The 103,195-nt window shown below is 42.6% G+C and overlaps 3 protein-coding genes and 1 non-coding gene across 5 annotated transcripts; 3 read left to right on the top strand and 1 right to left on the bottom strand.

The window, feature by feature from the left end:
- The first annotated feature begins 11,313 nt into the window (after positions 1-11,313).
- megf11 (multiple EGF-like-domains 11) lies at positions 11,314-59,247 on the top strand. Its single transcript, XM_041938661.1, has 21 exons — positions 11,314-11,389; positions 15,687-15,779; positions 36,553-36,799; positions 36,962-37,082; positions 38,715-38,851; positions 40,747-40,959; positions 41,449-41,623; positions 46,466-46,586; positions 46,819-46,982; positions 47,085-47,187; positions 50,021-50,167; positions 51,593-51,727; positions 53,870-53,998; positions 54,594-54,722; positions 55,331-55,459; positions 55,623-55,751; positions 55,855-56,091; positions 56,455-56,603; positions 56,702-56,765; positions 58,619-58,825; positions 59,072-59,247. The coding sequence occupies exons 1-21, from the start codon at positions 11,329-11,331 to the stop codon at positions 59,245-59,247; spliced, it is 3,066 nt and encodes a 1,021-aa protein (XP_041794595.1). The 5' UTR covers positions 11,314-11,328.
- Positions 59,248-64,858: 5,611 nt separating this feature from the next.
- trnaq-cug lies at positions 64,859-64,930 on the top strand. Its single transcript has one exon. It is a non-coding gene; the product is annotated as a tRNA-Gln (tRNA).
- A 4,304-nt stretch (positions 64,931-69,234) lies between these two features.
- On the top strand, positions 69,235-91,927 carry dennd4a (DENN/MADD domain containing 4A). Its single transcript, XM_041938200.1, has 30 exons — positions 69,235-69,315; positions 73,809-74,140; positions 74,353-74,599; positions 74,700-74,769; positions 74,899-75,068; positions 75,988-76,226; positions 76,365-76,431; positions 76,566-76,624; positions 76,738-76,882; positions 77,169-77,344; positions 77,715-77,815; positions 79,059-79,277; positions 79,694-79,839; positions 81,933-82,066; positions 82,329-82,461; positions 82,815-83,021; positions 83,126-83,254; positions 83,389-83,533; positions 85,092-85,214; positions 86,199-86,309; positions 87,204-87,278; positions 87,371-88,155; positions 88,240-88,456; positions 89,050-89,141; positions 89,252-89,427; positions 89,689-90,085; positions 90,654-90,771; positions 91,041-91,203; positions 91,297-91,361; positions 91,744-91,927. Exons 2-30 carry the CDS (start codon positions 73,830-73,832, stop codon positions 91,878-91,880), a joined length of 5,157 nt encoding a protein of 1,718 aa, XP_041794134.1. The 5' UTR covers positions 69,235-69,315; positions 73,809-73,829; the 3' UTR covers positions 91,881-91,927.
- A 719-nt stretch (positions 91,928-92,646) lies between these two features.
- slc24a1 (solute carrier family 24 member 1) lies at positions 92,647-100,490 on the bottom strand. 2 transcript variants are annotated; one of them, XM_041938201.1, is made up of 10 exons: positions 100,383-100,490; positions 98,910-100,119; positions 97,896-97,955; positions 97,518-97,626; positions 96,086-96,166; positions 95,508-95,596; positions 95,051-95,314; positions 94,868-94,957; positions 94,472-94,638; positions 92,647-94,351 (listed from the first exon to the last, which is right to left on the bottom strand). In XM_041938201.1, the coding sequence occupies exons 2-10, from the start codon at positions 99,951-99,953 to the stop codon at positions 94,102-94,104; spliced, it is 2,154 nt and encodes a 717-aa protein (XP_041794135.1). In that variant the 5' UTR covers positions 99,954-100,119; positions 100,383-100,490; the 3' UTR covers positions 92,647-94,101. The 2 variants fall into 2 exon arrangements, with proteins under 2 accessions (XP_041794135.1, XP_041794136.1); XM_041938202.1 differs by lacking the exon at positions 96,086-96,166.
- Positions 100,491-103,195: the final 2,705 nt, after the last annotated feature.

Here is a 103,195-nt window from a genome sequence, read left to right as displayed (position 1 = left end):
CTCGAAGTATAAGACTAATGTGAACTTCTGTACAAAAAAAAAAAAATCAACCCTCAGATCTCAAAGGACTGCCTGCACAAAAAGCAAGGTGCACCCAGGCGCACTGGCTTTTCTCTTCCTCGCTCCCCCTGTCTGCTTCACACACCGCTTACCCTGCGACATTTGGGACGAGTTTCTCACTGCTTGGCTTCTCACATCTTGGACACTGACACAAAATAAATGAAGACACAAAGAAGACACAAGGTTCAGAGTTGGAAGGGGTTGGTGGCTGAGGTGTGAAACTATTGGGGTGTAAAATTGCCCTGGCAGTCGTGCTGTTGTTTCAGCATTTCATGGCGAGCTGCTCAGCTAGCATCCCTACTTGCCCGCTCAGTGCCTTCTTCCCTCCATCTTTTTTTTCATTTGTTTTTCTGTCCACACCACACCTCTGCTTGAGTTCAACCCTGCCTCTGTAGAGGCTGTAACTTTATAAAACACAGCAATGACCATCTCAGCTGCTTAGTATGCATGGTTGTGCTTACTTGACCAGAGCAGCAGAGTAATGAGTAGTTCAGTTTTCTTCTCTTGGTGGGAGAGAGCAGAAGGTTCAAGGGGCTAATATTCACACATTAATTTGTCCTAAGATGTCCAACTGTTCTCCAGCAGCTCTCATTACTTGCAATCAGTCACAGGGTGGCTAATTGTCTGCGTGGGGAAGAAGAGCCTTACTGGTGTTCCGAGGAGCCCGACTGCTGCTGCCTCCTGGAGGCAGCAGGAGGCCTGAGCCAGGCCGTGGAGAGAGGACAGACGTAGCGCAGAGGGCATAGCAACACATTTGGTCGTCATTGTGATGCCTGGGGTTAGTTATTAGAAGCATGGGGTGAAACATCGTGACTATTCTAAGCAGCAGGCAGAGCTATCTGACATCAGGCACATTGTTATTTTGGTTCATTAAGTGGTGTTGTTTCACTAATTAGTTTTCTTACGGAAAATGTAGGCCTAAAGCTGGTAATTGGTGACATGTTTATGACTGTAGATTCTGTTCCTGTTGTGTGGATGAGAACCCAAAACCAATTAATTACAAAAAAATCTGATAATGTTTGACAGGAGAAAAGCCATAAGAAAAATGAGGGCGAAGTTGCTATATGCTCAATTCTATTATCTATATTTGATGATCATGTTTACTCACATTACTTTCAGATTTTCTGCTCTTTCTTTGAACCGTTTCTGAACAGATGGCTCGACCGGCTCTGCTGCTCCTCTCCCTTGTGTGTCTGATTCTACATTCATAAAGCTAACGTTAGACTAGATTAGTTCCTCTGATGTCCATGAAGCAATTTCTCATTATTGCCTGTGGTTGAGAGTGGGCAGACTCCTGCCTGGGAGCACACAGGACAGCGTTTGCCTGCTCTGACAGGCTGCAGAAAGTCTTTGTGCCCAGACTGAAAGGAATAAAAGTATGAGGAGAGCTTCCCTCCAATGGGCTGTGTCTGGTGTTGGCCTGCCCTGCGGTAAGGCAAGGTTATTCAGATGAAAGATGGTGTTGAGATTAGTGAGCCCTGCCTGAGCGCGTGGACGTCCAGCATGCCGCACTGCGTGATTTATGAGAGTCGTGATATCACCGGTCGCCACATGAATAAACCATGTGGCCAGAATTAAGCTCCTGTTAAACGACGCACAGCATTTTCCCAGGTGCCTCAACCTCCAAGTGGAAATCACAGTCATGAAAGTTGTCTTGATGCTGTTGTGTTACGGCCGTTTCTTGAGCCTGCGTGTTGATGGCCGAGTGCAGCAGCTGAAGTCTTCTTGGAGGTTTTCCTAACCTCTGACGATTCCCACAACTTTACCAGTGCTGTCATCTGAAGGTTGGATGGTTCTAAGTTCATTAATGGTTGGAGAGTGACTTGAGACACATCAAACAGTATCGAAATGCAACGCATCCAAGTTGAGAAGATCTGAATGCTGAACACAGCAGAACGTAACTCCACTTTATAACATAATATAATATATTAATATAATTTCCATCTCATATTTTCCAACCCTGATTCCATAAAAGTTGGGCCGCTGTGATAAAAACAGAGTGCAGTCATTTGCAAATGAATGGTTTACAGCAGTTTTACAAAGTGTTCCTGAGCCCATGTAGTAACATCCTTTATACAGTCATGTGTTCACAAAGTGGAGCCTTTCCAGGATGCTCCTGTCATACCTAATCATGGCACTGTCAGCTGTCACCAATCAACCTGTTCACCAGTGGAATGATCCAAACAGGTGTTTTTGGAGCGTTCCACAACTTCTCCAGTCTTTTGTTGCTCCTGTCCCAACTTGTTTGAAACATGTTGCTGCTTTAAATTCAGAATAAGCAGATATTTACAAAAATCAGTGTGGTTAATGAGGTAAAACATTAAATGTATTGTCTTTGTACTGTTTTCAGCTGAGTATGTATTGAGTATATGTCAAAAAGGACTGGCAAATTATCACATTCTGTTTTATTTTTTTATTTTTTACAAAGCCTCACAGCTTTTCTGGAACTGGGGCTGTATTCAATATGGTACTAGCTTGTTAAATTCAAATTTTAGTTTTCTTAAAGTGCCCTTTATAAAACACACTAGGGCTACAAGTAATAGTTATTTTCATTATGGATTCATCTGCTGATTCTGCAGTTCATGAAAAGTCTGAAATTGCCCATCACAGTTTCCCAAAACCCAAGGTGAGATCTTCACATTGCCTGTTTTGTCTGAGATATTCAGTTTACATTGATATAAAGCACAGAAGCATTTGACCAATGACTTCAGTGATTCATTGTTTTATCAAAATGGCTGCCATATAATTGTCTGTCAATTGATTGTTTCACCTGTAAAACATACAGCATTTTGTTGGTATGACAGATACTTGTGATCAGCATCTCTACTAGATTTATAGACGTAAATAAATCTTCTTAAATAAACCTTCTGGGACTCATTTGAAGACATTAATCAGGTTGATTTGAATATATTATATTCAGTGATAAGACTGATTGTATGAATGTACATGCAGTCAGAGTTATAATATTTGGTGCACATCAGCAATACTCAAGATTAAGTCTTCAAATAAAACAACTGTTTTTGTAGATTTACTATTCTTTAATGCAATACATCATGAGAGAGAGAGAGAGAGAGAGTACTCCTGGGAAACTGAAAACCGCATACTTATGAATGTCTTGCATGCTAATAATATGAATATTTCACTTCTGTCTGCTGTCCTTCTTAACCACCTTCAGTCTCTGCTGAGAAAATCATATGTTAAAGCCTGGAGCGAAAGCAGGATGGAAATAATGTGAACTCCCTGTCCTCTGTCTTCACGAACAAGTTGAACTACTAAAGTCCATAACCATAACTAAGCAGTATTATAGTCACAGAGTGTCCAGTCTGAGATTGAGAGATTGTGAAGTTAATCCTTAGCTGGATCATGTCAGGCTGGCTTTCCTAATCATTCAAGTGTAATAAAAAGTAAAGTACCCAGGAGTGCATTTTTACTGAGATCAGGTATAAGACATTGCTGCCTTGGCTGCACTTCATGCTGTCAGCATTACTGAAATTCCCATAAATGCGGCAACAAACACCCTCTTGGGCTTTATGACTTCAATACACTTGATCCCAATTCACGTGTTTGGTCTGTTTAAAGTGACGTATATATAGAGAGGAATAAAGCAAGAAATCAAGAGAAACTAAGAAAAATCACTAAATATATTCCTTGCCACCATAAAGGTTAGAATAGACTAACTTAATGTTTAATGGATTTTTTAAAGCACAGTCTGTCATGGAAGAAGTGTTTAGATCCTTTATTAAAATACCACAATGTAAAATACTGTTAGAAGTAAAAGTCCTGCACTTTTTCAAGTGTACTCAAGTACAGAAGACCACCAGCAAAAAGTATTTAAAGTACTTTAAAAGTACTCCTTGAGCAAACTGGTCCCGTTCTGAGTGATGTGATGTACTATTATTATTATCATTTATAATGTTACATATTATATTATCTGAGTATTAACATCGACACATAAAGCAATACTTTAACACTGTAGCTAGTTAAAGTCAAGCTTTTAACAATAAACTGTTGGATAGTTAAATGTACTGGAGGGCAAAATCCTTTTCTCTTATGTGAGTGTAGGAATAAACTTGCAGAGAATTAAATAAGTCTAGTACTTTCCGCTACTCAGCACAGTTGAAACATATAAGGAGCTTGTAAAATACAGTATTTGTGGTCAGTAGCAGCAGGATTTAGTTTTGTTCTGTTTTATTGCTCCATTGGTCAGAAACCAGAACATCCCTCTGCATGTCATTGTCCTCTCCTCCTGGCCTCTAACACTCAGGTATGAGGCTGAAGCCAGGGGAAGCAGTGTCTATGATGCACCACACCATGGCCTCTCTAATGAGGCCTGACTCTTAATGACTCACAGCCCCCAGCAGCAGACAGGGATGGCCAGCGGTGGGGCTTATCGCATTGACACTCTGTGCTGCTGGTTACACCTGTAACCTTTAGATCACTCCAAATTAGGCTGCTCCGGGAATCCTTCAGCAGTGATTACAAAACAGATTGAGTGGCCAGAAGAATTCTCATAAAAATTGCATATGAGCCCTCCACTTGAATTCAGAGGAGGGATAATAGGCTGATTGCGCGAAGACATGTTACACACAGAAGCCCACAACTGATCAGGCATTCTCTCTGCTGCTGCAGACAAGATTGCAATGCCAAGCAATGTTTCCGTTCACTGGTTTCCATTATGTAGATGTAAATTAACACAAGCAGGACAAAACTGAGCGTCGTGATAAATGAGCTCATAGAGCACCGACAGGAGTCTGAGAAGCAGCTGGGATCTATAGGTGGGAGGTGAGGTTCTGACTCGTGCCAGTCAGTCATGCCTGCTGAGCATCATTCATGGAAGAGTGCAGGTGCTGGTCAGCCAGGGGACAGGGTGGTTAATTGCATTGCACTTTAATAAGTCACACATTGAAGACACATGGCTTTAATCATGTGGACGTCCCTGCTGAGGGGCAGTACTGGGGACATAGTTGTCTCTGGCTCATTAATGTCAATGTTTCCATCGGACACCTGAGGTTCAGATTCGTTCATTCAACATTCAGAAGTCCTTATCCTGACATACACCTTGACGCTATACCCTGCCTTTTATACTCTGCTTGTGTCTCCATCAATAGCCTAAAAGATGTTGCTATTTCAGCAGTTTGTCAGCAGGATCAGATGCAGCAGCGCAGCGATAGAGAGGGGTTCTTAGTCTCAGTAATCAAAGTGGTGAAGAACAGGAGAGAAATTCATTTAGGGGGAATAAGGTCTCTGGAGAAAATTTTGTTTGGAGTAAAGTGAACACGTTTGATGTCAAAACAGACACAAAGTGTTTTTGTGGATGTCGGCAGACGCGGTTAAGAGGCGTACAGGAGAGCCCCAAATGATAAGCGTCGTATTGATCCGACGTGTCTGCCTTATGCAGTGCTCTTTGTTCACACTTGCTGCATGCAGAATCAACAATGAACAGGAGTTCTCTTGGACCCAGTGTACCACTATTAAAAGTGTATGACTTTTAGTCTTTTCTTAAGCATTCAAAATGTTAAAATCCAAGCGAAAGGACATGGAAGGGATTTGCTCAAGCATGAGAAAATATCAGAGTTTCTTGTCCTTGACATTCAGATTTTTAAAGTCACCGGCCAGCTCTTCTGACACGTGCTGTGCTGCACACAAACATCTCAGCGGAGGTAGATTTTGAAGAGATGTAACAGGGTGAGATTGCCCATGAAATCTCTGCGTGATAACACGGCACAATAGTGACGACACGGACAGAAAATTAGATTTCAGATCAGAATTTGCAGCTGCTGTCTTTTGCGTTTTGATGATGTTGGACAATGAGAGCGTGTGCCGCTCGCATGGAGCTCGCACGTTTGAAAAATAAATGTAGCGTGCAAAATAATTCCTGTTCGCTGCAAAAAAAAAAGTAAAGAAAAAAAAGCCCAAAATGGTTCATGCTTTCGGCAAATCTAAAGGGTCCTAAATTAAATGAAGTGCTTTGTTGCATCCTTTAGAAGTTAATTAGAAGTTAATTAGAAAACTATCCGGTAATCCAAATGGTAATATTATTGTACTGATAAATATGTGCTTGTTATAGTTAAAGTGTGGTGTACAGTATTTGTTAGCCAGCTGTATGATGGTGCCTCTGTAGAAAGGTTGATTTAAATTCAGTCCTGATTACCAAACAGAGATCTTTTAAAGATCTTTGTACAATCGACATAATGAGTCTTCCTTAAATATATCTTCAGTTGTAGGTCTCGGTTTCCACCCAGCGCGGTCTTAGCAGCTGTTGTAATGCAAAAGAAAAATGCTGAATTATTTATTTTGGCAGGAACAAAAACAGCCATATTATTATGTTGCCCTTGTGTTTAAATCTTAATTCAGAATTCACAGCAAATGAAGGGCAGAAGAATCTCAACCCTGCCCTCTGACCTTCCAGAGGAATCATTAAGAGCAGTGTAGTTAGAGAGATGACAAACACGCCATTGGTCCATTCATGCCTGCATTATCATTGCAATAACCCTTGTACAGGCTTTGCTAATGAGCACAGATAACGTGGTCTTGCCACATTGTGGACATCCCACTTGTTATGTTTCAAGTGTGAGCAGAGTTCATTGTATCAGGCCCTCTTGAGTTAATGCAGGCTTTTATTCCTGTGGGCAACTTTGTGTGTCTGTGGGCACCAGGTAGGAGGGACGGCAGAAAATGGAATGAAAACTGTGTGGTCAGATGTGGAGGCTGCACAGAGAAAATTGGCCTTTCAAGAGCCGGTTTTGTGAACTATACCCCTGTTGAGATTCTTGATCCCATAAGAAATTTATGAGTTTGTGTGTGCGCATGTGTGTGAGAGGAAGCATGTGTCTTCTGTGTGTCATCATAAGCTCATTATTTTTCTTCTCTCCCACAGATCCGCGACTTGTCACCACCTCTCCCAGTAAGTGTGTGTGTGTCTGGGCACAGCGGCACTTCTGTCACTTTGTGCCTCCACAGTCCCTTCAGCAACCACAAAACACACCCGGAGACCACAGGCTGCAAGATTAGGTGAGCTTAAGGTCACATGCCTCTCGCTGCTTGCTCCGGCTATCATGCCAGAATTCATTCAGGATAAGCCTAATTTTATCAACTCTCGGCTTCCTGGTGCACGCTTGTGACTGAGGACTTGTGGGGTTTGAGACATGATGACAAGTTATGAGGTATTTCATTTTTCCAGAGCCATTCAGAGGAATGACGGAGGGTGGTGGTCTAATCACAGGAACAATAAAGGCTTTCTAGTCAATCAAGCAGGGTCCCTGCGTATTTAACAGGACCGTTGCAGAGGAGGGCCTGAATATGACATCAGCTGTAGCCCTATAAGATGTGTGCATCTTGATTAATCATCCTGTTAAGGAAATGAACATGACTTTAACCTCTGCCTGTTCAGACGAACTGCTACTTAGAGGAAGTGGACGTCTGATTGATTTTCTTTCGCATGTGAGTGAACTACATGTGACTATCAATGCAGAAGATTAGCTGAACATGTGAATGCCTGTGTTATTGGACGCGGTCACTCAGAAATATTGAACACATGCCCTGCAACACGCCGAAGCACATGCAGGGCACACACAACATCATGTGTGCATGGAAACACACTATCACATATACATATGATCTGAACATATGTGAAGATAAACGCGTCAGTTCCCTTATTTATTTTCATGTTTATTGTTTATAATATAACGATGTGTGTGTTTTCTATTCTCAAAAGGCCTTATCATGTTCAGAGTCCCGAGACACATCATTACCATACATAAGATGTAGTTATGTTACTGCTTGTGACATCCAGGCATTAACCTGAAGTATGAAATATGCTGTGTGTCAGTCATCTGTGTGTCGTTCATACATTATCTTCGGTAGGGATTTTCTAAGGTAAGACCTGCACATGTGGTAAATCCATCACTGTCATGCCTGTTGATCATATGCGCTCTTCCTCCGCCTTTACGTCTAATGAAATAACCCGCTGGTCTAAACAAATCAGCATCTCTGTCACTGTCGCAGGGAGGTTTCGTCTCTGCAGCCGCTCACTGGGCAGAGCAAATGCGCTTTTTGAAGGTCTTACTGAAGGAGAAAAGCACAGGAGGAAATGTTAAAGGAGCGTGGGCGTGTGTTTTAACGATCCGAGCTCGACAACTGCTTTAAAGGAATAGTCCGACATTTTGGGAAAAGCACTGATTTGCTTTTTTGGCGAGAGTTAGAGGAGAGGCTTGAAGGTGAAACCACAGCCAGGAGACGGTTTAGCTTGTTGTGAAGACTTGGTGGTAACAGATGTTAACCAGATGTAACAACATCCACTCAGTGTACAAGTAACCTACTGCTAACCGTGCGTTCAGACACAAAGCAAAGAAGGTGTGCAAATGACATCATTTGTGTGAATTTGACTGCTGAGTCGTTTGGGTAATCTGTGTTTGTTCGTCCCAAACATTCAATATAATGACTATGCTGGCATTAGCTGTAAGATAGCTAGTAACGAATGCACTAACCGTTTGTTTAGGTACAGCTTCACCAGGAACTCTTTAATTTGATCCTCTTGCGACTTTTCATTCCCTTTGTATGCAGTTGCTCTGCCTCTAAAATTCACCTTGATTGTGACTGAAAACACTGTAAAGCTCACATAGTAACCTAAAAGCCCAGCTATTTTTAAGCTCTGCACATAATCCTTATTACAGCCACAACTTGTCCGTTTTACACTGTTTTTGTGACATGAGCTATAGTTAGCTTTAGAGGTGTTGGTAGGTGGATTTTGCTACATAGCTTGTTTCCAGCTTTTATGCTAAGCTTAGCTAACTGGCTACTGGACTACACAGACATGAGAGTTTCATGTTATTCTTGGCAAGATGTTCAAACTTTTAAACAAGTATGTGCTTGTGTTTTGACAATCCTATTTCAAAAACTACTTCAAAGGTGATTAAATTACTGGAGAAGTACCACTCAGTAGAAAGAGGCTAATATGAAAGCTGATCCCACTGACAGCCAAAGCATGACCTCCTACCTTTCTTCCCTGTCACCCTCTCAGACTGCAGAATGGGGTCATGTGTTGGCCTGCCAGCCCTGCTGCTTGTTCTGGGCTTGACCGCCAAAGTCTGGAGTCTGAACCCGGACGACCCCAATGTCTGCAGCCACTGGGAGAGGTGAGCATTATCCTCTTGTGTTTACCACAGCACACTGAATGTTAGATTTGAAAGACAGTCTGGTGTGGTGTAGCAGCACCAGCTCCAAGGACCGACATTGTCGATCCTGGAACTTTTTTAATGTATCTGCTACACGCACTCCTAAAGTTCCAGATCTATTCTCAAAGTCCATACAGCAGTATCGATCATACACAGCTCAAGTCGCCAGGCTCCAAGAGATGGGAGGAGCTGCAGCTTCAAATGAAATACGCAGGGAAATTGATCAGTGTACTCTCATCCCAATCAATCACGACAGCCATAGAGCCTGAATAATTATTAGTTGTGCTGGGCAGTGTCACTTATGAGAAATAAGCAGGAATAATTTCTGTCCTCAATGCAAAGGGGAGGAAAGAAAGCTGTGAAGATATATTATCTGGATTATTGCCTGACCGAGGTGAGGGTACTTAGGGATCGTAGGTCCACCTCGTTGGCATCGAAATGAATTCCTTAAGTGAGGTGTGTTCATGGCTGTGAGGTCTCCAATATCCTCAAACTGTCTCTGGCTGCATATTTCACTAACATGAATCAACTAAAAGCTCCTTTCAAGTCCTGTCTTTGGATATCAAAGTTATTGTATCACTTTCATTAGCACCGTGTGCATTGACAGGACCTGTGTGCTGTTGTTGTTTTCTGTTTCTTCAAACATCTCCAAGGAGCAAGAAAATCCATGTCCCCAGCAGCATCTTTCACTGAAGGAAGATGTATTCAGATCATTTTCTTATTAAGTAAAAGTACCAGTACAGCAGTGTAAAAATACCCCGTAACAAGTAAAGGTCCTGCATCTAAAATGTTGCAAAATGTATCATCAGCAAAACGTTTTTAGAGTAAAATTATTTACTCAACAGAAAACCGGCTCCTGTGACCGAGGTATGATTATGAGTTATATTATTACACTGATGTGTCAGCAGCATTTTGCTGTTGGCCTAGATGGTTGAGGTTGAGCTAGTTTCAACTTAACAGTTTATAGTTTAGTCCAGTGGATCCCAACCCAGGGACCGGGCCCCCTCCAGTGGGTCACAAGATAAATCTGAGAGTTCTTGAGGTGATTAATGGGGTCAGAAAGAAGAAAAAACAAAGTCTGTTCCAAAACATGTATATATATCTTTAAGCATTTTCTATATTCTTTGCTTGTTTTGTGAAATACTGGACACCTTTGTTGTCTATGTACTTTCTTCTTTGGGCTACTGAAGTGGAACGAGAAGTTTAGAGGGGAAAGGTCTCCTTGGTTGAACAGCTAACAACTCATAGACATCTGCAACATGACAAGGGGCCCAAATGAAACATTGCTTTTTTCTAAGAGGTCGCAAGCCACAATGTGTGGAAATCTCTGATTTAATATTAGTTGTATTTTACAAGCTCAACGTGTTCTTTTGAATGCAAAATCTTTAGTTTAAAAAGTAACTTGTAATTATAACTATCAAATAAATGCAGTTGAGTAAAATTAGTTTAACTGTACTAAGTGCGGTACTAAGTACGGTCTACCGCATGTGTCTTCACATTTCTGTCTCGTAGCTACGCTGTGACTGTCCAGGAGTCCTACGCTCACCCATTTGACCAGATATACTACACTAGGTGCACAGACATCCTCAACTGGTTTAAATGCACGAGGCACAGGTAAGTTTGGAGGAGTCTCCTTAATTGTCCCCATATTTCTTTCATTGGTACTCGCCCTTTACTGTCCCCCAAAAGCAGAGCCAAGTATATGAGGGCCACAGTAAATGTCCTTGTTAATGTGGCGGACAGTGAAGTGCCAGAGCCGGGATGCCTCTGACTGTAATCACCTTACAGTAAATGTTTTAATTATTCCATTAAGGTTTATAGTGGGCATCCAGCTCAATAAGTACACAACGTTGCCTAACAAATACTGACTTTTATGTTGCGTTTTACACAAAATTCCTCTGGATTTTGATTCTCTTTCCCCGCTGAACTTCAAAAACTTGTCGGTCACAAATCAGCAAAATCATGGTAAAGCTTACTTTCACCGTCTATATCTATATCCTGCCCTTCAGAAAGGGTAACTCTTTACATCACGTCTCTGTGTTTCTGTTTTTCCAGGATCAGCTATAAGACAGCTTACCGGCGGGGAGTGAGGACCATGTATAGGCGCCGCTCGCAGTGTTGCCCCGGCTACTTTGAAAGCGGTGACCTGTGTGTTCGTGAGTATGCTTTATTTAACTCCTGGCTGACATTTCAGGCTGCGTCTGCTAGACGTTTAGAGAAAAAGAGGAAATATTGGGATTGATCGTTACTGTGGGTGGCTCGCCTGCCCGCCTCTGTCACCCCCACTCCAGTTTATCACAAACACCCAATAACACGCCACCTCTCCCGCCTCTGTTCACACGCCACCATCCGTGTGAATTTACTCAGTTTAAGATGATTGAGCATGATTTAACATGAAGGCACAGCATTTTACAGCATACACCGCTCTCTGCTTTCCTCTTCCAGCAAGAGTAATTTAATCAAAGTTGTATAACAATGAGAAAAATTAACGAGCCAAGAGGGCCTTGGTTACAGACAGAGTAGGTAGAACACCCGCCATAAAACCACACCGGAATTCAATGACATAAAAAGACCAGAAGCTGTTAAATAAGCAATATGCTGATAACAATCCCTCACTGTCATTTTAGTAGCTTCATTAATGGTCATTGATTTCTATTTTTATTCACGCACATCAAACTGAATATTTTTGCATGTTGGCCAAATAAAGACAGAACATATAGCTTCTGAGAGTTACATTTTTTTGATGCTCTCGCCTTACCTAATGTTTTATTCCCTTTAAATAAGATTAGAATCACACTTTAATATTTTCCTAGATCTTTTGCAACATGAGGGAGTGAATGATACAGTGACTGCAGCCATGCGGGTATGCTCTTTGACCAGAGTTGAGCTTGTCCTTGTCTAGGCTCGACTAGCCTCGGGGCAGCAGAGCACCGGGAAGCCAGCCAGCCAAGAATAAGAGCCGGTGTGATTATCTCGGGGTCTTGAGGAGGGAGGCGCAGATTGATCAATAATGTATTCATTAACCATTTGACTGTCAGTGGAGCTATTTGTTCATTAACAGTCTTTTCGGGGTGTTAACTAGGTGATTCTGCAAACTGTGGAGGTGCATCTCATATCGGGCCTTGGCTTTGTATGAACAATAGGTTTTGTTTTGATATTATGTCAGGCTGTGCACGGGAAAAGCTGCCCTCCCCTTTAACCCTCTTTCAGGTGACGCAGGGAGGCTCAGTTGATAGGGGCCGAGAGGGCAGTTGTGCTTTCTGCTGCCGTTGCAAACTGTTCCACCCCTTTTAATCCTAGCACTCTCACTCCCAGGATTAAGAGATTTGTATTCCCCGAGCTGCTTTGCATGCAGTGACAAAAGGGGGCATTATAGAGTAAATCGACCCTAAATTAACTCAAGTAGTCTATTTCAGGACACTTTGTTGTATTGTTAGTTTACTGTGGATTTCTGTCATTAAGTCAAAAAATGCTGCAAGAGCGTTTGCCTTTTAATCCTGCCTGTGCGTTGTTGTTGTTTTTGTTTTGTTTTGTTATGGCACCACATCAGCTTTACATTAGCTTCAATGAGAGACGGCTAAATGAATCTGGGGATGCGAAGACCTTGAATGAGCCAAAATTATCACACAAACACACAGAAGGAGAATACTTCTGACGCTGAATCAACAGCATTATCTTTAAGGATGTTTTTTCGCTGTTTGTTCTTGTGTTTCATCGTCTCTTTTGGAAGTGATTGTTTCATTTTCTCAAAGCTCTCCACAATAAGTTGAACTTTGATCTGCCTCTCTTTAATTAGTGCTTGAAGTTCCCGACTAGTGGTCGTTATTAATTCTGTGACCTTTGATCTATCATAAGTCATTACCTTAATCTGTAACTAGCCCATGTAGAGGATGTGAGGAACTAATTTCCCTCCTATTAAGCATGATTATTACAGTTGTGCATGAGGAAGCGAGGGGAACTCACTAATGACAACAGCTCCTAATATCTTCAGAGGCTGACAGGCTCTGCAGGGCTATGAGTCCCTCTTTTTGCAGAGCATTTAGGCCAGATGACTCCTGCATGACTCTTGCCTGTCCAGTGGCGCAGTATGATTCTAAAAATGACTTTGGCGGCGGAATTAGTTGGGTCTTCATAAAGTTTCAGGCAGAAATACGCTCGCACATTTCACATTTGGGTTTTGATGATCGGGAAGATGATGAGATTTTTCACCAGAAAGGAATTCGGTGCCTTTGATTTCATTTTGGCTTTGTTGCATTTTTTAATGCTTCAAAGACACAGTTTTAAAATAAATCATCGCTGTACTAGACAGAGGCATGTGGAAGGAGCTTTGGAGGGAGTTGTTTGATATGTTCTGTAGGCATATCTCTTAGAGCGATTTATCCATCAGCTACATCACAATGTTCCACTTTTTTTTTTTTTACTTCACTTTCGCTACCAGTGTTCTACAAAACTACTACTATTACAGAAGTCATAAACAAACAGAATTGTACTGGGAGGTCTTTTTTTCCTGCCTGCAGCAGAGCTCTCCAAGCACAGGGACAATAACACAGTTAGAGTAGAGACTATACAGATGTATTTTATCAGACATTTTAAAAGACTGTAGTTCGACTGGGCACGAATATTAAATTTATTAACACTGCATGACAATCACCAATTAGCTCCATTGTTCCCTGTTCTGATAACACCTCTGCATAATGAGTTAGATTAGCCTTTTATCTAGATGAAAGACTCAATTTTCCAACAGATTCCTTAGACATGAGTTAAGCAGAGTGATTCATGAATTTCAATTAAAATGAAAGACCTACCTCCTACTTTATTATGCCATCCCTTCCGTACACCGGTTCAGATCTCAGGAGAAGGGAGCGCTTTATCCTTTCTCCCATATTCAAAACTTCATTTCCATATTTCTTTTTTTTTTTTTCTAAAGGATGTGACACATTTGCATTTCCCTGTTCTAGCTGATCAGGATTTGCTGATTGAAAGTAAACGAAATCAACCCATCGTGGTGACATTGAATTCGTCTCCTCTTCTGTTTGAATACTCTGCATACGGTGGGCTCATTGATTACATGATGTAGTCAACCTCACACCTTCGTCAGCACAAATGTTGAAGCCCCCTTTTCTTTTTTGCTGGCTTACTGTAATTAGGCAGTTTTTCTGCCAGAGTACTGATGCTCAGAAATCTGCCCTAAATTATCTTTCAATCTCTGGTTTACCATTTCTGCCTTTAGAGCATTTCTGCGATTAGCACCGGCTCGTGGGTGTTTGGCATTCACTCCTCTTTCTCCTCTCCCGCTGCACCTCTCCCGCAGGCAGGGGATCCTAATCGAAGCCTGATTGAGTGATAATCTATAGTAGCACTGTTCAGGCCTGCATCCAGCTCTCTGCTGACCTCTCTGCCTGCAGGATGAGTGGCATACTGTTGCACGCAGCGCTGCAAAATTGCTCCAGGGCTTATGTTGTTTTACAAAAAAAAAAAGTCCACAGATGCTGCCCTGCTGCCCTTTTACGCGTTTGATCATAAAACACGAAAAAAAGAAGAAAAAAAAAGCAGATCTTGGATGAAGTGCAGGATGAGGTCTGATCAGTTAATGCAATGGTCTGTCTGTTCTGCTGTCCTTGGATTGTGTATCATCCCTCCACAGGCCGTGTTAGTGGACTGCTGATTCCCATCAGGCGGGATTTCTCTCTCTTCGTATTTGCCTGACTGTCTCGTTCCTCAGATAAGAGCCTGTCTGTCTTAACCCTGCTGGCCATATGACCTTGGCTGCCACAGACTTTTTCATGCTAAATGCTTATTTTTGTGATACTTTTCTTTTTTGGCTTCGCACACACAGAAAAAATGGCAATGTGGCAAAAAAAAAAACTCCATGTAGGTCACTTTATTATCCAGCTGAAGCAAACCTCCAGCTCTCGTGAACATGCTCCCAGGCATACTGATGCCGACCCAATCAATCGGGTGCTGTGTTGTTCAATATGAATGATCAAGAAAACTGCACACTTAGTAAACACTGTGGTGCCTGGGCCTGCTACATTAAAGCATCACTATGTGACAAAGCACTGGCTGATCAAATTAGAAGGGATTTACAGCTTGTTCCTTCATGGCCCAGCCTGCTGATAACATCCCATTGTGGAAAGTTTAGCTATGTGATAAATAGAGATGCTGAGAGTCAATCTCCTAAAAAAAATCATTTAGACCACTGTCAAGTTGTGGAGATGGATGTTGAATATGAGTGCCACGGCTAAGATTTAGTCCCTTGATGGTATTAGGGAGATATTGAGTGCTCAATTTTATGGGCCATTTTCTTTCAGCTGTTATCTTGGTGCTTTTCATTGTGCTGTTTATTGGTGGTTTAATGATGTTTTACAATCTGCTTGTGTGTGCGTTGTGCGTATGTGTGTGCTAACTCAATTATACACTGTGCTGATGAGGGAACGTCTCTGTGTGTCTCAGCTTTGTGTACAGAGGAGTGTGTCCACGGCCGCTGTGTGTCTCCCGATACATGCCAGTGTGAGCCTGGATGGGGCGGACTGGACTGCTCTAGTGGTGAGTCCACTTTACTCTTAAACCAGCATTTAATCACTTTGACTCATTTATTCCTAAATGGCTTTCACAGCCAGTTAGTCCATAAGAATTTACTGTGAATCCTGCAACTGTTTTGCCTCAATGTGCGTCTATCTCAAAGCTGCTCAGCTTTGTATCCTCTCTTCTTAGCAAACACAGCCAATGGAACAGGTAAGTCACAATGAATTCATTTTCATTTGCTGGAAGTGGAAGTGATTTGCTTGATGAATATAGCGGATGGATGGATGGTTGCATCCCCCCTGTGTCTACCGAGCTCTCTGTTATGGTCTTAATCATGATTAGACTGGTGCCTATGACTTGTTCAGTGGAGTGATGAATCAATGCCAAGCTGAAACAAACCACTGTGCTGGCCTTTCTGTTCACTGGGGTTTCCTCACAGATCCCACAGTTGGAAATCAGGAGGAATGGGAGGGTAGAGTGAGGCATATCCATCCTGCGATCGGCTAAAAGCTGGAGGGTCACTGAGGCCACACAGGAGGAAAGAATCTATTTACTCCCTTTTTTGATATTTATGTCAGCAGAGAAATAGTGAATGTGCATACAGGAGGCTCTTATTCCCTGATAGCAATGACCTAGTCAACATTTCTGACCCCAGATTCTTAACTTCAGCTGCCTGCTCCCTGTAGCATTTGACTGTTACTCCCTATTGCATATTTAGGAATGAGTAATGGGAGCTAAAATCATATCAGTAGTGTTACTGTATAGATCTATGAGTTTTCATTAGCAAGAGAGCCATTCCCTGATTAGCAACTGTGTGTAAATCAGCTGCTCTCGCTGCAGCGCCGGCCCATTGGTGGTGGATTCATGGGCATAAATGACAAGCCTGAGCTGTTTGCTGCTGCTCACTCCTACAGGCTGGTGAGGGTCCAACTGGGAGGATGTGAGGTTCAGGGCCCCCAGGGATTCTTGTCCCACTCTTGGTTGGTTAGGAGTGCAGCCGTGCGTGCCTTCCAGCCTGCAGGTGCTGGGCTAATCCACCTTATTAAAACAGACTTGATGATTGAGACAGAGGCATTATTCATAACTTTAGATTTCCATACCAGGCATGATTCCAGGCTTTTTCATTTATGAGCTTTCATCTGTAGAAATGAGGAATGCGTGCCAATTTTTAAATTAAATCTGCCCTCTTTTTCCTTCGTGTAAATGGTTCAGCATGTTTTTTTTTTTTCTTTCACTGTAAATTTTGCTTTCACCCAGCTCAGATAGGTGATGTGAGCTTTAGCAGTCTTCGCATAAGTGGATGATCAAATTGTGGCTCAAATGGGCTGAAAAGCACAGGTAAAATCTATTCATGTCCAACACAATCAACGTCATTGGTTTAGCTGCTGTTTATTTTACAGGTATTTTGTTTGAGTTGAGGTATTTGTGCTCGCATGAAAGCAAATTCCCTGACGCTATAGCTGGTGAGAGGGCAGAATGAGCCGGTCACATGATGAAGGATGTGTGAATGTGATAAAAAGTGTGTCGCCCAGGCTTGGAGATGAAGAGCTGCCGTGGGATGCTGAGCGGCCTAAAGCTGAAGTGACAGCCTTTCAGCCAGTGATCTGGAGCTGGATCAAAGGCTTGGACCTCGTTTCTGGAGCAGCACCCACCAGGAAGCAGTTTTGTATATGGGTCAGGTGGTGAAAATAAAGAGTCGGACTGTTTGTGGCCAGAAAAGAGAAGGCGATAAGGTGGGAGAGATTCAGTAACTTGTGTGGGGAGCAGTGGTGAAGGCTGTTTTTCACCCGCTGGTGTCCACCTGCTGTAGCCAGAAAACATTTCATCCTCTTCCCCGGCCTGAGGCTGCAGTCCCACTGAGACCAGACCTGCTCTGTGACCTGCCTGGAGTCCTGGGGTGTCTTAGATTCATCTCAAGGGCACGCTGGTAGATGTGGACCACTGATAAAACAGCAAAACAGAATGTTTGCTGCTGGATTGTTGTTTGCAATGAATGATTAATTGTTGCTGTTGGTTGGTGTGATTGCTCTAATGCCTGTGTGTTGTGTTTGTGGTCTTGAACATGTTTCTCTGATCACATGTCATGAAATGAGTTTTTGCTTTTTCATTTAACAGCTGGGGGCATTACGACAGTGTGATGACATGCACCTGCTAATGTTTGTTTTTTTGTGTCAGTTCTTCTCTGTCGTGCTTGTGTTTTCTGTTTGAATTGAATATTATTGTGCTCGTCTTCTCTGTGCCGCCGCGTATGCTTTGTTTTGTCAGCAGGGTTTGCCTTGAAAAACAACATTGTTCCCTGTAGGATTTTCAGGATGTAAATAAAAAAAGGGATGAACAAATATTAGACTCAATAAAACAGGGACAGCAGCAGTTTTTGCAAAGGCAATTCAGATAGATGGAGCTCTGCTTATGGAACTGAACAGTATGTCTTTAGTCATTTTAGTCTGCTGAACTATAGCACTGGATTTTGCCAAAGCAATGATATTATTGGTCGTTGTTTGCAACAAATATAGTATATACTGCTGTAAAAAGGCCAGCGCGGTATGAGATGAAATGGGAAATCAAATCTTTGTGGAATATTATGAGTTTATTGAATGAAAACCATATCAGGCTTTTTCAGAATCTTATGAGTTTCTTGGGTTTAAAAGTGGACTTTCTTTGTTTGAAGTAGCAGAGAAATGACCTGGTCTCTTTGCCTCCATCGCTGTGTGCTTTTCAGCACTCTCCCTTTTGATGAGCTTGTCACACAAGGTCACTATATGCTACAGTAATAACAGCTTTCAGATGAAGAGAATGATAAAGACAGATGTTGCTTGTACAAGGTATATTTAGCTATGACTGCCATCACTTGTAAAATATTAGGTGCAATGGAGCACTGTCGTTGATTTTATGTGCTTCAGTCTTATAATGATACGTTCCCAGTGCTCAAGGAGAAGAAATGTGCATAAATATGGAGCATTTAGTGTCTCTTCTCTCTGCCTTCCTGAAGTCTGCTTTTTACCGTATTGTGGTGGAAATGTTCACCCTCTTCCAGAGAGGTTCTAAAGATCAATGCTACCAAGATAAGTATCTGAATAGTCCAAAGGGTAGTTTAGCTTTGTTAACCACAATGCATCTTTTGCGTTCTGAGAAGAAATCTATCACACTTAATAGCCAAATCTAATGTGGTTGGTCAGCCGTGATCCATGAGGTAACATATTCCTCCCTAATGTATTCAAATGGGAAGGCAGCCACTGCTGCGGGTGCTATACACATGGTTAATTGATGAATGTGGCCTATGAACACTTGTTTATGGGATATTACACCAGATGGAGAGGGGAGTGGGCAGGGGTGGTACATGTTACTTATTTTCTGTTAATTGTCAACTAAGACAGTGAGATTATTTATTATTATTAAAGTTTTAAACCAGCGAATGGTTTCATTAGATCTTGAAATTGCGTTGAAATGAGAATTTGGGCTGGGTCAAGAAGATATGCTGTATTTCCTTTAGCTTCATTAGCTTATTTCATTTCAGACGACATTGCAGAGACAATATGAAGGAGTAACCAGACCAAAACTGTGCAGTTAAACTTCATTTTGGCTTGAAAAACATCCTTGCGAGGACTCCCTCTGGCACCCGTCGACAGTATTTACACATTATTCTCAGAAGTGCATCTGTGCCAGATGGTTCCTCTCCAATCCCGCAGCAGCAGGACATTGACATGCATCGCTGTCAAAGACCAAGAGACTGTGAATTACACTGAACAGGACAGAGATGCACACACGGATTCACTGTGGATTGACGCATCACTCTACACGTCTCCATACTTTTCTCTCAAAACTTCGCTCCTCATTAATCTTACAGACGGAAGAATTCAGTATTTGTTGCGTGTGTTTACGTGCGTTTGTCTTTTGAATGTCTGCAGCAGTATGAAATCCACAAGTTGCTTTTCTTTGAGATGATGGCCCCATATCAACAAAAAAACAGGAAAAGTGAGTTTTGATCTCTGCACCACCTTTTAAACGAGAAGTCTAAATCGATTGAATTCCTCATTATAAAACCATGCAAAGAGACATTTTGGGAGACCTATAAATATTCTAACCGTATCTTTCTGAAAGGGGTTCCTTTCTGCTTGTAACAGTCGATGCAGACTGCCTCATTCATTCTGGTAGATCAAAGCACCCGGCAAAGCTATTTCTCGAGGGGACAGGAGACGGACCGATCTATAGTGCCTTGTGCAACACAGTTACTACTCTGTATGTGTGTGTTTGCGTGTTGGCGTGCATGCATGAAGCCCCCCTGTGTTGACAGAGCTTTGTTTTTGTATAGTGCACCGGACTCGCAGCCGGTTTATATACTGCACAGTATGTGACAGTGTTATTTATCTTCTCCACAGCACAGAGGCCATGTTCATTGAGATATCACCTCTTTCTCCATATCGCACTGATGAACCAGAGCTGGTTCTGCCAGGTTTTTAGTAAATTCAATTTTAACTGAGTAATCTCAGGTTCATGATTGTAGATTTTGTGAGCATTAAAGCACTTAAAGGGCTGCGTTGGTGCTGTTTGAGACACCGATGAGACAGCCAAATACGATCCAGGAGGTCCAGTTTGAGTAACCGACTAACTAATCCATGCGTTTAAAGGCTTATCAGATTATACCAAAACTCTGAACAACGGTACATAATACCGCTGATTTTGCAACTCTATATGCCTGCCACAGCACTGGAGTGGTCTCGTTGAAATTAATGAGGACGTTGGTCTGAACACAACTGTACCCATGACTAGATAAGAATGGGTCGCACCACAAAAATAAATTCATAGAGATTAAATACATACAGATTAGTTGCTATTAAATATTTAAACAAGTAACTACATACAAGATGTAATTATAACTGACTGAACCAGCTGGCAAAGCTATCATCAGCTTGCTGACTTAGCAGATTAATTGAAGACTAGACTATATTGAAGAGCTAAGGGTAGTGGGATATGGCTGACTCATCTGACTGGACACTTGATCAAAATGCTGTTTAATATTCATGTAAACTGGAAAGATTTTAAATTGCATCTCCCAAAAAACATAATACGCCTCCAAGTGTTATGCTAATAGACTAAATGACTAAATGACTAAATGACGGTCGTCATCAGATATTTCCCACTCATTATAAACTGCGTAAATACTCATTACTCTCTACATAAAACCCTGAAACACACATATTTCTCTATGTATTCATATATAAATACCACAAAGTTACACCTACATTTCCAGTAAGTTAAAGTACCCTGTGGAGTTTTTGAACACTAGTAGTGTTTTTATGGGTGGGTCCCTGTTAGTTTCCATCACACATGTGAGCACATCCTGCTGCTGGTTTCTGATTGAAACGTCGCAGTGTGCCCACAAAGGGAGCGAAGAAGAAAAGCATCACCTTTACAAGAGTTTTTGTGGAAACAAACACACTCATGTTTGCTCGACCTCAAGGATACACACAGTGTGTTTTGTTGAGTAACGCTGAATGTAAGAAAAAAAATCACTTTTGCTTGTTTGCAAAAAAACTCCACAGGGCTCCTTTAGGTTTAGTATATTGTTTGGCTCCCTAAAACTGTTGCTCTTGCTGCCATGATGACTTCCTGTTTACACTGTTGATTGCTTTTGATTGGACTGTGCTACAGATGTTTTATGGTAACCGATTTACCAGTTACTAAAGTCTTTGCTACCTAAGGTACCTCTTAAGTTTTAATGGTGCAACCGATTGAGTAAAACACCACTGGTACTAACAGTCACGCAGAACTTTAGGAAGGACTGAACTTTGTTGGTTTGAGTTGAGCACTGAAATTGGCTGTTAAACAGAACAGATTGAACTGTGTGGATGTCACTGCTGAGGCTCTGACAGAGATTTCTCAAAATGTACCCGCATGCCTCTCAGATCTTTCCCTACATGTCTCTTCGTGACTCGTGTGACTTATGTGTGGTGTAAATCACTGTGCCAAGACATCAACTGACTGATGGTGAGTCCATCAAATGAATCGTGGCACACGCACCCTAGCTGACTGCAGGCTTCTTTACTGCTGATGACGCACACATGCACACATGCACATGCACGCATGCACACACATGCACACAGATGTGTGGTGATCATGATTTAAATATTATTCAAATATTCTCACTGAAAGCAACCACCACAATTTTTTGAAGAGGTTTTTGCAATAGTATTATGCATCAACTTGCTTGACACACTCACACACACACACACACACACACACACACACACACACGTCTTTATAACATTTTCCGTACATATAAGCCTCATTGGTCCAGTGTGCAGATTGACTTTGCCTGGCTCTGAAGATTTTTGTACCATTCCATTAACCAGGATTTATTGTTCCCCAAGAGCTCACTGCTCCATTACCTTTGGGACACTGCCTAAAATGTGTGGCTGTGTGTGTTTTGTGTGTGTGAGTGAGTGCATGTGTATTACTTATGTTTTGGGGGCATAAATATGTTTACACAGTCACATTGTGGGGACTTGCCTTTCTTTTGGGGACAAAAAGCACCTTCCCATAACGTAAATCATTAAATTTTAGGGTCAAGCACAAACGGCAGGTGGATATCACGGCATATTGTGGTGATGGTGAGGATGACACAATCATTTTGAATAGTGCAGATACAACATGCAGTCCCACTGGTCATTATCATCGTGATGCTTATTAGTCAGTAAGAAAGAGGGAGAGTTAAGGCCTCCTGGAACACACTACCCAGCTCTGAGAGTCTGTATAGATGGTTTGATTTAATAAGGACATTAAAAAGCCTTATCTCCCGTCCTTAAGAGAAGGTCAGTGTGTCTAAAATAGCTGAAATGCTATGATAACAGTTAAGAGAGATAAGATATCTCCTGAATGCTAATGTAGAACAAAGCCGTTTTAGGCTCATTTCACAGTCTATAAGTCACACTTGATTTTGTGGTCCTTTGCCGTGTTTGTGAAGTTTGTCTCAAAAGATTGAATTGATTTTTGTTGATCATTACTTTTCATGACCTGTGTACAATTCACTGTCTGGTAAACATACTGTAATTCCACACACCAGACTTAGAATGGGGTAGCTTTAAAACGCTGCTTGGTTTTGGTCTTGTGAAGTCTCTCGAGCAGTACCAAATATTTTATTCTCAGTCTTTAATGTCAGATTTTTTTCTCTATTTTGACCAGTGGTGCATCATTTTTGACTTGTGACCCTTTAAAGCGAAGAAATGCCTTCTTGTGAAACATTTTTAGAGGCCTGAAGAGCTACGATAAGAGAAAGATTGGAGAAAAGTCATAATTTGTGTAGTAGTTTTTTTTTTTTTTGTCTGTCTACCACCAATCTATACAATTGGATCCCCAACCTTTCTGGCTCGTGGCCCCTTAAAACAAACAACATCTATCAACCCACATAATCAGTGGCACAGGTCTACCTGTTGTGATGAGTTCAGCCAAAGAGTCATTTTTTCCCTTGTTTTGTTTGACTGTTTTTCTAAAGGCTAGAAAAGGAAAAAGGCAAAGATTGGAGACAAGCCTGAAAAATAAACAACAATCCTGTTAATCAGTGACCCTTCAGACTGAACTCGCGACCCCCTGTGGGTGTCCCGACCCGAGGTTGGGAACCACAGGTCTGGACTGCACACATGCACAGTCTCATGTCGTATTTTCATTGTCATTGACACCCGTATCACCTCTCAGGACCTTGACTCCGTGATAATTTTTGGTTGGAATAATAGCATGAGGTGTAATTCAGTTCCTAGGGATCATCACATTCCTTCGGGGGCTGTGTTGCAGTGTCCTTGGTTTGCTTTGGGAGCGGGGAGCATATTAGCAGTCTTTCTCAGATCCTCTGGTGCACCTGCAATCTCCTGATGTTTAACCCTGGACTTCATTGGAGTGTTGCAGTGATTACAGGTCGTCCTGAGGGACATCGATTGTCCTGCTCCTCCTAGGCAAGCCCCACACAATGCTGACGAATGAACCCGTGGCCCTGCCAAGTCCAATTAACTGTCAGTGCCGCATCGACGAGCTCCTCCGTTTGTTGAGAGTGAAGAAAAACAAACTTTTAATCAAATTTGCCTCCGGGCCCTAGGGTATTTGGGGTTGTATTTTGCATTCCACTGTGTTCTGCCTCGCCTGCAGTTGTGCCACCCTCTCAGAAGGTTATATTGCATGTTGTTTGTGTGAGATAGTACAATGCCTGCACCTTACTTTAATGGCAGCTCTATCTTCACTGATGAATCATCCCGCACTGGCATTTTAATATTATACAGTCAGAAAGCAGAAAAAGACTTGGAAGCTGGGTCAACTCATATAAAATGTATTGTGTACACTGCTACTGTTTTATATAAAAGGCAGTGCTTTGGTCTTTGAATCACAGAAGAGTGTTGTTTATCTTTGGTGTGAGTTTACAGCATTTTGTCACCAGCACATGCTTTTCCCCTGAAGCTGGAGTACACGTCAGTCTGGAATGGGTATAAGCACCTTTGATTTGCTGATCTGTACAAACCCAGGTTACGATCTTGCAGAACAGTTTGTGGGCTTTTCAGAGCATTAACATCTCTACAAATACCCTTCTGCTAATTCTACCAAGGTCGAGATAAACAACTCTACTCTCCTCTTCTCTGATTAGGGTAATGCAGACATTAAAAGCCCAGAAATTCAATTAAATTGGTGGCTTTTGCCACAGAGGAAAAAGGAAAAGGACAAAACACGAAGAGACGCTATCGCACAGCTAGAGCGTACTAAGTGGAACAAAGAGATGTAGCATGGGATCTAAACATCGACAAAAGGGCATCTGGATGATAAGGATCAAAGGAATTTTTTTAGAGGAAATGTAATCATTACCAGACACAAGGATGCATTCATGGGGATCCAATCTGTGTTGTGCAGAAACTGATCCAAAATTAGTTGAAAGCTGAAAAAACCCGACAAAAACAAGGTCAGTGCCAACGAAATTGTCTTCTTGCACGGACCGGCCGAACACGTGTCGTCGGTTGCTCAGTGTTAATTCCGAGCAGAAAAACAGACCTATAGGAGCTCAGCATGTCCTGTGGCACGCACTTCATTAAGACCTTTCAATTGGGTTTAGATGGATAAAAGGCAGAAAATGCTGACTTACTGGTTCAGGCACACACATCCTCAAAGTGATGAATCCCCCCTGAGAAATTCCATTTGCAAAGAAACTTGACACCATGTGATTCTCTCAGCCTCGCACTTTAAACATTCAGTTGTATTATGATTCTGGGACATGTTCCTGGGACTCACTTCCATTCCAAGCGTACGCATAGTGTAGTATGAATGACAAAATCGCCCTCCGCCGCAGAACAAAAAGAGGGTTAAGGTCCACGGATCAATCTCGCCGCTCCTTGCCTCGACTTTGAAATAAGCTTTTGGATGGAATTTTTTTTCTTTTGTGTCTTCTGTTTGTCCTTAAATGAGACAACTTCAGTTTTATCAAAAGTGACCAGTGATTAAATCTAATGTTGTGCTTGTTTTAAATGTTTTAAACGCTGTTCCGTCACTCATTGTAAATGTCATGAGGACTGAGATTCAGGATTTATGCCCCATGCTGACAGGTGCTGGAACCTCCTGCTCATCCCAGATGGCTCGATTAATTTCTTAGCTGCCTCTTTAACTTCAGTGTCTCTCTCCCCCTCTCTCTCTTTTTGTCTCTTTCTGTCACTCACACACTCTTTCTCTCTCTCTCTCTCACACACACACACACACACACACACACACACACACACACACAATACTCCCTAAGTTGCTGTTGTATACTTTTCACTTCACTTTGACTTTGAGAATCGGGGAGAATAATTCATGGGCCTAGCGAGTTTCAGAGACTGGAAGAACAACACTACTTTCAGAGCCAGCAGTTCATTTGAGATGAACTCCAGGATTTCTCTCTCTTTTTTTTCTTTTTCGGAGACGTCTGTAAAGGGTTCGCATTATACTGGAGAGATGATGGCATAAAGAAAAAACCCTTAATCTACAGTTTTTCTGTGTTAATCAAAGGCCAGAGATGTTTTCCTGTTTCTGTCCTTTCATATTGTACCAGCTATCTATCCATCCACTGCTGCTGCTCTTCATACCTAATTGAGCATTATGCACTGCTATGGTCTCCAAACTTCCATTTTTCAGATATTTGAATATTTCACAGTAGGTGATTAAACACACTGCTATACCACACTGTGCCTGTTTTTATAAATATCAATGACCTAGCAGAGTTTCCTGAAAGTTAAAATGACACATTTCTGCCATTTTTTGGCTTGTTTTTTGACAGGTAGGTCATTAAAATGCACAGGATTAAGGTATATGAGTGTGCATATAAATTGATGGAGACCAGTAAAAGTCTTTTTTAACTTCTAACTTTCCTCATACAATGTAATATGTCAGTCTGTTGGCTTTACTGGCGGTGAGACAGGTATAAACTCCTCCAAAGATTTATGACTTCATGATGAGCATTTGCATAATGTGAGATCATTAAAAAGCAATTATCCTTGTGTTTGTGTGAGCGTATGTGTTTCTGTATTGTTGGGATTAATTTGGTAGGTGGATAGGAGCACTGATTGTCCATCTTTACACTGGATGGTGTTTGTGTTTACAGTGAGCGACAGATCCATACACTGTGACGTGTTGGAACCATAAAATCATTGGTTTGAGTAAACAACTGACTGAAGTACCGGCCCTCTCTTCCCACGATAGTAATAGTTTGATTCAGGTTTTATTTACTCTTCGATTTTGTTTGCCCTCTTTGTAAATTGGCTGTTTTGTCAGTTTTTACTCTCTGGAAATTATTCATTTTAGTTTAATTTGTAGTTGTATTTGAATTTCTAAATGTACAGAACCAAACAATAATACAAAGTTTAATACTGAATTCCCAGATGACACCTCTCATGTTTTAAACTATTTTGAACCGTTGGAGCAAAGTGTTGGTGAAACTGTACAAACTACACAGACTAAGACATTAAAAGCCATTTTCTCAGTCACTTGTTTTACTATAACCATGTTTGCATCAGCATATTCTAATGTGCATTAAGAAGTGCTGCATTAAAAAAGGTTGACGGAACGAGCAAAATTGGACATAGCAGACATTTCACTTACATAACTGATGAGCTGTTCCTGCAGATTAAAGCGTCTGCTCATCACTCCACACAGATCTGATGTAAACGTCTTCACCTTATGACACGAAACATTATGCCAGATTTCCATCATGTTGTCTACACCTTTTCACCATTTCAGATTCGACTGGCCCTCTTAATTACGTCATCGTGTAGCGCCCTCTTCCTCTGCAATTGTTTTCAGACCGGAGAATTGTCGCCACCTACTGCGATTACTCTCGATGAGCAAACTCCCAATAATTGCATAATGGTAGTGGATGGAAACAAGCGTTCATTTTCATTTTCTTTTGCTAATCTTCTCACAATTCCACTAAAATTTGCCATGCATTAGACTGAAACCTTATTAGAGCATTTCTGCCAGGTTTGATTACTCCCTACCCAGTCACCAGACTAAAATGTTGGCATAGTACATTTCGGTAAGCCATGGATATGTTAAATTTGTATGTTTCATATGTGTCATATCAACATGTCTACAATAGGTATCAAAGTTATGTAGTTCAGATTACTGGTAAATGTATCTCTGCAGGAGAAGATAGGATGGTGGTGGTGTGACAGCTAGGCGAGATGACTGTACAAGCCTTATTTGTGGTGACAAACGAAGAGTTTTGAATGAGATTTTCAGGCGTGTTTATGGCAACATGGATTTTTTTAGGCCAAAACATGTTTTTTGTGCTTAAATCTAACCAGATCATAGCCACGGTGTAATCAAAACATAAAATTGTAAACTAAACAGATGTAAAGTTTGGTTTAAAAGAACATTAAGAAATACGAACACGCAGATTGGTTATCTCACATGAAAGATATCCTGGGTTTAGTTTATTTGTGTGCGCTCTTCTCAATGGTTTGAATTGGATGGTGCTGTTGGCGGGCCAGATGTTATCCTAGATAGTTGCACAAGTCATGAGTGTTGAAGGTTATGGCCAAATAAGATAATACAATATGAAACCCACGTTTTAACCTGGGTGCAGCCCATGTACATTAAAGTTCTGATAATCTAATAACCTTAAGAGCAGCAATAAAGCTTCCCTCCTCCCATGAATATATCTTTTCCTTTTGCATCTCTGCTCTGTCCCAACCTTTGTCATTTGCTCCTTCACAGGTTGGATTCATGTCAGTTACAAATGGATTCAGTTTTCTTTCACCTTGATAAATGAAAAGAAAGCCCCTCTCAAGGGTCTGCAGCACAATCAGCTATTGACTGTATTTGGCTCCATGTTCCAAACACCAAATATAGCTAAATCCACTGGTTCTATTTGTAGTTGCATTCGTAGTTATGAGAGGAAACAACAGCAGTCAATGCAAACAGCCCACCACACGAGCCTAAGATGGCAAAAATATGTGCAGCTGTACTGAACATACTGGTAGTCAGCTGTGAACTGAATTATGCTGCAGTGAGTGATTCGAAGCAGTACAATATAACTGTCATGAATTCAAGCTAACCACTGTTCTCCATAAAGGATTGAAGTGACAACTTTTAACATCCACATTTCCCTAAAGGGGGCTGAATAACTGGTATTAAAAAGACTTCAGGTAATTAATACTGAGGTAAATTTTCAGGTACGGAAAGTCACGGCACATACTTAAACTGCAGTCATCTGGCTCAGCTCCTCCTGTGGACATGCAAACCTTCATCTGAGACACATGTATAAGATTTTTGGGCTAATTGACTAAAAATTAATGAGCAGCTATCTTGATTTTCAAAGACCACATTTAACCTACATGTCAGAGGGAAGTTGTTAATACTTGAAATCTAAAATCCAGAAAATAATTGAGTTATCTTTTAAAAGTGATATTCAAACATCTGGATTTAACTGCAGGGCTGTGTAGTGTTTGTGCCTAATGATCACTTGTGTCGGATATATGCTGAGATGAATGTTTTTCCCTATTATGTGACATTGCATGTACTGTGCCGTGTGCTACTTCAGCATGACGGCTGCAGGCTCCAGGATGTTCTATTGTCTGTGTAGTGTGCGATGCTGCACTGGCGCTAATTTTGGGGCTTTCATTTGGTGATGCACCAAACAAAACCTGCTTTTATAACCTACTATTTTCAGTACCGCAGCCCAGCACACGCATAGATAATTGATGCCATGTTGATGTCAAAAACAAACTGGTTTAAAAAATCTGTTTCAAGCTCGCACCTCCTGATAACAAGTCCTAGATTCACCTATGGCTGCCTCTGCCTCCTCTGTGTGGAGAGAAGCAGACGTGTCTGTTCAGTGTCACACGAAGCACTCAGATACAGTTATTACAATAAATCATAATCCGTTAATGAACTGAGTTGAAGTTAAGTCTAGTTTGCCACGTCGCCAAGTTTTGCGACTTGATTTGATGTTCATTTTCTATTTCAAGATGCAGCCTTGAGGATCTATAATGCCATTTATTTCTCTCCTCTCACATTTCATTATCAAATATAAGAGCAATTCTAAGCTTTTGTCTTCTTTTAGTTATTTATTGCCGTATTGATTGTAAACAAGACATCAGCTCTCAGGGTAAGAGGATGGGCCTTCTGTAAATGTAAAGGGCTACCCCATTTAGCTGCAGCGGTGAAAGAAGTATTCAGATCATTTACTTAAGTAGAAGTAGTGATACCACACTTTAAAAATACTCCATTACAAGTAAAAGGCAAAAGTATTGAAGTATCAGAGGTAAAAACAGTCATTACGCAAAAAGGTCCATCAATGTATGATATTGGGTAACTAAGTTGGGCTAAGTTAAGAGCTTTACAATACGTTTGGTATTTCTTTCTATAACAATGCATCATATTTTATTAACTGATGATATGTTTTGACGTAGATGTGGAGTTAGTCCACATGGGGTTAAAGTGCAGTCTCTGTCTCTCACATGCAGAGGTATAAAGTAGCATTAAATTAAAATACTTGAGTAAAGTGCAAAATACGCAAAGTAAGAGTATTAATATACTATTGTATTATATATATAATATATTATTATATAGCACAGCAAATCATACTTAAATACAGTACATGAGTAAATGCACTTCCTCAATTATGTCTTCGCTGCTGTTGAGATGTGCATACACACACAGCTGCATCCCTTCCACAGCAAACATTAATGAAATATTGCCCTGAGGATTCTTTGGATTCTTCTCATGATGCTGATCGGGGTGCCCCTATTGGCATTGTACACATGCACATCAGTCTCCACTCTGTGACCGCACCCCTTCACATTGACTGCTGATGCCCCATGGCACATGCTACTTCATCCTAATTAAAATTAATAATTGAAAAAAGGAAATCAATGTGTGCAAATTAAGTGTGGTAACAGTCGGTTGTATCGGGTTGACATTGTTTTTTGAGCGGCTATGTCGCCGCCCATGACTGATCTACTTTTGTGCGTTATGTCTGTGATGCAGTGCAGCCGTGGCTTTATTTATACTCCGGTCACCGTGTATCGGTGTGTACTGTAGATAAACGTCCACTTCAGCTCTGATTGCTTTTTTGTTGTTGTCCTGTGGCAAGAGAGCAAAGGGTTTGTTTTCTGCAGGACGGGGTGAAGGGTAAATTATTAATTGGAAGGAGCACTGGGCTGTGTAACAATTTGCTGATCCAGAAGCTTTCATGAGCCGTGTCAGGTTCTGTTGAACAAGTGACTGGTTTACTGCGCTGAGGCAAAAGCATCCCTCACAGCCTGCTCGCATTGCTGCTCAACACAGCCTATTTTATTAGAAAGAGAGGGCCACTCTTTTAAGTCGCATCACTCTTAAGTGCTTGTTTAGAGTGTGGCGTGAGATGACCTGGCCTTGTCTGGCTTGGTCAACCAGTGGCCCTGTTAACCCTGTTAGAGAAGCACTGCAGAGAAACGGGCTGGCACCTGCAGGGCTCGTATTGATCCAGGTTCACATCCTGAATAGAACTTGGACAAATGATCAGATCCTCTGCAGGATTAACAACCAGGCTAGTCGTTTTAATCAGTAATGCATAGGCCTAAAAGAATTAAGTTATTCACTCATTAGTTTTGTGGTTCCAAATAGGCAACAGTCAGATCTTGTTACTACTTATCCAACTGCAAGGTGGTATCAGGAGGGGGCATATGGTGCATTATAGTGAACAATCAGAGTCACCATGTTGTGCTGTGGGCTTGGCTCTGTGCTGCTCTCTTCCCCAGGGGACTGTGAACACACAAGGGCTCGGCTAAGATGAATTAGGGCAGGACAAACGACACGCCCAACAGCAGAGGCTGCAGCACGCTGTTATTCCAATTCAGCAGAACTGCCCCCATGACTATTGGCAGTTTCTTCTGTATATTTAGAAATTCATTTGTCAAGCTCACAGGGATGCATCTAAACCGCTTGCTTGTCGTGTCTGGGTTTTCTGAAAACTAATAAATAACAGTGTAATGGGAGTCAGCAGAACATGGAGGGGACAGTAGGGCCTGTCTTGTAGGGTATTGGCAGCTTTTACAGCCACACGTTTAACAAAGATGAGAGACATTTATCACTCAATGCAAATTTTCCACTTTACACAACAATCATCACTTTCCCTCTAGACCTCGGTACCAGTCCTGTCTGCTTTTCACTCTGTTAGTCTGCATCATTGAGTCAGGGAGCTGTGATGAATAGCTGAATGTTCAGTCGGGCTTTTATTGAATAACTCCTATTACAAATAGCTCATATTGACTGAAGAGCAGAATATAACATACTCTTGTGTCAGCTAAACAGTATGCATAATTGCTTCATTGTTCCTTTAAATATGATCAATTTAAATATTTAAAATCTGTGAAGAAAGCCCGTCTCTTCTTGCCATTTTGAAACAGTGACTAATATTAATTCTGGTCATGGACTGGAGTGTAATTTGAAAATTCGGATCTGTCACGAAGGAAAAAAAAAAAAAGAACAAAGCTAGTGGTACAAAGTGTGAATCAGACAATATGAAACTCAGAGGTGCACTCTTCTCGTGAGGCAATGCAGGAGACTCGTCAAGACAATGAGTCACGCTGCTTTGCTTTGCGTCAAGCTCTCCTAAAGACTAACCGGGGAGGAAAAGACTCTCAGGAGCCAGAACATTTTACCTTCTAATGTCTTGTATGAGTTAAGTTATTCTTCGTGTCAGCACTGTGTGTTAATAATAGTTATGTGACAGTGAGTGGCTCTGGCAGCGGGGAGTGAAGTTTGGCTGTGTGCCAAATATTCCAATCGCAATAATGTGGTTTTCCCAGTTAGAGTTGGCAAAGAAGCAAGCGACTGTCTGCACCGACCACCTCGAGTGGCCGGCGTTTATACCGGCCCAGCCCTGATTCCTGCTTTGCTTTTGCCCGGCGTCCAGCTGAGTAAGTGAAGTATGAAAACTCTGATGCCATTTGAATGTGGAGAGACATTCTGCTGTTTAATGAGCTTGACTCAGGCCTTCATTTTGAATTTAGCTTTGAGAAGCTTTCTGTGGCCCAGACTCCCCCTCATAGAGAATAAACATTTTGCTGAAGAGGCCAAGTTCAGGAGAACTTCTGAATGAAGCCAGCTGTGGAAAGCTGTTTGGTTTTAATCTGGTTGAAGACAGCTCATGATCATGCAGACTCTTGAGCACACTTCAAAGCTCAGCACCACCACGATGGCTCTCTCAGCCCATTCTTTGGACATCACCTTCAGAAGTTTACTATCTGCCTGTGCCCCTCAACGTGATCTGTTTTGTTCCAGCCAAGGGGATTATACCCAGCTCCTTGGGATTGGACCTTCCCCTGCAGTGTGTGAGGTTATCCACATTGCAACTGTTATGTATTATGAGCTCTGAGAGTCCGGGCTGGCTAGTGTATGTGTCCTCTGGCTAGGCTCACTGACCCAGGCCAGACCAGTTAATGGGCTGGATTGCAGCTTCTCTAGTTTCAGACTTGTGTGGGATTCGCTGCCTACACACCACAACCCACAGGGGGTCCTCATCACCTCTGACAATTTAGCGGTGCTCTCTAGAAGCACAAGCCTTCATGCTACATGCTACTTTCCTTTGCTGTTTCTCTCTGTTTTTGCCCACAGCTCATCATGAACTCTGACTCCTTAATCACAGTTAAATGCTGTCAGAGCTAGGAAGTGAGAGACTACTGGGTAAAGTTTGAGAACCTCTGTGTAGGAGAGAGACAGCGAGATAATGGGCTTTGCTCTCAATGTGCTGAGGCCTCTAACTGCAAGCTAAAGAAGGTTTAAAACTTCAAATGGTAACATTTGTTGAGCTCCTAAGCACCAGAAAAGTCTGCAAATTAAGCGCTGGATAGATTTTGGTTTTCTCTGCTGCTCTAGGTATTTTTATTTTTTTTACTGACATCATGTTTTGAGTTATACATGTCAGAATATAAAATGGTACTCTGTATTAAAGTGGTCAAGGTTTGAAGCTGGAACCAGAGGTGCCTTCAGCGATATAGGCAGTGCCTGTTTTTGTACTGTGCTAAGGGAGCACTGTTGAGCTGAGGGAGCTCTGATGAGTGCTTATAGAGTGCTAAACCAGGTTGCAGCTGAACTGCTCATCCATTACCCCGGCCGCCCGCACACACCTCAGATTTAATGTGCCAGGGTCGTTTGCGTGGCAGCAGCTCAACCTTCAGGGAACTCATTCATGCCAGACTGGAGGCCAGCAGCAGATTAGATCAAATCAATGTGAGCCCTGTAATGTGGCCTCTAGTCTGTCCGACCCGCAGAACTAATACTGCACTAGCCCAGTGTTTCAAGACCCCCTTCAGGGCAGACCTGTCTGTATCAGGGAAGGGCTGATCATCTTCCTGCTGTGTACCTGGAAAAACAGGCTTCAGTGCCGACCATGAAGCAGGGCTCATTAAGCTCCCACTCTGACTGATCACAGCCCTGGCAAAGCGAGCATACAGGGAGGGGGCGTAGTGTCTTTACATTTACAACTGAGTCTGCGATGATGTGGGAATCAATAGTGGGATATTCACCGTCCTGGCTGCTGTGCTGGCCTGGATCTCAAGCTGGGCTTTTATGTGAGGCAATACAGCCGCCGCCGCTGCTGCCGGAGAGACATAAGGCTGTACCAATCACTTAAATCACCACTAGATCCTCGAAAGAACGATGTCCCTGGTGAGAGTGAAGACTGCCTGCTACCCCAGCTCAGTGCCGATTGTTCTTCACATAAAAGCCGGTTGCTCATTTAACCTTGAAGATTAGCTATTTGCTTGTAGTTTATGGGACGTATTGAGTTTTTCTAAACAGGCCCATCCCCTGAGGAAAGTGAGAATTGCTTGTTTTACATCATTCCCTTAGGTACCACTTAGTGCTATCACTGAGCTATTTACATTAACCCATGTAAAGCAGCTAGGTTACGTAACTTAACCAATTTCCTTGAGTGGCAATATTACAATACAGCTGGCAAGACTAATTTTGCTGTTTGTCGTTGAGGGATGACGCCCCTGGGGTCTCTGTATTTGCACAGTTCTCACAGAGGATGAACATTGTCTCATTCAAATTGAGCCTTTCTGCACTGGTACTCCGAATTCAATAATATTAGTCATTTAAAAGTACATTTAGCAAAGTCTGAAAAGTGAGCATTTGTCATCAGAGTAACAGCAGTTTGATAGTTTCACAGCCTCCAGTACCTGACCATTTTCCCCCCACCAGCTATTTCGACAGCTGACTGCTGAAGTTGCACCTGAAAAAGGTGTTAAAAGACATCCCAGTAACAAACTGTTTTATTTGAAGAATCTCTCGTTCCTTGTGTTCTTAATCTTTGCATCCTCTTTTGCTCTTCCTTCTAGTCACTGAGAGGTGCGAACAGCTTGCTTCCCTTTTTGCAGATTAATTTCAGGGTGTTATTAAGACCTTTCTCTATCATGGTTGTGGGATGTCAACATCACATATACTCACCCCGGTACAGTACACATCTTCGCCAGTTTCCTCGAGACAGAACTATATTTTGCACCTGTTTGATCATTTTAATGTTACTTGTAAGCAGTGCAGAGTTTTAGTCATCCTACTACAAGGGAACCACAAGGAATTTGAGTTAAAACACACTAAGGGAAATGTGATGTGCATTTTTCACTTTTTTTTGACATTTTATATATAAAATGATTAGTTGATTTAATCAAGAAAATAATCTGCAGCTTCACTGATGATGAAAATAATAGTTAGCTGCAGCCCTACTCTCATTAACCACCACAGTCTGCTTATTACTAAGCACCAAATGACAAGCTAACTGTAGCTAATGATTAGCTACAAATACATTACAACTGCAAGCGCTAGAGCTCAGCTAGATACACTCTTAGCATTAGCGGCCATCCTGGTAGGTAAGGATAGCATTTAACTAACGTTCACAGACAAAGTTCCATCTATTGATCTGTCAGGAAGGATGAATTTGCCATTAGAAAATGGGGAAATCAAAAGTTTAACTTATTTTTGATAAATACGAAACAGATTTGCCATATGTATTACAATTGAATAGCTAATTGTGATGTTTTTGTTGATATTAATTAGGGAATAAACATGCCTGATAGGCTAAATAAGTCAAAAAGGAAAGAAAATCAACAGCTGTGTGACAACCTTTATTCATTTTTTTTAGATTATTTGTATGGCTTTGTCCAATACAAGTATTTATTGACTTAAAGAAAGACAAATGTTTTTTTCAACAGTTAACTTGATAAAGCAGCCTGTCTGCAAAGCAGCTGTAATGTTTATCAGTTTTCTTTGCAGTGTATTTTTCAGCCAGAAGCTTTCTTTAGTCACTTGGCTGTAGTTTGATGAATGTTTTGAAAAGCTCATATTGACAGGAGATATGAATTTTGTTCTGCATTGTTGCTGGCTTTATAGATGTCTTACAGAGGCTTTGCAGTGTTCACAGGTGTGAAACAGGCTCAGTGGCCGCACACACAGTCTCATTTTGATTTCTAGCTCACGTTTGCATGTCTCCCTGTGTTTGCGTGTCCATTTCTCTGAATGTGTGTGACTGTCTGTCAGAGTTACCTCTGTGATGGATAGCAACCAGTTGGGGGGTGATCCCTTGTTTTTTGCTCAGGGCATGCTTGGATACACTCCTGCAGCCTATGACCCAGACCCCGGTGATATTTTGACTTCTGTACCACCCAGCAAATACTCAAACAGGATAATATGTGTGTATTTGTTTGAGTATTTAGGTACAACAGAGCGGTGGCGTACTGCATGTGGGACTGACTCAAAATGTTCTTGTTAATGAAGAAACATGTTGCCAAGTGCAACAGTGTGGCTCATTGATGTGTTTTTAATTGTTTTTGGATGACAATGGAGCTCTGTGGCACAGATGAATTAGAAATATCAGGCTGCACAGATTTGTAGTTCTGTCTGAGTTGTCGGTTTTGATCTTTTTGCGGGACATGTTGACAATAAAAAGAATAAGAATATCATTATGGGTTAAGCTAAAAACCACATTTACATTACAAACTGTTTTTTTATTGAACTGATAGAAAATGAATAATACAGGCATAAGCTGAAGATGAATGTCAAGATTAAAAAGCATATGAATCACTATGGGAAAGTTTTCACAGTGTATCTCAGTAATTAGTTGCGAGGAGTCATTTCCAGGAACATTCACTATTCATGGTAAACTATTACATATATTGCAGGAATCCATTTATGAGTCATTTTATTACTTGATTGCATTTATTTTACATCTGATTTCAGTTTTCAAGGATACCTCCTGGTGTATATTCTCTTTTGTATTACTCTGGCTGATGCCGCTGTCTCTCTGTGCCTGCAGGCTGTGAGAGTGACTACTGGGGACCTCATTGCAGTAATCGATGTCAGTGCCAAAATGGGGCAAAGTGTAACCCCATCACAGGTGCCTGTGTCTGCACTGATGGGTACCAGGGATGGCGTTGTGAGGAGCCCTGTGAGCACGGTTACTATGGCAAGGCATGCCAGCTACCCTGCCAGTGTCTCAATGGTGCCACCTGCAACCACGAGACAGGAGAGTGCATCTGTGCACCGGGGTACTCAGGGGCTTTGTGAGTACCAGCGTCACATTTATTCTTTTGCAACTTTCTTTTTGTTGTCTAAGAAATATAGTTTGTTGTTTGTCTGAGCGTTCTTTGTTGATGCAAAGAACTGCAGGCGAACACAAGTGACGCGTCCGAGACGTCTGACTCTTGACTTGTGTCTGCTGACAGCTGTGGAGAGCGCTGCCCCTCCGGTAGTCACGGGCCTCATTGTGAGCAGCGCTGCCCCTGTCAGAATAGAGGAACGTGCCACCACATCACTGGAGATTGTTCCTGCCCTGCCGGGTGGACGGTAGGTCACAGTTAAGGTGGGAGGGTGATGAGCAAGACAAGCCTGAGGGAAGAAAAGGCTTGAATACCGTTGGTGTTCTGGAAAAAGACGTTTATATCTTTAATGTACTCTTTACAGAAGAGACTGACATGTTGAGAACCTTGATCAATATGCTGTGTTCAATTATAAATGAGAACGTGGGATTCTCTACTCCCTGCAGGAAAAAAAAAAATGGAGCTCCTAGTGGGGAGGTTGTGCATGCGTTCTCAAACCCCTCTTCACAAAGTAATGTCAAGTGAACATGGCCACCCACAGTGAACAATATAAAGTGTTTGTTACATCCCTGTGTCCTAGTGTTTCAAGGCAATGTTCCCAGTTTGATCTGAGCTCCACACATGTCAGCATGTCATCTTCCTTGCACTCTCCGTCTGTCTCTACTGTCAAACTTTTGAATAGGGGAAATAAAGCAAAAACAAAATCTTAAAAAAGAGCTGTATGCTTTTAAAACCACTGCCTGCTTTGATTTTTGGCGTCAGGGGTGGAAGTTATGGGTAAGATTGTATGTTTATTGCAGTATTTATATATCATGATTTAACATATTCTTTCTGGAATTCAGTTTAGAAAATGATTGCATATGTAATAACCAGATATCAATGCTAGTTTTCAGCTAATCTATTGAATTACATGCATGACAAATCGAGAAACTTCATCACATTTATACAAAAATGTTATAAAGATTAAAGTTTGCTGAAATGTCACAGTTGTGTATGCAGGGGTGCAGGGAAATGAGGGGATAGACCCAAATGAATGGACACCAAGCAGCCAGGCTGAAAAAACGAAAGTGAGCTTTTATAATGTAGAGCTAATTCCAACTCACAAAAGCAAACAGGAAGCAGGCTGGGGCAGATCCAAGACAAGTACCACAATTGAACTAAGAACAAACTGGGACTAAATACACAAGAGGCTAAATAACTAATGAAACTCAGGTGATACAGAAAACTGGCAGGAAAACACACAAAGACAGGAAGTAAATCAAAACATTACACATAAGGAGAATAACTTTCAAAAATAAAACAGGAAACAGACTAAGCCAACCCCAAAACTGTTATATGTAAAGTCATCGTCATTGATTTGCACTGTCCACAAATACCTACAACAGCCAGAGGTTTTAAAGGGACTGCAATATAAACAGTATGATTCAATCTCTGAGGCAAGACGAATTTCTCATTACCATATTCCCTTTAAATCATTTAACCTGTCGATACAGCAAAAATAAATGCTTCATCAGTACATAAGAATATTCTGGTGCTGGTGTATGTTATTCATACCATGATTTGAAGACGAGTAATCAGTAACCCCATGTGAAAATAAACTGTTATTCTTACTCTCCTATAAAATAAAGTTGAGCTTTTTGAAGATAATATGTGAAAATAGTGTCAGAAGAACTGTGTTGTTTTGAGTGGTGTTGTCAGTTTTATTTCTTGAATGTAATAACCGTCTTGATGTTCTAAATAGGAGGCGGTAAGGCACCTGCCAGAAACAGAAAATACGTAAACAGCGGGGTCCAAATTGCCTAAACATCAATAAAACAAAAGAGTCCTGGCGTCGTGATCGATGTATCTCACATGATTCTTTGCTGGCTGTTTTTCAAAGGGTTCAGTTTGTGCCCAGCCGTGCCCTCTTGGCAAGTACGGCATCAACTGCAGCAAGGACTGCTCCTGTCGTAATGGCGGACTGTGCGACCACATCACGGGGCAGTGCCAGTGCGCAGCTGGTTTCAGTGGACGCAGGTACGCGGGCAGACAGCCCTGGCAGACGGATTGCTCAATTACTATGCACAAAAGCCTTCCATGAAGTACCCTGCAAACCTTTGTACTCCTAACTTTGAAAATAGGTCAGACAATGGCATGATTTATTGATATTAGTATTTAATGCAAAGTGATGGTTTCACACCGACAGTTACACATTAAAAAGTCAATCATTGACCTATTCTCTTTGTTGACATCCAAATCAGGCACAAACCTGGCTGTTCTTTTAAAAGAGCAACGAAACACTGGAATAATCTCACGCTCAAGAGAAATAAGCATTTATAAATGCCCATTAGTCCATTTGAAGGTGGATTGGAAGCTTTTAATAGGGGTGTTTATGTTTAATTCATCTTGTACTTCATGCTGGCCTGCAAGGTTTCATGTCTTCAGCCTTCATCCCCCTCCACTCTCAGCCTGTCCATTGATCTCACCATGGGCTACATGCTGTTTGGATTCTGCTCATTAATTATAAGTAATGGGCTTATATTAAGGTCTCATTGAAATCCACAGATCTTTTCACTTCCCCATGCCTGCCAGAGCAGCCCAGAGCAGCCTGGGTTTATTAGTTCAGCTAAAGCAATTGTCTCTTGGATGGAAACACTTCCTTGACAAGACCTTTTCCTTTACTTTATTATTTTGCAAAATTGCCCTCATTCATTTTGCAAGTGGCAGGTGAATTAACCTGCCAGGAATAATCTGAGATTGTGCTATCCCCCGCCCTCTGCTGTATCGTATAATAATACCATCCTCCCCTGATAAAACTAAAACAGGGGTAATTTAAACATGAAGCATAACTCGCCCATTTTGTAACGTAATTGAGCTATTTGTAATCGCTTTGTTAGGCTCTTGAGATTGATACTCCACCAGGATTGTATACTTAAGTCAGTATATTTAAGTGAAAAAAGAAAAAAAAAATCAATTTTCTGATCTACTTCAGTGCTTCATGTGGAGAAACTCCGCGGCAATTCTAATTTCTGTGGCTGATGACGATTACTAAGTCTGGCCAACCCCTGCAGAGATGCTTAGCCCTGACTGCTGATAGCAGGGGGCTGCTTTTACTGCTTCCCTGTCATGTACTCGTTGAAATTTTGCCACATCAGCCTTGAATATAAGACAATATTTTCAAATTAAATATTCATTATCTAAATTATGAAATACAAAAAGACTATAAATAGTTCAAGTTTTTTCTTTTTTACTGTATTGCAATAGTTGCTGAAGAGTTTAAATAGCCACTTGTTAAACAAACCTTGCATTGTACAAATGCCATGAAGGTCTTTTTCATGCTCATTATTTTTATTATTGATCCTAAGTATTACTTCCTTTTAGAGTAAGAACAATTTTAGAAACAATAAGAGATTTCAGATAACATATCCCAAAGGATATTTAGTATTTTCAGTTTCAGCTGTAATAATATGTAAGTGGTAGATTTTTGCAGCATTAACAGCAGTGGTGGTATAATGAAAGAGGTAATAATGCCATTCTTCAGAATAATTCAAAATGTGTGCTTTCTTTAAGGCCAATGACTATCATATTCATTTTTTCATAATCTGTCAGTTATTTAATTGATTCATTCTTTAGTGCAAAAAGTGTCCAGAAATTGTGAAAGATCACAGTTTCAGAGAGTCCAAGGTGATGGCCAACACTTTGAAAAACAAAGTTGTTAATTTATGATAATATGAAACAGAGGCAATGAGCAAATCTTCACTGTTTGCTGTTGATAAATTGATTAATCGATTGATTGTTTCAGCTGTAATGTGTTCAGTGTATCACATGTACAGAGCTGCTGTGACCTTTTTAGGCTCACTTGGCTCTAATTTCTCGTAATGTACGACATTTTTAGAGCATCAATTTAAAAGACAGTGTAATCTCCCCTCCAGGTGTCAGGATGACTGTCCTGTGGGCAGCTTTGGTCCGCAGTGTAACCAGAGGTGTGAGTGTCAGAATGGGGCCAAGTGTCACCATATCAATGGAGCCTGTCTGTGTGAAACTGGCTTTAAAGGCCCTAATTGCCAAGAGAGATTCTGTCCGCCGGGCCTCTACGGCCTCATCTGTGACAAGTACTGCCCCTGTAATACCACCAACACTGTGAGGTAAGTGAGACATCAGTGCAATGCCACACACAGCTTCGCTCTGACCAAACCCTGAAGTGAAGCCCTCAAGTTCTGTATGAATTAAGACTTCTCCAACCCAATTTCGCTCCATCTCAGCTCGAAGCCAGCACTCATTCTGAAGTCTGGACACCTCTTAGCCATGTCATCCAGTTAGCTTTTAATCGCGACCTTTGCTTCATTCATAATTTCTCAGCAGCATTCATAGTTAATGCAATGTTAATGCTCTGATTCCGGCTGGAGTTGGGCACCGACCATAGAAGTCATTACAGAACGAAGGAGAAAAGGGACACCTCATCTATCTGAAACAAGCACGTAGACACATAGATGGATGAATTGCTGTTGGCGCTGAGCGGATTTCACACTTTGACCCTGCTCACGAATGAAGTGTTGATACTCTCAGAGCCGAAACTTTGCCTCACTCTTTTTCTTTCTGTTGTTGTGCCATCTTTCTTTCTCATTATGTTGTAGCTGCCACCCGCTTTCTGGTGAGTGCACCTGCACTGCAGGATGGACAGGGCTTTACTGTAATGAGACCTGCCCGCCTGGATACTACGGAGAGGGATGCATGCTGCCTTGCAGTTGCACCAATGGAGCTGACTGCCATCCTGTCACAGGTGCCTGTGTATGTGCCCCTGGGTTCATGGTGAGTACCCTCAATGCTATTTAATTGTATGCAAGTCAGTGGCTGCTATTGTAGTAATGATTAATTGCTATTTTTCATGTGACATGTTTTATTGTTATTTATTTTATTTTTACTTGGTCTCATGAGATCTAAGTCTCCTTTTGGAGAGATGTCTAAATATTAGCGCAATTATGTTACACTTACCAACACAGAAAGTAAAGGAGAAAGAAAAGGAAGACAAATCATAAAATGCATTTAAGACACATTAACACCCTCCAACATCAATCCTCAACGCGTCTTAACTTTGTGTCTAAAATCATTGAACATGTTGCCACTTTGCTCTCTATTTTAATTTAATCACTGCTATAATTATGGGATGCCAACTTGTAATTACGCTCATGGTTACATGAATTTTTAATAAAACCTCCATAGGTTAATTGTCATTGTAACCTTGCTCCTTGTAATCTTTGTCATACTTACTACATGCGTATACACTCTGCCACATGCTGTGAAATAGTTCATCCTTGTAGTGTATGAGACTTACTTGTGAAGGTTGTTGCTTTGATTTATTATTTCATGTTATTTGTGGCCGTAGTAAAATGTTTGCGTCATTGTGGTCGTAATGTTCTGGAAGTGCTCCCAGTATTACTTTAGAGGCTTTTTGTACACAGGCAGGCAGAAGCAAGGTGAGGCATTTTATTATTGCCTTATTATGGATGTGCTCTATCGCTCCACCAGAAATTCTTTGCTAAATGAATTATTCTTCGTTCCAGGACATTAATAATCACTCGTGGGTATTTTACAAATACGGCTGATATGCCTAACTTATAACACTAGAGATACAAGTAGAGAGCAACCTTAGATCTACATTCCTAGACCAATTGGGGGAAAATTGAATCTTTGACCTATATACTTTTCCATTTGAATAGTTTTTGTGGAGCCATATTGTCCCCTTCTACAACTGTCAAATTAGTTGGGTAACTTCAATCAGTTTTCCCATTGTATTTCTTGTCTTGCAATCTGAAGTTACAGAGCAACAGAGACCAAGAGGGTACATTTCTGCCAACATTACATTTCAGTGGAAATTGCCTGTGTCTTACAGCGGGCCACTGTGGTGAATTGAGCTACCGAGCGGGGCCGCAGACTGTGTCTTAATTTGCTCCACCTGTTCTCTTTGGCGGCTGCTGGGAAGGGCTGCCAGATCCATTAAACAGACCTAGAGGGCAGGAGCTGGATAGAAAAGGAGGCAGTCAGATGGGAACAGACACACCTCATATGGAGGATTTGCGTGTGTGTGTGTGTGTGTGTGTGTGTGTGTGCGTGTGTGTGTGTGTGTGTGTGGAATGAGTACTCATGGTAGTGTTTTGATACCCTTAACAAAGCTGCTGCTGTGCAGACAACACCAGTAGTTTAATTATAAAGGTAGAGTGTTGATTATGGCTCTTACCTGTAAGTGTGTAACTTTTTGTCTTTTTGCATGTCACATCATCATTATAACGCACCAGGGCTTTTAAAAGGCCGTTGATGATGGCATTGAGGCTATGATTGCTGGTGAAGTCACTTCCCCAGGAGACAGCTGATAGGACTAAGCCTCCCTGCTGCATCTTTGTTCTGGAGTCCCATTGGGGGGCAAACCAAGCAAAGTGTTGGAGCAGACTGAGCTCCTGCACGCTTGATTTAGTTCTAGTAATTGGACATGCTCTTTTTGACTGGGACAAAGTGATTACATGTTACCTATTCAGGCATTGTCCCTTGCAATCTGCAGAATGCACCGACAGTAACATTTCTCCCCTATGTCTACAGATTCTGATGATATGGCTGTGGCTAAAATACGAATATATTAGAAACAGATTCCAGTCCTCCTTTGTAGATGGTCAAAACAAATCATTTTCCTATCTCTCAGGGCTTTCCAGCCTCATCAAAAAGGTTCAGAGGTTCATTTTCTGTCTTGCTGAATGAATTTTAAACTGCAGTCACTCCTCCAGCAGTTAGATGAACTGTTAAGGAGTGAGACTGATTGGTAATTAGTGGTGCCATTTGCATCTAGTCTCAATGGGTTCCAAGCTGATCAATGTTGTGTCAGCGAGAGGCTTTCTGGAAAAAAAATGCTCTCCAATTACATTAAGATACTAATAGGTATGAATTTACTTCCTTGGCCAAGGACGACCTGGCTGCCTCTCAGCAGCTCAGGTCTGGTTACAGCCTCTGGCTGTGTAGTTATGTAAGGTCCTGGTGCTCTCGTGCAATGGACTGACAGCCCGTGTATTAATAATGATTCTCCACATACAGACTTCTATCCTTCACAGCTCAGAAGGAATATGAATCAGTCAACTAATGAGAGAGCTGCCTTTCTCCTCTTGAGAGCAGACCAACCACTGGTCTCACCATGAGGGTGAACCCAAGTGGAATCCGACGCAGCCATGGATGCAGCAAAATCCATGTGGTCATTTGTGGCTGCATGACGTTTTATCCATGAGTCCAGTCACCAGTAAATTGCCTGTGCTCAGAAGACAGGCTCTGAACCTCCCCACCCCCACCCCTCCAGCCCCCCTGGCTGGTCGAACTTCTCTCCGCACTTAACAACTGTAACTGAACTGCTATTGTTAGCAGTTTGGAAGCTGTCATTTCCAGTAGAACAAAGGTTATTGCAACGGATTGATAAAAATTTCATTCACAGACAGGCGCTTTTATGTGGTGTACGGGGAGGAGAGATGTTTTAAGATGTGTGTTCTGCCCCTGGTGTCCGCTGGCACATCTCCTCCTGCCTCCTGTTTAAACTGAGTTCAAAATGATAATGAGAGCAGTGAGCAGCCAGCAGTCCCCTGGTGCTCTGGTGAACGAAGCAAGAGCCACTCAGGACTCCTCTGGGCCACTAATTGGAACTCTAAATCATTGTGTCACCTGTCACTCAAGGCAGGATTTGGAAGGGAGGGTGTGGGAATCCATAGACTGGCTGTGATCTCCAGCTTAGGGAGGGACGAAACTAGTGGAGGTGGGCTGTGCTCAGCTTTTAAAACAGAGAAATTCTAATGACAGCAGGCTGCAGAGGACAGCGAAGGAGTGCTCCGTGTCCTTTATCAGATAGTTCACTCTAATGCAATGGTAAGCGAGTTAAAGGCTGTGCCAGCATGGCTGCCGATCTCCCATTGGCATGCTCATTAATAGTAGGGAATTAATTGAGAGTCTGCTGCAATTTGTCAAGGATGTCTCTGGGATCCTGACTTTTCCCTGTCCACCTAGTTCACCACAGAGTTTATTTGTTTGGGTTTTGCATTAACCCTATTTTCTCCCCTGTTTGGTTTTGTCAATGTATTGTCAATTTTACTGCTGACTCCCACTGCTGGCCTGAGGAGGGTGTAGGCAGCCATGTGCTTCCTCTGATACACACGGTGTCGCCAGCTGGTTCGGCAAAGAACTTTACCCGGAGGTTTACAATATTCTCCTCAAATCAAAGACGCTTCTGCGCAGGCATCTCAGCCAACCGGTAGGAGTTGCTAATTAGGGGACAAGGACATGATCGTCAAACACTATCAGTTGTGTCCTTTGGGACAAAATGGGGGAGTTGCACTCTGGACTTCGAGCGAGTGAGCGAGACTTTTGAGCACTGCCTCACTGCACCCTGGAATTGAATCGCTCTTGGTGGTCCTGTCTACAAAATCCCTGCATCACTTTGCACTTTATAGAGTCATAGATGCATCTTCCAACAGGCATTTCACTAAGCAAGAACCACAACGCACATTTATTTTGAACAGAAATGATTGTATTGATGAACTAAAGCTGTTTGGACAGAAGGGCAGATTTGGTAGTAGCTTGGTTGGAAACAGACGGAGGAAGAGTCTGGATTCTCCGGCTTGGAGTCCTGCCAGTCTCTCCTCGGATGAAAGTGGAGACCCCCCATGAGAATGAGATGGAGAGCCTGGGTGGAGCATGGTTGCAAAAAGCGAAGCGTGGCTGTTAGGGGGTGCTGTCAGAATATAGAGTACATAATTGGAAGCTGAGAGGCAATAGCTTGGGCAGATCAAGTGTGGTTCTTCCTCTTAAACTTCAGTTGCTTTCATAAATCCATTGAGTTTTGTCGTTGCTTTGCTCCTCTTTCTGTATACAGATACAGTATGAGTGGTGCAGATAAACACTTCAGTAAGCCGGTGGCTCTCAACCCTTTTCATTAAGGGACTCATTTTCTATCATCTATCTAAACTGACAATCTCTGACTAAGTGACGTGTTTTATGGCTATTTGATATTATTATTCAATGCATAACAATGACAGCAGCTGATAACAACTGAACAATTAGTCCAAATAGTGAACGCAATACCTGCAGGTAGTTGGTGTAAGAGGGATTTGAATGAGTTTTTAGCACATAATTTACTCTGAATATTGCATCAGGGAGATTTTTAGGGGTGTTTTATACAATTTGCTCTCTGTGCTATGTTTTTTTATTGTTATTATTATTTTAACAATCATACATACTTAATAGGCTTCTTTTTTGGCAAATTTAGTGTTTTCTTTCATCTGATGCTTGGCCATTATTCTATTAGCTCTAAACTTTAAAGATAACAATTTCATTTAGTTGTCTTCACAAAAAATGAAGAGATCCCACTGTATATTTTAAAAAAAAGTTTTCTTACATCCCTTTAAATCAAGAAGCCCCCCCCCCCCCCCCCCCCCCCCCATGAATCTTTGTTAACCCCTAGTATGGGTCGGGGCCCCAATTTAGCAACCAGCGCAGTAAGCCAACAAACGTTCGTTGTCTTTCTGTCCGTGTCTGTTCAGACTATATTATTCCTATTTTAGGTCTGCCAGAGTCAGCATTTAGTGCCATGCTGATTCTTCGCCTCATGACTTTGCATTATTTCTACCTCAGGGTGAGGACTGTGCTACAGTGTGTCCCCCTGGTCTATATGGACCAAGCTGCATGTCCACCTGCTCCTGCCATAATCATGCATCCTGCTCTCCAGTCGACGGCTCCTGCATCTGCAGGGAAGGTACAGTATAACTGACTCATGGTGAAGGTCCAGACAGACAAGTCAGAGTTAATTGACATTTCTGTTAATAGTTTAAGATTTGCATACAAAATGTAGAAAGTCTTTGTTAAAAACTAAACTACCCAACAAGCTGGGAACCACTGTTCTCTTCCATTATTTTGGTTGTTTGTTTGTGTAAATTAAAAAAACTCTCTCACAATGTTTGATGTGTCTCTGCTCCGTTCTACCCCAGGCTGGCAGGGTGTGGACTGCTCCATCCTCTGCTCCAGTGGGACATGGGGTCTGGGCTGTAATCAGACGTGCTTATGTACCAATGGAGCTGCATGTGACCCTATAGATGGCGTCTGTACATGCTCTCCTGGGTGGAGGGGAGAGCACTGTCACGAGTCCTGCCCTGTAAGTCTGTCTTTTAACTAAGAGGGCGCTGCAAAGAATCCACTGGGTCTTGATCCTTCTGGAGCACTGTACATCTGGTAACGATGTGTTTGTCGTTATCAGGATGGCACCTATGGGTTGGAGTGCCGTGAGCGCTGCGACTGTGCTCATGCTAATGGCTGTGATCCAGTCAGTGGCTACTGCCGCTGCTACCCTGGCTGGACAGGTCAGTATTGCTTCAGTAATTAGAGCAGGCTGACATAAGAGGCAGAAATAACCTCTGAAATCTAAACTGCATTTATTTACCCTCATCTGCTGAAAATCAGAGACATCAGATGCTAGTCACACCTGTTTATTTACCAAAACAGGAAAATATGCCTGGGCATTCATGGTTTGTGTTTTACAGTATGTTTACAGAAAGTCTGAGCAGGGTTTGTTAATTGAATGTTCAATTTGTTTTGCCACTGGACCGGCAGGGTATGTGAATGAGAAACGTTGTGTGCAAAAGAACGCTCTTGGCTGACACACTGGATGCTGGTATCCACTCATGCTTATATTGCATCCATTATTGGTTATAAGCAAAGTCTGAAGTGTCTCACCAGACAAATATTTGAAAGGGAATCAAATTGGCCCAGAATGGTCTCAGGAGTTTGAAGCGCAGACTATGATATTTTTATTTTTGGCTCTGATAATTATTTAAAGTTCCAGGTTGCTGTGAAATCTGACTGAACCAACTGCCATGTTTATTCATCGGAGGATTGACTATGTCTTAGTCGTCACAGGCTTTCCGTCTGAACTCTGATCCCCTCTAGACCCAGATTCTTAGTTTCACGTGAACACGCCTGCTCTTTGTTTCTTGTCATCTCTAACATTTGCTTACAGGGAAGGAGGTGGAGGTAGGGAAGTGTGAATGTCACAGCAAGGGTGAGGATCATTATGCTCAAAAATGAAGCGTCGCATCTGAATGTCAAATACGGGGGCTAGCTGAGGACCTGGTCTCTGAGCCTGGGTGGAGAGGTGCAGCCAGGGAGGGAATAGATTCAGCAGGAAAGGTCAAGCCTGTGAGCTCTCTGCAGCCCACTCCATTCAGCCTCCTGAGCTTAGGGCATTTATTCTAGGAAACAATGTGGGTTTTATTATCTGCAAGAACGGAGGCGGCAAAACGGGTCTCTCATGCTCTGAATCCTGCACAGGTCTGAACCATCTGTCAGCCTTAATTGAGTCACCGGGGTGCAGGGCTGGGGGCAACGTGCAGCCCAGTGGGCCAGACAAACACACATACATACATACTCGAATCAGAGACACTTTTCAATGGGCTCTCTGAAGGAAGGAGCACCTAGAGAGAGGAAGATGTGGGATTCGTCACAGGACTAAGTCAGGGATGGAATAAAATGGCTATTTCCAGAAACACTGGAGCTATTTTTTGCTGCGAACTCTGTCATACCGCTAAGCATGCTAGCTCCAGAGTTGATATAGCATCCTACTTTGCTGTCAACTTGCTGTTTGTTTTATTGTGGGTTTTTGCGCAAACTGTCAAGAAACTTGACTCCAGGAGTGTGTGTGTGTGTGTGTGTGTGTGTGTGTGTGTGTGCATGTAAATAGCTGAGTCGTCTTTGACCCAACACAGTTGTTGCTGAACTGTCGTAAGCCTGACATCAGCCAACAGAGATTTAAAAGAGAGCTGGGACTAGAGACTTGATGCAGAGGCTTCATGCTAGTCCATGTTAAATAGGACTTCACCTTTTATTTCTGAAGAGATTCCGTGTCATAGAGCAGGTAACGTGAGTGTGTGTTTACGTGCACTGAGAGAGAGACGTTTGCTTTGCTTGCTCGCTCTGTACAAATTGGATAGTGGGACCTCTGGCACTTCTCAGCGAAAAGCCTCCTTTGAAGAGACTTCAGTTCTGGCTTCTCTCACTCTTTCTTCTTCTCCCTCACTAGGCATCCAAAGCCCCTCTGTTTGCCACCATTAGACTGAAAAGTGTGATGCTCTGCCCGCATTCATTTTCTGACAGTAAAGGCAGTCACAGTTTTTTCTGCGTGGCCTAGCAGAACCTCAAACACACTTGCACAAGCCTTGCCCTCCTTTTGATGTCCATGGCTGGGCTTCTGACTAAATCACTGCTACCATGCCCCCTGCTCATCAGCACTAACATTTCCTCTCTTTTACTCCTCCATTGCAGCCCAAAGGCACCCTGGTTACTGTATAACATTAATCCCCAGAGTTTAGTCCAGGTTTAATTCAAAGGTACTGCACTAATGCTGCTTTAATGGCCACACCATTCTCAGATATTCTCACTCAAAGGAAATTTCAAATGAGGCTTCGAACTAAGGGCTGGCACTTGAAAGGTTGCAGAGTTTGTGCGCATGTGTGTGTGTGAATATGTGACTCTAACTGTGTGTATGTGCCTGCGTGTTTGCAGCAATACATTTTATTTCATGCAACCGCGTGTATGTACAATACATGCAATTTCGCTCCTTTTTAAAGGCATGGGTATCACTGGGAGAAAACGCGCCACTTCGACGGACGTGCTAATGCATTCATGTGCACAGTGGGAGCCTTGTGTGGATGCAGTGTTTTGCATTTGTTGGTTGGAGCAGTGCCAAACACACAGTGACACTTCCAGACTGTGCACTTGTAGCCTGAGTACTTCCCTTCGGCTCTGTACACTACCCCGGCTCTGCTGAAAGAGAATGGGAGACAAGCTCGGCCTCTCCGGAGACCCAACCCTGTTAATCAACACAGTGCACTGGCAGGGAGCCCCAGTCAGATCAAAAATAAAATACATTTGGAAAGGAGAAACAGAGTCTGGAAGGATGGGCTGGACTAAAGAAGAAAAAACTCCAAGCTGCAGCTTCTTCATTTGGGTCTAAAATCAATCGAGGATCCATGCTGGGTGAATAACCCTCCACAGAGCCGCTGTAATCAGGCATTGTGACATCTGGCCATTGATGATGAGTTTTTATAGATGGCAGGCTATTTAGAATATTTCAGCATGCCAGTCTTTGCCTTCTTAGTGTGCGTTCGCTGAATATTTGCCATTGTAATGTGCCTGCAGGAATCCACTGTGATAACGTGTGCCCACAAGGCTTCTGGGGACCCAACTGTTCAGTCAGCTGCTCCTGTCAGAACGGAGGATCCTGCTCTCCAGAGGACGGCGCATGTGTGTGCGCACCTGGATACAGAGGGACCTCCTGCAAGAGAAGTGAGCCTCCTTTCCTTTCTCTCCAAGCACCCTCCCTTTCTCTAACCCTTTAAGAAAAAACTGCACAAGACAGAGAGCGGCCCAGTAACAAACTCCATCACAGTATTGACCTTGGTTTGATCTTTGAAGAGTTGTTGAAGGGTGAGCCAGCTAGGGAGAAGCACTAGTCGACGGTCATAACTGCTTGAGTGTAAACCCTTCATCACAGCTATCACTTAATCACAGTGTCTGTGCACCTACGGCACACACAGACACATACAAACACGTATAAGTGCACATACTCCTCACACCCAGGGCCTGTCCTCGACAACAAACTCACAGTGGGAGACTCACAGTCCTCGCCCAAGGCTCATCAGAGGGCGTGCTCACTGGGAGTGCGAGCTCTGGTTTCTGAATGGAGTCTGTCTGAGGCTGCTCTCAAGTGATGAGCTCACTGATTGGGAGCGAAATTCACAGTCACAAACCTGTAAACATCAATTTGAGTGAGGGAGCTGAGAGATTAAACAAGCACTGTGTGGGGGTATGTGTGTGCGTATGTGTGTGTGTGGGCGCGTGTGTGTGCGCGTGTGTGCACGTGTTTGTGTGAGGAAACGATTACTCCTCCAAATTCAGTGTTTACACAGATAATGTTCCCGTCAGGTGGAAACCTCATAACTGCAGTCCTGCTGTTTTTCCTGTTGAAACTTTAATTGGGGGATTACACGCTTCTCCGGAGGCTGATAAAGGTGCATCACACCTGGTGCTTTACATCAAATCCAAAACCCATGGGGTAAACTTAACATTGTGCGGTTGCCAAACAGCCACCAAGGCCTCGTCTGTTCTTAAAAAGGTTTCTTATTTCAAAAATACCTGATTTTCTCCTGAGAACAATTGAGTAGAAATCTTCCCAAATTGCCAGCTATGAAAATAAGGACATCACATGGATTTTAAAAGCTCTAACTGCACTGAAATGAAAACATGTTCCTGACATAAATTGCAGCATCTGCAGAGTTAATGCTCTTTGTATAAAATGTAAGTATAATTACCTTCATACCACCTTTTGAATATCTCTTAATGGTCCACATTCTTTCAATAAAATCTGTTATTACGCACAGTTGTGTATTTCCTGACATTTATAGATCATCAAGCTGCTCTCAAGACTTTGCATAAAACAGACCTCCACAATTCTCTTCACTATTTTACGATTCTGTCTCTGGCAGCAGATGAAATGGGGGTGATTACAATAAAGACTGACTTTTCTGCTTTCTCGCTCCCTTTGCTGTCTCTCCTCGTCTTTTCTGCTTTAATTCTTCCGGCCTTGATTTTTCTGTACTCCCTTGATCACTCTTGTCATGCCCTGTTTCATTATTATATACGTACCTCTTGTTCCATCCAACGATGCCGACTGATTCCCTCTCCTCCCTTGCCACGCTCCGCCGGCTGCAGTCTGCTCTCCGGGGTTCTACGGGCACCGCTGCAGCCAGTCGTGTCCGCAGTGTGTGCACAGCACCGGGCCGTGCCATCATGTCACGGGCCACTGTGAGTGCCTGTCTGGCTTCTCTGGCTCTCTGTGCAACCAAGGCAAGTAGCCTTCTGTGTCCCTTTGACCTTTTCCCTGCTGTTTCACTTACTGTCAGATTCATTCACTGTGAAGTTTTACTCATTGCTACTGGAAGTAGTAAGTACAGTTTATATCTGAAAATGTCCTGGCATTTTGTCTTGACAGGAAATACAAAAATCTGTATTTAAATGGTTCAGAAATAACAGTGGTTATAAAAGGTGAAACCATGTATAAGAGAGTAAAAGTTGATGCCTACAGTATCCCGTAAAAATTTAAGGTTCATTTAGATGTCATATAATAAACTCCCTCTGTCACAGCGTTTTGTAAAGACACCTGTGTGTTTACCTACAGTCCTTGCTGGCTCTAATAAGATCAACGGATGATTTGCTGTCACTCCCACTGACATCTTAGCCCTGAAACTTTATATAATGGCTATTATCAGTGCACCACAGACCGAAAAGGGGAAAAAAAGTCAACCTTCAACAGCATCCTGAATATTGCTGAGAGACATTTTTTTAAGACAAAGAATACATCAAGTAGATGTTGCTGTCCCTCTGCCTTATTTTGCTGCATGTAAATTACCACTGCAAACAGACAAAGAAGCAACGTACGTGCACGTCTTGTTAAATTTAATTTGAAGGCGCCCAGGCAAACTTTTCTCTTTGTGTGTTGCCTCCAAGATGTTGTTTGAATCACATAGGAAGATCTTGTCAGAGAAAAGTTTGCAGCCTGTGTGTTGCTTCCCTACAGTTGCTTACTTTAGCCTTAGATGTGTTTGATAAGGGTGTTGCACTTTGAAATTGTGAGTAATTTTAGCATCTGTGTCTATATCTGTGTCTATGTCTATGTCTAATAATATTTGTAATTACCATGTAATGTGTTGACAATATCAGAATTGGGTTTAAAAGAAATCTATTAACCATGATTAGGTATATTACAACGAACATGTTAAAGGAAACATATTAACAAAGGGTGCGAGTTAAAATTTTTGTCTCCTCACTCAATAGCTAAATGCTAATCGTCCCGTGTGTGTCAGTGGTTCCTCGCTGGCTATAAAGTGTCTGCTCTCCATCACCATGTTGAGCGAAGACATCTACATACAAATGTACTGTAGGTTTTACTTCTAATAATTTACCTTTCTTTTTATAAATTACAGAAAGGAAAGGATTTTTGAATTCTCTTTCATGGCTTAGAGCAATGTCTTAGAAATAAAAGTTTAATAAGTTAGCTGAAGGAAGAAGAAAGAGAAGAAACCAGATCGCGTCCTAATTTGTCGGACTGTAATTACTGGTGAGCAGGCGTTGGGCTGTGAGCGACTAAGGTGACCAACAACATGCACATTCTCCTCTTGTTGAACCCCGTTAGCGTCCTCAATTGTCCTCTGTCCAGCAAACAGTCCCCTAATGAAGCTCTCCCGGCACACTGGGGCTTGAATCCCCAGCAGCAGCAGTATGGGGGAGTCCTCATGGCCTAATGACAACCTGCTTGAAGGAGCTTGAAAGAGCTCTCAAGAAGAGTGGAAAGCCAGTTGAAATGTAATCATTAAAAACACCCCACATGAAAATGAGTCAGACCCATCTCTTTCACAGCCAGCCACCTTATCTGATATTTCTAACGCTGGGCTATTCTCTTTATATGAGACCTTTGATGTATCTGCTGCCGCTGCAGCTCCCTGATCCCTGTTAGATACACCTTGGTTCAATTTGTCTCATGGCCCAACAAGAAAACACAATGGAGGTTTCATTGGAGATGACATCTTTTATTGAAGAGTGCCGGCGAGCATTGAAATATTAATTTCATAAAAAATGTATACAGTGGTCTGTGTACATGGTCTATTTTAATTCTGTGGCACATCACTCATTCCACCCTTGTGAGTGGAAATGGGGCAGTTGTGCCACTGGAGGCAGTGATTGACTCCTCCTTTTGTTTAAACAGATCACTTCATGTCCACTCAGATAGAACAATATCATCCATTAGAGGAATATGTTTACACAACCTTTCACACACTGAGTTTGTTTTTATAAATGTGCTCACAGTAATGTGTCCAAGTTTGGTGTCATGATGTTAATGGATTTCACTCGTCTTTGCATGTCAGTGGTAATATGCAGATCAGGTCTGTTTTGTAAAATGATGTTTTTTTGGGGGGGGGTTCTGTTTTGCAGTCTGTCCAAGCGGCAGGTACGGGAGGGCCTGCGCCGAAATCTGCCTCTGTACAAACAACGGCACCTGCAACCCCATTGATGGCTCCTGCCAATGCTTTCCTGGTTGGATAGGAGAGGATTGCTCTCAGGGTATGGCTTATCTCCTTCATCCAGAGTTTAACTTATTTTCACTGATTTCCTCCTCTCATCGCCTGTGTCCATTCTCACATTTACCTTCATGCACATTCATCATTTTCATGACCCTGCACATTCCAAGTACACCCCTCAGCCCAAGCTTATGTTGAACAGATAGCTTGCTTAAATGATTGTTGTAATACATTATGCTCTTTGATTTACAGCTCTGTAGGCCAAAGATCGTTAGCAGAGATTTGAGCCATCCTGCCATCGGAAATTGATGTGTGTTTTTTTATTGCATTAACTACTTAAAGTAAAAATAATTTATGATCAGATAGATGTATCGTTACCAGTGCTTTACTTTGCGTTACTCAACCTGACACATACAAACTCATATATTACATATTATGGGCTTGTGGAAGGTAAAGACCACGCTGGATTTTCTGCAAAGATTTTTGTTAAGATTCTAACAATATTTCTATGTGTGGAGAGTATTTAAGCATTTCCTCAAACATGTGTATTATGTGCTTCCTGTATGCATGCAAAGGACATAGAGTTTGTGTGGGAGGGTGTGTGACCATGAGCTTGATTGTGTCTCTGGCGTCTGCAGCCTGTCCCTCTGGGCACTGGGGCCCTGATTGTCTCAACTCGTGTAACTGTCACAACGGAGCCCAGTGCAGTGCCTACGATGGGGAGTGCAGGTGCAGCCCCGGCTGGACCGGACTCTACTGCACACAACGTGAGTCTCTCCCATCCAGTTAGCGGACACACAGTGGCATCTACTGGCAGTGCAACAGACTTGCAGCAGACGAAGAGTGCGAAAGCATTTATTTAGGGACAACAGAGCTCCTGGATGATGATGGTTTTTCATTTACAGTTTGTTTAGAGACACTGATGGTCACTTCATTAACTTGCTAATTATACATTCCAGTCATTCACCCTGGGACAGTGCATCAACATCACTCCATTAATTTGAATTTCATTATCTATCACCCCGAGGGTTTTATTCAGTCTTGTGTCATGCTCCTGCTCTTTTGCATAGAAATTACATTTATTTTAAATGTTTTTCTTCCTTTGTTGTCATATAGGTTCTTACTATTTCCAGTTGTCCCGTCCTTTATTTCCCCCTCTGTGTTATGTTAACACCATAACCAGGTTTTCTGCTGAAGCAGGAAATTTTCATTTCCATTCATTCACATTGTCCCTTATTAAGTATGCTGCAGAGACATTGAATGTTATTGATTTTCTTGTTCCTCTGCGATATGACCTTGACTTTTTACGTTGTCTCCCCCTCTCTTTGTTTTCTCCACCCATCCCACCCCAACGTTTTATACATCTCTGTCCCAGGCTGTCCTTCAGGGTTCTACGGCAGGGACTGCTCTGAAGTCTGTCGTTGCCAAAACGGCGCAGACTGTGACCACATCACTGGCCAGTGTGCTTGCCGAACAGGCTTCATTGGGACGAGCTGTGAGCAGAGTTGAGTAGGCCCAACACGCTTTAGCTCTGAGCAAAATTACCCTGTGGATGAGTGCGGTTGTGTATGCATGTGTGTGTATGTGTGTTCTATAAACACTTTGGCTCCTACTCTCTAAGTGCTTTAATTTTGATGGATTTAGTAATGCGCCTCTCTCCCATTCAGAGTGTCCTGCTGGTACATTTGGATACGGTTGCCAGCAGCTGTGTGAGTGCCTGAACAATGCTACCTGTGACTATGTGACTGGAACGTGCTACTGCAGCCCTGGATATAAAGGCATCCGTTGTGATCAAGGTGAGAGGTGATCGGGATGATCGAGGCTCTCCACTGTATCATCATTCAAACGCAGATGTGTACACAGTGCTCAAACAACCCACTTTCTGTGCTTTGTCTGTAGCAGCTCTGATGATGGAGGAGCTGAACCCGTACACCAAGATTAGCCCGGCACAAGGCTCGGAGCGCCAGTCGGCAGGGGCTGTCATGGGCATCATCTTTCTCCTCCTCATCATCATGGCCATGCTCAGTCTGTTTGTGTGGTACAGACAGAGGCAGAGGGACAAGGGGCATGAGATCCAGCCCAGTGTGTCCTACTCACAGGCGATGCATATCACCAACACTGACTATTCCCTGTCTGGTAAGTTATTTTAGAGATCACTCAAAATATTTGCTTGCTATGGACAAATGCTAAATGCGGAAAAAAAAATAAAGAATTGGCAGCTATTTTGACATTGCTCACTTCGGTCATTTATCAAGGAAAAATACCCAAAAATTCCTGGTTCCAGAATAAATAGATAATGAAAGCAATAGTTAGTTACAGCTCTAATGCTGCATACTTGTCCATCAACTAGACATTTATTGTGATTAAGCTTGATTTCTTGTGCACAAAAACAGACATACATGTTAAAATCTTCATGCATATTAACACTTATTGGTATATTAACACCATAATACTTTTTCAAACCTGCTGTTTGACCCTCAGAGTGTGGCAGTACTGTAGCAATGAGGACAAGTGCTGCTGAGGTCAATCAGAGCCAAAGCAGCAGCAGCAGTGGCCAGTGCTTCTCCAACCCCAGTTACCACACCGTGGCCCAGTGTAATGTTGTCTCAACCATCTCCAGCAACCTGGATGGCACTCTGACCCTCAAAGTATGGCCGCTCTCCATGCACATTCACATCAAATTCAACTTCCCAGTACCACGCTGCAGTATAAAAGAAAACACCGAACTGTGCTCTTCCTTTCACAGTCAAGCACCCTGAAAAGCAGAAATGGCTCAGAGTGGAGAGCCTATTGCAACCTCAATGACATAGGTCAGTTTTCCTCTCTCCTACCGCAACACACTACACACATCCTGAGTTTTTGGACTTTGTAGACCTCAAGGGCAAAGTGTCATTACAAACCTCATATAGGACCCAGCCTGGACACAGCTACCCTGCTGTGAATGACGATGAACCTGGGGTTTCTTGTTAGGCATAACCTTTGCTCTGATTTTGATAAGATATGCAGGTGGGACAGAGAAAGCAGCGCTGTCGGAGTGAGTAGGGGTCACTGTGAGCTCGTTAGTCCTCTTTCACATCCCCCTGTGGCACATTTATCTATGATGGCCTATACTGGGTCAAATACTGCACTCTTGGCCTGTGAATTACAGAAAATTAAGCACGACTCAATAATAGCTTAAATCGCTGCTTGAAATACCCCCTATTAGCATGTATTAGCAGCACATCTAATAAATGGCTAGTTAATGTAATAATAATAAAAAGAATTGCTGTCAAATCCTGTACATTAATAAACTCTCAAAAATACCCAGATCTGCTTACAGCTACATTGTAAAGTGTTATAAATCATTTATTAAATGTTTATGCTGTCTTTATAAATGCTAAATGGGTGGAGAGGTTGAGAGTTACTGAGATTATATATTTTATACATCGTGCAAACTGACTGTAAACACTCTATTGTCGGTATGACAGCTATGCTTGTGTACTGACTACAGGCTCATCACTGCAACGCACCGTGCAACAGTCTAAATATCTATGATCCATTCCTTGTCATGCTTGATTTAAAAGTCAAAGTCCCTCTCAAAAAGAAAAAAGTCTTGGATGTTCATCCTGATGTGCTGAAGTAAGAGAGCCTTAAACAGGCTTGTCTCCTCTTCGTGATGTGTTATTGTTTGGCAAATATCCCATTATGGCCACAGTTGATTATGTAAGCTTGTAAGCCTCAGGGGATTTGTGACGGCAAGCGGGTGAAACATTCAGTTACTCCTCACTTTCACGTCCCTCATATTCTCCTAAAAAAGACATACTGCATCGCACCTTAATGAGATATAACCTGTCAACCTTCACACACGGGGGAGTTCACATGCGATATTTGACTTTGATGTTTTGACATTTGTTACAGATGTTCAACAGGGGGAGACACAGACACAGAGGGGTTCCAGAAAAGGTAAATAATTCATTGTATTAACAGTGTGTGTGTGTGTGTGTGTGTGTGTGTGTGTGTGTGTGTTTGTGTGTGTGTGTGTAGACACACTGCATGTGGAATCCTGTTCAGCTTCACCAGCACCAATGTTACAAAACTCTTTTATGCTCAACAGCCTGCGTATCAATTTCCCCATTTGGTTTCTATTCCCCTCTGAGACTTCCATTTCTCTGACCGAAAAAACCCATATCCTTATATTCTCCGCGATTTATGTGAAAACTCTCTTTGGACAAGATCATGGTGGGCTGAGGTTTTGTTCCAACGGTAATTGCTCTCTGTGGCTCAGTGCCCGATACGTCATTTTGTCTCCCACACTGTGCAGTCGGTGGTGAGTGTGAGGGACCCAGGGGTGTGAAGAGTGGTCTGAAGGAGCTTTGCTGCGGTCTCTAATGAGGCCTCTTATCAGACTGATGAGACTGTTATGGATGAGATGAGCCTTCCAGTCTCTCCCCTTTGTACTCTGATTACTATATACCGTCATTAGTCACCTGTCGGAGACTAAAAGAAGTACAACTTCCTCAGAATGGCAACGATTTTCATTGCCATTCTCCAGGCCACACTCTGATGTAGATTTGAATTTTAGTGGTAATATCAGACTCTACCATTAATACCCATCCTATAAGTCAGTGACAAGCTTATCATCTTTGTTGATGCTGAACATGTCCTTGTCTCGTGGCTACTGCAGATTACATCAAGGGCTCCATGTGCAGCAACAGCTCCTGCTCCCTGAATAGTGAGAATCCATATGCCACCATTAGAGACCCTCCAGGGCTGGCTTGCAAGCACACAGAGAGCAGCTATGTGGAGATGAAGTCCCCCTCCCACCGTGAAGTGCCCTTTGGAGGCACTGCCACCCTCCTGGGCAGTGCAAGCAGGAATGTCTATGATGTTGGTGAGTGCGTTGTTGCTCTGGTGTGTGGAGCTCAGCAGGGTCCTGCAGCTTATGGCCTCTCTGCTCATATCCCCCGGTGTGAGCCTGTGCAGACTTTGTAAGCCTTGATGAGAGGAAATGTGAGCTGCCTCTCTATTGCATGCACCTCTCATTTCCCCTTTCTCCTCAGCCTGTGCCTGTTACTCTTCAGTATTTCTCACATACCTCTCCTACTTTTTCCTTCCCTGTCTCCCATAACTACCACAGAGCCAACGGTGAGCGTCCTGCAGGGACCCAATGGAATGGCCACCGGCTTCTCCCAGAGCCCCTATGACCTTCCCCGCAGCAGCCACATCCCCAGCCACTATGACATACTCCCCATGCGTCACAGCCCCACGCACACACCCCCTCCACCCCCAGAAAGCCCCAGCTCCCTGCTCTAGAGGGCGCACCCTCCGTCCGGCTCTGACAGCGTGCTGGCATCCAGGCAACGTTCAGCCAACCCTCAACCAACAGCCCTCCCTCTGTCTCCGTGTGTGTTCAATTAGATACTGAGGTGTTGAGATGGAGGGACAGCCACAGCTCTTCTGGACCCTGCTCTCTTTGGCCCCCTCACTGACACTCTTTCTGTGGCCCTGACGGAAGGAGGGGAGGGAAAGAGTGTCCCACACACCAGCGACCATTCACCCATTTTATTTTCTTACAGAACTGATCACTCAAACTGCTGCCCGGCCTCTTTATGGACCTCCTGAAGTGGAACATAATAGTTCCAAAGGGCAGCATACAGGGATTGGGTGGACAGATTATTTACAGGGAGAGAGCTATCTTCACGCTCATCTTTAGCCCATGATATCGCTTTACTATTCAAGGGCAGCCAAGTGTTTATAATGTCCCCTAAACAGAAGTGATTTTCTCCACAGGAAGGAAGGTATAACAACCTTGACACGAGAGTTTATGAATTGTCGCTGTGTGCAGCAGCTGCAGATCACAGCACAGCTGACATGAAGTGATTATGATCATCTGCTTTGAGGTGAAGAGAAGTCCAAAAGTAGAGAACTCTCTGTTCTTAGTGTTCAACATGGAAGCCCAGCTGAGAGTGAACCAAGTGTGATAAAGCATGGATAAATAGTCAAATAGTGTAATGGTCTTTTATTCACCGTTATCAGCAATGACCACACAGTTAATACTGAGGTGATCCCTGTCTGTAACTCAAGAGCTTCTTTTAAGTTGCAGTGTAAATGAGGGCCTGTGTATCTGGAGATGCGTTCAAGTCACCAGTGTTCCTGCATTGTTGCATTACTAAGAGATACACACATACAGTAGGTTTCAAGTTTGGATTTCTTTGCCCACACTGATCAAGTGATCAGATTTTGTGTTGTTTTCTATGTAAAAGCATTTTTTTTTCTCTTGCAAATGTCTTGGTTTACATTTTTTAAAATGTTAAGAAGGGATTGCTTTGACCTTTTCTGTTTTGTATTTCTAAAGCTAATTGTTTTATTTAATAATTTATATTAGTGATGGTGAATTTTTATCAATGTGACACTAGAATTAAAAAAAAAGATGAGCATGATCTGATAATGGATACCCACTGATGTAGATAACACACAATTTATCTTCTTGTGAGATGATCAGTGTCATTTTGTGAAGCGTTTTGAAGTTATTTAAAATGTTCTCTCTCTCTCTCTCTCTCTCTCTCTCTCTCTCTGTCAGATTGTAAATTGAAAATAAGGTTTCATCCGACCCACAAATACCCTGTGCAGTATTTACAAAGAGAAAATATGAAAAAAGTCAAATTCAAAAATATTTTATGTTTGTATCAGGCTTATTACCTTATTTATATATTGAACTGAATTTATTCATTCACTATGTGAATTCCATTTCACCCTCTGTAGAAGCAATAACATGTTGACAATCGATGCCCAGACAGCATTTCATTAGTGCTGGACATTATGCCATCTTTGACCAGTGTGGTGACAGTGGATCATATTTTATGTGACTCTTTTTCCTCTGAGGAAGGTCCTATTTCCCAGTTGCTGTCATATCAAAGCTGCTTGTTGTTTTGGTATTTAAGTTTCAAATTAAAAGCCTATTCTGCCACCAGAAACCTGTTTCAGTCAGGTCAATATCCTGGACAGATAGACAGAAGACAGACAGAAGATGAATTCACTACTTATATACTTTATATATTAAAAGTTGTAAAGTTTTTAAAAATGATCACCTTGAGGAGCTTCAACACAATAAACCTGATTACATATTATTGCACCAATCCAATAATATGTACCATAAAAGTATAGCAGGGGGCATTTATTTCTACACAGTAGTACTACTGTTTTCACTTAAAGAATCTGAATACTACTTCCACCACTGCATCCTTGACAGGACAGATGTTGAATTTTTAATCATCTTAGTGTTGACAGTGTGTGGGAATTTGCCACTGTCTTTTGCATAATTTGAATAGTAACCTAAAATGGTAATCTCAAAGATTTAAGTCCTGGTTGATTTGGAGACACCTGTAGTTAGTAGTAAAGCAATGTGGTTTAATACTACAGGTCACATAATTCTGGGGGCAGAAAAACAAAATATATGATAAAGAAGTCAGGCAGTAATTCGCCCTTTTCCATCATTCTGTGGGGAACACTGATCTGGTTTTATGCTGCACACAGCTTGAGTCCTTGAGTGACCTTGCTGAGAAGTTGGAGGTGTGCAGCCTGTCGCCTGCAGCTCACTGTGGCTGCTCCTTCTGGTTCCATTTCTGCCTGCAGCTGATGCAAACTGATCCGCTGTCAAAACAATGACCCTTGTCTTGTTTTATAGATGCATTTTTGATAAACAATAGGGGCCAGTGTCGATCTCACTGACAAACACATTGCATTTCCTGTGACTACTTCATAATAAAAGTCAACTCATGTTTCACCAGGTCAGTGCTTTTAATGTGAAGCTGCAGCACTAGGAAAGTTTGCATTTGCAGTAAGTAAATACAAGATTTTTTCCAGCAATGTTGACCAGACATCCAGTCTATAACACTCTAACACTTTCATTAATGAGCCATACGCTCAGCATTGTGCGATAGATGGTGACTTAACTGACATTTATTTAAATTAAAATAAGGAGTATTAAAACTTTAACAGGAGACTGACAGGCAGGATTTCCCTGCCCTCTCTCATTGAAAGAGAGTAACCACACCAACAGTGATGTCACAGGGTCCTGGAGTACACCTGTACATCACTGCAGCAAGGTGAGAATTAAACCACTAGGGGTCAGCAAAGAGAAGAATTTTAGAGGTGCTAAGTTACTCTTAGTAACTAGTTATTTTAGAAATAGAAATAGTAGCTAATTAGTAAGACAATTTTCTAAACTGAAACGGGACGACTGTCACATTATGAAGACCGGGACAAGCTGCACCAGTGAACCAGTTCACTACAGTAGATGAGTTCTGGTTGCTTCTCAGCAGTGAGAAACAGGTTTCCTGAGCTCCACCGATGATGGACACGCTGCCCTCCTGACAGCCAACAAGACCTGAGTGATGCCCCACTGAAAGGAAACGCAGCCAGTGAGTCAGAAACTTAATGGACCAAATACAAGTGAGTACTTCAAGGGGGCTAGAAAGAGAGAGAAGCAGGAAAAGACGAGGTCACGCGGCAGCAAGGGGGGGCACTCGAGAGAGGTTTTGATTGTGCAGCTTGTTGACTATCCTCTCGACACAGAAATAATTTATGGTATTCCTCACAGCTCAGAGGTTGCAGAGTTAAAGACAGCAACAAAACAGAGACTTTATTGAACTTATTATAGACGGCAGATTGAGAGCAGGGCAGATACTGAAAGGTGAAAAGTTCAAACTGTTTGAAAATCAAATGCCTCCCAGCAAGACATCCTACTAAAAAGGTGCTGAAGCAGGTATGATTACTGCTGCTGGGAGCTGGCGCTGCCTTTCAGCCGACTCACTGTGACAGAGAAAGCAACACTTTTTTTTTAAATTTCTTGGCTCATTTTTCAGCCATTCTAGAGCAATATGGATAGTATCCATATATAATTGTAAACGTGTTTTCCCTTCCTCTGCACCAAGGATTACCAGATTCTTACTGACACATCCACATCTGTACACACCTGTATTCCATCATTTCTAATGCAGCAGCATCAACTGCCTCAGAGAAACTAATGTTTCCTTTCTTACACATTTACATTTTAGATCTAAAATGAATACTGACAGTTGGAACAAAACACAGTTTTTCTCTGATTTCTATTCCAATGTCAGCGTGATGAGTTGAATACTTAAGTTATAGAGAGTTTGTTGCATATTTAAACTTAATTAATTCCCTATTTGCATACCCTACACTAGTTAAAATTCTATGCAACTGGCAAGTCTTCTGGATTACAAAGTACAGGGAGGATGTAAGTTAAAAAAAAGACTGTATTCAACCCATATGGAAAACTTGTGAGCAACAAGGCAAGGTAATTTTATTTTTATCGCTCATTCAATTGATTAACTCAGTGTGACTTACAGTATATTAAAATGTACAAAGCAACAAGTAAGAATATAAAAAATAAAATAAATAAAATAAAAATTCAACCATAACTAAGACAAAGACATACAAGAGAAATACTATCTGAATAAACCTGGAGCAAACAAACTTTCATGTAAAAATATCCTTCAGTAGGTTCATGCAGAATAGGTGCAGCAGATAATTATGATGTTGTAAAATATAGCAGGGGCAAAGAAGAAATGCGTGGACTCTCTCTTACTAATGCCGGCCTTAGGCATTATCCTCTCTGCTGCAGTCAGCCTGTCAGCCATATCTTTTAGCCGAAGCAGTTTTTCACAGAGGCTGCCACCGGGAAGAGGCTATACCTCTAAATGCTCTGACAGAGTTGCACCTTTGGTTTATTCTCAAGAGGCCGCACCTGGATGCCGACCACACTGCTGCTGGATGAGCTGTCACTTTCACTTCAGTCTGACATCAAGAGCCAGTCTGGTAGGTGAGGTGAGCCAAAATGAAGTGAACGTTAAACATTTTTAAGATGACTTGTACGTGACCACCCCTGTTTAAGTTAGTATGAAACACTGCCACAAGGAATTTAATCAGTGCTCTGTGTAATAGTGCTTTTATTTAAACATGAACCATTTGACTGCACTCTGCTGTGGGTAAGTCCATAGCGGAGCTCAGCTGCAGATCTTTATTGCGGTCACGTCCTGCTACAGGAACTGTGAGGATCCATCAGTCCAGAGCTGGTTCTTTACTTTCCATTCTTAATGCGTAATCAGTATTCACCCCAGCCAGGCCGATTATTTTCACTTCTTCTATATCTGCACCCAAATACAGATATAAATGTACCTTAACACACGAATAAGCCCTTTAACAAAGTAAGTCTGCAACATTTATTATATGGACAAAGGATTTGGCCCGTATCAGTGTAATTAAAGAGGTGAGTGCATGGAGGAGGACACCTGTTTCCTGCTGAGGTCTCCAGAAATTAGTATTTCCTCTTTGAGACAGACAAGATCCATTTAGACACTGATTAATTCACTGAGATGTCGTCATCTTTCCTGAAGAATGGGGGACAGACTCTTCATCGTAGCTTTTATCAAATATTATTATATTTGATTGAAGATTTAGTCATGCTAGTAGACTAGTATCACTCTCAGGGCAAGCCTGCCTGTCCAGGCTGCAGCCTTTGATTGCGGTTCAAAGAGCTTCACAGTGGCCATTCAGTAAAATGGACGTTCACATTAGTCTCTCTGAAACTCTCTCGCACAGTTATCTGAAATAAGAGAACTGAAACAAAACAAGGATGGAAAAAGGAAATGTTTTCTGAAACGTTGATGTTCCTCCTATTGGCCACCAGAGGGCAGACAGCGTGGCCGTAAATGTGAGGAAATGAAACCAAGGACAAGTGAGTAGATGGGTTCTTTGACTTTATGACGCTTCCACATTAGTGAAATCACTGAAAATACAATCACTGATGGTAAACCACGAAGACTAGAGATCGGTGGAGTGTGTGTGTATGTGTGTGTGCGTGTGTCTCTGTGTGTGTTTTCAATGTGCTTGGGAGCCATATGGTTCCATGGTGTAATGGTTAGCACTCTGGACTCTGAATCCAGCGATCCGAGTTCAAATCTCGGTGGAACCTGAGTTTTCGGGGTAACTACGCAAACAGCTGTGGCATTGAAAACAGCTGTTGTTGGAGAAAGTGTGGTGGTGATTCCTGTAAAGCTGATCACTGTCATTAAAGACCAGCTGTGATGATAATCAGTCATCCACCCCATGCTTCCCCTACATTCAACCTGCCTAACTGAGAATTGCTGTGATCAATTAATGATTCTGAATTGTGCTCATTAATTTATCCACATACTTTATTATTTATCTTAACTATAGGATTCACACAAATTACCAAAGATTATTTGGTAGAAACTTTTTGTATGAATTTCGAACAATATGGCTGTACTACTGTTTTGTAATAGTGAGGAAGAGGACCTGCAGGACACTGAAAGTTACCTTTAAAGGACACTAGAGTGTATAAGGCAGCAGTTAAGCTTGTGGTCGTTTTATGGATGGGACTTGATTTTTTTCTGAAATGATGACCCTTTGGGCGGGTCATGATCCACACTTAGGCCATCAGAAAGCTGGTTAGACTGGCGAGGCTTGCATGACCAGTTAATGATGGTCTCTTGTCAAGCTTGTGATATATCATCAGCATTGTTTCAAGCGTTATCTATTTTTTGATATGCAGTATTTTCTGCATCAGGCTGCCTGATTTTTAACCAGTTTGAGAACTTAACTGAGAAAAAAGTGAGAAATGTTCTTCCAGAATTTTTGAGTGTTTATTTTAAGAGTTTTAAAAACATTTCTGATTCCTCTTGACCATTGAAAATTTCCATCAACAGTAAAAAAAAGATAAAAAAAAAAATATATTTGACCTCAATTCTTCAGCAGGGATATTGACTAAATCTCCAAGTTAATAGTGCCCTTATTAATCCTAACTGAAGATAGGCTGAATCACACCTTAAAGACTGTATTTCACACAGACAAAAGTAAAGCTGTCACAATGCTGGTCTGATTTCAAACCTCAAAATAACCTTAACACAGCTGGTTCTTTTTTTTAATGCATTCCCCAGTGAATATCCTGAGTGCAAGCAGAAGATGCTGTTCCTGTAAAAACTCCTCCGTCTCTCTCTGTCTGTCACATGTTAGTGAGGGAGGCTCGGGTAATAATTCTCTTCCTGGTCTGTAGATGCTGTGAGCTATAACGAGGCAAACTAATTCATCACTTCCTTGCTGTGTTGGCGCAAATGATTAAAGATAAAGATAATCATCTAGACTGTAGAAATAACCTTGTTTAGCTTAAATCTAGCCCTTCTTCTCTTTGCAATTGGTCGTCTACCTTTTCATCTCAAAAGATGCGCCGGCTGTTGCCATGGATGCTCTGTTCTCCTCCTTTGAGAGCCGGAGTATTGTAGTTATTGACGAGCCTTCATCACAGGCTTCATCTTTACTTCCCTACTTGTTATTTGATGGAGCGTACCGCCCACAGAAGCCGACTGTTTGGTTTTTGATCTGCAGCCCACGATCTCTGAGCTGAGCTAGACACGGAGATCAAAACGTGCCGTGTAATGTCAGTGCCGTGGATTCGTGTTTCTGCATAACATTCGTGTTTCTGCATGTTTTACACAGTAGCCAGTGCAGAAAACTTTGGAGTCATGTGCTGACTGACCATGACATGTACTGTTATTGTAGCTGAATTCTTGTGTAAATTAAAGTAAAAGTAAACTCTCATTTACTCCCCTCCATCCAAGATTTAAAGGGTTCACATTTTTCTTTTCTTCTTCTGTTTTGTCTTCCTCCCACATAAACACTGGAACAGTTTTTCTTAGTGTGATCCTCCTGCTCATGCTTTGCATTAAGAGACCCCTCATTAACCTGCTCCTAATGTATGCAATGGGGACAAGCTTCACATTTTTAACGTTTATCTGAAGGTAGTGCAAGGCTTCTGCAGTATGAGTTAAACAAACCAAGTGAGTATTTTCCAAAGTTGAAGTCTTTTCAGTGCAAAATTCCCTCTTTGTGCCACTTACTGTCCCTGCAGTGCAGCTCAGCAAAGAAAAGTTGTCTGTGGAAAGACAAAGGCTCTGCTAAACTTTTGAATGTATTTTTGCGGAGAATCAGAGCTGTGGGTTTTGTCCCCCGTCACTTACATCAGAAGCATTTCAGGAAGGAACATTGAACCTGCCAGCATGAGCAAAAGGAGCAATTACAGCCAGTAAGACTTGTTTCATTGTACAAATGGGCGCCTGAATATTGTTTTAAGACAGACTGGAAACCTGTCCGCTAAGGTCAAAGTCAGCAACAGACACCCATTTCCACACACAGGTGTTTAAGCTCACCTGATCCATCCTCTTTCCCCTCAGTTTCTACATCCCTCCATGCCCCCTTTAAACTTTTTTCTTTTCTTTCTCCATCCTCTCTTTTGTCTTCCCATCTACTATATGATATGCAAACACTTGAAAACGGGTCAAAATTGACCCGAAGACAATAGGAGGGTTAACTACAAGACCCTCTGGGGCACAAACCAGAAATCCAAAGCATCCAAAGAAATTGCTCCCCGACCCAGAGTCTCGACTCCCCCGTTACCTCCTGTCTCCCATCCGCCGGCTGACACCGATCCATCATCACACTCCTCCATCTGTCTGTCCATGACATGGATTTCTCACCTCACCCTCCTTCCTCTCACTGCTTCATCCCTTCATCCCTCAATCCCCACACCTCGTCTCACCTCCTGTGCACGCCTGTACATCTGAAATAACAGGCAGCATCTCTGTGTGATGAGAAAGCCTTAAAGGAAGGAAGAGGATTCTTCTTTCTTCAAAGATATCCTGGAATCAGGGGCTTTCAAACTGTATGTGATTCACTGTCTGTTGCTGCAGACGATGGAAACAATCTGGAGTATCAAGCTGTTATTCAGACTCTCCTCTTTTTTAATCCAATCAGAGCCTCTCAGGTCAGATGCCATCTCTCACTTTCCATTCTTTACATCTGTAATATCATGTCTAAGATTTTTTATTTAGTGATTTCATGACCCGCTATACCACAGAACTGCAATGTCAGTGCAACGGGGGGAAGTCATCATGACCATCAAGATACAATAACGACATCAAAGATGACACAGCAAGATGTCTGAAGACGGAGTCTCTGCTGTAATCTTCCGGTATTCAAATATGGTCATTTGTAGGTTTCAGCAAAATTGTATATCTTGGTAATCGCCACACAAGGGCAGTAGAGGGCAAGACAGAAGGCCTTGTTCTCTCTGGCCACCAATTTCATGCTCCTATTCAGCTTTTCCAATCAAGACACATTCTGAATGTCTATTTTGACAGCAGCCACCAACAGAAACGTTTCATCTCTGCAGGAGTCCAAGTCAAAGATAGACAAACACATTGCACTCCTTTATGCTCCGCACTGATATCAGCTTAGCTTCAGTTTAACTAAACATATAACTGACAGCTGGCTGACAAAGAAAAATAACATGCTATATTGTAACTATGTGTCTCCCAATAAAAAAGCTTCATTATAATAAATTTATGCCACCAAAAAGCACCCAGAATTATATTTCCAGCAGCAGAAGGCTGTGAAGTAGAGCTGAAAGCCTTGATCGTTTCCTCTCCTAACAGAAAACTGATCAGCAACTATTAACTGAATAATAAAGATTTTTTTAAAGCAAAAATGCCAAACAAATGTGAGGATTCTCTGACTTTTCTTTGTCACGCATGATGGTGAACAGGATATCTTTTTTGGCTGGATTTTGGAGATTTTGAAGACATTTGAAGATGTCAGCTTGGACTGTGGGAAATTCTAACAAGCATTTTTCAACAATGAATCAATTGAGCAGGAAAATAATTGGCAGATTCATTGACAAGGACTATTGACTGCAGCCCAGCTGTAACGATTTACATCTCAGTGGTCAAAGAAAATATAGTTCAACAGGTTGCTGAATTAATTAAATATACAAAAATGCAGATAGGACCTAATGTTTTTTTTTAAAAAAGATTTTAATTGTCTCGTCAAAATGTTGTGAGGGGCTCATAGCACTTGGCCACAGTCCTGGAATTGACAGTAATAATAATACCAATAATAACAGGCTTTAATGATAAAGCGCTCTATGAATATACTTTCCGTATTCCTTCATTGTGCAGTTGCGCAGTTCAGTGTAAACATGTGCATGTAAATCCAAACGTTTCCTCACAGCCACAGACGCGCTTCTTCTGTCACAGCCGCCAGCAGTGTCATCAGTGACGTCAGTGAGGTTTGTAATCAGTCACGTGAACCGCGCAGGTCTGGATAAAGCGCTGCTCTGGACTACACGGTGTATTCGGATCCGTCCAACAACCCAATGTGAATTGTTTTTTTTTTTAATGATAACGAATTTAGAAAAAAAAAGGCAAAAGAATCTCCAGAAATCTGGGGTTTATTTCGACGTTGGTTGTGCGACAGATCATCTTCCAATCGTCGTGATTCTGAGATGTGAGTAGATTCTTCTTTTAATGAGAATAAAAAACAAGCGACGCTCACACGCACAGTCTCGATAATTATTTCTCATGTTTATTTTTTTTTTTTGTTATTACCTCGGTAGCTTGAGCGTTACAAACGGGATCCTTCGAATCATTGTCTTAATGTCGGAGGTTAATTAGGATAATTATCCGACACGGTAAATTGGTTGTATTATTGTCGTGTAGCTATGTGCATTGCAAGAATAATTTAATGCCTTATAGTGACCATCCTGTGTGTGATTCATTATATTTACACTGCGCCCATTGGTTACAATGAAGTCATATGGAGGCTTATTTCATTGCATGCAGTGTAGATGCTCCATAAGATGGCTTCTTCTGATGTGGGCATATGAGAAAACCCCTCGGTATTATTATGGTCGCTGTGGTCAGTTGTGTGTTCAAAGGATCTGGCTTTGGAATAAACCAAATGCTGTCAATGCGCGAAATGCAAGCGTTGCAAGCTTCTCGTGCTTTGCTCTTTGGTATTTCCCTGCGTCCAGCACCACCTTAGAGTATTTCGTTCTTCATCTCTCTGCTCTATTTATCTTGGGCGTGTGTGGTTTCCTCATCAAACAGCCAGGGTCCCCCCTGTCAAACATAAGGAATGCAAATGGCTGATGAGGGTGAGGGTTGCCTTCGTGTCTAAGAGGGAACAGATGCTGAGTGAAATGTTGTGGTGGTTCCCTCCCTAGATCAGACTGCCCATCCTCCCTGCCCCTCCTGCTGTTAATACAAACCCTCTAATCCCTGCACAGCCGGGGACTGACTGTCCAGCAGCCGCTGCCTCTGTCTCTTGGGCCATAATTATAGCAGCACTGCGATGCTCAGAGCATAAGTCAAAAGGCCTTTATTTCGCATCACAAAATAACAAGCAGAGTGGAGAGAGGGTCAGTTATTTTGTCATTAACTAACCCATTTCAAATGCAAAACTCCCCATTCTAGTTTACACATTTAATAGAATCTAATTTCAGCCATCATTGTGTCATTTTTTTTGTCACAATTCAACAAACAGAGTTTAGATTTTAGTCAAGACTCGAACTTTTCCCCAGATACCAAAATGTGTCAGGTTGAACTAAAAGAAGTGGGTTTAAAGACATGAAGGTTTTTTCCATTTAGTCAATGGTGCAACCGTGATTGGCATGTTGCAATGTTTTAAATGAAACACTGATAATAGCAGATGCAGAATTTGACATGTGATGTCGTCAGACAGTGTGGGAAAAATCAAAGTTTGTGTTTCCTTGAGGGCAAAAATTTAAATGTTGGGAACATTATGACACAAGTGGTTAGCAAATTACTGACATTTTGTCATTTTTGCAAAGCTGTTGGTTGGAAGTGACTCATAAAAACAATAGTGGATGCAAATAGGGAAGTTGGCTCGTTAGCTGGCGAGAAGAGGAAATCCGCTTTGTCCTTATTTGTGCTGCTTTTATGAAGAAAACTGCGGTGAATGAAAAGCGGTTTCTGGAGAGACCGTGAGTCACTCACATCCAGTCTTGAGCTGACACAGGATTGCCTGCAATAAGTGAGGTATTAAGAGGAAAGTTGAAAATCATGTGGAAAATGAAGTCTGAGTCAGGTTTATTTAAAGGCCTTTTGCCACTAAAGCAGGTCTCAAAGGACTTTAGAAGAACAGTGTTTCTAGGTTGATGGACTGAACAACCAAAGGGATGCAATGCTGTGTACAAACAAACAAACAAAGCACAAGGCACACACCAGCAGACTGGGAGTAACCTTTCAAATCTAGTGCAGCCTACACAGCATTACTCCATCAACCAGAGACAAACAAAAAATTGAAGTAAAACCCACAAAAAAAAAATTGCCTGGAAAAAACTGTGGACAGGCTCACTGAGAGGTGTGATGAGTTTGAACGAGCTTCAGGGTCAGTGCAAAGAAAAAGGCCAACAACATGGAAAAGCACGATGAGCTACGGAGACAGAAACTGTGAAATCATTGTCATATTCAAGATCTATCTGTTAACATCGCCGTTTAAATGATGTTATTCTTAGGCTGTCTCAGAGACTGGGATGTTCTGAATCGAGCAGATCTGTGGTAACGACACAGCCCATTATTCGACTTGTATTTAACAAGACCAATGTTCCCGGCTCGTTTCGGCATCAGAGTGAGAAATGTTCGGTCTTCAGTTCAGTCTTCAGTTCAGTCTTCAGTTTTAATCTTGTTGCTATGGCGAGGATTGGATATCATTTTAGGCCTCTGCATACTGTTGAGAGGGAGGAACAGGCACAGTGGATGTAGTGGTAGTTGGAGCTGGAGATTATCTATATTTAATCCTGAACCTTCCCAGTATTGTACGACACATCTGCCATGCCATCAGCTGTATATTTAGCAGCATTCGTGCAAAACCTACTGAGAGCAGGTATTTCATGGACTGGCATATACATGTTTAAAGAAACGCAGCTGGCTTTTTAACTTTATTTGGTTAAGTCCCAGAATAAAATGGATTGTAAACAAAGATTACAATCTGGATTTTCAGTGTCCATCATAATCACTGTGTTTGACAGTATCTCCATACTGAGCAGTGTGGTGGAAGCTTTTACAGTGACGATGCAAAGTTGTGAACCCTCTATCCGAATAGTATATTGCCTCAAAATGATACTTGACCACTACATGCTACCTCCTGTGTATGTGGAATTCTGGTGGGACAGTAGTCTGAGATGTGTTATGTTTGCAGACACTATCTGCTGTCATTAAAGATCTGCTAATCTTAGAATCAAATCCATCTAATACAGGAAAGGTTTTTCTATTATTTCTACAAATATTCTCCATAAAAAATGTTTTTGTGCAACCTCCAACATGGAAAAGAGAAGAAAAGAACCAGCAACTTTAAATATGCATCAACTGTGAAAATAGTATATCTTGAAAGAGTCAGCATGTGTCAAATTCTGGGCCTTTAACGTTTTGGATAACCTGCTGCACAGCTCAAAACCTTAGTGAACAAAGATGCACAAGAAAAACAAACACAGCGCATCATGAGTGCCACTCTAATGTATATGTGCATATTTCACATTTAATAAAATCCGGTGTTGAAGCAGTTCAGTAAAAGCTGAAAACTTACCTTGCGCATGCTGAGTCATCAGGTTTACCCACAAGGCTCGACAGTGTGGAGCATAAACAACCGGCATGAAAGCAGCCATCGGCTAATCAGGGAACATCGGACATAAACAGTCATAAACAGATGTAGGCTAACACGCCGTGCGACAATGAGCGACCTTGTCAGGGTGACTCATAATTATAAAAGCTAACTCCCACTGATGTGGAGAGCAAACAGGCTTGTGAGACAGGATATTTATTTGGCTGAATTGTTTTGGACGGTTTCTAGCACGTCAGAAATCCGACAGGTGGCTGAATCAAGGTGTTCTCTCGTTGACTGGCTACAGGTGGCTGGTGGTCATGCTGCAGTTTGCTTGTTGCTATAGATTATCTTCCTTTATCCATGTTCTCGTGCTAGTAGTTTCACACGCTAAGCCTGTCAGCAATGCTGAGCTTTCTGTCCCATCACTCGGCCGCATGGGGGAACGGCACACTTTAGCTTTAAAGCCAGTGCAAGCCAAAAGTCCTAAGTGGGTGAGATATGGTCACAGCCTCTCGTGGGCCATGGTTCCTAGCAGCGACACATCCAGCACAGGGGAGGGGGGTAACTTTATGCTAACTCCTTCATGTCCCAGCGGGGGAAATAATAGGCAGCTGTTTATCAGTTTGCTAGTGAGTGTGGAGGAACTGCTGAGAGAGATAAAGCAGGCTCTTCAGTTGAAGCACAATAAACTGGCCCAGCGCTGAGAGGGCGTCTAGGGCTCCACGCTTTGTGATCAGGCTATAACGAGCTGACTCACAGGCGCTGCCTCTATTCCTTTCTTTTTCCCAACATTGTTGAGCGCAGAATATATGAATATCACCCCACTAAAAGCCCCCAAAAAGCTTTCCGCTGCACTGCAGCGCACCCTCTCCTCATATCCCAATGCTCGTTTATTGTTCTGGTACTTTTCCTTTCCACACATTTCTGTTCCTTTTTTTCTACACAGGCATGTGTTTTATTTTACATAATCGGTCACGGCATACAGCAAGGTCATTGGTCCTAAGCCCTCCCAGATTTTTTGGTGAAATGTGGTGTTTTTGTAGACAGGAATGCATGCTAAATGCTTCCAGATGCTCACATTATATTCTGCTATTACTTCAGTGTGCTATGCATTTAGAATGTACATAATGTTTTGCATGCTGCGTGGTATCTCTGTTTCCATGTTACATGCAACAATTTGAGCAGCGAGAGGATTAATGCAGGGTGCTCAGAGAGTGATTTTAAAGGTGTTGCTGTTTTAATCAGCCTAGTTTTCTCAGCCAGGTTGTTTCCTGATGGCAAAAGCTCATTTTCCTCTTGTTTTTAAGCTGAACTACATTTTAGCATTATGCATAATGGAAGCCCTCCCCCTCTCTCCCCTCTTCTCTACTTTTCAGCCCACAGTGTGGGCATGGGAAATGATGGAGGATAAAGGGCCTCGCATAGCCGACTACTTTGTGGTTGCCGGCCTCACCGACTTGTCCAAGCCTCTGGAGGAGGAGCTCCACTTTGATGACGCCGGCCCCAAGTCTGTGAAACCCAAAGCCCCCATCACCGACGTAGCTGTCGTGATCCGCTCCCTGGGTGAAGAAGTACCCCCGGGTTTCACCTGTGTCGAAAGCACCCCCTCAGGCCTCTCTGCAGAGCTCAATGGAGCCAGCCTCAGGGGCCCGCAGATCTTCTTGTGCTTCAAGCGAGGCAGAGATAAGCCTCCACTGACAGATCTTGGGTAAGCAGTAATCCTCAGTCACTGACCCTTTACTCACCCAGCACCACTAATCACTTCTCTGCCTTGGGTCACTATAATCTGCTCTTAAACACATCCTCTGCATCCCTGCAATGAATACATTGTGAAAGCTCTCCAGTAATATTTTTTAAGACTGTCTAGTTTCAAAAGGGTTCAAAATCGCATAAAAAGTCTAACGCTGCCTTGTGTTTCAGGATTCTGTATGAGTGGAAAGAGAAGCTGAAGCCTGGATGTCACATCGTCCAGACCACGCCCTCAGGTCGCCCCGCCAACATCAGCAACTCGTCATCCCAACGCATCTACATCACCTACCGCCGCGCCCCGAAGAGCCAGCCCCACACGTCACTGGCTGTTACTGATGTCTGCATCATCATCCCCGGCAAGGGGGAGACGCCTCCTCACACCTTCTGCAAGGTGGACAAGAACCTCAACAGCAGCATGGTGGGTTAGAGCTGCGAGAGCAACGTTAGATCTCCAGTGTGTCTGATTTTGCAGGTTCTGATTGATCTGTGATGGTCTTTTGTCTTTTCTCATATTCCAGTGGGGATCTTCAGTGTACCTTTGCTATAAGAAGTCTCTGGCTAAAGCAAACACAATTGCATACAAAGCAGGTAAAGTCGTGTGCAGAGTTTGTAGCATGAGCTAAAGCTATTTCAGAATGCTCAAGTCATCTGATCGTGGAGTTAGTTAGTTTTCATGGAGTTATGTGGACTGTGCTTGACTCGTGTATTTGTGTCCAGGTCTGCTGTGTAGGTACCCCGAAGAGGACTATGAGTCCTTCCCACTGCCTGAGTCAGTGCCTATGTTCTGCCTGCCCATGGGGGCTACGATCGAGTGCTGGCCTGCACACACCAAACACTCCCTGCCAGTTTTTTCCACTTTTGTACTGACGGGGGCCTCTGGAGAAAAGGTAAAACCACCTACGTACACGAGCAGTTACCAATAACCATGAGCCTTCGAAACTTTTTTTTGGATTTGAAATTTTTTGTTTCACTTGTCTTTTCGAGCCCTATCGCATCATAGAAACCTACAGACATGCATACAGATTTTGCCGAGGAAACCACACCACTCCCTTCAGAGTCCTGCTAAGTTTCATTTACATCATCATTAACTGTGCAGTTCCTCCCAAAGTTGAAGTCAGTGTTCTGGCCTTTAAGACACAAAGTCTCCCTTGATTGCTTTATTTCATCCTGCCTCTCCATCTTTATCTGCCCCTCTGTCTCTCTCTGTGCATTAATATCCCTTATGGATTAGTTTGTTGATGAACTGTAGCAGTGTTTCTAATAATACCAGACAACCTTAATCAACTTCTAAACTCTGACTGGAATCCAAAATGGTCTAAAGACTGCATCTGGAATACTAAAATGTTGTTAGTCTTTGAAATCAATGCAGCATAAAAGATTTTTTTGCAGCTCATCTTCTGAATAATGGATATCTCATGCACCACTCGGGCTGGTGCATAAGTTTTAAATGCTGAATGCCTCGGTGTTCACTCCTTCTTCCCCGCAACCTCTACTATGCAGAGTCTCCTGGCACCTCATGCCTGGAATCATTTGTTTATTTATTTGGAAGGAACGACTTCAAAGGACTGAACATGATTTAGCTGATTTATTGTGATGAAAATTCTCTAGTGGAGCTGCCACAACATCTTACCTGAATACGTTCTTTCAAAGGGCCTCTGACTACTCTGTCTGTGTGTGTTTGTGTCTTTGGAAAGTTTGCATCAGGATGTGAACAACTCTTTGTGTGTGTGCATACTTGTGCATGTATTGGATGTTCTTTATTCTGATCATCACCCTTGCTGTGTATTGTGATCCTTTTGCTTGCAGGTGTATGGAGCAGCCATCCAGTTCTATGAGCCTTACTCAGAGGAGAACCTGTCTGAGCGTCAGCGCTCACAGCTCGGCCTGCCAAGCTCTGATCTCGGACCTGATGGGACCAGGAGTGTTTACAGCAACAAGAGCATCTGTCTGCTCTCCCACTGGCCCTTCTTCCAGTCCTTCAGGAGCTTTCTCACTTTCCTCTACAGATACTCCATCTCTGGACCGCATGCCCTGCCTATTGAAAAGTTAGCATTGCTTTTTCATTCCCTCTGTTGAAATTCTATCAGTCACTCTGGTTCAAGGATTCAAATCTATTCTTAGTCTTGCAGACAGGCTTTGCCGCTCTTACTTTTGTATTAAGTGACTATTTTTTGTGCTCACAGGCACATCTCTCACTTCATGCAAACTGTGCCATTCCCCTCCATTCACAGACCACGCATTCTAGTGCAGGTGAGCTGAAAGTGATGACTTCAGGTTTTTTATGCTTGCTTTATTTGGTTTGACATGTCTTTAAACACGCTAAGCTAAATCCTCCACCCACCGGCGCGCTAATGCTCTCACGCTCTCCTCTGTGCCTGCCACAGCTGTCTCCACATGACAGTCTGATGCTGAGCCAACCCGTGTCCTCTCCGCTGCCTCTCAGGTAGGGACATATCAGTAAAATGCAATATTTGAACGTGCAGACAGACTGTATTTGCTGCCGTCTTAATCCGGAACCATTTGATTTATTTATGTGTGTTTTTTTTCTTGCTGTAGTGGTGGAAGCCTCTCCACATTACTCCTGAATCTGGGCCCGAAGAACGCAGCCACTCTGCTGGTGCTGGCTGTCACAGAGCACAAGATCCTGGTTCACTCCCTGCGTCCGGCTGTGCTCACCAGTGTTACAGAAGCCCTTGTATCTGTAAGTCTTTTTGTCCCTTTCCTTCCTTTCCACTTTTCCTGATAATAACGCTAAAGAGGATGGTCTTTAATGTGATTATAGGTACAATGGTGCATGAGGTAGGAGGCAGAGCTGAACGTAATCACATCAAAGAAGACTCTCTGGTGTAATGGATGTTCAGCAGTTACCTCTGAAAAACATTCTACAAAGAAATGTGCATATGGAGGTCTCAAAAAAGAGGAGGAAATAAGAGATTCTGCTGACTCGCCCCCTGTTTGAATCTCCTCTGTTGTCTCCTCCCTTTCAGATGATCTTCCCCTTCCACTGGCCGTGCCCCTACATCCCCCTGTGCCCGCTGGCACTGGCCGACGTGCTCAGCGCACCGTGCCCTTTCATCGTGGGCGTGGACTCCCGATACTTTGACCTTTACGTGCCCCCAGCTGACATCAGCTGTGTGGATCTGGACACCAACACAATCTCCCAGTAAGTGACCCCCTAACCGCAACCGCTCTGTGATAGATGGCCACCTTCAACTTTCAGACACCCAGCCAAAAACCATCTTCTCATGGTTTAGGTTTTTATAGGTCGGATGATGAAAGTTCTACCGAAGGTTATCGCCGTCTGTCAGCGAGAGCCTCTTATGTAATGATAGGAGCTGGAATGTGAAATATTCTTACTGTACACAAAAGCACATTTGAGTACTGCTGGTCGTCCACATCAATTCAAAAGCTATTTTGCGGAGAGATTAAATTGTCAGTGCTAATGTCAGTGAATCTGTCTTCCTCCTTATATCGCATTGCAATGCTTCTTGACTGTCTTCCCGTGTAATGAAAGCCATATGGTGTGCTTTCAGAAAAGACGACAAGAAGGCGCTAACGTGGAAAATCTTGCCCAGGAGAGCCTGCAAACATCTTCTCAACAGCCTGAATAAGCTCTATCAGCAGCTCACTGAGGGTGAGTCCGCTCTGATGCTGGATCGTTTTATACGTGATTTCATGAATAATTTAGGTTGTCGACTTGAGTCTGTTGAGTCAGCCTGTACAGTCAATTTTACAGGAAAGCTCATTAGATGCTTGCGCTGTTATATAAAACCAACGCACGATGTTCAGTGCATCCAAGGAGATATTGTGGATGAAGTGTAATTTAGTCTTTATGGCATACCCATCCAAGCTCAGCCTGTCTCACCTGCATTTACTTAAATTAGTCATTTCCCATGAGTGAGTTAAATTTCAACATATCATGTGGCTGAATGTATTAGGGTCTATTATGGTCTGTCTGCAGTAAAAACAGATATCTGCCTCTTCCATCGTCACAACATCAATGCAAAATGAATCTCAGCCTAGAAAGAAGCTTCAGTTGATTGTGATAAATAACATTTACCTTTGATGTTTTCTGCTGTCACACTCCATTTTTAACTATATAATGGTGTATTGTCAGGTGATCTATTTTTAGCCAGTGATACTGAAACATGGAAAATGAACCCAGAAATTAATGTCTGTATTTCTTTTTTTTTTTTGCAATGATGGCTGCAGCTCTTGGATGAATTCCCATGGAATTTGGTGCACACATTCAGGCTGAATTGTGATCTTAGGTGACCCCTTAAATTTTAATCTAGGGCCATCTTCCAATCAAAAATGTTATATGCTACTTTAATATGCTAGTCATAAACTGCAGAACAAATGACGTTTCCATTAGCCTGCGCCGTACTTTCGGTTTATTGCTAATTACCAAGTATTAGCATGTTAACACGCTAAACTAAGATGCTGACCACACTGAACATTACATGCATTCGGCATTGACCTTGTAAGCATATTAGCATGCTGGCGTTAGCATTAAGCTCAGCAGCACTGTACCCAAGTATAACCTCATAGAAACAGTAGTTTAATAGTAACAGTGTATCTTGGCTTTATTCAAGTTGTCTTCAACATGCTTCAGCTAGCACAAAGATAGTTCCACTGTATATGGTATTCACTGTGGTATCTGCATTTTAGAAGGCAAAATAAATAGCTCTTACTGTGTTAGGTAATATATAGTTCTGAGTTATGTGCAGGTTGAATGGATTAACAATTTTAATTATTGAAACAATTTTCTATCTGCTGTTTTTCTCTTCACAAAATATTTTGTGATAAACCTGTGCTGCGGTTGGGCCGTTTATGTGCGTGCACATCCTACATAATCTACCTTTGTGTGCCCTCAGGTGGTCAGCTGAACCGTGAAGATGTGCAGATGGAGCACACAGTCACCGACAGCGAGCTCAACGGTGGCAAGAGCCTCCACACTCTGGAGCTGGAGATCCAGGAGGCCTTCCTGCGCTTCATGGCGGCCATCCTACGAGGCTACCGTTCCTACCTGCTGCCCATCACCCAAGCCCCCTCTGAGAAGACCACTGATGCCAGCTCCCTCTTCGACATCCAAGGTACACTTTGGCCTCGGTCTGCAGTGTTTACTCTGTATGTAAAAACATGCTGCCAAGCTATTGTTGCTGTGCCTGTGTATGATTCAGTGCTGTAGTAGGTCAGGGGGTTAAAGTACTGCTGTGTCAAAGTTCGGCCTAAATCACTGCTGTAATGACTCTGGTGATTTAGCTAAAGCCTCAGTGAAAATTAGGCTTGGATGACAAGTTCGAGAAACCGCCATGATTAATATGACAATGTCCCAGCACATCTGTGTGCTCTTATGCAAGCGGAGCAGCAGAGAACAACTTATCATACCACAACATTCATTTCCTGTAAATGCTGAAATCTGCATGTTGACCCCGTAAACGTCCTGAAACTGTTGATTTTAATGGCCAGATGTCATGGCTGTCATTACATAACATGTTTTGTTTCATAGGCTTCCTGAAGAGCCGCGATCGCTCCCACCAGAGGTTTTACTCCCTCATGACCAAGACTCAAATGTTCAGCCGCTTCATAGAGGAGTGCTCGTTTGTCAGCGATAAAGACGCCAGCCTGGCCTTCTTTGATGAGTGTGTTGATAAGGTGAGGCTTGCAGTTAATCTTTAGTATGGATTTTCTGTGTCTGAGACGATTCATCAGAAGAACTGCATCATTCTGCTGAGTAGGAACAAACGCTCCGGTAATAATATTTAGTCTGGCATCAGCCCGTTTGCAGAAGAGACAGGCTGAGGCATTTAGTGGAAAGATTAATCACATGCTGTCCTTTCAATTAAGATGTCTTATTAAGGTCTTGGTTTAATTTGAATGAGCTAATAAGCAAATAACAGGAACTAATAGAAATAAACAAAGAGTAATTAACACTCCAACACATCCCATGAGCCTCTTACTAACATCAGCACAAGCTTGTCTCAGCTCTAATGTCCCCTGTTCTTTCAGGCTCTCCTTTACTGCTCTATTGTTGTCCTCTTCTTCCTCGCTGATTTTCTGCCTTTTGTCTTTTCTGCTGCGCTGTTTGTCATCATGGCCCCTGCCTGGTAGCTATTCACCACTGGAGGGAAGGTAAGCTTCCAGAGCTTGTGTTGCAGTTCACTTATTTTCCTCGTTTAGCGGCAGTAGCATCAGGTATGATCCAAATCAAAGGGTGGTGCATTGTTCTTAGAGCATGACTCACCTCAGAGTGTTTAGTTGGCGTGTGTGTTCTAAATAAATTGAAGCGAGGGACAAAGCGAGTGGGGCTTAAGTGCAGTAAAGGTCTTGAATGTGAGGACGTGCATTAGCTGTCTGTGTGTGTCAGCGATCTGCATTATTGAACCAGGTGCCACTAGAATGAACCACACAGAAGTGTTTGAGACTCTGAGGTGGCGCTGAGACAGTCAAGTTAATTATTTGTGCTTGACACTGAGATGATTGTGCACTATCCTGACTCCAAAAGTCTCTCTGAAATCTAATACAGAAGAATGTCAGAGGAAGACAAAGACGCCGATAATCCTTATTTGTCAAGTAGTGACGAGTTTTGATGTTGAAATCCCGTCGGATGTGGGCCAGTCCTGCTCATTGTCGCTTACAGTGTTAATCGTTCGGGGGTTTTACAGCTTTCATTAACGCAACCTGCCTACACATGTTTTGTAACACATGCAAAAAAAAAAAAAGACGAAACATCCTCCTGTCCTCCAAAAAAAAACCTCTCTATGCTTGCAAACTTGTGCAATCAGGAAGTTACATTTACATCCTGCATGAGCAGTTAGATCTCCTGTACGAGTGGTCATTGCGGTTGTTATTGAGAAGTGGAAGCATTGATTCATTTTGCTGCTGAAGTTGACAACAAGTGCGTGATTGAGAAAGACCTGTTGGGGTGTAAGAGGAAGGGCAGCTAGCGGAGAAACACTGAGCAAAATCGAAGCGAGGGCAAATAGGTCAGTCAGAGTCAGCTGACTGAATCATCCAGTCGACTGACTGGAACAAACCCTGCAACGCAGGAGCACTGGGGAGCTATTCAGCCGCTGCCATGATATTAATGTTTTGGAGAAGCTCGCGTCTGAGATCAGCTGGTAATCGATTCAGATAAGACAAGTGACTGCACATCAGCCTAGCAGGCTTTTAACGATCTCCAGACAGCTATTCAGCAGTGAATTTCTCCTCAAAATAAGAACATGTGGGCTTGCCACGCAACACAGAGGAGTGCTGCTGTTGTTCTCAGACAGGCAGGAAGGCAGTGGAGCTTTGTACTGTGCACTTTCCTCCATACAGCAGATCAGTCAGTCCGTTCTGAGCTGAGGGAAATGTGGCAGTTTAGTTTCAAGCACTGCCGCCAGCAGTTTGGTGGTCTCATGTCCCTGGAGTAACATGGCATCGAGTTTGTCCAGGTCACTGCAGCCTGGATTAATTTAGTCTTGGAGGATTCAGGATCAAGCCTCTGCCTTGGCAGTGCCTTTTAGATAAATGTAGTGGGGACACGTTTGCCCATGTTGCTGCAGTAGACGGACTCATTACTGACATCTGTTTGTCCTCACTGACCCTCATATTTGATCTGATCTGAGGGTTCGTACAGTATCAGATTCCCGTGAGCCCCTAGGCAGCATTAGTGCCTATAGATTTGTGTTTATGACAGAGCCAAGAGGAAAGAGGAAGAACAGAGGGAAGAACAATGATGATTGTGTGATTCTCTTGAAAACCAGATGGACAGTGAACGGCCGGAGGAAACCAGACTGATCGAACTGGATGAATCCCACCGCAGTGAGCACACGGTCTACGTCAACCCTCCAGAGCTGCCTCCACTACCACAGGGAGAAGAGCATCCTCTGTGCTATAGGTACCGCAGTGCAGATCGATCTCTAAACGAGAGATACAAGACAGGCTGTTACACAGAGACACACTTTAGGAGCTTAGCGCAAATTGCCTCTGTTGTCACAGTTTGTCACTGCTTTAAGTTTTTGGGATGATCATTAGCTAGAACACAATTCTCTTGGATTCTTATGAGTGTCAGAGCCAAACTACTGCGCATTTCACTTGACTTGCAAGTGTCCCTTTCAGTTCATGTCAGTGTATCTGAGTGAGTGTGTGTCTCTCTGCAGCTACTCTGGCTTCCCTGTGCTGAATGCTGAGCTTCTGGAGCCACTGGAGGGACCAAATCCTCCGTCAGCAGGCACGGCCTCACGCCACAGCAGCCCAGCCAGCCCGACGGCTATCTTTAGACGCTCTAAACAGGTCAGCCATGAGTCATGAGATTTCTTTGAAAATAAACTATTAAATAAATGATGATTTGTTCCTCTAAAAATAGATTTTATCAAGAAAACCTTAATTTCCACCCTGATTTTCATGGCATTTACCAGCTTTTTTCAGTTGTGCAACCATATAATTATGCTGACATGAATATATGTTAAATTTGTTGTGGATTTGATCCTGATTTGTCTCTTGTTATGTTTTAAATTTAAGAGTTTAAGCTTATTTCACTGCTGTACTAACTCTACGTAATGATGAGTATGAATGTGAATGCAAAATGCAAATCTGGTTGCCAAAGAACGATGAATCATCTCTACACGTGATCTTTTTTATCTCAGGAGATCAAATCGGCTCAAAGGATGGCCAAAACCTATTCATCCATGCCTCAAATGTGGTCCAAGTGTCTGCTGCGCCACTGCTATGGCCTGTGGTTCATTTGCCTGCCAGGGTTTGTCGGCACATGCCACTCTAAGGTGCGGGCTCTGCGTACAGCTTACGATGTGCTGAGGAAGATGCAGGACAAGAAATTGCACGCTCCAGATGAGGTGAGAAAAGCATAATACACATTGAAAAGTGTTGATTTTGATTTTACTAAAATAAGCTGAAGTGCACATTCTTGACTTAAAAAAACTGGTGTTTTCTGTCCAAGGTGTGTTACCGTGTGCTGCTGCAGCTGTGTGGACAGTACAGCCAGCCAGTCCTGGCCGTGAGGGTGTTGTTTGAGATGAAGAAGGCTGGGGTTCAACCCAATGCCATCACCTATGGATACTACAACAAGGTGGGTGTTATTTGTATGTATTGTACACACGTGCTCGTGAAAAAATAAATGAGCTAAAGTGGCTCTGGACTGAACTGTTTAGTGTGGGTCTAAAACTGTGTGATTACGCATACTGTTCATGTCTGTTGCTGTAGGCGGTGTTGGAGAGCACCTGGCCCTCCACCACCAGAGGAGGCTACTTTTTGTGGGGAAAGCTGAGGAACGTGCTCCTCGGTGTGCTCCAGTTCAAACAGGCGGGGAGGAAACAACAGACTCTGCACAGAGATCCTCAGCTTTCAGGTTAGGATGCTCAGTTTCTCCCGATAATCCAAACCTCCATGTTAATTTCATTTTATTACCATGCTGCTTATTTTGGTAGCAACATTCCTAGTTTTCCTGCACAGATGCACAAGGTTGCCTCAGGTGTTACCTCAAATTTTTCTAAATATTAAAAATATGTTCGAGACAATCCTCACTTAAAGGTCCAGTGTGTAAGATTTAAGGGAATAAATTGAAAGAAATGGAATATAATGTTCATGAGTATGTTTTCAGGTTATTAGTGTATAATCATCTGAAAGAAGAATCGTGCTTTCATTAGCTTAGGGGAGCACCGCCATGTTTTTACTGTAGCCCAGAACAGACGAACCAAACACTGGTTCTAGAGAGCGTCTTTAGCTTTAGTGGTGTGTTTCATGGCCATAGGTTCTCCTACACGCTTCAAAAGGGAGGGGTGAGGGGTATTCAGTTGGTTGTGATTTGCAAGCTCGCTGCTAGATGCCACTAAATCCTCCATACTGGTCCTGTACGTTTTTAGAAGTCAGTTTAGTCACATTTGTTTGTTTGATGTTGGCTAGTAATTTATCAGTAATATTTTAGCCATAAGAAATGGGAACACACTCATACACTAACAAATTAATCATCCACATGTGAAATCACTGCAATTTCTCAGCCACAGCATATTTTGAAGCAATTATTGCCCAGTGCCAGTATGATGACTGATGAAGTTAATCATGCATTCCCACACCGACTGCATACAAACACTAAAACACACACTAGTAGGCATTATTTAAATCAGGTCTTAAATCGTCTGAGATTTCATTAAGTTCAGTGGTAATTTAATTCTGCAAGTGATAGACTGAAAGCAGAGGATTTTTCTTACTTCCTGGAGTTCTTAATGACTAGAAATGTAAATGAGTTTGATCCTGTGGGAGCGGCATTTCTTCGAGGCTTCTTTCCCGCTCTCATAACAAGGTTTGTTCCAACTCCTGCCTCCTCCAGCACACATTGTTCCCAATCCGCATTTCTTTAATGACACTAATTAAACAGAGCGAAGAGGTTTTCCTCCCCAGCAGTCACAGCACACAGGTTGCTCTTGATGCCAGCCCCTAATTCCCACAATGGCCCAGTGAGACTGTGATTTCCACAATGACATGTTGTGTGAGGCGCTCTAATGAAAACACTGTGCTTCACACCACGTATTGTAACGATGCTGTGAGCTCACATGGATTTCATTCACTTCACACGAGTGTTGAGTAGCACGATCCTTTAGTTTTTAATTTGTGAAATGAAAACGTGCAATTGAAAGAGATTTTGTTTTCCTTTGAGCTAAAAATAAGACTGAAAAGTGAAACTCTGATCTCTCTTTTGGCATTCTTCTACACTGAATCATGTTCAGCCATGATGACAGATATGTAGTATTCAAAGCATTCTTGCATCTTTACAGTGGATGATGATGATTCCAGCTTTGATCACCGAGTGTTTATACAGTGCTCTCAGACCAGCTGGGCTCTGGTCTTATGATCCTGTTGGGGCTCTGTCATTTGTTTTAACTTCTCCCTTTCCTGTTATCTCCCCTCAGACGGCAGCGATCTTGACACTGTGAGTCACGGCAGTTTGGACAGCGCTAATGACTCTGCTGAGCGCACTTCCATAGACACTGACTTCACTAAGATGGACTCCAGTGACGATGGATTTAGTACAGGTCGGAAGCCACAGCTCTGCTTTGTTCTTCTTCAGACTATTTCATCTTTTAACTGTGTCGCTGCTCCTCCTCGTGTCTCAGCTTCTCTCTGGAAAAATCTAATTTTAATTCGATTTGACATCTTAAAAGTGGCCAAACCGCATGATTCACAAACCTGTACCTCTCTGCTTTAAATGTCAGTCAAATTGTTTTGACATCATTGCACGCTGCAGATTCTGCTTTCTGTCAATCTCCCGACACCCACGGAAAGAAGCGAAAGTCTCCAGTACCAAGAAATGCTTCACAAACCCCTTAACTATTGAGTGTTGCCGCAAATGTTACAGCAGCTCACATGAACAGTATAAATCCATCCATAAATCATGTTAATATTTTAAAATGTTAAAAGGATAATTACATTCCAGTGACATTTAAAAGCGACTGGTCATTGTAAAATTTACAGTAGACTTTGGCAACAAATGGAATAGTTGCCCTGGTGACAGCTTCTTCCTTTGCCTATTATGAACAATGTACTGTAGATAAAGGACACCAGAGACAGCAGGCCTTATAGTGGTCTACAGGCAGGCTGTAGCTCTTACACAAACAATATTATGGATTGGAATCTGGTTCAGGGGCAAACAGTTGAATAAAGCAGAAATTCGGTGAGAATAAAATAAATCACAGCAGATGAGGTTTGTACTTTTTCCTGCAGTTTGACCTTGTGAATATGATGCAAGTTTCCAAAGACTCTGTTTCTCTCCTGCTGCTCCTGCTTTTCTATTCTGGGAGTGTTGCGTGCTGTAAGCTTCAGGGAATGTCACCACACTCTGCTGAAGAAAAACTCTCAGATCAGTTGTCTCTGATAAAGCCTCCATGGAGAGTAAATAGCTGGTTTTTGATTCACTCAGCTCTTTCTGAAAGAGGAAACGAAGCAGGGTGGGGGAAAAAAAAAACTAAACAAAATATCTCGCTGTTTTTCAGAGGAGTAAAGCTTCTTATCTTTTTCAGGTGGGCAGTCAGATCAGGGCTACGATTCACTGTCCAAAGAGGAGGAGAGGATGTGCGGCAGAGAGAGCGACAACACAACACTGCTGGAAGACAAAGGGCCGAGGCAGTCGAGTGAGTTATAGATTAGCCTCTCTCTCTAATCTTCGACACTCGGTTAGCAGTCCTGCAGGAGTGCATCACCGCTTACTGGCAGCAAACTGAACCCTGAGCTGGGGTATCGCATCGCAGTGTGGGAGTGCTGCACTGCGTCCATTTACTGTTATATTTAGATGCTTTTGAGAAAGAGATCCTGTTGATGGATGTTATGCAACCAGGTGATTGTTAACATGACAGGATTAATCTTGATTTTTTTTTTATTGCAAATAATGATATGCTGTGTCTGATGCAGATCTCTCTTCCAGCTTTTGAGATCAGTAATCTTCACTAATTGGTGTGGTGTTTCATCAGAGGCTTAAATGCAGTTTACAAGACAGCCATATTTTAACATTAATAGCTGTTCCTTAAAGGTACACTATGCAGGATTTTTCTAAAAAAAAAAAAAACAATGCATAGATTAATTCCCTCTCAGTCATCACTGGAAGTGTGTGGCAGTGTACTGGGCTGCAACCTTTGGACAGCTGGTGCGCAGCCCCCAGCCAATAACAGCGTGCAGGTGAGGTCGAGACCTAATTAAAAGGTAACGACCAGGTGCCAGACCATTAGCAGCGTGCAAGAAGAAGCTGCAAAAATGGCAGACAAGGCAGTGAAAATGGCTTGTTTACAAACAGCACAACAGTTCTTGCATAGTATGCCTTTAAGGGACCACATGGCCCTTCTCTACTGCAAAGGTTTTACGTTGGTATAAACAGCCACCTCTAAGTATTTAAAGGTGTAATCAAATGAATCTTTTGCAGCGAAAAAATGTGTGACTTCCTATATTCATTGTAGATTTAGCATGAATGCAATAGTGAAAGAGGTTTTGATTGACTGATCTCTTTAACAATGTGGAATCATTTAAATTTGCAGCAGCTGAGATCGAGGTTCCAATCAGCAGAGTCTCTCCTTCTGCTAGAAGCTGCAAATCAACAGATGTCAGTGCAGGTAAGTTTTATTTATAGAGATAATCAAGAAGCCACAGATCTCAGTCTTACTGTATGGGGTCTGAATGTCTTGCCTTTCTATTTTTGTCACAGGCAATGGGAACAGGTTGGTTTCCAGTCCAACTAGTGACACCGTTCTGTATGGAGTTCTCCCAAAGACAGAGAGGCCAAAATCTCTGGACTTGTCTGGTGGACAAGGAAGCCTGCGGCTCACTGTCCCTCACCTCGGCTCGACAAAGCAGCATCACCTGGCTGCTGACAGACTGCACGGGGTAGAAGAAGAAGAGACAGAGACTGATAAACAGAAACCTCAGGTGGAGAGAAGTGTCAGCTGCAGTGAAGGGACTGTGAGGAGAACAGGTATTGAGACGGGATTTGATCCCCTGTCGCTGATGACGATAGATTCGGTACAAGAGGGCAATCAGGTGAACAGCAGGGCATCCTCGGCCCGCCGCGACCTCGCGGAAGAGATCGAGATGTACATGAATAACAGCAACAGCCCTCTGCGCAGCCGCGCGCCCAGTGTGGACCTGCAGAACCCCTCAAGCCCTTTGTTTCCCTCTTCCTCGTCTCCTCACACCTCCCCTCGACCCTCCACCCTGCTCCGCTCCAACACCCACCTCCCGCTGCCTGTCAAATCCAAGGAGAGGCTGAGGCCCTCGCCGTCTCTTCCTCTCTGTAACAAAGACAGGGAGAGGCCTTCCTCCTTGGTGTCACCCTCATCACCTACTCCCTCCACCTCCTCGTTCTCCATGGACTCACTGTTCACTCCAACTCTGGACATCTTCAGGAGCAGCGTCATATCAGCAGGGAAGGGCGTGGCTGAGAAGGCCAGCCGCCTCTACTCTCGTCTGTCCTCCCAGACTTCATTAACACAGGTTGGTAGTGCAGCAGTTTCCCCTCACATACATTTACAATCAAACTGCCTCCACAATGAATTTTTTCTGTCTTCTCTCCTGCAGGATGCAAACTGTGACCGGATTAGTGTGTCCTCGCTGACCTCTGGAGAGGCAGATTGCTCTTCGCTGCTCGATAATGACTCCTGTCTGGACCCAGACGGTTTTACCTCCCCCCAGCATGGCAGCATGTCCAGACTCAGGAGGAGCCCAGTTGTGGGTCATACGAACCAGGGCAGCCCCAGCACCCCCAACAGAGTGTTCAGACACAACTCTTTCTCTGGTTTGTTGCACATCCGTTCATTTCTCTGCATACCCAATACTGTTGGAATGACACTGCTATTCTTGGTTTTTACATACGTTGAAAATCTTGAATCTTGTGGAACTGATGAACTGCGCGATCCACGTTTATTTAAAGTAGTTTTCATGAAAGCATCCCTGATGTGAAAAAGTCAAGACTTACAGCCGTGCTTACAGCCGTTTTAGCTGCGGCTTTGAATTGGTTCGCAGCAAAACACTTCTTGACGATCTAAATTTAGAGTAAGAGCAGGGCTCGGTAATGGAGAGAGTCGGGTGCTGTTCTGTGCGAAACTAGGCCAGCAGGCATGAGGGCTGACTCAGTGTGTAGGCTTCTGTGCACCCAGCCACAGGCCCTATGCTAAACATAAACACGTGAACATGCACACGTGCATGCACATTCACATGTGCACTTCCAGGCACACCAATGTGGAACACAGATTTGCTAAACCTGCATGCTGCTTCATTTTATTTTTCCACTTTTGCTCTATTTAATCCAGATATGAATAGCTTTGATAGCCGCGTTAAATCTTGGCTTCGCCTTGTGTGTCTAATTGTATAATCTTCCATCGTATCCAGGTGGTTTGGCATTTCCCTCTAGAACGCCTCACACTCCAGATTCCTCCCCCGACACTAGCCGTTTTCAACCCACTCCCAATTACACCATAGAGGTAAGATGCTCACATATAAAAATCCTCATCAGACATTCATCTGACTCATACCATCACTGTTGAGCGTTGAGTCCTCATTTCCTCCTCGTCCTGCTGCTTTTTCCGCGTAGGTGCTGATGTCCAGCTGCTCGCTCTGTAAGACATGTGACTGTCTGGTGTATGACGAGGAGATCATGGCGGGCTGGACGGCAAACGACTCCAACCTTAACAGCACTTGTCCGTTCTGTGGCACAGCGTTCCTGCCTTTCCTCAATGTGGAAATCAAAGACCTGAAACCACAGTGCAGGTAAATGCTCCCTTCACACAGAATAACACAATATGTATGCACTATATATTTACACGAAGTACACTGCATCACTTCACACTGGCTTCAGTCGTAATATGAGGCTTAATGACTTTCCCTTATGTTTGATTGTCCATTTGTATAGTGTCTTGCTAGCAGTTTGGCACTTGTTCAACATGCACACACACACTCATGCACACACGCACTCAGACACATTATCCCTGTGGCCTCTTTAAACAGATCCACTCTGTGTCTCCCCTTCAGGTCTGCTAAGGAAAGTAATCCTATTACAGAGGAGGACACATCGGCATCACTCAATCCTGAGGCCAAAATGTCTGCGGCAGACCGTGCAGCTCAGTCGTCTGCAGCTCCCCCGCTGAAGCAGGAGAGCAGCGGGAGCGCCGGGCTGTCTGCGCCGGCCTCCGCCCCAGCCACTGCCTCTGCTCCGGTGACGGTGCCCTACCTGAGCCCTCTGGTTCTGTGGAAGGAGCTGGAGAGCCTGCTGGTGAACGAGGGTGACCAAGCCATCTCCTCCCCGAGCATTGTCGACCAACACCCCATCGTCTTCTGGAACCTGGTGTGGTACTTCAGAAGGCTGGATCTGCCGAGTAACCTGCCAGCTCTTATCCTGGCCTCCCAGCACTGTAGCCATGGTGACCAGGTAAACATGCATGTGTCTGTCAAGCTCACCCACATTTGGCTGAGCATAAACTGACCCATTAACCATAAAGGCAACGCATACGCATATTCATTTTCTTGCTATGAGTTAGGTAAGAATATTGATACCGCTCTCATATCTGTATCAAGCCACCACTAGCAGCTGGCCATCTTAGCTTAGCAGAGACGATTGCACACTAATTAGCATGTTATATCTCATTTGTGTAATTTGTGCAAAACGTAATAAAGACACATTGTGGTTTTATGGGTGTATTATGAGCCGGACTACTTAAGCTATTCTTTTAAACCAACTGTATGTGTAGGGTTAAAACAAATCTGACTTTGGTGAGCTCCGGTGGTAGTATTAAAGAAGACACAAAACAAAACAGAGCAATGCATAAAAGCAGCACATAGATAACACCATTTTTTACTGGGAATATCTCTTCTTTTTTTTTTTTTTTTTACAGGTGAAAACTAAATACTTTTAAAGATGTAACAACGTTGAAATCCTGCCCATAATGGCTGTAACGTACAGAATAAGGGATTAATCTTTCACGTTTAACCCCTTGCAGACTCCTCAGAGCGTTTCATCCGAGGACAGCAAGCAGGTGCTTGTGAGGATTATGTGGGACAACCTGAAGTTGCACCAAGACAAAGTTCAACCCTGCTATGTCCTGTGGAACACGCACTGTAAGTGTTTAACAGACTGACCTATAATATGTTTCAAAAGGTGAAAGTACTTTCAGAAAATGACTCTGCTTGAAAGTTTGATCAAGGTCAGATATTTACATGTAAATTAAATAATGCATATGAAATAACCAGAAAAGCATGCATAATTCAGGTCAGGACTGCTATTAGTCATGCCGCCCTTATTGGTGCAATACTTTCAGAGTTGATTTTGAGCGATGGAGGTGAATGAGCCTTTGATCGAAGTGACTTTTATCTCTCATCCTCTGCAGGTGCAAACTCACTGGTTCGCTCTGGGCTGTGTGAAGAAGGCCAGCTCTTCACCGTGGAGCTGCTGCAGGGTTTTGTGAGGAGCATTAAGAAGAGTGATGTCTATCAGCCCATGAGCCAGATCATCCAGCTGCTGGGGCCGGAGCTGGGTTTTAAACGGCAGAGGTGAGGAGATAAAGACAGTAGTGTAAAGCCATGTGCGGAGGATGGCATGAATGAAAACTCTAACTGTTTTCTTCCTTTTATTTTCTCAAAAAGGAGCCTGTACCGAGACTTACTGTTCCTCGCTCTGGTGGCTTTGGGCAAGAACAACATTAATATCAGTAAGTTCAAAAGCATGATGTCCTGCTTTTGCAGATGCTGTTAGATGGATTGTTATGAAATTAGCTACAGATATCAGAGGTGCACAGGGGATGAATCCTACTCACTTTGGTGATCCCCTGACTTTGCCTGTAGCACCACCAGCAGGTCAAAGTTTTGACTTATCCTGTGAAAGACTTCAGCATTTACCTGGTGGATCAGCTCAAAATTTAGACATTTATGTCCAAGTCTTCTTCTTTCTACAGACACTAGAGCTCTTATTTTCCTGCTTTGTCAAATGCATGCTACTGAATGCTAATGGCTTAAAATGACTTCACATAAAGCAAATGTGTTGACAGTGACACATTACATCCACATTGTTTTCTAACCATTGTCTCATTGCAGATGCTTTTGACCGGGAGTACAAGCTGGCATATGATCGCCTCACCCCCAACCAGGTTAAACTGACACACAACTGTGACCGGCCCCCTGGAGCTGGGGTCATGGAGTGCAGGAAAACATTTGGGGAGCCCAGTCTGTGAACCACTTCTCTTTTTCTGTCTCACTATGTTTTTCCTTCAACCACAGTCACTGCTGCTGTTTTGTTTTTTTTTTTTTTTTTTATCGGACTGCTCCTCAGACTCAGGACCAGCTCACCTGACTGGAGCCACAGGGCTCTTAAGCACAATGGGAAAACGACACTTAATGTAAAGCAACTGCCATGAGTTTCTTGTGTACTGTTAGAGCTGAGAGGCATGAAATGACAGGCCTTGAGCTTGTAAATATTTAGAAAGTCCACTGTATTTTCGGTATTACTATAGTAAAATGTTTGTACAGTTATTATACAGTATATTTTATGACTTTGTTTCTGTTGAAGCTGTGAGTAAGTATGTAAAAGTAAGTGTATGATCACGTTGAAATTCTTAGGTGGTCCTGGTGACCTTGTGAAGACTGTTGTTGAGCGTGTGTGTATAATAAGTACTTGCTTTTGGACATTCATGTTTTTACAGAGCACTTTGGCAAGATCAGCTCTTGCCATTCATCCTCATTTGCATAACGCTGTGACCCAGCAGCTCACGCTTAAGTGACTTTTTATTTGACAGCTGCAGGACTCACTGTGCTGTCTAATATTTCCATTACATGCAGTTCACGACAGCCAAGAAATCCTCCCTCATCCGCACCCTGTATACCTAGCAGGGGAAATGCTCATATGCCTGAATACACTAAAACTTGATGGTAACATCAAAAAAATGATCAAACATAATATTATTTCTCAATCAAGAAGGGAATACACAATGTATGTATATGCACACGGTTTATTGTTTTTTTGTACAATGTACCAAAAGAACCCAAAAGGGAATTTGATGATTTATTCAAAGTTTTTTAAGCAATACCTTTTTTTAAAGTGTGGATTAAATAACCAATGTGTTATATGGGACCACCAAGGATAGATTTCCTTAAAAACAGTACAATCAAACTAATAGTAAACAAAAACTGAAAATAAATGTTTCTGTTTAAAAAAACAATTTTGTGAGAAAGGAAGTAATTTATTGACCCTGTAATCGATCTATGAAAATGTACAGATTCTTTGATTCTAGTATTTTGTATATTTCCTTTTGGTCTCTGATCTTCACTGTATAGTATAGATGTCAGTTTTAGACATTGCACTGTTTAATGTGACATACAGATCATAAAGGGACATTTTAAATCTCTCTGAACACATGGCAGTGCAAGTTTCTTTGCACTGAGCATATTAAAATGTCAAAGATGTTACGTTGCAACAGCAGCTCTGACTTGTCAAAAACGAGTGTGGTGGTTCACTGTTTTAACATTGTTTTTCACTAATAACTGACGAAAAAAAAAACCCTGCCTAGATGTGATGCAGCTCCACAGCTTATTACTGGACTTCACCACAATATTTGTGACAATATGATGCTGGATTAGACAAGGCTGCGCGCTTGGAATAAACACCAGCCTCACAGCATGTACAGTTCCGTTTTAATCACGTTGTAAGATGACCAAAACATCATTTGATGTCTACATGTTGTTTACACGATTTGTCAATTTAAACAATGTTTATTAAGTATTATTTATCATTTGTAACACAGATACTAATTTGTATGATTTTTATATCAAAAAGAAATCAAATTTCTTCCCTGGTTGGATCTATAGTTTGCTTTCATTTATGAATAAACACGTTTATTCTATGTCAAGTCTGGGTTTTGTTATTGGTATGCCTGACCTTTTCATAAAAACCGATGAGAACTGTGAGTTCAAGCAAGCTCAGGTCCTCTAAAATGAATGTTATAAAACAGTTGTTGGCGCAAGTGCATACGTACATATGATACAAAATTCACAGTTAAAAACCTCATAAATGTTCCAAAATGTGCACATATTCTAAATTTCAAATTCTATTCTTTAGATGCCATTTTGTAAACAATTAACAAATGTTAATATCCTTGTTCGTGCTCTTTCTTTGCACACACGACCTACGCTATTTCAGACAGTAGTTCTGCATCTCCTGGTGTGATCAAAACATGAATGTAAAAGCTGCCATCGTTGCTAAACGGGAGTATGTAACGAGTTCTAGAAAATGTTACAGTATGTGTATTGCTGCTGATACATTGGACTTGTCCCTGGCAGCAATGCAGAGCAACTAGAGTAGCTTTCTGCACAGTTTCTACAGATATCCAGACCCGGTTTGCTGGTTCAGGTCCCACATGAAGAGAATGCCTGCTGTAGGGAAGGCTTCTGTTCACACGTTCAGATGGAAACAGGACAGATAATGATGCGATCCTCCAGCATCACACTAAGCACCAGGAAGATAAAGTAGAGCAGGAACATGGTGAAACCCAGTGCCTTATTCATCTTCCACTTACAGGACGCGATGGAGATGATGACAAAGAGGAGCATGATGAAGAGCAGCACGATGGCACAGAAGAGCCCATTGCTGCTGACGGCCACTGGAGCCAAACCGTGGATGGCTGAGAACAGGAGCCACGGGACTGGAAGGCTTTTGAAACAAAGTGACAGAGCGAGACATGCAGAAAAATGGGAGAGAAAGAAACGCATTAACTGAGCGTTCATCCGGATTTCTATTTCAATCGTGACACATCGGGCTAGCGCAGCTCACCCCACAGTGATGTCAAAGATGTTACTGCCCACAGAGCTGGACACAGCCATGTCCCCCAGGCCTTTACGAGCCACAATCACACTGGTAATGAGGTCTGGGATGGATGTCCCTGCGGCCAGGATAGTCAGACCCATAATCTCCTCTGAGATGCCGATGGTCTCACCCACCTGCAAAAAAACAGAGTCCAGAGTGGATAGAAGCTACAGAAATGAAAAATTTCTGACATGTTTTCCTTAGCATGACGAATTCAGAACATAATCTCACTTTTAGAATTTATTCTCTGGTTCAGATTTAAAGGGAGTTAAAAAGCACTTGATACCTGGATTCATGTGCACAATCAGGAAACAGGGCGACACAGTTCAAATTCCATCTCTGAATGCTTGCACAGTAACTGACCTGATGGGCCCACCACACCATGAGGTAGGAGAAGACAGCAATCCACAGAATAGAGCCCAGGAAGGTGCCCACAAAGAATTTTCTGGATTTCTGCAGGGCAAAGTCAGTGATGTCAAAGCAAAACACAACGATGAGGAACTTAAGACACCGCAGCTGACCTCAGAAATGTGTGTGGATCTCTACCTGGTTGCGAACATCTGGAACTGTGAGCCACAGAGGGATGATTATGGGCAGCAGGAAGAGGTAGGTGGCTTGTTTACGTCGCGTGTCTGGCCACTCCAGAGTCAGAGGTTCGTCTTCTTTCTCTGCTTCTTCGTCCTCCTCCTCCTCATCTTCGTCTTCCTCCTCATCTTCACTGGACTCATCGCTGTCTTCATCGCTGCCGTCGTCATCGCTGCCGGAGTCTTCTGACCCTCCTGACCCATCCTCCCCTGCAGGCACGTCCTCCTGGAGTGCAGGGGAAAGGCAGATCATGACGGACGGCAGCAGAAGCAAAGAGGGAATAAAAGCAAATATCAAAGAAGGCGAAAGAGGCCATTTGGCTCAGGTTGCAGCTCTGCACATTGACTCTTACATAGACAGGTATCAAAGAGTCACTTCTGGGCTTTTTGATAACCACCAGGACATGGTTGGAGAGTACCTTCTTGTCCTCTGGCTGCTCCTTCTTCTCTGTTTCGCTCGCTGGGGCAGCCTCTGGTTCTTTGGTCTGCTCAGTTTTTTCCCCACCACCTGCGAAAAGGAACCCCCCAAATCTTGTGCATTTGCCTTATGCCTCTAGCTCATTCAGCTACCTACAGGAACCCCCCATGGCCATTGTGCAGTGAATGTGTTGTTTGGACTTGCATAATATATGAGGTCATCCCTGTGGCGACTGGACAGAATGAACTCACTGCTGTCAGATATGTATGTATTTGGATTTGATTACATGCTCCTGTAGGCACTTTTTTTTAATAGTAGATTGTACCTGTACATAATTTGATGTATTCCATGTGTTTTATTTACACTACTCTTGGCTGCAATAAAGTAACGGAAGGCATGTATCATAGACATCATCTTTCTGTTGCCACGCTGACCTATTTTGGCTGTAGGGTATAAATGTTGAACAGAGCTTTGCAGCCCAGAAGAGGAGCAGCTTTCAGACTCTGCTCATTAGCAGAGTCTGAAAGCTTGATGAAAGGTGCCTGATCAATGGATGACCATCACACCCTTCCATTTTACCTTCACTTTTGTCTTGAGTTTTGCTCTCTGCTGTCCGTCTAGCCACATTATTCAGAGTCTCAGCCTTATCCTTAAATTTCCCTACGAACAATCAAACAAGCAAAAATAAACTTCAAGTTCTGTGATGAGTTACTCAGTCATGTGATGATAATAATTACAATGATTTCACAGTTTAACAGTTGCACTGAGGATAAAGACGCATCCACACCATTCATGAGTTAAGCACAGAGAAAAATACTGGCAGTATAACATGAAAAACAACAGCATCGTAAGACTCGCTGCAGCACGGCGCAATGTGATGAAAGGAAGAATGAGCTCATCAAAGGAATCGCACTAGTGGCCCTGCGCCAGACAAGACAGGATCATACTTTTGCTCTGGGCTGAAATGATCCTGTACATGAATTCAACTGCCTCTTTGTCTGTTAGACACAGCAATTTGTTTCCAGTGAACAGGAAGTTTTAAAAAAACAAAAGAATCCAAGGATTTCCTGTTTCCTTTTGAGCCAATGTGTCACATTAAACATGCCAAACTCAAGCAAGCGTAATCATTAGCAGAGGTCGATATAGACACCATGCAGTACACAGTAGGATGCAGAGGAACTGTAAACATATTACATCATCTCTGTGTCTCTTGGTGAGGCAGGGCATCATTATTTAGAGAGGCTCAGGAAGCCCTGGGTCTTTATGACGTTGCTTTGATGCATGTCAATGCCTCGAGTGATCTCCAGGGACACAGACACAGGGAGTGGGTTGATACAGGGGCTGCTGGCTGTGATCCAGATAGTATAGGCTCATTCAAAAGCTAATTTTTGCGCAGGAGTAGTGGAGTGTTTGCTGCCTGGGGGCCTGGGAGAGGAGTTAACCAGGAGCCAGGGCCACAGGTACACACATTGGGACAAAATACAGTCCTGCCTCAGGCAACCATAGAACAGAAAAATGTGCACATTGCTGTGAGACTATGACTCATCATAGCATGTTGTACTGTAAAGCTACAGCAGGCTGTTAGGGAAAACCACTGGGAGAACTGTTCAGGACTGGTTCATCAGCACATTGTAGTTAACAGATTTATTTCATCATCTCACTGATATAACAGGAATAATAACACTTTTTGGTCTGCCTCTCCTAAGCAATCATTAACAATCTAATAATATTTATTATGTGTTAAACAATTTTTCTTGACTAAAACCAAAGCTTGTTTAAAGAATCTTTTCACATCTCAGTGTGGGCCTACAAATGGATGCCTCCATAGACTGAGGCAGGTATTTATCTTCTTAGTACCAATCTGGACTTAGTGCTGCCTTCATTTGGGACACTTTGCTAATCCATTCTACTATGAGAAGGACGTCATCCCCAGACACTCAATATAAGAGGAGTTTTAAAGGCAGACAATCATCAACCATTAGGGCAATCATGGTGGCTATATGATACTCACCCTCTCCGAGAGGGTCTAATGTGTGGATCATAAGTTGGAAGATGGTGTTTCTCATGGTGCTGTTGTGTAAAGAAGCTGAACTCCCCCCTCGCTGAAGGGATGGCTTCAACTGGGGAAAGAGATGGCTGAGGTCACGACAGCTGCTCACAGTAACAGACAGTGGCACATTAGTGTTAGACAACCACATGTTAGTGCATTTACACGTGCCAGCGCTTGAAGGGAGGCCTGTTCATTTGGAGGATTGCAGAAAGGTAAATAAGATGTAAGATAACATGTAGGAAAATAAGCACTGTGAGTGCTTATGGAATGAGGATGTTGCTTTTTCATGTGTTTCAATTTGCAGTATATCGGTTGGTTGATGGACTGATTGATTTTTACCTTTAACCGATTCTTGTCCTCTGGAGCAGGGGGGGCATTATCCTCATCGTCCCCATTTGTCTGCGTGCAACAATGTTTTTTTCAGTGACAATCATTCATTAATAGAGATATAAGTTAGTTCCCTTTGGTATAGCCTAAACATCAGTCGGCTTAAACACTGGCATTTCACACATTGCACACTCTTGGGGTCTTGTTAGCGCTACATGTCAATATAAATAATGGCGCTACATGTAATGTGTCCACTGAAAAAAAAGAGAGAGAGAGCACTGTAGTGTGATTACGTATGATGTGAATTGGCATCAATAGATGAAATATTTACATTTGCTGCCTGCAGTATATCCAGCTCAACAAATACCCTGAGTGTGCACAAATACTGTAGCTTTACTTCGTGTAAATTAAGCCTCAATCACATTTACCAGGGTTAAACACAGTATATGTTGATGCTACAGAGCTGTAGCTCCTCAGATGATTAGTTTGCTGTCGCTGATCAGCTTTGGTCCCGTAAGGCCTTTCATTTCAGTCTTTTGACATGATTTGCATATAGGTGCCATGAGAGGCGAGTTATGTGACTTTCTGTTTCAGCGGTAAACCACACTGATTGTGAGTGAACAGAATAAGACAAAATTACGCATGAGGGACAGGGCTAGTTTCACCTTTGAGAATAACAGTTTTATGGAGTACCATATTATGTGACAGCATTACTTCAGTGTTAACACCAGAAATGGTGCCAGTAAATAATTTGTGAAGTATCACAAAACCTGCACATTTTTGACCCATCAAGATGTGCACATTTTTCTTTGATAGCTGTGTATTTTGTTCTTTAAAGCTACATAGCTTTGTTCTCAATTGCATAACTGACACTGTGAAGTATTTAGAAAACCTTGAGCAAATGCCTACAAACTGTTAGTAGCTCTTCAGGGTTTCTTCCACACTTGAGAAAACTCTGCTATGAATACATAAAAACAGACTCATTTAGAGTCATTTAGATAGATGTTCTGTCACACGAGTGCTTACCTTCTCAGGTTCCTCCACAGCAATAACTCTGACAATGTTCTTGTGTTTGTGGAGCTGGGCTTTGAAGGCCTGCTCTATTTGCACATTGAACTTCATGAAAATCACATAGAGAGTGTAACTGGTCACCAGCATCATGCTCTCCCACCACATTATGACATTATCCAAGAAGAAGATGATGAGTAAGATGAGGTCAAATATGTAGAAGGACACATCTCTGAAAAGCGGCCACCAGGTTAGATGAAGAACCTCCCGTGAAAACAAAGCACACATTCCAATCACAAATAAAATGTTAAAAACTGCTGAACCAACGATAGTGCCAATACCCACATTGCTGTGGGCGATGAAGACTCCTATCAGTGAGGTGAAAAGCTCAGGAGCAGAACCTCCAGCAGCCATGAAGGTGGCTCCGGCCACATCATCAGAGATTGCTAACTTGTCTGTGATCACGCCCAGCGCGGGAACAAAAAACTCATCACACACAATCGCAAGTGAAATGAACATGTACATCATCCCTATAATGTGGAGGATCACCCAGCCTCGTCTGCGGTCTTCAACAGAAAAGAAATCTTCAGGGTATTCACCCTTCATACGTGGCGCTTCCCCAGGAGAAGCTGGAGTGATGGTGGTTACTGGCGGAGCTGGAGCAGGTGTGGGTGTCTCCTGTGGAGGCTCGGGAGCCACATAGATGCAGTGCACAATAGTCCGGTTTGTAGTTGGCGACGATGGAGATTCCGTGGTGGTGGATGCTTTAAAATCTGAAGTTGTATCTGAATGATGTACCACATGCATCTCTGGTGTTGTTTGATCTGTGGGCTCTAATTCATGTGTTGCAGTGAGAGGTTCCTCCAGCCCCTGAGTCTCTGCTGTAGCTTCCTCCACCCCCTCTGTTGAACCTTCTCCAAAATCCTCTCCGATCTGAGGCATCGACAAAGGTTCATACAGTCTGGCGCTGATGGTCAGCTGGTAGAGGGTGCACAGGAAAACCCCAGAGAGGAGAAACAAGACCCGGCTCAGCTGCAGTCGCTTCTTTCTTGTACAATACATTTCGCTCCAAAGCAGTGGTGCTAGTGGCTATGGAGAATTAAGATGCATAAATGGGCTTTGGTTGAGGTCAAGTCCAGCTCTCTCCCCAGCAGACCCTGGGGTGACAGAATCCAAAACCTCTGCGGCGTGATTCATGTCATATCCTTGTATCCTTGGAAAACCAAGCCTACAGTAAATGACAGGAAGCATCAGAGATGTAACAAATAAGCAGCAGGTGGCACAACAATAGAGTATGTTTGAATGCATTTAAACTATATCAGAGCATGCACCACATAAATAATCGTCTGTCATAACATTATTGTTAAGAAGCTGAATGACTATTTTCTCTGCACGCTGGTGGTGTCTGAGAAACAGGATGAACAACAGACAAACAAAAGCAAAGCATCAACGCACATAGAAAGAAAAACTGGCTAACAGGTGGAGACTTACCACGGAACGAATATCTTGCAAAGTGAGGGGTGCAAAAACATGTAAAAGCAGATTTCCACAGTTGGGTTTTGTGGCACCAGCTAAAGTCCAAACTGTTGCCAATGGCCAAAGGGTTATGTAGGACACAGGACAAGTCTTCACAATGGATCAGCATAATACCTGAAGTCTTCTAAGAGGATTATGTGCATTGTCTCACTCTCACTTTATCATGAGCCTATCATAGTAATATTCAATTTAACGCAAAATAAAAGTGTTGCTTTAGTTATATGTTATTATGTTGTATAACTATAGCATAAAATACTAATGAAACATCAGACTGACATTTGGAAATACTCTCTATAAGCTCACTTTAAACTCCAGTCTGAAATATATAATGTGCACAAGCCAACAGCACTGACGCATTGAGTTTTTGGGCTGACTTTTTCAGCACAGGAATGTGGAATTAAAAGTGTGTATCAAAGGAACTATCTATTCCAAAGTACACTGCTTTCACCTGGACGGAAGTAGCGTTGCACATATCAACACAAATTCATGCAAGGATTAGTTAAAGAGGAGAATACACTATTTTACCTTGCAGCTTGAGATGGTATATTTGGTGAAATCAATATGAAGCTTGGCCCTTATAGTTTGTATTTATTAAGATTTACAAAGACTTCAGAAACTTATCTACATATCTTCTCCTATATAAAGCCCCGAAAATGACAGAATGTAAACAGTTATCCAATAAGTAAAAAATATAACAAAATATATTAACAATAATATTGTTAGTTAAATCATTAAAATGGAGTGTAAAAAGAAATATAAAGCAAATACTTCACTTTGTGCTTTTAGCTACTTGTGCATGTTGTTGCATGGGTTTATGTACCTCTGCTTTTTGTCCTCTAGGTGGTGCTGTTAACTGATGGATCGTTCTTCTCCAGCTGAACTGTTAAACATGTCACACAGAACAAGGGCCACAGAGCACCTCTCAGCAGCCATCCATTGGATCATTATTATAATATAAAAATATATAGTGTTAATACTTTAAATACATTAAGCACTATATGTCAATAAAGTCAAAAACAAGATAAAATACAAATAGTAATCTAAACTGAAAAAATAAATGTGAATGCAAAGTTACAGTTAAATAAATCCTGAAACAAAATTTCCAAATTCAAAAAATGATTTAAAAGATAATAGAGATTTGGAAAATGTGGGTTAATGCAGATGAAAATGACCAAACAGAATTAGTGAGTTAAGTCAGTTGTATTTTCTAGTTGTTTTCATAATGTGACATTCTTCATAAATGTCTTCTTCATCTTTACAAATCTGTTGTTGGGGACATCTACAACTCTTGAAATATAAGAGCTGGTGAGATGCATCCTTAGGCACAGGATATGAGCATATATTGTTGAAAAAGAAATAAATGTTTAAAAATGAGACAAAGAGATATTATAAAATACATCTTTTGACATGTGAAAATAAACAAATATGACTCACTTAAACTCCTTACAGAGAATTACGACATTTCAATCAAGCTAAAATCACAGTCCTTGGGGGCAGGCAGTGTTGCAACAGTTTTATGAAGACAAGGGAGATTAACAGTCATACATCCAGACCCAGGAAGTTATCAGGGACACTGAGTCCTGATTGGACCAACTGAGTAACATCTAGCATTCCTATTGGCTAATAGTGTCTGTTGCAATGCATGTAGATAAGAGTTCAGATGCAGAGGAAGGTGTTACTGTAAACGTTGGATTTTGAATTGTTTTACTTCTGTGAATGTGTCCTGCAGATCGGATAACAGCCCACAAATTAAGAACTTCCTGACACATCCTCACCTGCAGGCACGTCCTCCTATGGAGCAGGCACTTTGGTGTGTTGATCATGCTGAGATAAAGCATAAAGCACAAAGACCAAAGAAGCTTAAAGAGGCCATTTGATAAGTTGTAACTCTGTGCACTAACTCTCACAGGTTTCAAAGATTGACTTCTGAGCTTTTTTCTAACCACCAAGACATGTTAGAAAGTACCGTCTTCTCCTCTGGCTGCTCCTTTTTATCCTTTGATGCTGCAGCTTGTTGTGCTGTAGCTCCTCAACGGATTAGTTTGCTCTTAGCTCTCATTCCCGAACGCCTTTGCCAGTTACATTTCACTGTTTTGACACGATTAGCACATAAACGCACAGTACAGTGAGTGCAGAGATGTCATGAGGGCTGAGTAATGCGGGTTCTGTTTCATTCATCATAGGCTTTCTGTGATGAGCATGACAGAATGAGACAAAATAACACATGAGTGAACACACAATACTGACATCTAAGTACCTGCATCTCTTTGGCATGATGGAACAGCGTTACTATGGTAATAGCTTGCATTTATGCTAACATGGTGAAAGCTTTTTCAATATTAAGCCACATTATAATGTGGGGATCACCAAGCCTCGTCTGGGGACTTCAACACAGAAGAAATCTGCAGGGTACTTGCCCTTCATATGTGGCTCTTCCCCAGGAGAAGCTGGAGCTGGTGTGGGTGTCTCCTGTGGAGGCTCAGGGGCCACAGATGATTGTGGAGATTCAGTGGTGGTGGGTGCTTTAAAATCTGGAGTTGTATCCAGATGTTGTAAGACATGCATCTCTGATTCATGTGTTGCAATGAGAGGTCCTCCAGCCCCCGAGTCTGTACTGTAGCCTCCTTCACACCCTCTGTTGAACCAAAATCCTCTCCAACCTGAGTCAGTGGCAAAGGATCATACAGTATGGTACTGATGGTCAGCTGGTAGAGGGTGAACAGGAAAACCCCAGAAAGGAAAAACAAGCTCAGCTGCTGGTGCTTCCG

This window comes from Chelmon rostratus, chromosome 6, assembly GCF_017976325.1.
Source record: "Chelmon rostratus isolate fCheRos1 chromosome 6, fCheRos1.pri, whole genome shotgun sequence".
NCBI lineage: Eukaryota > Metazoa > Chordata > Actinopteri > Chaetodontiformes > Chaetodontidae > Chelmon > Chelmon rostratus.
This window is presented reverse-complemented; position numbering and strand designations above follow the sequence as displayed.

What these genes read in the sequence shown, in the direction of transcription:
- megf11 (XM_041938661.1), top strand. Translation starts at nt 11,329, where the DNA reads ATGTATAGGCGCCGCTCGCAGTGTTGCCCCGGCTACTTTGAAAGCGGT. An exon ending in AATACCACCAACACTGTGAG is followed by an intron (nt 40,960 to 41,448) that starts GTAAGTGAGACA and finishes ATTATGTTGTAG; the next exon opens with CTGCCACCCGCTTTCTGGTG. An exon ending in ACTGTCACGAGTCCTGCCCT is followed by an intron (nt 46,983 to 47,084) that starts GTAAGTCTGTCT and finishes TGTCGTTATCAG; the next exon opens with GATGGCACCTATGGGTTGGA.
- dennd4a (XM_041938200.1), top strand. Translation starts at nt 73,830, where the DNA reads ATGATGGAGGATAAAGGGCCTCGCATAGCCGACTACTTTGTGGTTGCC. An exon ending in TGACGATGGATTTAGTACAG is followed by an intron (nt 85,215 to 86,198) that starts GTCGGAAGCCAC and finishes TATCTTTTTCAG; the next exon opens with GTGGGCAGTCAGATCAGGGC. An exon ending in CCCAGACTTCATTAACACAG is followed by an intron (nt 88,156 to 88,239) that starts GTTGGTAGTGCA and finishes TCTCTCCTGCAG; the next exon opens with GATGCAAACTGTGACCGGAT.
- slc24a1 (XM_041938201.1), bottom strand. Translation starts at nt 99,953, where the DNA reads ATGTATTGTACAAGAAAGAAGCGACTGCAGCTGAGCCGGGTCTTGTTT. An exon ending in CTGTGGAGGAACCTGAGAAG is followed by an intron (nt 97,956 to 98,909) that starts GTAAGCACTCGT and finishes TGTTGCACGCAG; the next exon opens with ACAAATGGGGACGATGAGGA. An exon ending in TGGTGTGGTGGGCCCATCAG is followed by an intron (nt 94,639 to 94,867) that starts GTCAGTTACTGT and finishes GTTTTTTTGCAG; the next exon opens with GTGGGTGAGACCATCGGCAT.